This window comes from Coregonus lavaretus (genome assembly GCF_964263955.1).
Source record: "Coregonus lavaretus genome assembly, chromosome: 5".
NCBI classification, from domain to species: domain Eukaryota; kingdom Metazoa; phylum Chordata; class Actinopteri; order Salmoniformes; family Salmonidae; genus Coregonus; species Coregonus lavaretus.
Genome location: NC_139992.1, coordinates 49952690 through 50096868, shown reverse-complemented (window position 1 = coordinate 50096868; position 144179 = coordinate 49952690). Strand labels below are relative to the sequence as shown.

At 43.7% G+C, this 144179-nt stretch overlaps 2 protein-coding genes and 1 pseudogene across 8 annotated transcripts in view; 2 read left to right on the top strand and 1 right to left on the bottom strand.

Moving 5' to 3' along the window:
* Positions 1 to 23753, bottom strand: part of LOC311130160 (cytidine monophosphate-N-acetylneuraminic acid hydroxylase-like) — a 25259-nt pseudogene extending 1506 nt beyond the window's left edge. The window contains exons 1-12 of the transcript in view: positions 23548 to 23753; positions 23241 to 23333; positions 19487 to 19596; positions 18487 to 18677; positions 15474 to 15551; positions 8513 to 8579; positions 8324 to 8405; positions 7276 to 7398; positions 6857 to 6992; positions 6395 to 6535; positions 4055 to 4229; positions 2902 to 3018 (exon numbers count right to left, since the gene is read on the bottom strand). The product of the transcript in view is annotated as a cytidine monophosphate-N-acetylneuraminic acid hydroxylase-like (transcript). The remainder of the gene's footprint in view (positions 1 to 2901; positions 3019 to 4054; positions 4230 to 6394; positions 6536 to 6856; positions 6993 to 7275; positions 7399 to 8323; positions 8406 to 8512; positions 8580 to 15473; positions 15552 to 18486; positions 18678 to 19486; positions 19597 to 23240; positions 23334 to 23547) is intronic.
* Positions 23754 to 34315: 10562 nt separating this feature from the next.
* Positions 34316 to 39985, top strand: LOC311128987 (uncharacterized protein). 2 transcript variants are annotated; one of them, XM_084161220.1, is made up of 6 exons: positions 34316 to 34672; positions 34968 to 35197; positions 35504 to 35576; positions 35698 to 35788; positions 36447 to 36556; positions 38145 to 39984. In XM_084161220.1, exons 1-6 carry the CDS (start codon positions 34537 to 34539, stop codon positions 38483 to 38485), a joined length of 981 nt encoding a protein of 326 aa, XP_084017346.1. In that variant the 5' UTR covers positions 34316 to 34536; the 3' UTR covers positions 38486 to 39984. The 2 variants fall into 2 exon arrangements, with proteins under 2 accessions (XP_084017346.1, XP_084017345.1); XM_084161219.1 differs by having other exon boundaries at positions 34318 to 34672; positions 34965 to 35197; positions 38145 to 39985.
* Positions 39986 to 51060: 11075 nt separating this feature from the next.
* Positions 51061 to 123255, top strand: LOC311129054 (voltage-gated potassium channel KCNC2-like; the record flags this gene model as incomplete). Of its 5 annotated transcripts, none has more annotated exons than XM_084161317.1 (4): positions 51061 to 52099; positions 118201 to 119140; positions 120328 to 120450; positions 123119 to 123255. In XM_084161317.1, exons 1-4 carry the CDS (start codon positions 51548 to 51550, stop codon positions 123253 to 123255), a joined length of 1752 nt encoding a protein of 583 aa, XP_084017443.1. In that variant the 5' UTR covers positions 51061 to 51547. The 5 variants fall into 5 exon arrangements, with proteins under 5 accessions (XP_084017443.1, XP_084017441.1, XP_084017442.1 ...); XM_084161315.1 differs by having other exon boundaries at positions 120283 to 120450; XM_084161316.1 differs by having other exon boundaries at positions 120274 to 120408.
* Between the last annotated feature and the right edge of the window lie 20924 nt (positions 123256 to 144179).

Here is a 144179-nt window from a genome sequence, read left to right as displayed (position 1 = left end):
GTGCCTTCAGAAAGTATTCACACCCCTTGACTTTTTCCACATTTTGTTGTGTTACAGCCTGAATTTAAAACGGATTACGTTGTTGTGTCACAATAACCCATCATGTCAAAGTGGAATTATGTTTTTAGAAATGTTTACAAATTAATTAAAAATGAAAATCTAAAATGTCTTGAGTCAATAAGTATTCAACACTTTTGTTATGGCAAGCCTAAACAAGTTCAGGAGTAAAAATGTGCTTAAAAACTCACACAATAAGTTGCATTGGCTCACTCTGTGTGCAATAATACTGTGTAACTTGATTATTTTTAAATGACTACCCCATCTCGCTACCCCACACATACAATTAGATGTAAGTTCCCTCAGTCGAGCAGTGAACTTCAAGCTCAGATTCCACAACAAAGACCAGGGGAAGGGCACCTGTTGGTAGATGGGTAAAAATAAATAAAAGCTGACATTGAATATCCCTTTGAGCATGGTGCAGTTATTAATTACACTTTGGATGGTGTATCAATACACCCAGTCATTACAAAGATAGAGGCGCCCTTCCTAAATCAGTTGCCGGAGTGGAAGAAAACCACTCAGGGATTTCACCATGAGGCCAATGGTGATTTTAAAACAGTTACAGAGTTTAATGGCTGTTATCTGAGAAAACTGAGGACGGATCAACAACATTGTAGTTACTCCACAATACTAACCTAAATGACAGAGTGAAAAGAAGGAAGCCTGTATAGAATACAAAATTCAACAAGGTACTAAAGTAATACTGCAAGAAATGTGGCAAAGAAATTAACTTTTTGTCCTGAGTACAAAGCGTAATGTTTGGGGAAAACACAACACATCACTGAGTACCACTCTTCATATTTTCAAGCATGGTGGTGTCTGCATCATGTTATGGGTATGCTTGTCATCGTCAAGGACTAGGGAGGATAAAAATACATGGAATAGAGCTAAGCACTGGCAAAATCCTGGAGGAAAACCTGATTCAGTATGCTTTCCAACAGACACTGGGAGACACATTCACCTTTCAGCAGGTCAATAACCGAAAACAAGAGGCCAAATATACACTGGAGTTGCTTACCAAGACGACATTGAATGTTCCTGATTGGCCTGGTTACCGTTTTAACTTAAATCAACTTGAAAATCTATGGCATGGCATGAAAATGGCTGTCTAGCAATGACCAACAACCAATTTGACAGCTTGACGAATTAAAAAATAATAATGGGCAAATATTGTGCAATCCAGGTGTGGAAAGCTCTTAAAGACTTACCCATATACAGTGCCGTAAAAATGTATTTGCCCCCTTTCTGATGTTCTCTATTTTTGCATATTTTTAATACTGAATGTTATCAGATCTTCAACCAAAAGCTAATATTAGATAAAGGGAACCTGAGTTTACAAATAACAAAAAAAATGGATACTTATTTTATTTATTTAATTAACAAAGTTATGCAACACCCAATTTCCCTGTGTGAAAAAGTAATTGCCCTCTTACACTCAATAACTGGTTGTGCCACCTTTAGCTGCAATGACTGCAACCAAATGCTTCCTGTAGTTGTTGATCAGTCTCTCACATTGCTGTCGAGGAATTTTGGCCCACTCTTGCATGCAGAACTGCTTTAACGCAGCAATATTTGTGGGTTTTCAAGCATGAACTGCTCGTGTCAAGTCCTGCCACAACATCTCAATTGGGATTAGGTCTGGACTTTGACTAGTTCATTCCAAAACTTCAAATGTTTTGCTTTTTAGCCATTTTCATGTAGACTTGATTGTGTGTTTTGAATCATTGTCTTGCTGCATGACCCAGCTGTGCTTCAGCTTCAGCTCACAGACGGATGGCCTGACATTCTCCTGTAGAATTCTCTGATACAGAGCAGAATTCATGGTTCCTTCTATTAAGGCAAGTCGTCCAGGTCCTGAGGCAGCAAAGCATCCCCAAACCATCACACTACCGCAGCCATGAGGTTCTTACTGTGGAATGCAGTGTTTGGTTTTCACCAGGCATAATGGGACCCATGTCGTCCAAAAGGTTGACTCAAGTTTGCCAAAAAGCACCTGGAAGCACCTGGATTATCATCAAGACTCTTGGAAGAATGTTCTATGGACAGATGAGTCAAAAGTATAACTTTTTGGACAACATGGGTCCATTATGCCTGGCGAATACCAAATACTGCATTCCACAGCAAGAACCTCATACCAACGGTCAAGCATGGTGGTGGTTGTGTGATGGTTTGGGGATGCTTTGCTGGTTATTGCTATATTATATTATTATATATTATATATATTAGCGTTTTATTTTCCATTAACAAAAAATAAAATAAATTGTGTCGATCATTGATACAAAATGAGAAAGCAATTTTAATCCCACTTTGTAACACAACATAATGTGGAAAAAGTCAAGGGGTGTGAATACTTTCTGAAGGCACTGTCCTTATCAAGCCCTGCATTTAAGGCAGTAGTGAGAACTGAGCCAGCAACAATGATCTTCAATTGAAAACAGATTTTGCATCTGCCAACGACAACACAGTCAAACCCTTGAAGTTTTGCATAGTAGCCTGCCATCTCATACAGCATTCACCTCTTACGAGAATGACATGAGTCCAGGAAATGTTATTCTTATTGACATTTTACTCATTTATCAGACTATTTTATCCAGAGCGACATACAGGAGCAATTAGGGTTAAGTGCCTTTCTCAAGGGAACATAGTCAGCTCGGGGATTTGAACCAGCAACCTTTCAGTTACTGGCCCAGCGCTCTTAACCGCTAGGCTACCTGCCACCCTTATGACAGATTTGTAACATGCTATGTTCTTTCCCCACAATGTTTGTATTGATCCTTCTCATAAGTGGAGTGCAGTGTACTTAATAGTATATAGGTGAGCAGGTGTTGTAGCCATGCTCACCTCCTCATAAGGGTGCTCTCTGGCAGGCCTCTGAGTAGGGAAGGAGAGATCCATGAAGTCCACCAGATAGTTGTAGCCATTGTCTATCGGATTGAAGTCCTCATCTGTCTCAATGACCTTAAATACATAATAAAAACAACAGTAAGGCTATGTTGTGTTGGAATTCAAACAATTTGCATTATTCACTAACTTGCAGTTATGATAAACACCAGATAACTAGAATATAAATAACCAGAATAACCAGAATCAATAACCAGAATCTAAAGAATGACCAGAATCTAAAGAAGGACCAGAATCTAAAGAATGACCAGAATCTAAAGAAGGACCAGAATCTAAAGAAGGACCAGAATCTAAAGAATGACCAGAATCTAAAGAATGACCAGAATCTAAAAAGAAAGTAGCATAAGCATGAGAATAATTGGAAAAGATTCCTTCTAATTTCAACTCTCAAACCCACCAGATTTGGGTTAAAAATGTATTTAAATGTTTCAAATTGATTGAGCTTGCCTGGCGCAATGGAACCAGGGGTCATAGTCCAAGCTGCCAAAATCAGATGCTCCAAGGGGCAGTTTCCTGGACACAGATTAAACCTAGTCCTGGACCAAAAAAAAATTCCGATAGAGATTCTCCATTGAGCTTTTTATTAATTTATCCAGGAATAAGCTTAATCTGTGTCCGTGAGAGCGTCCCTACGTGTTTTAAACATGCCAAAGATCTACAGAGAGAGAGGAAGTGAGTGGAAGGGGTCGCGTTCAGTCGGTACAAAACCAAGAAACGTTTAAAATGGAGATTGTCTATTAATAGATTGTCCAATAATAATTATAATTTTCGTTACATGTTTTTACTGCCTACCGAATGCGAGTCAGGAGTAACCAGGAGTGTATTCATAAGTCGCAGACAGATTGGTACAAAACGTTTGGTCTAAACCGTTTACTCCAAACGGAAAACATTTTGCCACGAAAATTAGAGTTTCTATTGGACAAATTCAGGCTTCCGTTTGGTTCCTAGAGTAAACTGTAATCGGTTTCTGTTGCAACAGACCAACCGTTTTGCAACGGTCAGCGACTAATGAATCCACCACAGGAGTCAGCTTGTAGATGTGCAGTAAAGCACTAAGAGCTGTGAGGACTTTTATATGGACTACAATATTTACCCGAACAACCAGATTGTAGTTTTTAAACCCTGCCCAGGTGTAATAAAATTGGATCCAGCTTTTATGTCTAAATATCTCAGCGGTGATTGCCCTGTTCAGTTCAGCCACGTACAAATCAAAGTCCCAACTGTCCTTATAGATTTGTGTCCCGGTCGGAGGGTCGGTGATGGCTTTCCTGTGGTTATAGTCAAGTCATACATGATTTAAAGTGCATTTTACCTTATTTACAACATACATTTTTTTTTATATAATGTAGGAAAAAAAAGGGAATGTAGAAAGAGAACATAATGGAAGACAATGTAGGGAAGTGAGGTAATAATGGTAGACAATGTAGGGAAGAGGGGTAATAATGGTAGACAATGTAGAGAAGTGGGGTAATAATGGTAGACAATGTAGGGAAGAGGGGTAATAATGGTAGACAATGTAGGGAAGAGGGGTAATAATGGTAGACAATGTAGGGAAGTGAGGTAATAATGGTAGACAATGTAGGGAAGAGGGGTAATAATGGTAGACAATGTAGGGAAGTGAGGTAAAAATGGTAGACAATGTAGGGAAGTGAGGTAATAATGGTAGACAATGTAGGGAAGTGAGGTAATAATGGTAGACAATGTAGGGAAGAGGGGTAATAATGGTAGACAATGTAGGAAAGTGAGGTAATAATGGTAGACAATGTAGGGAAGTGAGGTAATAATGGTAGACAATGTAGGGAAGGGGGTAATAATGGTAGACAATGTAGGGAAGTGAGGTAATAATGGTAGACAATGTAGGGAAGTGAGGTAATAATGGTAGACAATGTAGGGAAGTGAGGTAATAATGGTAGACAATGTAGGGAAGTGGGGTAATAATGGTAGACAATGTAGGGAAGAGGGGTAATAATGGTAGACAATGTAGGGAAGTGAGGTAATAATGGTAGACAATGTAGGGAAGTGAGGTAATAATGGTAGACAATGTAGGGAAGTGAGGTAATAATGGTAGACAATGTAGGGAAGTGGGGTAATAATGGTAGACAATGTAGGGAAGAGGGGTAATAATGGTAGACAATGTAGGGAAGTGAGGTAATAATGGTAGACAATGTAGGGAAGTGAGGTAATAATGGTAGACAATGTAGGGAAGTGAGGTAATAATGGTAGACAATGTAGGGAAGTGGGGTAATAATGGTAGACAATGTAGGGAAGAGGGGTAATAATGGTAGACAATGTAGGAAAGTGAGGTAATAATGGTAGACAATGTAGGGAAGTGAGGTAATAATGGTAGACAATGTAGGGAAGGGGGTAATAATGGTAGACAATGTAGGGAAGTGAGGTAATAATGGTAGACAATGTAGGGAAGTGGGGTAATAATGGTAGACAATGTAGGGAAGAGGGGTAATAATGGTAGACAATGTAGGGAAGTGAGGTAATAATGGTAGACAATGTAGGGAAGTGAGGTAATAATGGTAGACAATGTAGGGAAGTGAGGTAATAATGGTAGACAATGTAGGGAAGTGGGGTAATAATGGTAGACAATGTAGGGAAGAGGGGTAATAATGGTAGACAATGTAGGAAAGTGAGGTAATAATGGTAGACAATGTAGGGAAGTGAGGTAATAATGGTAGACAATGTAGGGAAGGGGGTAATAATGGTAGACAATGTAGGGAGTGAGGTAATAATGGTAGACAATGTAGGGAAGTGGGGTAATAATGGTAGACAATGTAGGGAAGAGGGGTAATAATGGTAGACAATGTAGGGAAGTGAGGTAATAATGGTAGACAATGTAGGGAAGAGGGGTAATAATGGTAGACAATGTAGGGAAGAGGGGTAATAATGGTAGACAATGTAGGGAAGTGAGGTAATAATGGTAGACAATGTAGGGAAGAGGGGTAATAATGGTAGACAATGTAGGGAAGAGGGGTAATAATGGTAGACAATGTAGGGAAGTGAGGTAATAATGGTAGACAATGTAGGGAAGTGAGGTAATAATGGCATTGACAACAGTAGGGAAGTGAGGTAATAATGGCATTGACAACAGTAGGGAAATGAGGTAATAATGGTATTGACAACAGTAGGGAAGGGAGGTAATAATGGCACTGACAACAGTAGGGAAGTTAGGTAATAATGGCATTGACAACAGTAGGGAAGTGAGGTAATAATGGCATTGACAACAGTAGGGAAGTGAGGTAATGATGACATTGACAACAGTAGGGAACAATACTGAAAAAGGGGAACAATGGGGAATAGAGGGAAACATCAACAACAAAAATGTGAATTGTGATTATTGATGATTATTGGCATTTCTATGGAGTATGGACTGATGGACAGACATGGACACACACACTATTTGCTTATTGATGAGCATTCCTACCGGCTGGGGCTCATCAGAGCCAAGGCCAGATCGAGCACAGCACCTGGCTTTGGTGTCCATGTTGTTATGCCTGGAGCGCTCTTCTTGATCAGGGCATTGAGCTCCTCCGCGTTATTTTTCATGTTAGTGTCCTTAATGTACCTGTCAGTTAATGTATGTCAGTTGTCAATGTCAAGTTGTGATGTGTCTTATGTTGAGTGACTGCAATTGAAGTGATAAGAGGGGTCAAAACCTAACCTGAACATAGAAGGGAATTTGTACACAAAATAGTACATGTTTTGTAATACAGATGGGATAGCCAGATTTTATAACTGTGTTGTTTTGTTTGTTCTCTTTTGAGGATATATTACAGTAATGTGAGAATAAACACATGGAAATAACAGCACGGAGAGAAATAGAAAATGAAACCTATTGTGCTCATTATTCATATATGGTAATGTTCTCCCATCTCAATGGGGATACCTGTCCGAGGGGTGTGCTTCGACAAAGTAACCCGCAAACGGGCAGTAGATCTTTGGCTGCAAGGACTTTATCAGCTGGGCCTTATAGTTCATGAGCTTCTTCCTTTCATTCTTGATGAAATCGGCTTTCCAGCTCTCTGCAGGGAGAACGCAACACTAGTCAGTGAGTGAATCTCAGTTGTATTTAGTTGATTCCTCGCTTCCTCTACCCTTGTCTCCTCCTCAAAATTCATTGGAGGAGAACATCTGAGGGAAGGAACCTCAGATCTGCTCCAATGTGCTTTGAGGAGGAGACAAGGAGATGAGGAGAGAGGAAATACAATTGAGATTCACTCCATGTGTAGGCAATAAGAAGGAAAACCCATTTCTCTGTTATTTTACTGGCTGTACACTTGGACGCTGTATACCTGCCCAACTCACCTGTGGATTGTCCTCCACTGAAGGTCATGGGGAAGCCAGACGCACTCATCATCAGGTCCACATTGTGGGGCAGCCGGCCGTAGTTTGGCCTGGTGCAGTCCACCATGTTGAGGATCATATGACCTGGGTGGGAAAACCAGGATCAGATGCACCCGTCAAATGACGTCAATGAGATAAGGTTGAGATAAGGTTCTAACTTGCACCTCAATATTATTTGTATGCTTTTTATTACTGAATTGACAATGACCTGAATCAAACAGGAAGAGCATTTTCAATAAAATAATTTGGCTTAATTGGAACCTATATTTTTATCAATTTATAATCTGTAGGTCGATAAAGTGTGACAAAAGTCAGAATGTGTGACCTGCTTGTGTTTGTATACTGAGTGTACAAAACATTAGGAACACCTGCTCTTTCCATTACATAGACTGACCAGGTGAATCCAGGTGAAAGCTATGATCTCTTATTGATGTCCCTTGTTAAATCCACTTCAATCAGTGTAGATGAAGGGGAGGAGACAGGTTAAAGAAGGATTTTTAAGCCTTGAGACAATTGAGACATGGATTGTGTATGTGTGCCGTTCAGAGTGTGAATGGGCAAGACAAAATATTTAAGTGCCTTTAAAGGGGGTATGGTAGTAGGTGCCAGGCGCACCGGTTTCAGTGTGTCAAGAACTGCAGCACTGCTGGGTTTTTCATGTACTCAAATGGTTCCCGTGTGTATGAAAAATGGTTCACCACCCAAAAGACATCAATCCAACTTGACACAACTGTGTGAAGTATTGGAGTCAACATGGGCCAGCATCCCTGTGGAACGCTTTCGATACCTTGTAGAGTCCATGCCAATAGAGTCCAATTGAGGTTGTTATGATGGCAAAAAGGGGGTTCAACTGAATATTAGCAAGGTGTTCCTAATGTTTCGTACACTCAGTGTATATACCACTTAGCAGACTCTTTCATCAAAAGGACTTCCAGTGACTGCAGGAATTGAACCCACAACTCTTTGCTAAGCTAGCGCCATATGCTTTTACAAATGACATGATGAGTACCTTTATATTCAACAATGATACAGGTGTCCATTTCGGGGTGCACTTCATCCTTCAGAATCATGAATCTGAGGTGCTCATCAATCTGATGGAGATAACAACAGGAGAATGCATTAAAGGAGAGCCTTTTGACAGGGGTTCCTGCATGCTATCGTATAAACTGTTCATTCAGAGTGAGCTGTTTGGGCTTACATATTGCCAAACGCCAAAGAGAACCACGTTGATATTTGTCAGCTGCACCTGTCTTTTCTCCAGCATTATTTTATTTATTTTTGGTCATTTAGCAGACGCTCTTATCTAGAGCGACTTACAGGAGCAATTAGGGTTAAGTGCCTTGCTCAAGGGCACATCGACAGATTTTTCACCTAGTCGGCTCGGGGATTAGAACCAGCGACCTTTCATCCTGTAACATGGTTTAAACGAGGACAGCATAAACCCACAAAGGTGACATTAGATTTGTTTTATGGTTGTAAAACCATGTCAATATGTAACATATACAGTACCAGTCAAAAGTTTGGACACACCTACTCATTCAAGGGTTTTTCTTTATTTGTACTATTTTCTACATTGTAGAATACAAAACTATGAAATAACACATGGAATCATGAAGTAACCATCTATATTTTTCATAGCTGTCTATTTACCACCACAAACCAATGCTGGCATTAAGATTGCACTGAATGAGCTGTATAAGGCCATAAATCAACAGGAAAACGCTCATCCAGATGCAGCGCTCCTAGTGGCCGGGGACTTTAATGCAGGGAAACTTAAATCCGTTCTACCTAATTTCTACCAGCATGTTAAATGTGCAACCAGAGGAAAAAAACCTCTAGACCACCTTTACTCCACACACAGAGACGCATACAAAGCTCTCCCTCGCCCTCCATTTGGCAAATCTGACCATAACTCTATCCTCCTGATTCCTGCTTATAAGCAAAAACTAAAGCAGGAAGCACCAGTGACTCGGTTAATAAAAAAGTGTTCAGATGACAGATGCTAAGCTACAGGACTGTTTTGCTAGCACAGACTGGAACATGTTCCGGGATTCTTCAGATAGCATTGAGGAGTACACCACATCAGTCACTGGCTTCATCAATAAGTGCATCGATGATGTCGTCCCCACAGTGACCGTACGTACATACCCCAACCAGAAGCCATGGATTACAGGAAACATCCGCACTGAGCTAAAGGGTAGAGCTGCCGCTTTCAAGGAGCGGGACTCTAACCCGGACGCTTATGAGAAATCCCGCTATGCCCTCCGACGAACCATCAAACAGGCAAAGAGTCAATACAGGACTAAGATTGAATCATACTACACTGGCTCTGATGCTCGTCGGATGTGGCAGGGCTTGAAAACTATTACAGACTACAAAGGGAAGCACAGCCACGAGCTGCCCAGTGACACAAGACTTCCAGATGAGCTAAACCACTTCTATGCTCGCTTCGAGGCAAGCAACACTGAAGCATGCATGAGAGCACCAGCTGTTCCGGATGACTATGTGATCACGCTCTCCGTAGCCGATGTGAGTAAGACTTTTAAGCAGGTCAACATTCACAAGGCCGCAGGGCCAGACGGATTACCAGGACGTGTACTCCGAGCATGTGCTGACCAACTGGCAAGTGTCTTCACTGACATTTTCAACATGTCCCTGACTGAGTCTGTAATACCAACATGTTTCAAGCAGACCACCATAGTCCCCGTGCCCAAGGACTCTAAGATAACCTGCCTAAATGACTACCGACCCGTAGCACTGACGTCTGTAGCCATGAAGTGCTTTGAAAGGCTGGTCATGGCTCACATCAACAGCATTATCCCAGAAACCCTAGACCCACTCCAATTTGCATACCGCCCCAACAGATCCACAGATGATGCAATCTCTATTGCACTCCACACTGCCCTTTCCCACCTGGACAAGAGGAACACCTACGTGAGAATGCTATTCATTGACTACAGCTCAGCATTCAACACCATAGTGCCCTCTAAGCTCATCACTAAGCTAAGGATCCTGGGACTAAACACCTCCCTCTGCAACTGGATCCTGGACTTCCTGACAGGCCGCCCCCAAGTGGTAAGGGTAGGTAACAACACATCTGCCACACTGATCCTCAACACGGGGGCCCATCAGGGATGCGTGCTCAGTCCCCTCCTGTACTCCCTGTTCACCCATGACTGCATGGCCAGGCACGACTCCAACACCATCATTAAGTTTGCCGACGACACAACAGTGGTAGGCCTGATCACCGACAACGATGAGACAGCCTATAGGGAGGAGGTCAGAGACCTGGCCGTGTGGTGCCAGGACAACAACCTCTCCCTCAACGTGACCAAGACAAAGGAGATGATTGTGGACTACAGGAAAAAAAAGAGGACTGAGCACGCCCCCATTCTCATCGACGGGGCTGTAGTGGAACAGTTTGAGAGCTTCAAGTTCCTTGGTGTCCACATCACCAACGAACTATCATGGTCCAAACACACCAAGACAGTCGTGAAGAGGGCACGACAAAGCCTATTCCCCCTCAGGAGACTGAAAAGATTTGGCATGGGTCCTCAGATCCCCAAAAAATTCTACAGCTGCACCATCGAGAGCATCCTGACTGGTTGCATCACCGCCTGGTATGGCAACTGCTTGGCCTCCGACCGCAAGGCACTACAGAGGGTAGTGCGTACGGCCCAGTACATCACTGGGGCCAAGCTTCCTGCCATCCAGGACCTCTATACCAGGCGGTGTCAGAGGAAAGCCTCCAGCCACCCTAGTCATAGACTGTTCTGTCTGCTACCGCACGGCAAGCGGTACCGGTGTGCCAAGTCTAGGTCCAAAAGACTTCTCAACAGCTTCTACCCCCAAGCCATAAGACTCCTGAACAGCTAATCATGGCTACCCGGACTATTTGCACTGCCCCGCCACACCATCCTTTTACGCTGCTGCTACTCTGTTAATTATTTATGCATAGTCACTTTAACTCTGCCCACATGTACATATTACTTCAACTACCTCCACTAGCCAGTGCCCCTGCACATTGACTCTGGACCGGTACCCCCCTGTATATATAGCCTCCCTACTGTTATTTTATTTGACTTCTGCTCTTTTTTTCTCAACACTTTTTTTGTTGTTGTTTTATTTTTACTTTTTTGTTAAAAATAAATGCACTGTTGGTTAAGGGCTGTAAGTAAGCATTTCACTGTAATGTCTGTACCTGTTGTATTCGGCGCATGTGGCCAATAAAATTTGATTTGATATGATTTGAAGTGTTAAATAAATTAAAATACATTTTATATTTGAGATTCTTCAAAGTAGTCACCCTTTGCCTGGGCTCCTGAGAGGCGCAGTGGTCTAAGGCACTGCATCTCAGTGCTTAAGGTGTCACTACAGACCCCCTGGTTTGATTCCAGGCTGTATCACAACCGGCCGTGATTGGGAGTCCCATAGGGGGGCACACAATTTGCCCAGCGTCGTCCAGGTTTGGCCGGTGTAGGCCGTCATTGTAAATAAGAATTTGTTCTTAACTGACTTGCCTAGTTAAATAAAGGTTAAAACAAAACAACAACAAAAAGACAGCTTTGCACACTCTTGGCATTCTCTCAACCAGCTTCATGAGATAGTCACCTGAATGCATTTCAATTAACAGTTGTGCCTTGTTAATTTGTGGAATTTCTTAATGTGTTTGAGCCAATCAGTTGTGTTGTGATAAGGTAGGGTTGGTATACAGAAGATAGTCCTATTTGGTAAAAGTCCATATTATGTCAAGAACAGCTCAAATAAGCAAAGAGAAATGACAGTCCATCATTACTTTAAGACATGAAGGTCAGTCAATCTGGAAAATGTCAAGAACTTTGAAAGTGCAGTTGCAAAAACCATCAAGCGCTATGATGAAACTGGCTCTCATGAGGACTGCCACAGGAAAGGAAGACCCATAGTTACCTCTGCTACAGACGATAAGTTCATTAGAGTTAACTGCACCTCAGATTGCAGCCCAAATAAATGCTTCGCAGAGTTCAAGTAACAGATACATCTCAACATCAACTGTTCAGAGGAGACTGCGTGAATCAGGCCTTCATGGTGAAATTGCTGCAAAGAAACCACTACTAAAGGACACCAATAATAAGAAGAGACTTGCTTGGGCCAAGAAACACGAGCAATGGACATTAGACCAGAAGAAATCTGTCCTTTGGTCTGATGAGTCCAAATGTGAGATTTTTGGTTCAAACCGCCGTGTCCTTGTGAGACGCAGACTAGGTGAACGGATGATCTCCGCATGTTTGGTTCCCACCGTGAAGCATGGAGGAGGAGGTGTGATGGTGTGGGGGTGCTTTGCCAGTGACACTGTCTGTGATTTATTTAGAATTCAAGGCACACTTAACCAGCATGGCTACCACAGCATTCTGCAGGGATACGCCATCCCATCTGGTTTGCGCTTAGTAGGACTATAATTAGTTTTTCAACAGGACAATGATCCAAAACACACCTCCAAGCTGTGTAAGGCCTATTTGACCAAGAAGGAGAGTGATGGAGTGCTGCATCAGATGACCTGGCCTCCACAATCACCCAACCTCAACCCAATTGAGACTGTTTGGGATGAGTTGGACATCAGAGTGAAGGAAAAGCAGCCAACAAGTGCTCAGAATATGTGGGAACTCCTTCAAGACTGTTGGAAAAGAATTCCAGGTGAAGCTGGTTGAGATAATGCCAAGAGTGTGTAAAGCTGTCATCAAGGCAAAGGGTGGCTATTTGAAGAACCTCAAATATAAAATATATTTGGATTTGATTAACACTTGCTTACTACATGATTCCATGTGTTATTTCATAGTTTTGATATCTTCACTATTATTCTACAATGTAGAAAATAGTAAAAATAAAGAAAAACCATTGAATGAGTAGGTGTGTCCAGACTTTTGACTGGCACTGTATATATACAGTTGATGTCGGAAGTTTACATACACTTAGGTTGGAGTCATTAAAACTTGTTTTTCAACTACTCCACACATTTCTTGTTAACAAACTATAGTTTTGGCAAGTCGGTTAGGACATCTACTTTGTGCATGACACAAGTCTTTTTTCCAACAATTGTTTACAGACAGATTATTTCACTTACAATTCACTGTATCACAATTCCAGTGGGTCAGAAGTTTACATACACTAAGTTGGCTGTGCCTTTAAACAGCTTGGAAAATTCCAGAAAATGATGTCATGGCTTTAGAAGCTTCTAATAGGCTAATTGAAATAATTGTAGTCAATTGGAGTTGTATCTGTGGATGTATTTCAAGGCCTACCTTCAAACTCAGTGCCTCTTTGCTTGACATCATGGTTAAAATCAAAATACATCAGCCAAGACCTCAGAAAAAAATTGTAGACCTCCACAAGTCTGGTTCATCCTTGGGAGCAATTTCCAAATGCCTGAAGGTACCACGTTCATCTGTACAAACAATAGTACGCAAGTATAAACACCATGGTGTCACGATCGAGGTAAGGAGTAGACCAAGGCGCAGCGTGATGAACAAACATACTTTAATTAGTTAAAGTTTAAACATGAATACAAAACAAGAACCGACTCGTGACGTCCACGGTATCAATGACCGAAACACGGAACAAAAACCCACAACCACAAAGGGAAAACATACAGTTTAAATATGGCTCCCAATCAGAGACAACCAGCCAACAGCTGACACTCGTTGCCTCTGATTGGGAGTCACTCAGGCAAAACATAGAAATCAACACAACAGAATTACCAACATAGAAATACACACATAGAATGAACACACCCTGGCTCAACATAATGAGTCCCAGAGCCAGGGTGTGACACATGGGACCACGCAGCCATCATACCGCTGAGGAAGGAGACGCGTTCTGTCTCCTAGAGATGAATGTACTTTGGTGCGAAAAGTGCAAATCAATCCCAGAACAACAGCAAAGGACCTTGTGAAGATGCTGGAGGAAACAGGTACAAAAGTATCTATATCCACAGTAAAACAAGTCCTATATCGACATAACCTGAAAGGCCGCTCAGCAAGGAAGAAGCCACTGCTCCAAAACCGCCATAAAAAAGCCAGACTATGGTTTGCAACCGCACATGGGGACAAAGATCGTACTTTTTGGAGAAATGTCCTCTGGTCTGATGAAACAAAAATAGAACTGTTTGGCCATAATGACCATCATTGTGTTTGGAGGAAAAAGGGATAGGCTTGCATGCCAAAGAACACCATCCCAACCGTGAAGCACGGGGGTAGCAGCATCATGCTGTGGGGGTGCTTTGCTGCAGGAGGGACTGGTGCACTTCATAAAATAGATGGCATCATGAGGAAGGAAAATTATGTGGATATATTGAAGCAACATCTCAAGACATCAGTCAGGAAGCTAAAGCTTGGTTGCAAATGGGTCTTCCAAATGGACAATGACCCCAAGCATACCTCCAAAGCTGTGGCAAAATGGCTTAAGGACAACAAAGTCAAGGTACGAGGTCAGGGCTTTGTGACCATCACAAAGCCCTGACCTCAATCCTATAAAAAATGTGTGGGCAGAACTGAAAAAACGTGTGCGAGCAAGGAGGCCTACAAACCTGATTCAGTCACACCAGCTCTGTCAGGAGGAATGGGCCAAAATTCACCCAACTTATTGTGGGAAGCTTGTGGAAGGCTACCTGAAACGTTTGACCCAAGTTAAACAATTTAAAGGCAATGCTACCAAATACTAATTGAGTGTATGTAAACTTCTGACCCACTGGGAATGTGATGAAATAAATAAAAGCTTAAATAAATAATTATTTCTACTATTATTCTGAAATTTCACATTCTTAAAATAAAGTGGTGATCCTAACTGACCTAAGACAGGGAATTTTTTACTGTATTTGGCTAAGGTGTATGTAAACTTCCGACTTCAACTGTAGATAACCATTTAGCAGACACTCTTATCCAGAGCGACTTACAGGAGCAATAAGGGTTAAGTGCTTTGCTCAAGGGCACATTGACAGATTTTTCACCTAGTCAGCTCGGGGATTGGAACCAGTGACCTTTCAGTTACTGGCACAATGCTCTTTACCACTAAGCTACCTGGCGCCCTTACCAAACGAGGACAGCATAACCCCACAAAGGTGACATCCTCATTTGTTTTATGGTTGTAAAACCATGTTAATATGTAACATATATATAGTTAACTCTTACCAGAACACTGGCCTTGATGTGTCGCCAACATAAATGGGAACATCGGGTCTCGTTGCAGAAAGAGATTTGACAGTTTTTCTCGATTGTTTACACACATTTTCTGAAAGCATGCCTCATATTCTCAGAACTCTACACACAAATCAAAAAACACACACACAATGGGCAAAACCCCTCAATTCTCCAGCAAAATGAAACTTTACATTCAAAACAATGTTATTTCTTATCAAAATTGTATTTTGTTTTCAAATGACACACACAAACCATCATATGAATAGTCATTTATAAGAACCAGTTGAACACTGATGTGCTCAATGTAAAACACTATGATAAATGGAAAACACTTATTCTCCATTCATCATAATGACTTAGGCCTTTTTTTGGTTCAGTGTTGCCATTACTACAGACAGTACATACATAAGTGTGTTGTAAAATATTTGAGAATATTGTTTTTATACTCAGAACACACAAATACACGGTAACAAATATATTTCATTTTTCCCACAAAAACAATGTACACAGTGTACATCCCATTCCCAACCAACACAAAGTTGCACATACAGTGGTCTACATACAAAACAGAAGCATTTAATGTATACAGTTACAGTAATAAAAATAAAAAATAAAAATAAACTATGCTGCATCCTCTCTTCTGTTGCGGTCTGGCCACAGCACCTCATCCACATCACAAGCAATGTTTTCCCTGGCCAAGCAGCGGGGGAAATATCGCCTAGCATGGCGATTCCAGCCATGAAAAGCATCAGCTGCTATATCTCCACATGCGTCTTCCATAGCTTGGAGAAGAGGTATACGCGTTTGTGGATTTCGGTCATAGACTTTCCATCTCCAGGCAGAAAAAAATTCCTCAATAGGATTGAGGAATGGAGAATATGGAGGGAGATAAACAACTAAAAAGCGTGGGTGGGCAGTGAACCAGTTACGAACCACAGCAGCCCTGTGGAAACTTACGTTGTCCCAAATGACAACGTACCTGAGCTGCTCTGGGCCATCTACCTGATCTGGTGGAATGAGTGTGTTGTGTAGGGTGTCCAGGAATGTGATCAGATGGACGGTGTTGTAGGGGCCAAGGGTAGCATGGTGATGGATGACGCCGTGGTGGGTAATCGCTGCACACATTGTGATGTTCCCTCCGTGCTGGCCAGGGACTTGAACAATGGCACGCTGGCCGATGATATTCCTTCCCCTCTTTCGTCTTTTTGTGAGGTTGAATCCAACCTCATCAATGAAGATGAACTGGTGCTCCACTGCAGCCACCTCTAGCTCAAGGACTCTCTGAAACACACATGACAATATCAGAAATAGACATGGAGTGGTCACTATTGTGAAGCACAATCATTATGATTACAATACTGAAATATATATAATTTATACAGTGTTGAGAGTATGCATCAATTGTGGGATTGTATAGGACTCAATTGCACATAGTTATATAGCAATTCTTTGACTCTTTCTGATTTGCGTTCAAATGGCACCCTGTAGACCTGCTTCATCCTGAGATTATTTCTGCGCAAGACACGATCCAGTGTTGATAAGCTTACCCTATCAATATTTTGAAATATCTCATTGTTTTCTATTATTTTCCTTTGTATTTGCCATAATGTTATGGCGTTATTTTCTAGGACCATGTTCATGATTTCAGTTTCCTGTTCAGGAGACAGAACACGTTCCCGACCACCTTGTGTTGGTAATCTTTCAGTTCTGCCAAACAAATAGTAAAATGCTGTAAATACAAAGTAGAAATACATTTCCCAAATACTTGAAACATACTTTATTTTTTACAGTCCTACAGAACAGTCCACAGGCAATACTGTACTAACTGTACTCATTGAGTACTATATTGATATGCAGTACTGCAATTTTCTAGTGAGAGTAGATTTCTTACCTATTCTCATTTCGGAATGTCCGGATTATGGATGCTACAGTGTACCTGCTCAAATTTGGCTGTACTCTTTGCCCAGCCTCCCTCATTGTTAGACCATGGTTGACCACATGATCAACCAAAGTGGCTCGGATCTCATCAGAGATTACGGTCCTTGGCCTTCCTCGTCCTTGTCCTCCCCGTCCTCCTCCTCTTACTCTCACTCCTCTGGCTCTGCCTCTGTTTCCAATGTTGGCATCCATTGCTCCAAAACAGAAGAGCTCACCTGTTGCCCTTTTATGCTAAAGCTCTGATTGCTAATTGTAAAACTGTGTGACGGGTGTTTGCCCATGTGATGAGTCAGTGTGCATATTTGAATGGCAGTGTGTTCATTGTGAAAACAAGAGATTTTCTACATGAAAATTGTGCCAAATGCAAAGATTTGTGTGTAGTGTTTTGAAAAAAGTGTGTTGTAGAACTGCAATTTTAGTGTAAAGCAGGAATTGTGCTTGTAGTTTAGCAGAATTGGTTCAGGGGGTTGGTGCATGAGTTACATGTTGTGGTCATTGTGTCTCAAGTACCAGTATTTGTGTGTAAACAATTGAGAAAAACTGTAAGGTTGGGTAGCTGAAAATACATTTTTCAGCAATTATCTTAAAACTTCCTGCCTTCTGTGTGCTCATCCTCATGAAATTTCTGTTTACTTCCGGAATTGAAACTAGAGTCCCATATACACGAAGTACTTAAAGGCTTAATATAGCTTACATAAATGCTTCACATATCATCTATAAACCTATCTCATACTCTAAAAATGGTGTATAAAAATACATAGTGTATACACCATTTATAGAGTATGACATACGCTTATAGATTATAGATATAGCATTGATGTAGTGCTTATGAAGGTTTATGCATTCTATATGTTTAAAGTGGGACCGAAATGATAAATACATTGAAATCAGTGGTGGCTGGTGGGTGGAGATTGCGGAAGACGGGCTCATTGTAATGGCTGGAATAGTATGTGTTTGATGTGTTTGATACCGTTCCATCCATTCCCTTCCAGTGACGTTGAGCCTGTCCTCCTATATCAACTCATTTCATTCTCCCATACTCCATACTGGTAACATCTCTACATACCTGAGGTGGTCGGAGTGCATGTGGCTGATGTAGATGAGGTCCACCCTGCACAGCCTCTCCATGGAGTCAGCAGAGGGCTCGTGGAGCAGCCACCAGCCCCTGGCGAAGGCCGGACCCGTCAGCCAGGGGTCGAATATCATCTTCTTCCCCCCTAGCTGGAGCTCCATGCATGCATGGGTGAGGTAGGTCACCTGGAGGAACATGAAGGTCGAGTTTGGAGCAGAGAATCCTGTCGCCCGACGTGCTATCACTTTACATTTGATCACGGCGCGGTTGACCATCAATCACATCGATATAAATTGCGTGTCGGCCATGTGGGGAAAAACTCAGAGGTGTTGGAGTTGGGACTGTCGTTTCCGTGTCTCTGGAATTTAAATGAACAGATAGGAGAGATGGTCAAAAGCCATCTGTGACCACTGTTGTTGGGCACGGCTGTGATCGGAGGTCTATCCCGATTTGTCATGTAGAATCTTGGATGGAAGTTGGTGATAGCTTTCAACCTATGCCCATCTCCCCTATGTGTCCCAGGCTTAAGCGTGGCACTGCAGCCTTTCAGGTGAGAACACAGCCTCAGATCTCACATTATAAAGGCGGTGATAGTGATGGGATCAAAGATGAGTCAAAGATTTCGGTTATCATCTTAAGGCTAATATTTTATTCACTCCGGGTAATTACTAACTAGCCTTGGATCATAGCTAGTGTTTGTGTTCTTGTCACAAATTTGTGACTAAACAACATGGGAATGTGTTCCAGATTTGTTTCAACTCTGTTTTACCACCAGCCAGGTGAAGACATCTTTTTCATGACGAGATCAAGATCACAACCAGATCAAGACATATTTTTCTGACCTTAACAAAACATCCTTATGCAACCAGTATACATCCGGACCATGACGTCATGTAAGATGTCATAATGTAATTGCAACCAGTTTTGTCCACTGGGGAAGGCCTCAGATCTGTCCAGCCGTGGGTGTGTGGTGTGTGTGACGCGGTGTACTCACAGTCACCTCTCCCTTCTGCAGTTCCTGTGGATCCTGGGGGTCTGCCAACCAGGGGTCCCACACGATCACCTCCACGAGCTGAAGACCACCCTCGTCCGTCATCACGATGTCTGCATTAGCAAAATCAAGCCAAAGTCAAATCTCTTCCGACTAATAATCAAATTAATTAATTTGATTTGATTATCTTAATGTACATATAGACATATTAAACATCAGACTTATTATTTACACTGTGATCCTCATTCATTTTAGAGGGCCAAAGGGATGGACAGCTGAGCACTCAACCAACAGGACACTGAACAGCTTCTACCCCCAAGTCATAAGACTGCTAAATAGTTAGTTAGCCAATAGCTACCTGTACTATCTGCATTGACCCTTTTGGCACTAACTCTTTTGACTCATCACATACGCTGCTGTTACTGTTTGTTATCTATCCTGTTGCCTAGTCACTTTATCCCTACATATACTGTATGTACATATCTACCTCAACTACCTCATACTCCTGCACATCGACTCGGTACTGGTACGGCGTGTATATAGCCAAGTTATCATTACTCATTGTGTATTGATTCCTTGTGTTATTATTTCTATTTTTTCTCTCTGCATTGTTGGGAAAGGCCTGTAAGTACGCATTTCACTGTTAGTCTACACATGTTGTTTACCAAGCATTTGACACATACCATTTGATTTGATTTGATTGTCAGTATCACACAATGTGTACAAATATACACAATTGTCAGAGAACACAAAACATCAGACATTACCTGTTAGTATGACCTAAAATGGCAAATAGACTAATTCAAAAGCCATTCAATAGCCTTTCAGGTTCAAAAAACGGACACTTGTGGCTGCTTCACGTGATGTATTGTTGTCTCTACCTTCTTGCCCTTTGTGCTGTTGTCTGTGCCCAATAATGGTTGTACCATGTTTTGTGCTGCTACCATGTTGTGCTGCTGCCATGTTGTGTTGCTACCGTGTTGTTGTCATGTGTTGCTGCCATGTTGTGTTGTTGACTTAGGTCTCTCTTTATGTAGTGTTGTGGTGTCTCTCTTGTCGTGATGTGTGTTTTGTCCTATATTTTTATTTTAAATCCCAGCCCCCCGTCCCCGCAGGAGGCCTTTTGGTAGGCCGTCATTGTAAATAAGAATTTGTTCTTAACTGACTTGCCTAGTTACAGTTTTTTTGGATTGCTTACACACTAAAATTAAAAGTAGTACACTATTAGCAAAACCTTACACTCAAGAAGCAAAACATCAGCCCATATTTGCACAACTATAAGCACATTGTCAACCTTACACTTGTTGCAAAACTCTACACACAGTGATTTGCAAAACACTAAACACACTTAACATACATTACACACAAAAATCTATCATGAAGTCACGTCCTTGCAATACCAAAGCACTGACTGTCAAATTACCACACCGTCCAACCAATTGGTTCAACACAGTCATCAGGTGTGCAAACACTCGTTTGCTTAATTGTAGACACACCAATCAGGTGTATAAGCACTATAAAAAGCAGCAGGTGAGTTCATCGGTCTTCAAGCACAATGGAAAGAGTCAGAGAAAAAGTAAGACGAGGAGGAGGAGGAGGAGGAGGAGGACGACGAGGAGAACGAGGAGGAGGACGAGGAGAACGAGGAGAACGAGGAGGACGAGGAGGACGAGGAGGACGAGGAGGACGAGGAGGAGGACGAGGAGAACGAGGAGAACGAGGAGGACGAGGAGGACGAGGAGGAGGACGAGGAGAACGAGGAGAATGAGGAGGACGAGGAGGACGAGGAGAATGAGGAGGACGAGGAGGAGAACGAGGAGGAGGAGGAGGAGGAGGAGGAGGAGGAAGGGGAGGAAGAGGAAGAGGAAGAGGAAGACAAGAAGGTGCTCAAAGAGGACCGAATCTGACAAATGAGATCCGCGCAACACTGGTTGACCACATTGTCAACCACGGCCTGACGCTGAGGGAGGCTGGACTGCGAGTACAGCCAAATCTAAGCCGATATACAGTGGCAAGTGTGATGAGAACATTTCGACTGGAAAATAGGTATTGTAAAAATATCATCATATCAAAAACATCTGCACGGTTTCAGTAACTGCTTACAGTACTATATTCTATGCACTATCAGCACTTCTGTTACCTTTTCCTGTGAAATTACTGTACTATTGTATACTGTTTTTTTTTCTACATAGGATTGAGGGTCAGGGACGACAAGGGGGAAGGCCTCCTATGTTCACAGAACAGCAAGAGAGGGAGATAGTAAACATGGTTTTGGCCAACAATGCTATAACACTCAAGCAGCTCCAAGCTAACATTGTCAATAACCACGCCATTTTCAACAATATCCATCAGGTCTCAACATCAACACTGGCACGCATCCTAAAAAAAAAACATATTCAAATGAAGCAAATTTATCGAGTGCCTTTCGAGCGCAATTCCGAAAGGGTGAAACGACTGCGGCATGATTATGCAGAGGTATGTATTCACTTTAGCAGTGTGATCTTGCATACTGTCTCATAATCTTTTACTGTACTGTAATATGTATACTAGATCTACACTGAACTACACAATTTTGCCTTACACTGTTTTTCAGAGAGTTTTACGAATGGATGGAGAGGAGATCCAGCATGAGTTCATTTACGTAGATGAGGCTGGGTTCAACCTGACGAGAACACGAAGGAGGGGAAGAAACATCATTGGCCACAGGGCTATAGTCAATGTCCCAGGGCAACGTGGGGGTAATATAACACTCTGTGCAGCCATTACACAGAATGGGGTCCTCCACTGCCATGCCCATATGGGCCCTTACAACACAGCACTCATACTTACATTCTTGGACCAATTGCACAACATAACAGCAGCAAATCAAATCGATCATATGCAATACATTGTTGTCTGGGACAATGTGTCTTTCCACCGCTCTGCTCTGGTTCAGAACTGGTTTCAGCAACATCCACATTTCACCGTCCTATATCTTCCACCATACTCTCCATTCCTCAACCCTATAGAAGAGTTTTTCTCGGCATGGCGGTGGAAGGTATATGATCTCCGTCTCCAGGCTGAGGTACCCCTCATCCAAGCCATGGAGGAGGCCTGTGACCAGATGGAGGTAGCAGCAATGCAAGGATGGATTCGTCATTCAAGACGTTTCTTTCCAAGGTGTCTTGCTAATGACAACATTGCCTGCGATGTTGATGAAATTCTCTGGCCAGATCCAGCTAGGCGAAGAGACAATGTCTAGTTATTTATTTTTATTTTTTTTGAACTTACAATACGTAAAGTGACGTTTGGTTACAGTATTATGAATCTCCATGTCAACATTTTGGGCGTGTTGAGAAATAAATGAGTTTCTTCAGTCTGCAACATTGGTCTTGTGTAGTGTTTGGTGAATTTACATTATATTTGTACTTTGTTGAGAGTAGCCTACTCTAATCATAGGGAAGTAGAAGTGCTAAAAGTGTTTTAGGTTTATCACAGCAGAGTGTAACTCGTGCAAACAGAGTATAGTAATGTGAAACGTGTGTGTTTCATATGGTAACAAAGTGTGGTTTTTAAAAAGAAGTGTATAGTTTTTACAAGAGTGTTTAATTTTGCAAAGGATCTGTAGTGTTTTGCTAATTGGGTGTGTGGTTGTGCTAATTGTGTGTAGTGTTTTGAAAACACGGGCCCTGTTTTGAAAATCGTGCTTAAGCAATCAAAAAAAACTGTAAATAAAAAAAATAATAAAAAAAATAAAGAAAATAGCAGCTCAATTTACCCAGCTCATCCTGTGTGAAGCTGTCGGGAGGGTTCACATAGTGCATAGTTGAGACGTTCAGCTTTTTTGTAGTGTTTGGTACATCGGACCGTCCTGTATCAGAAAAACCTTTCAGTCCCATTGAATAGATATGTTATATCTAAGCCTCTGTATTTTACAACTTGATGTTAGATGGTTCCTCTGCCTGAAAGTAGTCTATGGGCCAGGAGAAACTGTAATCCATGGTTTGGTATTCTCTAAACAGCCACTACAAACTTCAGCTATCTTAAGTTGTAGAATCCTGAACTTCCCCTTTAAGTCTACTTACCTTCCATCTAAGTCCTCAATGTCTTTGATGAACAGGCCTCCTTGGTGTTTGCATTGGTTCTTGCAGGCCTTCAGCTCTCCATTTTCTTTGTATATGATATAGCACTTCCCATCATCTGGGCTCTTCTTAAAGTTGATGCCATCTTTGAGCGAGCGCACCGCCTCAGAGTCCAGGGACAGCACTGTCTTTGAAGACTGGGCTGTCATTTGAGTGGTTGAATTGAAGTGCTGATGAGAAAAGCAGGGGAGTATAAGTGGATCGTAAGAGGAATTTACAGGTGAACAAAAGAGAAGAGCAGTCACAAATAAAGTCAATCAAAAATCTATCCAGTTTATTACAAGTTGCAACAGGGCGATACTTCCAGCACAGAAGCAGAGAAAATGTCTAACTGACCTTATATCCTAATCAGCAGACAACTGTTCTTTAAAAATCAGCCCCAGAGGCCTTTGGAAAGTCAAAACAAAAAGTAAGTGACTTTGCCACCGGCTACAGAATCACAGTGTTCAGACAATACAATAATAATCAGTGTGTCCTCGGTCCTTGTATCTCCAGTCTGGCGTCAATCACTTTCAACAGATATGAGTTTAATCCATAACATACAGCATCGAGTCTAGTGGACATCAACCCAAGTGTTACAAACAAAACACTGGAAATCGTGTATTACAGAAAGGAGAAATATATGAATATGCGGTAACACTTTACTTGACACCCAGCGTCATAACACATTATGACACGGTCATAACCATGTCATAATATGTCATAACAGCTGACATAACTTGTCAGAACCTGTCATAATATGCTCATAACACTGTTACATATATTTAGACCTGTTGTATCATATATTGCATTATTTTATGGCTGGTTATGACACCTACATAAGAGTGTCAAAACCCACAAAACCTACCACACAACGCAAAACATTCCATTACACCATAGCCTATTTGTCAACAGTATGTTTATGTTATATAACATTTTCTGAAACTGACCATATTCAATTATCATTATAATTGCGCACACATTGATGTCAGACATGAACTTACCCCAATGCTCTGTTGCTGATGACAGGGATGAATGCAGGAGCAGATTTCAGGAGCAAGACACCCTCTTTTTGACTGATGACTGATATAAGGGCATGTATGTGATCGGCCTATCTGGCTTGTATGATTATGATGGTCATAATGTTTCTTGACAAAGTCTATTTTCTTACTCCAAGTAAATTGACACAGGATGGTCATACTTTTTTATGACAGTGTTATTTAAAATATGATAGAGAGAGAGAGAGAGAGAGAGAGAGAGAGAGAGAGAGAGAGAGAGAGAGAGAGAGAGAGAGAGAGAGAGAGAGAGAGAGAGAGAGAGAGAGAGAGAGAGAGAGAGAGAGAGAGAAGAGACCAAGCGAGAGACCTGAACCTACATTTTAGACAATAGCACAGGTTCAAAGAACGAGACAGTATATCGGTATATTTACATGTTCATGATTAGTTCAAATTATTAATATCTAAATTCAAACAAATGTCAGTTCCTCATACAGTACTGTGACACTTTGGGAACTAAATATTATATAGCAATGTATGGAATTATCATTTATATTTTAAATACTTATTTTATGTGTGTATATTTAAGTATTATGTGGCCAAAATCCGCTACCTCTTTTAACATTTCCTACAAATAGCCTACCATCTGAAAACTATTTTCAAATATTGTTTCCAAACACATTCTTGTTACAGGAGGGGGTCACAGTTCCGGAGCGACCCACTAGTTGTTATCCTCCGACAACCTTAGGCACCTCCTTACTCACAGACTGGACTAATCATTATCCTATTGGTGTCACCTGTGTCTACCTGTTCACCTGTGTATTTATGCCCTCACTTCCCTGTGTTCCCTTGCTCAGTTTTCTCTGCTAGTTTCTCTATGCTCACTTTGCTCAGCAGTACTAATCAGTGTCTGATCACTAGAAGTATGTACAGGTACTCGAGAAGTGTTCTCCCTGTATCTTTATTATTTCAGAGGTAGTTAATCTTTCGTATTTTGGCTGTCAGACTGTTTTTGGAGACTTAAGTCTGTTGTTTTGTATCCTGCTTAGGGACCACCAGAAAAGATCCTTGTTTCACCATCTCTGCCTACTGCCTACTGTCTATCCTGCACCACACCTTGGTCACACCTCACACCAACCCTTACATTCTTCCAAATACCCTAGGAACAAACAGACGTTGTGTTCAAATGCATAAAGTATTTAAATATTTTATTTGAATATTTTCAAATGCAGACAAATACCTTCCAAGTGTATTTCCAAATACATTCCAATATTCAACTACTTGTATTTTCAAGTAAATACTCACTTCGAAAGGTCTTTGAAAGTTATTGAAATACACAAAATTTGAACCTGGGTCTGATTTGGAGACTATTTTTTGGTTTTAAGAGCAATCAATCATATTTCAGCTCATATGACTGAAATTCATCCAAAGTTAACTTGTAAAACTCGTCATGAAATGCAACTAACAGTTTCAGCAAACCCTTTCTATCAGGGCTTGACAGATAAAAACAATGTAGAGTTGAAGATTATATTTGGTATGGTCAGTGATATCCGGTATCCTTGGGACGTCCCTACCCTAAACATAACCTGAACTTCAATGGGGTAGGGAAGTCCCAAGGATCCCGGATAACACTATTTGGTGTACAGCACACCGATACAGACAGAAAGTGGTTGATATGATACAAGGCCAGATCAGTAAAGCAAAAAATAATCTGTTAATTTATTTTTTGTTCTTATCCGTGTTTTTCAGTCAAAAAATTTTTTTATTCATCTTTTGAACTCTCATTGTAATTCAATGTAATTCTTCTGCATATTAATATTTAGAGAGTTCACAATGAGCTTAATTTATGTAAACTACCATGAGCAAAATATATTAATTAGCTAAGTGTTTTACAGTTTTTTTCCAACTGCTTACACACGTTTTCAAAACTGTCTCCTTTTTTTCAAAACTCTACACACAATTCCCAAAACTGCACACACAAAATACAAAATGCTTCACATCTCCTTCAAAATGTAACACTGCATTCAAAATGCCATAAACACATGTCAGAATGAAGCATTTGCATCAAATGGCAAACACTTCTTTCATATTAGTATATTTTTGAATATACCATGTAAACACTGTTGTTTTAAATCTAAAGCTCTTTGGTCTTTCATGGGCTTATATCTACATTTCAATACAATGTTCTACAGTGATAGTAATCTGCTGAGAGGGGTAACAAGTACACTGTAAACACCAATGCAATGTAGAAACAGAAAATATTTATTAGGCCAAACATTACTGTTGTATACAGTAGCATACAACAAAACCATAAACATATGTAAACCTAAAGTATATTCTTTAGAATACAGTAAAGAACACAATTGTGTGTGTGGGGTCCCGGGGGGGCAGTCCAGGAATTGGTAGGGGTGGGGGGCAGTCACCAGTGCTAAGCTACGCTTCATCTCTTCTCCGGGCTGGGTCTGGCCACAATACTTCGTCCACAATATATTGCCTAACATCGAGGGAAGTATCTCCTAGCATGGCGAATTACATGGGCATCCATCTCCAATACTCTCTGTAACAGACAAAAGGATATACAGATGAGTAAATATGGTATGTCTGAAGTACTGGAAGTAGTGTTGCATACATACCTCTACAAAGTCATGTCGCAGATTCTTGACTGTCAGAGTTTCTCTCAAATGGCACCTTGTAAAATTGTTTCATCGTCACTTGGTGTCGTTGGAGGATGCGTTGTATGGTCGACAGGCTTACAGCATTGATGTTGTTAAATATGGTGTCATTATTCAAGATATGCTCTCTTATCTCTCGAATCCTAATTGCATTGTTGGCCAAAACCATATTTATAATTGCAGTCTCTTGTACATCTGTAAACAAGCGTCCTCGTCCTCCATGATGTCTTTGCCTTTCCACTCTGTACAGAATTCAAACACAGTATGTGTTCAGCATAGGAACTGTAAACAATGTAAAAAAAAATTTAGTACAGTATGATAACCAACCTCATTCATTCAATGCAGTGCAGTAAATGGATGGCTTAGAGTTGCAAATGTTTATGCAATACTATTCAGTCATACGTATTTTACAGTACATTACTGTAATGCTAAAATAGTCATTAGATAGTTGCATACCTGTTCTCATTTCTGAAGGTTCGAATTATGGACGCCACTGTAAATCGACTCAAGTTGGGCTGGACTCTCAGTCCAGCCTCTCTCATGGTCAAACCGTGGTTGATCACATGATCAACAAGTGTTGCCCTAATCTCATCAGAGATGGCTCTCCTTCCTTCTCTTCTTTGCTCTCGTCCTCTTCTTCCTCTTCCTCTTCCTCTTACTCCTCCTCCTCCTCTTCCAACTCTTCGTCTTTGAATTTGTCCTCATTGTTGTCCCCTGCCTCTCCCTCCTACTCCTCTTGCTCTCTGTCCATTGTTGGCATCCATTGTTCAAAACAGGTAATCTGACCTTTGACCTATTTATAGGCCTATACTACAGTAAAGCAGTGATTGGTTAGTGATCAGTTAAGCAATTAGTGTTTGCACATGTGAGGAGTTTGTGTGTGACCTGATGAATAAGTGTATCATTTTGATTGGTTATGTTTGGAAAAGGAAAGCAAGTCACTTCCTGTTAGATTTTTGTGTTTTAGGTAGAGAATTGTGTGTAGTGTTTTGAAAAAAGTGTTTTATGCAATTGAGCAATTGAGTCAAAGGCTGAGAAATAGCTTATGGTTTTGGAGATTTGGTGTGTAGTTTTGCACTTTGAGTGAGAGGTTTCAAAAATCGTGTGACATGAAAAGATTTTGTGTGTAAGCAGTTGGAAAAAACTGTAATTAATACTATTATAGTTTTTTTCAATTGCTTAAGCACGATTTTGAAAACAGGGCCCGGTTTTCAAACCCCTTCACATAATTAGCACAACACTACACCAAAGTAGCACAACACCTCAGATAATTTGCAAAATGGAACACTTTTGTCAAAACTATACAATGTCTTATAAAAACCTTATTTTGTTGTTATAACATAAACCCAACCATCATATGGTCAGATTCTGTTTGAATCAGTTAAACACTCCTGTGCTCAACCTAAAACACTTTTAGCATTTACACAGAGAAAGTGTCAAAATAAATTCACCAACACCACATGACAACAATTGTGCAGACTAATGAAAATAAGTATTTATTTTCATGTACTCAAGTCAGTCAATACTGAACATTTCAACAAAACATTCATAACAAAACATTTAAGTTTTCATACAATATTACTGAACGTACCATTGTACTGTAAGCTTAAAGTAATACTGTAACATAAATTACATATCCAGTTCAGTACCGAATAAAAAAGAAAAATTACCTAAACATCTCTCCACCTAGCTGGATCTGGCCACAGGGCCTCGTCAACATCACAGGCTATATTTTCATTTGCAAGGCAACGTGGGAATAATCTTTTGGAGTGACGAATCCACCCTTGTATGGATGCTGCTTCAATTTGATCACATGCATCCACCATAGCTTGAATGAGGGCCATCTGGACATAGGGCCGGAGATCATAAACCTTCCACCGCCATACTGAGAATAACTCCTCGATGGGGTTTAGGAAGGGGGAGTATGGTGGAAGGTATTGAATTGTAAATTGTGGGTGTTGATGAAACCAGTTTTGGACAAGAGCAGAACGATGGAAAGCTACATTGTCCCAGACGACAATGTATTGCATCTGGTCCCTCTGGTTTGCTGCTGTGATAATATTGTGTAATCTGTCAAAAAATGTAAGAATGAGGTCAGTGTTGTAAGGACCCAAGTTGGCATGGCGGTGGAGGACCCCATTCTGTGTAATGGCAGCACAAAGGGTAATGTTACCCCCACGTTGCCCTGGTACATAGACAATAGCCCTGTGGTCAATTATGTTTCTTCCCCTTCTTCTCACTGTTGTCAGGTTAAATCCAGCCTCATCAATGTATATAAACTCATCCGGGACTTCCTCCGCATCCATTTGCAAAACTCTCTGAAATACAGCAAAAGATCACATTGTGTAGATTAATTTACTGTAGGTCTGCTATACAGTAAAATGACATGTACAGTAAAAAGGTTATGTGTGCAGTACACAATACTACAGTCAGTGAACAAAACGTACCACCACATATTCACGCCGCAGGCATTTCACCCTGTCTGAATTTCTTTCAAATGGCACTTTATACAGTTTTTTTTAAATCAGAACTTGATGTTTTTTAAGGATACGGGCTATTGTTGACAAAGTGACCCGTTGGACATTATTGAAAATTTGGTGATCATTGACAATATGGGCTTGAATTTCTCTAAGTCTGATTGCATTATTGGCCAAAATGAGGTTTATGATCTCTCTCTCTTGCTCCTGTGTGAATATGGGGCCCCTCCCTCCTTGGTGTTCTCAACGTTCAATCCTATGTTGGCCAAACAAAATATATGTAGCTTACTGTAAAATCTAATGAACCAATTAGACTACATTATCTATGGATGTAATATTTCATCATCATTCTTTATCAGACACCGTTTCTATGGTCCCCTTGTAACCTTCCTTGATGAGCTCGATCAGGCCTGTAGAGCTGGTGGCGTGACCTATGTCATTGTGTGGGATAATGTCAGGTTCCACCATGCTCATATGGTGCAAGCATGGTTTCAGGCCCATGCACAATTTACCACCCTGTATTTACCCCCATACTCTCCTTTCCTTAACCCGATTGAGGAATTTTTCTTCACATGGAGATGGAAGGTTTATGATAGGCGCCCTCATGAATAAGTCACTCTTCTCCAGGCCATGGATGACGCATGCAATGACATCACGGCAGACCAGTGTCAGGCCTGGATTCGCCATGGCCAAAGGTTTTTTCCAAGATGTTTGGCTAATGAAAACATCCATTGTGATGTAGATGATAACCTTATGTTTTCCACATGACTGGTAGGTGTCATGAAGCAGAGCCTGACATGCAGTGAACTATTGATGGTTGTGAATTAGAAGTAGTAGTGGTAGTGACGGCAGTAGTAGTGGTAGTGATGGCAGTAGTAGTGGTAGTGACGGCAGTAATAGTGGTAGTGACGGCAGTAGTAATGGTAGCAATAGGTTTGTCATCGGCTATGGGTTAGTTAAAGTGAGTTGTTTTGGGGTGGTTTGTAGGTGTGGAGTTATTATAGTAGGTTATAGTGGGCTTATATTGTAGGCTAGAGGGAGTACTATAGCATTATACGCCATATAATGGGTTTTTAAGCACCCTGTAAGTTCTGTGGCAGTGACTCCAGTTAAGAATGTTGAAGCCTGCATTCCGTCATTGAAATTAATGGGGGTACAACAAGCTTTATAGTGTATAAAGTATCAATGTTTGCATAAATCTGTGTTGAAGCAATCTAATTTGAGTCAGTCTGCACATTTCAGCGTTTGGTTGGTATTTATAGTTTAAACTCTTCAAGAGCAGTGGCGAATCCACATTTTGCCTTTGAGGTCTACAGTGCTTTTATGCAAATTTAAATTGGTTATAGTTCCAAAAGTACAAATAGTATCCACTCTCTTTTGACGAGCAATCTAAGTTGAGTCAGTCTGTACATGTCAACATTGGTTTGGTGTTTTGTAGCTTTAACGGTTCAAGAGCTGTGGCGAATTCAAATACTTCCCAATGTAGCCTATGGAGCATTTGTGCAAATTTGACATGGTTATAGTTGAAAGATGTATGCAAGCAACCTATTCCAGAGATGTCTGTCACCAGTCCGTAGCCCTAATTATCTATCGCTGCAACTCCCGTACTGACTCGGTAGAGGCGAAGGTCGAGAGCCATGCGTCCTCCGAAACACGACCCTGCCAAGCCGCACTGCTTCTTGACACACTGCTCGTTTAACCCGGAAGCCAGCTACACCAATGTGCCGGAGGAAACACCGTACAACTGGCGACCGAAGTCAGCTTGCAGGCACCTGGCCCGCCACAAGGAGTCGCTAGAGTGCGATGGGACAAGGACATCCCGGCCGGCCAAACCCTCCCCAAACCCTGACGACGCTGGGTCAATTGTGCGCCGCCTCATGGGTCTCCCGGTCACGGCTGTCTGTTGTGACGCCTTAGACTGCTGCGCCACTCGGGAGGACCCTCTTGTATTTACTTCTATTGTGAGTTAGCCATGCAGTGCAGGGGAACATCCTGACTGGACTTGTATTTGGGCGAAATTCAATATTATTAAATTATCTTATTAAAATGTTATAAGATATCATAATTAAACAATGTGCGATCTAGGACTATTGTTAACAAAGAGGTGGGTGCATGTGTTTGCACTCCAGGTCAATAAGTGACAGTAACATTCACTAGGTTAACTCAACTACAGTAACTGAAGAAGCCGCATTACTACACACAGTCCAGGAAGTCACACAATTACAGCTGCTAATCTTGCAACGTTTATAGTCATGTCACAGCAGTGAGTAGGAAGGAGATTCCAAGATGTGGGAAGTGTGCAGGAGGGCATGGGATAGAGGACTGTGTAGTTTTGGTGGATAAAGTTGTGTGTGTTAACGGTAGGGGTGCTCATGTTGCTCAGGCTCGGAAGTGTCCGGTGCGAGAGAGGCAGGTTGAGGTGGCTAGAGTCAGAGTAGTGCAGAAGGTGTCGTATGCTGAGGTAATGAAGAAAGGAGAGGAGGATGGGTCAATGGTGAGGGATCCTGAGAGGATTCCAGTGAGTAGTAGATTTGTGCCAGCACAGAGGGATAGGCCAACAAGTGATTTATGCTTCAGTAAGGTTGGCTTCTTAGCGTTCATATCAATGGTTATCAACTGTACCGCAGAAATGGAATGTAAATCACAGAAAATAGATGTTGTGGTGGCAGCTGCAGAGATGTATTCAGCTATACGAGATTTGACTTCAGAAGGGTTACAGGGTGTGTTGAGTGGTGGTGTCCTGTCCTCCCAGGCTGTTGGCATGGTGCAGGAGAAGATAGGGTCAAAGTAGTGGAATGGGGTAGTGAGTTTTTAATTAGTGTAGGTGGTGGAGTCTAGGGCTATATTTCACTTTCTTAGAGGAAAAGGACTAATGAAGATAATGTATACTGAACAAAAATATAAACGTAACATGCAACAATTTCAAAGATTTTACTGAGTTACAGTTCATATAAGGAAATCAGTCAATTGAAATTAATTAATCAGGCCCTAATCTATGGATTTCACATGACTGGGAATACAGATATGCATCTGTTGGTCACAGATACCTTTAAAAAAAAAAGCTAGGGGCGTGGATCAGAAAACCAGTCAGTATTTGGTGTGACCACAATTTGCCTCATGCAGCGCAACACATCTCCTTCGCATAGAGTTGATCAGGATGTTGATTGTGGCCTGTGGAATGTTGTCCCACTCCTCTTCAATGGCTGTGCGAAGTTCAGCTTCCAGGATTTGTGTACTGATCCTTGTGACATGGGGCCATGCATTGTGATGCTGAAACATGAGATGATGGCGGCGGATGAATGGCATGACAATGTAGTGGTGGAAAAAGTACCCAATTGTCAGTAAAGATACCTTAATAGAAAATGACTCAAGTAAAAGTGAAAGTCACCCAGTAAAACACTACTTGAGTAAAAGTCTAAAAGTATTTGGTTTTAAATATACTTAAGAATCAAAAGTAAATGTAATTGCTAAAATATACCTAAGTATCAAAAGTCAAAGTAAAAGTACAAATTATTTCAAATTCCTCATATTAAGCAAACCAGATGGCACCATTTTCTTGTTTTTTTAATTTACGGAAAGCCAGGGGCACACTCCAACGCTCAGACATAATTTACAAGTGAAGCATGTGTTTAGTGAGTCCGCCAGATCAGAGGCAGTAGGGATGACCAGGGATGTTCTCTTGATAAGTGCGTGAATTGGACCGTTTTCCTGTCCTGCTAAGCATTCAAAATGTACTTTTGGGTGTTAGGGAAAATGTATGAAGAAAAAGTACATTAATTTCTTTAGGAATGTAGTGAAGTAAAAGTAAAAGTAGAAAAAAATATAAATAGTAAAGTAAAGAACAGATACCCCAAAAACCGACTTAAGTACTTTACACCACTGCGACAATGGGCCTCAGGATCTCGTCACGGTATTCTCTGTGCATTGAAATTGCCATCAATAAAATGCAATTGCTTAAGCTTAAACCTGTCCATTCCATAACCCCACCGCCACCATGGGTCACTCTGTTAACAACATCAGCAAACCACTCGCCCACACGACGCCATACACGTGGTCTGCGGTTGTGAGGCCGGTTGGACGTACTGCCAAATTCTCTAAAATGACGTTGGAGGTGACTTATGGTAGAGAAATGAACATTCAATTATCTGGCAACAGCTCTGGTGGACATTCCTGCAGTCAGCATTTCAATTGCATGCTCCCTCAAAATTTGAGACATTTCTGGCATTGTGTTGTGTGTCAAAACTGCACATTTTAGAGTGGCCTTTTATTGTGCACGTCACAAGGTGCACCTGTGTATTGAGCGTGCTGTTTAATCAGCTTATTGATATGCCACACACGTCAGGTGGATGGATTGTCTTGGTAAAGGAGACATTTTCACTAACAGGGATGTAAACAAATTTGTGCACAGAAATTTGAGAGAAATAAACTTTTTGTGCGTATGGAACATTTCTGGGATCTTTTATTTCAGCTCATGAAACATGGAACCAACACTTTACATTTTGCATTGGCCTCACACTCCAGTACAGTAGGCGGCGGTGTATGCACCTGAAAGTTGGATGCGATCCACCAACCAAATCCCAACGAAGAAGAAGAAGAAGAAGAAGAAGAAGAAGCAGCAGCTGTTTATCTTCAGTCAGCACCATTCAGTGGTCAATACAGGGTTTGGGTGGTTTTCAGTTTGAAACGTCATTGAGTCAGTGTCCCTTCTGCGTAATAGCCTAGAAACGCTAAAGATTCGGTGTTGCACGTCTGGACCAAAGGCTCTGATTGTTTTCGTCGCTGTTCTGGTGCTTTACGTTGCAGAAGAATATGGTTTTCTCATCGTCCCAACAAGTGGTGGTCGCATTTACGGCGGTGTTATTTGCGTTTGTGGTGTTCCCTAGAATGTTCGGCGTAGGGTCCGGGGCGAAGGAAACAAGATTTGATGCACGCTACAACAGAAAAGGTTGCATGAATTAAAAATAGTATTGGAAATGGCAATGTGACGCCACCGTCATATTGTGTAGGCCTAGCCTATGCAATGTTTTGCTCTTGCCATGATATATTTGTTTAGTAGCCTAACGTTTTACTATGTTCAAAATTGTCAAACTTATTCAAAACAAGATATCTGTCTATTTGTAAAAGTGTGCAGCATGGTAGCCTCTAAAGCCTTTAGCAATAAGACAACTGTCATGAATAGGCCTGTTTATTATCGTCGTCATCATCATCTTCTTCCTCTCTCATGTGTTATTTCCCAGCAGGTCCGGGACCTGGACCAGGTGCAGTGAGAGGGCAGCCGGTCAACAAGAACACGGCCGGCTCCATGAACAAAGCTCAGACCCTGGAGAACATGCAACAGATGAAGATGATGATGGAGCAGGAGATGAAGGGTGACAAATACAAAACCAACAGCAACAAGGGCTACGTTTTCACGCTGATGCCGCTCTATGCCATCGGAGTCGGCCTCTTTGCAGCATACAAATTTCTGAAGGTATCGGCTGGAGCAGGAATTCCACCATTGAAAAATGTAGCAATGATGATTGTGATGAGGTTGCTTGGGGATATCTCTAAACATGCAAGCATGCATGCACACGCCTACACACACACAAACACACACACAGACAAACACACACAGACACACACACACAGACAGAGAGCAGGATTGGAGTAAAGTTGATTGCTAATCAGAGCAAACGTGATTGTGTGAACTATGGTAATACTGCCAGTCTGAGCCTGAGTCGACTAAATACACATACTGCTCAGACTTTAAAATTGATGTCTCCCTTCTATCTCCAAGATCAAGTCTGCAGATGACTCCCAAGCCCAAAAGAAGAAGGATGCAAAAGGTCCCAATAAGTCGGAGGAGACAGGTGTGTGCTGTATCTGTGGTGTGCCACAAGGGTCTGTTTGCATACCTTTGTTTATCTTACCCGTCATGCAGATGCTTTTTTACATGGTTTTACATGCTGGTGGCTTTGTGTCTTTCCATAGAGAATCAGCTTACAGAGCTGGAGCAGCGGCTAGCGCAAACAGAGAAGATGCTCAACTCCATTCTCACCCAACTGGACCCATTGACAAGTTGGTAAGTAAGCCAACTCACCCATTAAACTACAGAGCTCCGGTTTGTCTTCTGTTTCTGCGTAAATATTGCTCTGTAAATATCACCCCATGTAATTAAGTACATGTCTGTCGTGATTAAGACCAGTTTATCCAAACCAGGTAGTTATAACAGTTGTAAAGTCACATCTCATGGTCTTGATAAACTGTTGACCCTGCTGAGTCTAATAGCGTTTATCGTAATGGGACTCTGGGGTGTGTTGACCAGGCACCAAATTGGAGATAATGTTTTGAAAAGAAATGTTGATAGATTGTCAAGTCTAGGTATTTTCGCCTCCGTACTTTCTCTCGTCTGGTACCTGCGTACTAAACCTGACCTTAGTGAACTGAACTTTTAAAGACCGTGGGTAACTAAATCTAGTTCAAAGCAATTAATGTATCAACTGGGTGTGGGGTGAAGTGGCCCCTAGGGCCTAGATGCAGATTTTGAGTCTCAGTTTCGCATTTCCCTGACTAATGGTTAAGGTTAGGATTGGGGAAGCTGATCCTAGATCTGTACCTAGAGAAACTTAATCCCGGAGCTATGAACTGAACCTACGAAGGGCAACCGGTCAGGGACTGCGTTTCCCAGATTTCTGTCCTCAGTGATCTCACTCTCTTCTGTCCATTTCGCTCCTCTCCAGTGTCAAGTCTGTGGCCCAGGAACAGAAGAACGAGATCATGTCCCAGCTCCAGTCCATCCGCCACCTGATGAAGAAGAGAGGCATGGACTGTCCACCCCTCAACATTGAAGGTATGTGACCCCACCCCCTGCTGGGGCATGTTCATTAGGCACCAAATGGAAGAAAACAAACGAACAGGGAGTACCTGGGGCCTCATTTATCAAAGGTGCATACGCACAAAAAAGACAACCTTGCATTCTGCATGTTTTCTCGCTAGGGTTGATATTGATCATATTTGAACTTTACGGGATAGTGTACATAGCTCCACACACACCTCAGCCTGTGCTTAGGCACAACTTCTAGTGGTTGAAGAATTCTATTGCAAGCAAATATTGTTCTTTTGGGGAAGCTGTGTTGCTTGGTGACACAGGAATTACTGTAATTAATAGCAATGCTAATAAACACATTAAAGCATAATGATGAAACAGATGCACATTTTCCGTTGGTAAGGAGATCGGTGGCCTTGTATATTTATTTTTCTTTCATTATGTAAATCATAGTCATATTGCAGGACATCTCTCCTTTTCTGATATGAATTGTTTATTCCTGCTACTATACGACAAATAATTACCATTCAATAGGCCAAGCTACCTGAAAGGAAATAGTCTAGGCTACCGGTCTATTTAAAGTATTTGACAGTAGGCTATGTGGTAGAGTATTGCTGTGCAGGAGTGTGACATCATAACCTATCTAACCTCAGAGCCTATACCAAGGCAGGAGATAGAAACGCGATCATCTATTGATAAACAAAATATTGAACAACAGTTTGTCTTTTGCGTTGAAGCAGTGTGGGCTATAGCACTTAGTTGAATGTTTCTCTAATGGACAGTCAATCTGGCGCAATTCACGGCCAGAGTTTGGCTCTCGCATGTTTAGTTTGAAAAAGTAACTGCAAAAGATGAAAACATTCTGCCAACACCTCCACAGAAATGTGATCAAATTGACCATTGTCCTTTCTTTGAGAAACCGCAGCTGCCTAGTTCCAATTCATACCGCAAATGAGGGCCTTTTTGTCACCATAAAAGGTGAATACACAGTGTTTTCCAGGCGGGGTTGTAATGTTTGTTCACGTTTGCGCATCTATGGTTCTGATTAATCAATGAAAACAATGAGCGCCAGTCTGATCAATTCCATTAATTTGTGGCGTACGCAAATCCTAGGATTTCCACGTGCACAGAGTTTAGTTAGAAATTCAGCACGGTTGATAAATGAGTCCCCTGGACAAAAATAAAGAAATTGTTGTTTTCCGTTGCAAAAAAACAATTTTTTCTTTCGCGTTCCCTATTTTATATTATCCAGTTTTTTTGGTATGGTAGGGTATCCAAAATGGGTCAGCTTTGAGCACCGCTATCTCCTAAATGGTTTGGCATTCAGGTCCAAAAAGTCACTTTCTGACCATTAATACAGTGAACAAACATGTATGGAAATTTCTTTTGTAATTTTTTAAAAATTATTAACTTTATTTGTCCTGTGGGAAATGAGTTGGGCAGGAAGAGTCACACACGCCATCAAACATGATCCACATGAGCAATATTGACATCAAAACATGACATGTAAGCCGTATCTTTACCTGACTCAAACACACCCATCCTGAAATGGGCGCCTGTTTGCGGTGACTGTAGCGCACGGTCGCAATTTTTGCTCTTTTCCATCTTTCAGAGCCGCAGTGCGAGAGGAACCTGGATGACCTCATCGCGTCTCTGGCAGCCCACGACGACACCCAGCCAGAGGGGGTCGCTGCTGCGGCAGACGAACAAAGTGGTGTCGGGAAAGAGGCACCAGAGCCTGTCCACCCCGAAGCCAAGGACGAGTACTCAGCGACAGACGCTGGAGGGGAGGAGGAGCAGCTGGAGGAGGAGGAGGAGGATAAAGATGACAGTGAGGTCATGCCCTCGTTGGAGGATTCTTGTGAAACAAACATTGAGGACATAGGGGTAGCACAGAGCATTCCAGAAGAAATGCCTACAACTGCGCTCAGACGACGCAACAGGCTGGAATGAACAGGGAAAAAAGGGTGTATTTTCTCATTCTTAATGGCACTACTGCGGTCTTTTGAATAATGCTCTTGCTTTGGGGTCGCAGTTGAATAAGAAAGGGCAGCTATCAATGTGAAATGATTTTGTCCAAGGTTCTTCCTGACAAAGAAAATCCCCAAAAGCCTATCTCCATATAGCTTTTGACTTGGGTCTGGAGGTTTTCTTTGTCAGGCCCCAAGTATGAGGCCTGTTTTCCATCCTTGAACCAAACGTTAGTTAGTACGTAAGGCACCTGTAAATGTGTTTTCATCACGTGACTGCTGCTTGGAAACCCTGTACATCTCATTATATGCTGCCATCTTTTAGAAAGGGTCGTTACGGCCCTAAATATCAAGACTCCAAAGTGTGTGTTGTTGTTATGCAATCCGTACGACATAGAATAGTCAAAATAATTAAAAAGATGTCAAACATAGTCAGCTATAAATAGCTACATTTAGATTTTTCTACTAAATACACAGGTGCAAGTTTGTGACGTTTGGCTTGTCGTATCATTTGTCTGTTTTCAGACATCTTATGCATGTGTTTTTCTCTGCAACTGATCTTGAATGTCCTGGTGAATACAACTGCATGAGTTATCTTACTAGAGGGAGATGCAGGACAATCATGAATTTATTGATGACTTAGAGTCTAAATCAGGGCTCTAACCCTGTTCCTGGAGATCTACTGTCTAGTAGGTGTTCTCTCCAACCCTAATCTAGCACACCTGATTCTAATAATTAGCTGGTTGATTAGCAGAATCCAGTTAGTTACAACTGGGGTTGGAGTGAAAACCTACAGGAGGGTAGCTCTCCAGGAGCAGAGTTGGAGAGCCCTGGTCTGAATTAATTTGCGTTCTGATCGGGTCTTGGTCCATTTTGTTTAGTCAACACAACCATGCATTTAATTCTGTTTTTTATATTTGTTTCCTTTTATTTAAGTATTTTATGTGGTAATCTATCATTGACTGTAGTTAACACAAAAGTTAGTCTCTGGTTAGCACCAACACTACAGGATAAAACTACAGGAGGAACAGAAATCAAATAATCTCATTGGTTTTGTCTTAAATCGCACCCTACCTATTCCCTATATAGTGCACTACTTTTAACCAGGGCCCATAGGCCTCTGGTCAAAAGTAGAGCACTATGTAGGGAATATGGTGCCATGATCTGTGTTGAAATACTTTACCAGCAACCAAATAATCACGTTGTCTGTGTAGAAACGCTGTACCGCAAGACTTTTCAAAACTCTGACAAATGTCCAAGCTTATCTTGTGATAATTAACGTTTGGAGCAAATATTCAGCATTTAGCAAACGCACAATTCATATCTTTGGAAACAATGTTTGTCTCCTTATGTTTGTGAGGTCATTTGTTGGCTAATTATATTTATTTGTATGGCTGTGTTCTTGGATATGCATAACTGAGGAAAGATGGGAACAAATGTTCCACGCCTTACTAGAAAATAAAGGTGTTATGTGGCTACTCTTTTTTGTGAATATGTACTCCATTTCATTAATCTATTTGATTGTTGATTAGATTTTGATTTGCAGTATGTCATTCATACCTCAGGCTGACTTGTGGTTGAATGAGTTAAGCACAATAGAGCTTTAAGTCAACAACCAACACACAGCAGGCAGCGGATATGTACTGCACTGTGTGTAATTGTCCTCTGTATACAGCAGATGGCGATAGAGGAACACAATACTACAACGCAATTCCCCAGCAGAATCTTCCTCAAACACTCAACACTTTTATACCTGCTTGCATCTGAGCAAAATCAAAATGTCAGTTCAAATGCAAAACATTTCAACTATTGCTTCTCTACATTGAGAGATATCACAAATATTCTGACTGTTGCCTTATATAACAGTATATGCCTCTAACGAGACATTTTTATCCAAAGCAACCTACAGTATATGTATTTGATTCCCTGCGGGAATTGAACCCACAACCTAGTCCTAGATGTTGCTTGCTTCATGCTCTTACCAACTGATCCATATAGCAGTCAGAACTGCATTGCCTTGACTGAATGTCAGACAAACACTTCAAATTAATTGACCTGATTTTTTAGCAAGAGGGAAGAAACTGTTTAACAAACATTAAAATCCCAAAGAAATATCCTGAAACTATATTAGCTAGACATGTACTGTATCCTTGTAGCTTAATTGTGAAGGTTCACAGTCATTCACCACAAATTAATATGCCTCTTTTAATTAGCAGAAAGCACCTCAAATCCCATCTAATCAGGTCAGAATTTACCCCAGGGATTCAACCGACTTTCACTGCAATACCCAAGCTTGTCAATTAGTTAAATAAACTTAAATTACACTTAGTGGCAGCAAAGGGAGTCCTTTCACATGTAACCAGTGCTATGATACCAGGGTTGTGTTCATCAGGCACCAAATGTTTTGAGTTACATGACGTAATGAACACGACCCTGTGGTACTGCTTGTTGTGGTCCTCTTGTCCATGCCCCCTAAACCCTGTTAAGGAAACTACAAGTTAAAGTGCAACTGACGTCATTTGGAATTTAGAGTTCAAATCACTTTCAAAACTTGAATAATGCATATGAATCTGCTGTTTAACCTAAGGCTGTGTTTACACAGCCACCCAAAGAACCCGAAACAGATTTTCATTCTATATCCTATCTTTTCTTCTGAAAGTCCACACTCAGTTTTACATGTGACCCATATCAGATTTGCGTATTCACACTGATGTGAACCAGTACACAGATTCAATGTTAATTTCCTGTCACTGTTCTTTTAAATGTTGGGGTGGTTGTCATGGTAACGGCAGATCCTGTGCAAAAAACCCCACACAAAAACCACTTCAGAGCAAAAATATCTGATCTGAGCCTCCAGACAGAGGTCGCATATGGAGGATAGGGTTTGTATCAGGATTGGTGCTATAAATCAGAAGTCAAAAGATCAGATTCCATGTGTTTTTTTGTTGTTGCTGTTTACACAATAGGGAGAAGATCAAATAGGTATCAGATATGCAAATAATTGGCAAAAGATCTGAATTGGGCTGCCTGTGTAAACTCAGCCTAATAGTGGCAGAAGAAAGGCTATGTCACCAAACGGAAGCAAACTATACCTAAATCCTTACTAATTTGGGTTGTGTCCAGAAATTTAATGTGATGGTTCACTCAAAAACTGTATTTTTTTGTCTGTAAGTCCACTGTTAATATGATCCCAAACATTTTTGCAAGTCAGTAGTCAAGTTTTCAAGATGGAGCACTTTCAGTACAGAAATTAGATGTTGATGCGTTTTGAGTGAACTATCTGTTTAGGTACAGTTGCTCTCATATTAATTGGAGGCATAGAAAACAGACACCAATTGTTTAGTCTGACGTCCAGTGGTCCTGTGGGTACGCAACTTGTAATCATTACTCCTTTGTCTTTGCTGCCAATTTACACTAAACCTGTAGTCTAGGATACAGATTGAGCCTTGTCCTGGACTAACCCATTTTCATGGAGATTCTCAATTGACCATGTTTTTTAGTCCAGGACAAGGCTTAATCTATATCCTGGAAACCAGCACATGGTGTTTGCTGAATCTCAGTGTGGTCTAATGACGCCCATTGCCTGCCAGAGTATTGTCTTGGACTAGTTTGCAATGTAGTCTATCCTTGATTCTTTGTGTCCTCTCTCTACCTTTATCCTGGAGGACGAACAGAGAATTGTAGATGCTTGGTCATTGGACGTCTTAAATGTCAGCAAGCTAGTCTACTGGGAGCGAGAGAGAGAGCAGGGAGAGCTCATGATCTGGGATAAAATTAGGATAGGCCGAACAGGACGGCACAAAAAGTTCATGCTGAAATGTGTGTTTGTGTGTGTTCAGGAACACTGCATCTCAGCCTTCACAAGGTCACTTTCTCATAATGCTGTGAAAGTGTTAGCTGATGTTTGAAAAGGCTTCATATTGGCAAGGCTGTGTCAGTTCAGCAAGCTCTCAGGACTTCGTATAGAATGAATGGCTTCTTAACAGCCTTCTCTATCACAATTGTAACCAATTATCTTTCATTTTCATTCTCAGAGCCAAACTTGTCAAACTCTTTTGCACAAAATTCATTTTTTTGATTAGGCTAATGTCCATGAAAACCGTTTAGTTTCCTGACTATAGTCATGTCTTCGGTCAAATGAGAGTAGCTTACAGTGAACAAAACATACTAGCGATCCTTATACTGTACATGTTCCCACCAAGTGGGTTAACCCTTTTGCCGCAATGAGTGTTTGCTTTTCACACCAGTGACCCGGGTTCGCTTCCCTGCCCCGCCGTTCGATACAATACTATGGCTCCTTGCTCTTGAAGAAAGTATCTTGTTGCCATAGCTCCATGCCAAATGTTAAATGTTAGCTAAGTGCTGCTATCTGTTATGTTTTTGTATCAGGCCTGATTTGACACATTCAAACTAGTGCCATTTCAATTTGTCTTAGTTGATTTGCTCTGAAAAGATTAATTTGTCTGAACTGTGTAAGATCAGCTGTAAGTAGTGCCACACAATGGAAGGTCAAACATTAGTCATTAAGCTAAGCTAGTTGAAGGGTATTTTTAGGAAATGTCTCTACTCTCTAGTTTTATGAAAATGTAATCATTCTGAAAGATTTTCATTATATTGTTTATATTAGCTGCGTAAGTTATAGTTGATTCACACAAAATATATCCATGATATAGATATTAGGCCTGCTAGACAGAAAGGGTGGGTAGACCAGAGCCATATATTTAGAGAGTTTGGACATTGTGCCTTCTGCATCTAAATGTGCCACTGGGGTAGGCTATGGCTTAAAATTTGAAAAAATTATTGTGTAAAAATTTGACTTGCACAAATGCATTCAAACCCAGGCTGCAAGACCTCTCCCTGGAGTAATGGCCCTGCAGGTCTACATGGCTATATGGGCAGCCTAGGAACCACCTTGGCTCTCTGGGTCTTCTTTTTTACCTTTCACTTCCCGATAAAGATCAGCTCTCTGGCAGTCTGGCGGTTCTATTTTTAGTGAAGGGCTGTGTGAGAGGAGGGAAATAGATAGGTGCTGGTGGTTGGTTGGTTCTTGTATCGGTCATGTGCAAGAGTACCTCCCACTGGGCACACCCTGGTTGAATCAATAATAATATAAATAACGTTGTTTACACATCATATAAATTAAATTACATTGAACCAACGTGGATTAGACGTTGAATTGGCATCTGTCCCCAGCGGGCTGTTTATTAGGAAAGACCCTTTCAGTCCACATGCGCTGAAGGCCATAATGTTGCATGATGAATGACTCCCAATAGTATTAAACAAAACGCGCAATGATACATAGGGTTAAATCGCTCTGATCAGATCCATCTCACAGATTGAGGCTTCTGTTTTGCCCCCTCAGATAGCCATTTTGAGAAAAAGCCTAGTTTCTTTCTCCTTTCTATTTACAGGCCAATTATATATATATAGGCTATAACCTACTCTTCTCATTGGCTACGGTTTGTAAATTGTAATTATTTTTTTAACAAATAAACTTTGAATGGGAGTGGAGTTTTCCCCCTTTGGTGATGAGAAATGTGTATTCATTACTGTTCAATCAGAGCGTGGCACGTTTTTATTGCATGTACATCAGGGAATATGATGCGCGTAATTATAGCTATCCTCCTCCTCTCAAGGCCTCATCCGGTTGATTGAGCTGCGCTGAACATTTCAAAAGGAGACTCGCTCTCTAGTGCCACCCAACCAAGTGTAGACATTCAAAGAGATGTCAAATTTTTGGCTTGAGTGCATTGATTTCATAATGTCTTTATTTTGTTTATTTTACCCGTTGTCTAATTCCCAGCTATTTAGTAGCCTAGGTCTATAGCTATTGCGTTAGGAAATAGGCCTAGGAGTTCAAATCAAATCAAATCAAAATTGTATTGGTCACATGCGCCGAATACAACTGGTGCAGACATTACAGTGAAATGCTTACTTACAGCCCTTAACCAACAGTTCATTTATTTTTAACAAAAAAAGTAAAAAATAAAACAAACAAAAAAAAAGTGTTGAGAAAAAAAGAGCAGAAGTAAAATAAAATAACAGTAGGGAGGCTAGATATACAGGGGGGTACCGGTGCAGTCAATGTGCGGGGGCACCGGCTAGTTGAGATAGTTGAAGTAATATGTACATGTGGGTAGAGTTAAAGTGACTATGCATAAATACTTAACAGAGTAGCAGCAGCGTAAAAAGGATGGGGTGGGGGGGCAGTGCAAATAGTCCGGGTAGCCATGATTAGCTGTTCAGGAGTCTTATGGCTTGGGGGTAGAAGCTGTTGAGAAGTCTTTTGGAGTTATGTAACACTCTTAGAAAAAAGGTTCTGGATAGAACCAAAAAGGGTTCTATGCTTGCTTCATATATGGCACCACCTAACGTAATACATAGAACCGAAATTGGTTCCAAATAGAACCCTATATGGAACCCAAGGGTTCTATATGGAACCAATTTTGGTCTATATAGAACCTTTAGTGGGTGTTATATATGAAGCAAGCAAAATAACACTTTTTGGTTCTACCCAGAACCTTTTTTTCTAAGAGTGTATTGTGGCTTATCTATTTGCACTATTTCGTATTCTATTATACTATATTTAGTTGAGCAATTATAGGGCATGATTGTGAAAAAACAAGTTAACCAGAGAGAGAGACACACTGACCTGACCCGTTCTGTTTTGCTCTTGGCAAGTGGTCAGATTCACGAGTTATTATGAGAATGTAATTGATAGCCTATGTCGCTCACATTAAACCTCTCAGCATGCCATGTAGGCTATATCAACATGCAGGGACGGCCTGTTCAATAGGGCGATATGGGCGACGCACTGCCAAACGGGAAAAGGAAGGGATTTTTTTTCTAATCAATTATATCACGGCAACAGTAGTTATCAGTGTTGTAATCTATACGTCTGATCTGCCACAGTGCCACACTGCCACTAAATGTCGAATCAGGCTAAAGTCGTGCTTCAAATGGCTCCACCCCCTTTTGGGGCGATTTCAGTCAGATTGAAAATCGCCCAGAACTTCTGTCATAGACTCCCATGTAAAATCTATTTTTTTCAAATTTCAGAGCCTTCAATACAATCTCAATGGGTGTCTGTGGGCTTGCACTTACGCGCTTTCGTCACATGAACGTAACTAAGAAAAGAGAGGGTAGCAGCGTCAATCAATTCACTACTACTATCAACATGGCTAGGCTTCAGTGCAACTCGGTTGTGTCTTTGAAAGAATTTCCTTTTTGTCGGCGAACAAATGAAGATAAATTGGCAACGAAACAATTAAGACCTCCCAGACCAAATTTAATAATTCAACAGGTTTCTACTAAAGGCGGAAAGTCCTACACCCGAGGATTTTCCAAAAATTGGTACGAACGAAAAAAGACATTGCCACTCACTCAACTGGATGACGAGGGATACAGGCTAGCTGTCCGCCGCCACAACGATGAGGTTAGTGTTGATAATCACAAGTTTACTGGATGTGGATATGGTGTAATAAAGGCAGTTTATTCAGAGGTAAATATATCTGGAATCGCGTTCACGGACCCGTTCGTCAAACTCTTAAAAATGAACTTGGGCTGGGAATTGCCAGGAACCTCACGATAAGATATATGCATCAGCATTGCGAGTCTCATGATTCTATACGTATTGCGATTCGATACTGTGATTTTATTGCGCACCATATGTCTGTTGCAGAGGGATCAGAAAGCCATGAGAACGAGTTTTGATCAGTCATGGAAATAAAAGTGCTGAAAACAAATTGGCTCCCAATGTGAAAAGATTGAGAACAAGCTATGAAGGAACAATAATGGTGTTTTGGTGCAGGTACAGCCAACTAGCGCTAAAATATTGCGATATTGTCAATACAGTATATCGTAAAGTATCACTATGTAACTCGATTTCTTTCACCCCAATCCCTCAAATTAACGGTAAATAACTGAATTCTTTGCCCCACATTTAGCTAAGATGATTAGCTAGCCAGCTAAAATGTTTTAGTTAGTTAGCAGTCGCATCTACAATAATTTACTGTCAATAACATGTCTCCAAAAATGACGTGGTGTCTCCAATTGTGTTGACATTTTACAATTGCAATGCGCATCCATGAGTATCCACTTTCTGTAGCTCAGCTGGTAGAGCATGGTGCTTGTAACGCCAAGGTAGTGGGTTCGATCCCCGGGACCACCCATACACAAAAATGTATGCACGCATGACTGTAAGTCGCTTTGGATAAAAGCGTCTGCTAAATGGCATATTATTATTATTATTATTATTATTATTATTATTATTATTATTATTATTATCTGAAGAGAGCCCCGAAACATTGTGTGCAGACATTTTATGCAATAAATGAAGTAGGTTCAATCTAGTAGTTCTGATCTTCTGATTGGTCCTGATGAGTTGGGCGAGGTCCCCTGCAGGCTACTGTCACTGTTGCATTGGCTCTGAGTCGGGTTCTCTGTCTTCAAATGTTCAGCCTAAGAGAGGGGATTTTTGTGTGTGTGTGTGTTTAACAGTGATGATGTGTGTGTGTGTGTTTAACAGTGATGATGTGTGTGTGTGTGTGTGTGTGTGTGTGTTTGTGTGTGTGTGTGTCCTCAGAGCAAGAACTCGTGAGTTGGAAGAACTGAGAGGCCTATGGCGTGGGTGTTGTCCTTGGCCACCTGCTGACAAGGCTGACAAGATAGGACCCTTTTGTCCATTGTTATTGGATAGGAACAGAACTTATAACCAGCTCCTGACCTAAATAGATCTTAGCACAACATTTTACTCAACATATCATATTCCATATTCACTATAACAAATATATTTACTACGACATTAGCAAGAACCGCCACATCCTCAGCCGGCTAATCCAGTGTGTGAAGTTTTGCGGAGTGTTTGAGTTAGCTTTGCGAGGCAAAGATGAAACTGAGGGCTCCACCAACCCTGGTAAGCCAACACTTTTGAGATCAGTCAATAAATGCTTCTGGTATTGACTTATATGCTGCCCCTGTCTTCATGTTGTTGCTGGACATATCTTTTTTTAAATGTGTGTAGGTCACCTAAATCATCAGAAAAATTGCCCCTCCTGAGAATTTTTTCAGGAGCCGCCACTGCTCTGGTTTAATGGCTATTGATTTGGCTTCCCTTGTTAATAAAATAAAACACTGCTATAAAACAGTGCCGACTGAAGCCGGTGCCAAGCCAAAGGGAACATATAGAAGTTGGCCGGCAGACAAGGATTCCCAGAATGAAACCATTAACTATTGAACAGAAGCATCCCCCTTTCTGAGAACTGTTTCCTGTGCAGGTTGGCACCGTTTGCCATTAAAACGCGTTGAGGGAGAAGGCATTTCGGAGAAAGTTCCCTTGAATTCCTTGAAGTCGTCATTTAGCACAAACCCTTTAGTGCAGGCCTAATCCCTCCTCTCTCAATGATATACAAACCAAGGCTATAATACTGTTAAGAATACATTAGTCAACGACGTGTCAACAATGGTCTCTTGCTCACACGTCTCCCGGGGATGAGGCTGGGGCTGTGGCACTACCAATGCCAGGATATAACAATGAGAAATTCTATTACTCCTGGTCAGGGGCGGCCTGTTCAATAGGGCGATATGGGCGACGCACTGCCAAACGGGAAAAGGAAGGGATTTTTTTTCTAATCAATTATATCACGGCAACAGTAGTTATCAGTGTTGTAATCTATACGTCTGATCTGCCACAGTGCCACACTGCCACTAAATGTCGAATCAGGCTAAAGTCGTGCTTCAAATGGCTCCACCCCCTTTTGGGGCGATTTCAGTCAGATTGAAAATCGCCCAGAACTTCTGTCATAGACTCCCATGTAAAATCTATTTTTTTCAAATTTCAGAGCCTTCAATACAATCTCAATGGGTGTCTGTGGGCTTGCACTTACGCGCTTTCGTCATACGTTACGTAACCATGAACGTAACTGAGAAAAGAGTGGATTGTTTGAAAGAAGTTCCTTTTTGTCGGCGAACAAATGAAGATAAATTGGCAACGAAACAATTAGGACCTCCCAGACCAAATTTTATAATTCAACAGGTTTCTACTAAAGGCGGAAAGTCCTACACCCGAGGATTTTCCAAAAATTGGTACGAACGAAAAAAGACATTGCCACTCACTCAACTGGATGACGAGGGATACAGGCTAGCTGTCCGCCGCCACAACGATGAGGTTAGTGTTGATAATCACAAGTTTACTGGAGAACCAACTGAGACCAAGTAGAGACTTTGGACAGGGTGGATATGGTGTAATAAAGGCAGTTTATTCAGAGGTAAATATATCTGGAATCGCGTTCACGGACCCGTTCGTCAAACTCTTAGGGAGCTATAAATTAAGCCACATTACTTACCATATCAGATAAGAGAAATTGCTGCAGCTACATATATTTTACATCCTGGCCCTACATAGTTCACTATTTGCATCACTTACCAAAATATTACATGTGGTCATATATGCTTGGAAAGTGGAGATGCCATAGAACGTCAAAAAAGTAAACATTGCTGGAGACACATTGCCGTTTTGGAGAAGACATCGCGTTTGCTAGCGAAGAGATTTGTTGTGGCAAATGAACTTGGGCTGGGAATTGCCAGGAACCTCACGATAAGATATATGCATCAGCATTGCGAGTCTCATGATTCTATACGTATTGCGATTCGATACTGTGATTTTATTGTGCACCATATGTCTGTTGCAGAGGGATCAGAAAGCCATGAGAACGAGTTTTGATCAGTCATGGAAATAAAAGTGCTGAAAACAAATTGGCTCCCAATGTGAAAAGATTGAGAACAAGCTATGAAGGAACAATAATGGTGTTTTGGTGCAGGTACAGCCAACTAGCGCTAAAATATTGCGATATTGTCAATACAGTATATCGTAAAGTATCACTATGTAACTCGATTTCTTTCACCCCAATCCCTCAAATTAACGGTAAATAACTGAATTGTTTGCCCCACATTTAGCTAAGATGATTAGCTAGCCAGCTAAAATGTTTTATTTAGTTAGCAGTCGCATCTACAATAGTTTACTGTCAATAACATGTCTCCAAAAATGACGTGGTGTCTCCAATTGTGTTGACATTTTACAATTGCAATGCGCATCCATGAGTATCCACTTTCTGTAGCTCAGCTGGTAGAGCATGGTGCTTGTAACGCCAAGGTAGTGGGTTCGATCCCCGGGACCACCCATACACAAAAATGTATGCACGCATGACTGTAAGTCGCTTTGGATAAAAGCGTCTGCTAAATGGCATATTATTATTATTATTATTATTATTATTATCTGAAGAGAGCCCCGAAACATTGTGTGCAGACATTTTATGCAATAAATGAAGTAGGTTCAATCTAGTAGTTCTGATCTTCTGATTGGTCCTGATGAGTTGGGCGAGGTCCCCTCCAGGCTACTGTCACTGTTGCATTGGCTCTGAGTCGGGTTCTCTGTCTTCAAATGTTCAGCCTAAGAGAGGGGATTTGTGTGTGTGTGTGTGTTTAACAGTGATGATGTGTGTGTGTGTGTGTGTTTAACAGTGATGATGTGTGTGTGTGTGTGTTTGTGTGTGTGTGTGTCCTCAGAGCAAGAACTCGTGAGTTGGAAGAACTGAGAGGCCTATGGCGTTGGTGTTGTCCTTGGCCACCTGCTGACAAGGCTGACAAGATAGGACCCTTTTGTCCATTGTTATTGGATAGGAACAGAACTTATAACCAGCTCCTGACCTAAATAGATCTTAGCACAACATTTTACTCAACATATCATATTCCATATTCACTATAACAAATATATTTACTACGACATTAGCAAGAACCGCCACATCCTCAGCCGGCTAATCCAGTGTGTGAAGTTTTGCGGAGTGTTTGAGTTAGCTTTGCGAGGCAAAGATGAAACTGAGGGCTCCACCAACCCTGGTAAGCCAACACTTTTGAGATCAGTCAATAAATGCTTCTGGTATTGACTTATATGCTGCCCCTGTCTTCATGTTGTTGCTGGACATATCTTTTTTTAAATGTGTGTAGGTCACCTAAATCATCAGAAAAATTGCCCCTCCTGAGAATTTTTTCAGGAGCCGCCACTGTCAACATGTCGAAATAGAATCAAATGGAGCCGAAAGTTTAACTATTTTCCTGCGGTTGCGGATGTCACAGATGTAAGTTGCTGAAAGGACAGCTCCCTCGCTTTGGCGCAGATACTGGTTACTTAAGCGCATCTCACGTCAGTGTGAAACCAGATCGAAGAGAATTCCTATAAATAATTGCACTGTGAAAAAGAGGACCACACTCTGTGATCAAAATAGAAAATGATGCAAATGAGACACATTTCTCAGTCAAGCAATCTGACCTGTTGAGAACACTCATGTTCAACAACTTATTTCGGCAAATCATAAAAGCTGAAAAAAGTTGCACTAGATATTCGTTGGCATAGATTTAAACTATTTTGATTGTCAATCCAAATGTAATGAGTGAACTTCGCTACATAGCAACATGAGCACGTGTGAGAGGATTGCTTGTAACACAGACGCACACGCAGAAAATGAGAGGGTGTGCCCTTGACATCGTTTCTCGTCAAAGACGCACATTTCGGAGAGAACCAGATCTAGATTTGCTTGCTTGCTATTCACCACGGCATTGTCGTGACGTTAACAAAAAGGGCACAGCGCTCAAGGTTACAAATCAATAATTGGAATGGCAGTTTCGTCTGACTTCACCTGTCCAAGTGTTGAGCGGAGACTAGAGTAAAGACAACCCTAGGCACACATCACCAGCGCTGTCTGTGCTTGGAGCTACTGGCTGACAGATCTCTCGTACAAGGAGGAACTAGAGGGAGTCTGACAAGCGATAGATCCTCTATTCCAAATCACCAACAAAGATGCGATTGGCAAAGCACTTTCACCAAGCGTAATGAGAGCTCCAGGCTGAATTTGGAGTGGCTGCGCTCAGCTGAATCCAAAAGGAATTTCGTGAGATTTTCTAGCCCAACTGGGTGCGTGCAGCACCGTGCCCGCTGTTACTCTGGACTGCACTCGATATACCTTCTTTATCAAGTCATGTCTTATACAGAGCGATGGGTAAGTTCGACGAGAACGAGAGGATAATCCTCAACGTTGGGGGAACCCGGCACGAGACGTACAAGAACACGCTGAGGACACTGCCGGGGACTCGGCTGGCCCTTCTTGCCTCCGACTCAGACATCGAGTCCGTTTTGGATCAGCTGCAACAAGTCCCCGGCTTCCTAGAGTACAACACGCGGAACAACGAATACTTTTTTGACCGCCACCCAGGGGTATTCGCCTATGTCCTTAACTACTATCGAACCGGGAAACTCCATTGCCCGGCAGATGTTTGTGGTCCGCTGTTCGAGGAAGAGCTGTCCTTCTGGGGAATCGATGAGACGGACGTGGAGCCTTGCTGCTGGATGACCTATCGCCAGCACAGGGACGCCGAGGAGGCGCTCGATGTGTTCGACATAAACGTTGACAATGGAGACGAGGACGAAGAGACGGGGAAAAGACTCGGCATTGAGGACGTGATTGATCCTAATATCAGCCGCTGGAAAAAGTGGCGACCTGTGATTTGGAATCTATTTGAGGATCCCTATTCTTCCAGAGCGGCAAGGGTAAGAGCGCGCGCTTGTGTGGAGAGATCAGATAACAGTCCAAGCACAACAAGTTTCCCCGATCCTTTTTTTTTTGCACAGATTCCTTCTAATCAAATAAAAATGATTACACAAATATCACATACATTATATATTATTAACATTTTCAATTCGATGTAAGGGACATAAGTTGTCTGCTTATTCACATTTCAGTGTGCATCAAATAAGATTTCCCCCATGACTGTTTTCATAATCACCTTTTAGACTTAAATATAGTTGAAATAATTAAACTCGATATTTTTTCTCTTTTTGTCATACACAGGTATGCATTTAAACATAATTGTGGTGCGTAAATACAGATTTAAATTAAGCTACACTACCTATCCAAGTTAATGAGAAACAAGTGGAAATATTTCACGAATTAGATTCTGTTTTTGTTTCTGATACCACAAACTTGTTTTTTTTCTTCTGTCAGTTGGGTTTGTTTGATATTGAACGTGACGTATGATAGAGGGGTGATGGAATGGTCCACCGCTCAACATAAATAGGCTGTTGTAGAACCTGTGGTTAGACACACCACCACATTCCCAAATTGTACCATTTATCTGCATACCTATACCAGAAACATTACGTATTTGACCTTAAGCCTACTTTTACGCACAAGATTCGGGCGGTTATTTATTTAAAATTATTTATTAATTTCAAAATGTACGTTTAACATATCCATTCATTTTAAATGGTTACAGCAATGGTCAGGACATGAGCCGAAATTCGATCAGTGCAACAATGTAAACACTAAAACATGAATTGATTGCTTTGATTGAAATGCTCTTGGGCAATTTTACATGTTGGAGTGAGATGTGCGCCCCATATTAATAGCCTGCGTGAGAAAGTATTTCAGAATATTTACCTAACGCAGAGGGCGTTAGACTAATTGTCACTTACAATTGACTCTTTTGCATACTTTGTTATCTATCAGTTATTTCTTGTTGATTTAAGTCGAATTCTATAGGTTGCTGTCAATCATTTGTTAATTGGACTCCTGGCAAATGTGTCTCCTGGCAAATGTTAGGGTGAGCCTTCTACCTATCAGTCCTCACCTTATCCATGCCAACTGTATGCTCACCTGACCAGTGCAGGACTAGTGTTTACTGGCCTGCAGTTGTTTTGCTCAATGGGCAGTAAATAACCATCTCATTGGCCGGCTGGCTGTGGAGTCAGTGCACCAGAGGCTCTTGGCCGCTGTCATGTCACAGTGTGCACCCCATCATTTTAGGAGACTAAAATGACCTCCTGTCTCATCTCCCTCCTGCCTAAACAGTCTTGTATATACCCATCTCATCTCTCACTAGCAGGAGGCCCATTAATAGCATCTCCCTGGGGAGACTGTACTATTGACAGTGCCTTGAAACAGACAGGTCTGTCTTGAGCTGGATAGAATAATGAAGCCAGGGCCCTGTCACGCCCTGACTCAGGGTGTGTATGTTCTATGTTGTATATTTCTATGTTGAATTTCTAGTATGTCTATTTCTATGTTGGCCGGTGTGGTTCCCAATCAGAGGCAGCTGTCTCTCGTTGTCTCTGATTGGGGACCATACTTAGGCAGCCTTTTGGCACTAGTTAGTTGTGGGATCTTGTTCCGTGTGAGGTATGTTGTTTGTCTACCTTGGACTTCACGTTTCTTTTCATTTGTTGTTTTGTCGGTTGTTTATTCATATAAATAAACATGTATGCATATCACGCTGCGCCTTGGTCCGTCCCGTCTATAAACGAACGTGACAGAAGATCCCACCAAACGAGGACCAAGCAGCGTGTCCAGGAGCAGACAGCCTGGACATGGGAGGAGATCCTGGAAGGAAAGGGTTCCTGGACATGGGAGGATATTCAGGCCGGGATGGATCGCCGTCCTTGGGAGGAGATAGTGGAGGCGCGGTATAGAGAGGAGCAGCGGCAACGCAGAAGGTGCCGGCCGAGGAAGAAGCCAGAGAGACAGCCCCAATAATTTTTTTTGGGGGGGGCTAAAAGGGTGGTTGGCGGAGCCTAGTGTTAGAGCAGAGCCATCTCCCCGGACTCACGCGAGGAAGCGTGTGACTGGGCAGGCTCCGTGTTATGCGGCAGTGTTCCGGCACAGTCCTGTACGTCCTGTGCTAGCACCACGCACGTGTCGTGCGAAGATGGGCATTCAGCCAGGACGGGGTGTGCCGGCTCAACGCTCCTGGTCTCCAGTAAGCCTCCTCGGTCCCGCATATCCTGCGCCTGTTCTACGAGCTGTAACGCCAGTGCGCGTGCACAGCCCAGTTCGTCCTGTGCCAGCGCCCCGAATGTGTAGTGCGAAAGTGGGCAGCCAGCCAGGACGGGTTGTGCCAGCTCTCCGCTCCAGACCTCCAGTCCGCCTTCGCAGTCCGGTCCGGCCCGTTCCTGCTCCTCGCACCAAACCAGTGGTGCGTGTTCCCAGCCTGGCCGCCCTGTTCCTGCTCCTCGCACCAAGCCAGTGGTGCGCGTCGCCAGCCCGGTCCGGCCTGTTCCTGCTCCTCACACCAAGCCAGTGGTGCGCGTCGCCAGCCCGGCCCGGCCTGTTCCTGCTCCTCGCACCAAGCCAGTGGTGCGAGTCGCCAGCCCGGCCCGGCCTGTTCCTGCTCCTCGCACCAAGCCAGTGGTGCGCGTCGCCAGCCCGGCCCGGCCTGTTCCTGTCCCTCGCACCAAGCCAGTGGTGCGCGTCACCAGCCCGGTCCGGCCTGTTCCTGTCCCTCACACCAAGACAGTGGTGCGCGTCGCCAGCCCGGTCCGGCCTGTTCCTGCTCCTCGCACCAAGCCAGTGGTGCGTGTGTCCAGTCCGGCACGGCCCGTGCCTGTCCCACCGGTGCCTGGTCCGGCACTGGTCAGCTGCTCCACTCCGGAGCCAGAGCAGTCCACTCCACCGGTGCCTGATCCAGCTCCGGTTAGCTGCTCCACTCCGGAGCCAGAGCAATCCGCTCCACCGGGGTCCAGTCCAGCTCCGGTCAGCGGATCCACTCCAGAGCCAGAGTAGTCCGCTCCACCGGTGCCCAGTTCAGCTCCGGTCAGCTGCTCCACTCCGGAGCCAGAGCAATCTGCTCCACCGGGGTCCAGTCCAGCTCCGGTCAGCGGCTCCACTCCGGCGCCAGAGCAGTCCGCTCCACCGGTGCCTGATCCAGCTCCGGTCAGCGGCTCCACTCCGGAGCCAGAGCAGTCCGCTCCACCGGTGCCTGATCCAGCTCCGGTCAGCGGCTCCACTCCGGAGCCAGAGCAGTTCGATCCACTGTCGTCGGGTCCAGCTCCAGTCAGCGGTTCCAGTCCAGACCCAGACGTCAGCCCCTCTCCAGGTTCGGGGTCTCCCACACCAGGGTCCAGACAGGGCTTGGTACTTCGTGGGAGGAAGGAGAGGGGAAGCAGCGCGAAGAGGTCCAGACCAGACCAGGGGAGCAACAGGGAGGTGGAGAGTAAGTGGTGGTCACGCCCGGAGCCGGATCCGCCTCCGAGGCGGAATGCCCACCCGGCCCCTACCCTGTTATGTTTATGTGGCGCGGTCGGAGTCCGCACCTTTGGGGGGGGGGGGGTACTGTCACGCCCTGACTCAGGGGACTCGTATATGTTGAGTCAGCGTGTGTATGTTCTATGTTGTATATTTCTATGTTGAATTTCTAATATGTCTATTTCTATGTTGGCCGGTGTGGTTCCCAATCAGAGGCAGCTGTCTCTCGTTGTCTCTGATTGGGGACCATACTTAGGCAGCCTTTTGGCACTAGTTAGTTGTGGGATCTTGTTCCGTGTGAGGTATGTTGTTTGTCTACCTTGGACTTCACGTTTCTTTTCATTTGTTGTTTTGTCGGTTGTTTATTCATATAAATAAACATGTATGCATATCACGCTGCGCCTTGGTCCGTCCCGTCTATAAACGAACGTGACAGGCCCGTATCCACAAAGCTTGTCACTCGGAGTGCTGATCTAGGATCAGATCCCCCACTGCCCTTGTAATATGTTTCCATTATGATCTAAAAGGCTAGCGCTACCACTTACAATGGAACGGGACATGGACATGGACACATACAATAAATCCCGCTACAACCTCCGATGAGACATCAAACATGCAAAAGGACAATATAGGAGGAAGGTGGAATCCTATTACACCGGCTACGATGCTCGTCGTATGTGGCAGGGTTTGTAGACAATAACGGATTACAAAGGGAAACCCAGCCATGAGCTGCCCAGCGATGCAGAACTCCCAAATGAGCTAAATGCCTTTTATGCTTGCTTCGAGGAATATAACACTGTGTGATCTTGCTCTCAGTGGCCGATGTGAGCAAAACCTTTAAACAGGTTAACAATCACAAGGCCGCCGGGCCAGATGGAATACCAGGGCGCGTTCTCAAAGCATGCACAGACCAGCTGGCAGGTGTCTTCACAGACATTTTCAATCCCTCCTTGTCCCAGTCTGTAATCCCAACATGTTTTAAGATGACCACCATTGTCCCTCTTCCCAAGAGCTTCAAGGTAACCTGCCTAAATGACTATCGCCCTGTAGCACTCACATCTGTAATTATGAAGTGCTTTGAATGGCTGGTCATGAGACACATCAACACCATCATCCCAGACACCCTAGACCCACTCTAATTCACAGACCGCCCCAACAGATCCACAGATGACACAATCTCAATTGCACTTCACACTACCCTTTCCCACCTGGACAAAAGGGGAAATAACTATGTGAGAATGCTGTTCATAGACTACAGCTCAGTGTTCAACACCATAGTACCCTCCAAGCTCATCACCAAGCTAGGGCCCCTGGGACTGAACCCCTCCCTCTGCAACTGGATCCAGGACTTCCTGACGGGCCGGCCCCAGGTGGTGAGGGTAGGCAACAACACCTACTCCATGCTGACCCTCAACACAGGGGCCCCTCAGGGGTGTGTGCTTAGTCCCCTCCTATACTCCCTGTTTACCCACGACTGCGTGGCCGCGTACGACTCCAACACCATCATCAAGTTTGCTGACGACACGACTGTGATAGGCCTGATCACTGACGGCGATGAGTCAGCCTACAGGGAGGAGGTCAGACACTTAGCAGTGTGGTGCCAGGACAACAACCTCTCCCTCAACGTCAGTAAGACCAAGGAGCTGATCGTGGACTATAGGAGAAAGAGGGGAGAGCACTCTCCCATCCACTTTGACGGGGCTGTTGTGGAACGGCTCGAGAGCTTCAAATTCCTTGGCGTCCACATCACTAAGGACTTAACATGGTCCACACCCGCACAGTTGTGAAGAGGGCATGGCAGGGCTTCTTCCCCTTCAGGAGGTTGAAAAGATTTGGCATGGGCCCTCAGATCCTCAAAAAGTTCTACAGCTGCATCATCGAGAGCATCTTGGCTAGCTGCATCACCGCTTGGTATGGCAATTGCACCGCCCTTGACCACAAAGCGCTACAAAGGGTGGTGCGGACAGCCCAATACATCACTGGGGCCGAGCTCCCTGCCATCCAGGACCTCTATATCAGGCGGTGTCAGAGGAAGGCCCGAAAAATTGCCAGACTCCAGCCACCCAAGCCATAGACTGTTCACTCTGCTACCATCCGGCAAATAGTACCGGAGCATCGGCTCTCGGACCAACAGGCTTGGAGACAGCATCTACCCCCAAGCCATAAGACTGCTAAATAGCCAGATTGCTAAATAGTAAATTAATGGTACCCGAACTATCTGCACTGACCTTATCTTACACCTATCTTGCACTTTACCTAGTCACTTTACCCTGCCTTCATGTACATATCTACCTCAAATACCTTGTACCTCTGCACATTGATCTGGTACTGGTACTCCCTGTATATAGCTCCACATTGATCTGGTACTGGTACTCCCTGTATATAACTCCACATTGATCTGGTACTGGTATTCCCTGTATATATCTCCACATTGATCTGGTACTGGTACTCCCTGTATATAGCTCCACATTGATCTGGCACTGGTACTCCCTGTATATAGCCCCACATTGATCTGGTACTGGTACTCCCTGTATATAGCTCCACATTGATCTGGTACTGGTACTCCCTGTATATAGCTCCACAGTGATCTGGTCCTGGTACTCCCTGTATATAGCTCCACATTGATCTGGTACTGGTACTCCCTGTATATAGCTCCACATTGATCTGGTACTGGTACTCCCTGTATATAGCTCCACATCGATCTGGTACTGGTACTCCCTGTATATAGCTCCACAGTGATCTGGTCCTGGTACTCCCTGTATATAGCTCCACATTGATCTGGTACTGGTACTCCCTGTATATTGCTCCACATTGATCTGGTACTGGTACTCCCTGTATATAGCTCCACATTGATCTGGTACTGGTATTCCCTGTATATAGCGCCATTCTTGTGTATTTTATTTTATTCCTCTTGTGTTAGTTACTATTTTATTTGGTATTATTATTTTTAAACTCTACATCGTTGGGAAAGGTTCGTAAGCAAGCATTTCACTGTAAAGTCTACACCAGTTGTATTCGGCGCATGTGATATATACAATTTGATTTGATTTGATCAGCACGCCTACTCTGAGACTCTTTATGAAAGCAGGTCCTGGCCGCTCTCCCTTTTGCTTTTGATACATCAATTATATACAATCAATAACAATGTTATTTATTTATTTGATCCCTCTCTCTCCTGCACCTTGACATAACTTGTCAAACAATGTCTCCATTAGATAGCTGCCTTTGATCCCACACCAGGATTATAGAGCGCACCACACAAGGAGATAAAACGTCTGGACCATTGATCCAGTGAATAATTAATTGTTTCCCCAACCGTCTAATCCGAGGTTCTGTCTGCCCGCAATCTACATTTTTTACGAACTGGCGAGGGGGAAGGGAGGCGTGGTCTTTGACCTTGCCCCTCGCCTTCTCCGAGTCAGTCAGTCAATACCTAGGGAACGCAGGCACACACACACACGCACGCACGCACACATACACACACACACACACACACACACACACACACACACACACACACACACACACACACACACACACACACACACACACACACACACACACACACACACACACACACACACACACTTCAGGAGTCAGAATGGAGTGACACGGAGAAGAAATGACAATCAAAGTCCCCTCTCAGTCTTCAACTACAGTATTTCTGTAATTGCGTTCATAGAGGTCGCTCCCCCATGGTCCTCTGATGATGCTCATGGTAATCTCATGTCTCAGTGTGGTGGAGGAGGCTGCCTGACTGCTTCACTTTGATGCCTAAGCCCCTCTCTCATGTTATTCCTGGGCTCCTGGGCTTTACTTCCCCCCCTGAGCGCTGCGAGGCTGAGATCTCTCACCTCCCCAGACGGCATGTGCTAGAGAACCCACAGGCTCCTAATCCTCCCTTGACAAGGTGTTAAAGAAGAATAATGGGGACTTATTCCCATGGAAATTAGATGGCTGGTTGGTGTTGCTGCAACTCCAGCCGCCACCGCCGTCCCCTCAGTCACTGTTATACCAGAGAACTACTGATGCCAGTGGGCATTATCTTCAATAAATTCCACAGATCAGACAGTGAAAAATGCACTTGGCTTTTCCTACTAGCACTGACTAGCACCAAGACAAGAGGGTATGTCTATAGCAAACACTTAACAGAGGGACCAAATCCCCACATCTCACATGCCTTTCAGCAATGACGGATGAAAGTGAGGATGGGTCAGAGAACACAGGCCCTGTTAAGCTATATTGTGGGTCAGCCCCTATTCTATCTTTGGATGTTTCGTGTTACACATACAGTAAATGCTAAAGCTTGAGTAGTTATCTCCAATTGTTTTAATTAACACTGGTGTTGCCATTTGAGGTAGTCATATTATGAAGTGCTCTCTCAACGCCATCTAGAGTCTTCCGTGCCCCTCAACTTTGACCTCTGCTGTGTCCCTCAACTTTGACCTCTGCCGTGCCCCTTAACATTGACCTCTTCCGTGCCCCTCAACTTTGACCTCTTCCGTGCCCCTCAACTTTGACCTCCTCCGTGCCCCCCAACTTGGACCTCTGCTAAAACAGACCGGAAGACCACCACACCACAGTCAGGAGCTCAGTCTGGGATTTGCTGTAGGGAGTATAATGTGTTTTGCACAGTGCTGCTTCTGTTTACAGGGCAGTGTGGTGCATGGTTATGATGGTGATGGTGACAATAACAACAGTTGATGATACGTGTGAATATGGCTGCGTCCCAAAAGGCAGCCTATTCTCTGGCACCCTATTCCCACAGTATATAGGGAATAAGGTGCCATTTCAGAAGCACACCATGAGTTTGTACTGTATGTGAAGGGGCAAGAGCTACAGCTGCACATGACGTGAGTTTCTCCTTTTCTGACATCATTCTACAGACATCACAGTGTTCTAGTTCTAGTGCCTGTGTGCCCAGTGTTCATTAAAACTCTCTCATGGAATACCAGCTAGAACTGGCCCTAGAATGCCCAGAGAATTCTGGTAGTGCTGGGAACCGATTACTGATTGGAGGAAAACCCTTAAAATGAGCTCCTTCAAATTCCCCCCTGCTGACGTCACATAGCAGGCTTCAGAATGTCAATGTGCTCCTCCATCTGTGAATGCTTATACTAGCTGATAACAACAGCAGTTGTGTGTGTGTGTGTGTGTGTGTGGGGGGGGGGGTCCTACGGATTGATGAATCTATACTGTTCTCCCCATTCATATGTCACCTTAAGCTACGCTCAGTGTGTGTTTGTGTGTTCTCCTGTGTTGCTAATCTGTTTGTTTGTCTCTCCTTGTATCTCTGTAGTTAGCCGTGGCAGGATTGGGATGGTAAAACAACCCATTATCATTATCATGTTGTTTGTGCCTGTATACAGTCACTCGAAGGCGGAGGTTCCCCTTCCGACGCCCAGACTCTGACTCTTTCCTCCGCTTTCTTTCATTTCCCATGATCCCTTCAGAGACTGACGCTTTGCTTCCCGCCTCTTAAGAGGTTAAACCCACACCGTCTGGGTTGCCGCTGCCGCCCGCCCGCCACGCACCTGGAGATGCTCCCGACCCCGGACCAGGCTTGAGCTCGCTCAGCCTGTTGTCATGGCAACATGCTCGCTTTCTTCCTGTTTTCATTCAGAGCTGCCTGGTCCATGAAACCGTTTGATTTCAGGAATTCGCTCAAACATGACCCACCCCCCACCACCACCGCCGCTCCATAATCTTTTATGTACTTACATATTGGATGCAAAAAAGGTATTACATGTTTTTGAGTGCCAATAGGGCGTCGTCTTTATGCATGTGTTTTTAATAATGTCTCCAATAAGATATTATAAGGAGCTGGATGAAGGAGGTTTTGTTTGCCTGCTTCTTTCTGTGGCGAATCGTCACAGCTACAGGTGTGTCAGAGAGAGCCTGCCTGTGTCAATGCTGGCACATAATATGCCCTTTGTGCCTTTCTATAGGCCTGTTCTGTCATTACAAGCACCTATAGGCTTATTCTGTCTAAGTTTAGGAGTGCAAGGTAACCCGGTGATGTGGTAACAACTGACTTTGAGTGAATTCAACCTGACGTGTAAACAGAAATGCCTGCCTGTGCGTGGGTGGTGTCGGCACGCCGCTGGGTATGTTTGTAGCCACTGCCAGTCACGTTAATCTCTCCCGTCAATCATCCCACACTACTCTCCTTTGCAGTGTAATAACTCACAATATTAGAGTGCGTGGAGAGCCACGTCGTTAAGGTGCTATCATTTTGGCCTCGTCATCATCAAGTGCTTACAGTTTTTTCCAACTGCTTACACACGTTTTCAAAACTATGTCTCCTTTTTTCAAAACTCTACACACAATTCCCAAAACTGCACACACAAAATGCAAAATGCCTCACATCTCTTTCAAAATCTAACACTGCATTCAAAATGCCATAAACACATGTCAGAATGAAGCATTTGCATCAAATGGCAAACACTTCTTTCATAATAGTACATTTTTGGATATACCATGTAAACACTGTTGTTCTAAATCTAAAGCTCTTTGGTCTTTCATAGGCTTATATCTACATTTCAATACAATGTTCTACAGTGAAAGTAATCTGCTGAGAGGGGTAACAAGTACACTGTAAACACCAATGCAATGTAGAAACAGAAAATATTTATTAGGCCAAACATTACTGTTGTATACAGTAGCATACAACAAACCAATAAACATATGTAAACCAAAAGTATATTCTTTAGAATACAGTATAGAACACAATTGTGTGTGTGGGGTCCCGGGGGGCAGTCCAGGAATTGGTAGGGGGGGAGGCAGTCACCAGTGCTAAGCTACGCTTCATCTCTTCTCCGGGCTGGGTCTGGCCACAATACTTCGTCCACATCACAAGATAAGTTTTCTCTTGTCAAACATCGAGGGAAGTACTGTATCTCCTAGCATGGCGTATCCAACCTTGGACAGAGGCTTTCCTCTATGTCCCCACATGCGTCCTCCATTGCCTGGAGAAGCAGCATGCGGGCATAGGGTTGGCGATCATACACTTTCCAGCGCCAGGCTGAGAAGAATTCCTCTATGGGATTTAGAAAAGGTGAATATGGGGGTAGGTACAAAACTACAAATTGTGGATGGGTGGCAAACCAGTTTTGGACCAGAACAGCCCGGTGAAAACTAACATTGTCCCATATAACCACAAATCTAGCAGGCTCCTGATCTGGATCAGGGACAAGCATTGTGTAAATTGCATCCAGAAAAGTGAGCATATGGCCGGTGTTGTACGGACCCAGTGTGGCATTGTGATGGAGGACCCCGTTTTGAGTGATGGCAGCACACATAGTTATATTACCCCCACGCTGTCCAGGGACATTGGTAATTGCCCTCTGTCCTATTACATTTCTTCCGCGGCGCCTGGTTTTGGTGAGGTTGAAGCCAACCTCATCCACATAAATACATTTACATGGGCATCCATCTCCAATACTCTCTGTAACAGACAAAAGGATATACAGATGAGTAAATATGGTATGTCTGAAGTACTGGAAGTAGTGTTGCATACATACCTCTACAAAGTCATGTCGCAGATTCTTGACTCTGTCAGAGTTTCTCTCAAATGGCACCTTGTAAAGTTGTTTCATCGTCACTTGGTGCCATTGGAGGATGCGTTGTATGGTCGACAGGCTTACAGCATTGATGTTGTTAAATATGGTGTCATTATTCAAGATATATTCTCTTATCTCTCAAATCCTAATTGCATTGTTGGCCAAAACCATATTTATAATTGCAGTCTCTTGTACATCTGTAAACAAGCGTCCTCATCCTCCATGATGTCTTTGCCTTTCCACTCTGTACAGAATTCAAAAACAGTATGTGTTCAGTATAGGAACTGTAAACAATGTACACAAAAATGTAGTACAGCATGATAACCAACCTCATTCATTCAATGCAGTGCAGTAAATGGATGGCTTAGAGTTACAAATGTTTATGCAATACTATGCAGTCATACGTATTTTACAGTACATTACTGTAATGCTAAAATAGTCATTAGATAGTTGCATACCTGTTCTCATTTCTGAAGGTTCGAATTATGGACGCCACTGTAAATCAACTCAAGTTGGGCTGGACTCTCAGTCCAGCCTCTCTCATGGTCAAACCGTGGTTGATCACATGATCAACAAGTGTTGCCCTAATCTCATCAGAGATGGCTCTCCTTCCTTCTCTTCTTTGCCCTCGTCCTCGTCCTCTTCTTCCTCTTCCTCTTCCTCTTCCTCCTACTCCTACTCCTCCTCCTCTTCCAACTATTCGTCTTTGAATTTGTCCTCGTTGTTGTCCCCTGCCTCTCCCTCCTACTCCTCTTGCTCTCTGTCCATTGTTGGCATCCATTGATCAAAACAGTCCTATACTACAGTAAAGCAGTGATTTGTTAGTGATCAGTTAAGCAATTAGTGTTTGCACATGTGAGGAGTGTGTGTGTGTCCTGGTGAATAAGTGTAGCATTTTGATTGGTTGTGTTTGGAAAAGGAAAGCAAGTCACTTCCTGTTAGATTTTTGTGTTTTAGGTAGAGAATTGTGTGTAGTGTTTTGAAAAAAGTGTTTTATGCAATTGACAACTGAGTCAAAGGCTGAGAAATAGCTTATGGTTTTGGAGATTTGGTGTGTAGTTTTGCACTTTGTGTGAGAGGTTTCAAAAATTGTGTGACAAGAAAAGATTTTGTGTGTAAGCAGTTGGAAAAAACTGTAAAAGTGGCCTTCTTTTCCTGCTGTTGTTGATGGTAGTCAACCACATTATGGCAGGTGACTGATCCATGACGTAGGACTGATCCATGACAGGTGACTGATCCATGATGTATGACCGATCCATGACAGGTGATTGATCTATGACGTAGGACTGATCCATGACAGGTGACTGATCCATGACGTAGGACTGATCCATGATGTAGGACCGATCCATGACAGGTGACTGATCCATGATGTAGGACTGATCCATGACAGGTGACTGATCCATGATGTAGGACTGATCCATGACAGGTGACTGATCCATGATGTAGGACTGATCCATGACAGGTGACTGATCCATGACGTAGGACTGATCCATGACAGGTGACTGATCCATGATGTAGGACTGATCTGTGACAGGTGACTGATCCATGACAGGTGACTGATCCATGATGTAGAACTGATCCATGACGTAGGACGGATCCATGACAGGTGACTGATCCATGATGTAGGACTGATCCGTGACAGGTGACTGATCCATGACAGGTGACTGATCAATGATGTAGGACTGATCCATGATGTAGAACTGATCCATGACGTAGGACTGATCCATGACGTAGGATTGATCCAGTTTGATCATATTGTGAGAGCTGGGGAAGTAGTACTTGAGTGTGCTGCCATGGTGAACACAGGGTGTGTGTGTGTGTGTGTGTGTGTGTGTGTGTGTGTGAGAGACTGTGTATTTGTGTATGTGTGTGTGTGTGTGTGTGTGTGTGTGTGTGTGTGTGTGTGTGTGAGTGAGCATGAGTATGTATGTTCATGGATTGTTAATGAGAGAGAGACGTTCCGTATGCCTGAGTGAACCCCACGCCTCAGAGAGTAGAGAGGGTGTCTGCCATGTGCTGAGCTTCACAAGGCTGCATCCATTTCTCTCTTTCTCACTCACTCTTTCTCCCCCTTTCCTTGTGTGCTGCATCAGCTCATGCCCTGGCCAAACGCCATAAAGAAATATCCCTACACTTACCAGTTAAAACGAAACAAACTGTCTAAAGGACCACATGTGAAGGAGAGGCTGTGGCGTGGAGGCGTCAGGATGGAATAACGACCGCCATCATCGCTCAGGAAGGACAGGAGCCTGATGGCTTGTGGGAGGTCAGACATTGCCACACAGTTTTGCCCTTGTCCTTGAGAGATTCTGACCTGTAAAAGCAAATTCCCACAGAGTGTTAATGTTCAGGGGAGTGGGGGGTTAATCCTACACACCCTCACAGCAAATCTTTAAGTGTCTCTGATACATGATGGTATTGAGCATGATATGCATTTGTACAAATGCGGCATCTCATGCATGTTACCCAAAACACGTGTTCTAGAAATAGAAACATGGATCTTGGAATGGAACATGTTCAGCTGTTGCACAGACTCAGTGATATGACCTGAGAATAAACAGTGGCACAAACAAATACTCTATTGAGAGGTCGCAAAGCAAGAGGCTGCCCTCGTTAGCAGCACCCACGTAGGTAATTTTGTGTGCTGGAGAGTGCCTCCTGCTTCATACTTTCTTGTTTGTGTCTGAAGCCGGGCGTTTGTGGTAACGTCACACTGATGAATCGAGGCAGTTTCAGCCTTGATAAGATTCTTGGTCAGAGGGCACTAGTAAGGGCAGACAAAAGGATATACAGATGAGTAAATATGGTATGTCTGAAGTACTGGAAGTAGTGTTGCATACATACCTCTACAAAGTCATGTCGTAGATTCTTGACTCTGTCAGAGTTTCTCTCAAATGGCACCTTGTAAAGTTGTTTCATCGTCACTTGGTGCCATTGGAGGATGCGTTGTATGGTCGACAGGCTTACAGCATTGATGTTGTTAAATATGGTGTCATTATTCAAGATATGCTCTCTTATCTCTCAAATCCTAATTGCATTGTTGGCCAAAACCATATTTATAATTGCAGTCTCTTGTACATCTGTAAACAAGCGTCCTCATCCTCCATGATGTCTTTGCCTTTCCACTCTGTACAGAATTCAAACACAGTATGTGTTCAGCTTAGGAACTGTAAACAATGTACACAAAAATGTAGTACAGCATGATAACCAACCTCATTCATTCAATGCAGTGCAGTAAATGGATGGCTTAGAGTTACAAATGTTTATGCAATACTATGCAGTCATACGTATTTTACAGTACATTACTGTAATGCTAAAATAGTAATTAGATAGTTGCATACCTGTTCTCATTTCTGAAGGTTCGAATTATGGACGCCACTGTAAATCGACTCAAGTTGGGCTGGACTCTCAGTCCAGCCTCTCTCATGGTCAAACCGTGGTTGATCACATGATCAACAAGTGTTGCCCTAATCTCATCAGAGATGGCTCTCCTTCCTTCTCTTCTTTGCCCTCGTCCTCTTCTTCCTCTTCCTCTTCCTCTTCCTCTACCTCTTCCAACTATTCGTCTTTGAATTTGTCCTCGTTGTTGTCCCCTGCCTCTCCCTCCTACTCCTCTTGCTCTCTGTCCATTGTTGGCATCCATTGTTCAAAACAGTCCTATACTACAGTAAAGCAGTGATTGGTTAGTGATCAGTTAAGCAATTAGTGTTTGAACATGTGAGGAGAGTGTGTTTGACCTGGTGAATAAGTGTAGCATTTTGATTGGTTGTGTTTGGAAAAGGAAAGCAAGTCACTTCCTGTTAGATTTTTGTGTTTTAGGTAGAGAATTGTGTGTAGTGTTTTGAAAAAAGTGTTTTATACAATTGACAACTGAGTCAAAGGCTGAGAAATAGCTTATGGTTTTGGAGATTTTGTTTGTAGTTTTGCACTTTGAGTGAGAGGTTTCAAAAATCGTGTGACATGAAAAGATTTGTAAGCAGTGTAAGCAGTTGGAAAAAACTGTAATTTATTTATGTGGATGAAGAAATGTAATAGGACAGAGGGCAATTACCAATGTCCCTGGACAGCGTGGGGGTAATATAACTATGTGTGCTGCTATCACTCAAAACGGGGTCCTCCATCACAATGCCACACTGGGTCCGTACAACACCGGCCATATGCTCATTTTCTGGATGCAATTTACACAATGCATGTCCCTGATCCAGATCAGGAGCCTGCTAGATTTGTGGTTATATGGGACAATGTTAGTTTTCACTGGGCTGTTCTGGTCCAAAACTGGTTTGCCACCCATCCACAATTTGTAGTTTTGTACCTACCCCCATATTCACCTTTTCTAAATCCCATAGAGGATCGCCAACCCTATGCCCGCATGCCGCTTCTCCAGGCAATGGAGGACACATGTGGGGACATAGAGGTTGCCTCTGTCCAAGGTTGGATACGCCATGCTAGGAGATACTTCCCTCGATGTTTGGCAATATATTGTGATGTGGACGAAGTATTGTGGCAGACCCAGCCCGGAGAAGAGATGAAGCGTAGCTTAGCACTGGTGACTGCCCCCCACCCCTTGTCACGATCGTCGTAATGAGTGGACCAAGGCGCAGCGTGAAATGAGTACATCTTTTATTGAGTACTATAACAACAACAAAACGAAACGTGACGTCCTCGATCATAAACACAAACCTACACGGAACAAGATCCCACAAATGACAAGTGCAAAACAGGCTGCCTAAGTATGGTTCCCAATCAGAGACAACAAGCCACAGCTGCCTCTGATTGGGAACCACCCCGGCCAACATAGAAACAAATGAACTAGAACATGAACATAGAACAAACAACATAGACACTACACATCCTGGCTCAACTTTTAAGAGTCCCCAGAGCCAGGGCGTGACACCCCTACCAATTTCTGGACTGCCCCCCGGGACCACACACACAATTGTGTTCTTTACTGTATTCTAAAGAATATAATTTTGGTTTACATATGCTTATGGTTTTGTTGTATGCTATTGCATACAACAGTAATGTTTGGCCTAATAAATATTTTCTGTTTCTACATTTCATTGGTGTTTACAGTGTACTTGTTACCCCTCTCAGCAGATTACTTTCACTGTAGAACATTGTATTGAAATGTAGATATAAGCCCATGAAAGACCAAAGAGCTTTAGATTTAAAACAACAGTGATTACATGGTATATCCAAAAATGTACTATTATGAAAGAAGTGTTTGCCATTTGATGCAAATGCTTCATTCTGACATGTGTTTATGGCATTTTGAATGCAGTGTTACATTTTGAAGGAGATGTGAGGCATTTTGCATTTTGTGTGTGCAGTTTTGGGAATTGTGTGTAAGCAGTTGGAAAAAAACTGTAATATTTTCTGGAACAAGCACCTATGACCGACCAAGAGTCTCTTGCTCGCCAAAGGGCTGTTTTACCCACTGAACTCAAGCCTAGATATCAGCTCAGGGAGCTAACCCAAGTCTTCAGGTCTCAGGCTGGTTCTGAACCACCTCTCTTACACCCACCCACGACTAGCCTGTATGTTACAGCGGAAACTGCACTTTAGAATGGGTAAGGATAAGAGATACAGTATTTTGTCTGTCTCATGCATTTATGGATGTGATGGTGATGGCATGCATGTGAAAGGTGTGTGGGCCCTCAGAAAGCGCTCCTTCTGCCAACGTAATGCTCATAGAGTGCAAAGCGGGGCCCCATATGCACAGGGCCACATTAGTTTTAATAGAAATACCATTTGTCTGGGAGTTCTGCTACATTATTGATGTCCCTACTGTTCACTAAGATCGAGTGCCTCTCAAGGACAATGGGCACATTAAGCATGCCATTTTCCAGCATCATCCCTCAACTCTTATGCTAACACATTCAAAACGTGATTAATAAAACCCATTTACATTTTTTCAAAATCAAACCCTTAATTGGCCGTCAATGAGTAGTAAAACTGTGGGAAAGATAAGTTGGAGTGTTTGAGCTCTGGTAATACTAATCGTGTCTCGCTTTGCTTTTGTCTGTAAGGATTTAAAGGCCTTCTGGAGGTCTTTAGTCAAAGGTCACATTTTTCACATGGGTGTCCATGTTGTTTAGAACTCAGACTAATGTATCAGTTGAGTTGTCATATTTAGAGCAAGGGATATTCTGGGGACTGACTCCCCTCTCCTCCCTTCATGGCAGAAGGCCGTCTTAGCAGGCCTGTGATTTGCATATCCACTTGGAGGAGAGGATTTATTTCCAGACGCGGTTGGAGGCCAGGCAGCAAACTGAAAACGTCACGGCCGCGATGAGATGTCAGCAGAGGCGTTCGACAGCGTGGCGCCAAAATTAAGTTGTCATCTCATATTCCCCGTGACCAGCGGTGGGCCGTCCGCTTTGCCACCAGATTCCTCGAGACCAGGGATGGGCTGTCCGCCTCACCGTCAGATTCCTTGTGACCAGGGGAGGGCCATCCACCTCGCTGCCAGATTCCTCGTGATCAGGGGAGGGCTGTCAGCCTCGCCGTCAGATTTTCATGACCAGGGGTGGGCCGTCCGCCTCGCCGCCAGATTCCTTGTGGCCAGGGGAGGGCTGTCAGCCTCGCCGTCAGATTTCTCATGACATGGGGTGGGCCGTCCGCCTCGCCGCCAGATTCCTTGTGACCAGGGGAGGGCTGTCAACCTCGCCGCCAGATTCCTTGTGACCAGGGGAGGGCTGTCAGCCTCGCCGTCAGATTCCTCATGACCAGGGGTGGGCCGTCCGCCTCGCCGCCAGATTCCTCGTGACCAGGGGCCGCCTCACTGTCAGAAAACCGTGGGTCGATTGAAGCAGCAAAACCCCACAGAGTCAATTCATTTCTCTCCCGCTCCCTTCCAAATACGGGCCTCCAAATACTGGAGGATGCCATTTCTTTTCCCCAATCTTTGTCAAATGCTAATTGCATGCCTGGTTATCCCGGGAAATGAACTAGGCGACTTTCAACTCGCTGTGCTGATCATTTCCATTGGTTCAAAGACAAGGCTTAAAAGAGGTGCCAATTATTTAATATAGCCAACCGGAGCTTGGTGGCCAATTAGATGCGGCTCAGCCTTGGACATACAGAAAACCGAAAGGCAGTGTGAGAGCTTGAAATGGACGATTGATCATAGTACGAAACATTCAGCCCTTCTGCAGTGTGCCAGGGTAAATGGTCTCTCTGTGATAATGGGTTCATTGAGGGCAGATGCCTTACTAATACACAAATGATGTGATCAATGTATGAACAGCAAAGTTGTTGTTAAAGTTGGACTTCAGTATGTGTTTGCCAATTATCTTTAAATAAGATCTGGGCCCGTATTCACAAACCGTCCTAGAGTATTCATTATGACTTAAAAGTCTAAACTGACCCTAGATCAGCACTCTTACTCTATGAATATGGGCCTAGGTTTATAAGAATTCAACAGGATCAATGTGGGTGGGATACTGACATAACCTGGCCTTCTACATTATATGTAATTGACCTGATATTGATTAATGGCACAATTCATGCAATATTTACACTACCGGTCAAAAGTTTTAGAACACCTACTCATTCAAGGGTTTTTCTTTATTTTTACTATTTTCTACATTATAGAATAATAGTGAAGACATCAAAACTATGAAATAACATAGTTAACATAGGAATCATGTAACCAAAAAAGTGTTAAACAAATCAAAATATATTTTCTATTTGAGATTCTTCAAATAAGCCACCCTTTGCTTTGATGACAGCTTTGCACACTCTTGGCATTCTCTCAACCAGCTTCATGATGTAGTCATCTGGAATGCATTTCAATTAACAGGTGTGCCCTCTTAAAAGTTGATTTGTGGAATTTATTTCCTTCTTAATGCGTTTGAGCCAATCAGTTGTTTTGTGACAAGGTGGGGGGATAGCCCTATTTGGTAAAAGACCAAGTCCATATTATGGCAAGAACAGCTCAAATAAGCAAAGAGAAACAACTTTATGACATTATGACATGAAGGTCAGTCAATACGGAACATTTCAAGTTTATTTTAAGTGCAGTCGCAAAAACCATCAAGCGCTATGATGAAACTGGCTCTCATGACGACCGCCACAGGAATGGAAGACCCAGAGTTACCTCTGCTGCAGAGGATAAGTTCATTAGAGTTACCAGCCTCAGAAATTGACGGCCAAATAAATGCTTCACAGAGTTCAAGTAACAGACACATCAACATCAACTGTTCAGAGGAGACTGTGTGAATCAAGCCTTCATGGTCGAATTGCTGCAAAGAAACCACTACTAAAGGACACCAATAAGAAGAAGAGACCTACTTGGGCCAAGAAACACGACCAATGGACATTAGACCGGTGGAAATGTGTCCTTTGGTCTGGAGTCCAAATTTGAGATTTTTGGTTCCAACCGCCGTGTCTTTGTGAGACGTGGTGTGGGTGAACGGATGATCTCTGCATGTGTATTTCCCACTGTAAAGCATGGAGGAGGAGGTGTTATGGTGTGGGGGCGCTTTGCTGGTGACACTGTCTGTGATTTATTTAGAATTCAAGGCACACTTAACCAGCATGGCTACCACAGCATTCTGCAGCGATACGCCATCCCATCTGGTTTGGGCTTAGTGGGACTATCATTTGTTTTTCAACAGGACAATGACCCAAAACACCTCCAGGCTGTGTAACCAGGCTGTGTAAGAGCTATTTGACCAAGAAGGAGAGTGATGGAGTGCTGCATCAGATGGCCTGGCCTCCACAATCCCCCGACCTCAACCCAATTGAGATGGTTTGGGATGAGTCGGACTGCAGAGTGAAGGAAAAGCAGCCATTAACTGCTCAGCAAATGTGGGAACTCCTTCAAGACTGTTGGAAAAGCATTCCAGGTGAAGCTGGTTGAGAGAATGCCAAGAGTGTGCGAGGCTATCATCAAGGCAAAGGGTGGCTATTTGAAGAATCTCAAATATAAAATATATTATGATTACTACGTGATTCCATATGTGTTATTTCATAGTTTTGATGTCTTCACTATTATTCTACAATGTAGAAAATAGTAAAAAATAAAGAAAAACCCTTGAATGAGTAGGTGTTCTAAAACTTTTGACCGGTAGTGTATACGTTTAACTGCACCACTCAATCCATGCAATAGATCATATCAGTGAGGTATTTCTCAAGTGAAGTTGATGATATACTGATATATACTATGAGCCTATTATGTATATCTACATTTCTTCGTTACCTTTCAAGTGGGTGTCATGAAGACGATGATAAATGGTGCTGTGTGAAAGCCCAGGCAGCTTGGGTATTGACTGAAAATGAATGCATCCCAAATGGTGCCCTATGTACTATATACAGTGGGGAGAACAAGTATTTGATACACTGCCGATTTTGCAGGTTTTCCTACTTACAAAGCATGTAGAGGTCTGTAATTGTTTATCATAGGTACACTTCAACTGTGAGAGACGGAATCTAAAACAAAAATCCAGAAAATCACATTGTATGATTTTTAAGTAATTAATTTGCATTTTATTGCATGACATAAGTATTTGATCACCTACCAACCAGTAAGAATTCCGGCTCTCACAGACCTGTTAGTTTTTCTTTAAGAAGCCCTCCTGTTCTCCACTCATTACCTGTATTAACTGCACCTGTTTGAACTCGTTACCTGTATAAAAGACACCTGTCCACACACTCAATCAAACAGACTCCAACCTCTCCACAATGGCCAAGACCAGAGAGCTGTGTAAGGACATCAGGGATAAAATTGTAGACCTGCACAAGGCTGGGATGGGCTACAGGACAATAGGCAAGCAGCTTGGTGAGAAGGCAACAACTGTTGGCGCAATTATTAGAAAATGGAAGAAGTTCAAGATGACGGTCAATCACCCTCGGTCTGGGGCTCCATGCAAGATCTCACCTCGTGGGGCATCAATGATCATGAGGAAGGTGAGGGATCAGCCCAGAACTACACGGCAGGATCTGGTCAATGACCTGAAGAGAGCTGGGACCACAGTCTCAAAGAAAACCATTAGTAACACACTACGCCGTCATGGATTAAAATCCTGCAGCGCACGCAAGGTCCCCCTGCTCAAGCCAGCGCATGTCCAGGCCCGTCTGAAGTTTGCCAATGACCATCTGGATGATCCAGAGGAGGAATGGGAGAAGGTCATGTGGTCTGATGAGACAAAAATAGAGCTTTTTGGTCTAAACTCCACTCGCCGTGTTTGGAGGAAGAAGAAGGATGAGTACAACCCCAAGAACACCATCCCAACCGTGAAGCATGGAGGTGGAAACATCAGTCTTTGGGGATGCTTTTCTGCAAAGGGGACAGGACGACTTCACCATATTGGGGGGAGGATGGATGGGTTCATGTATCGCGAGATCTTGGCCAACAACCTCCTTCCCTCAGTAAGAGCATTGAAGATGTGTCGTGGCTGGGTCTTCCAGCATGACAACGACCCGAAACACAAAGCCAGGGCAACTAAGGAGTGGCTCCGTAAGAAGCATCTCAAGGTCCTGGTGTGGCCTAGCCAGTCTCCAGACCTGAACCCAATCGAAAATCTTTGGAGGGAGCTGAAAGTCCGTATTGCCCAGCGACAGCTGGGAGAAGGTATGGAGGAGTGGGCCAAAATCCCTGCTGCAGTGTGTGCAAACCTGGTCAAGACCTACAGGAAACGTATGATCTCTGTAATTGCAAACAAAGGTTTCTGTACCAAATATTAAGTTCTGCTTTTCTGATGTATCAAATACTTATGTCATGCAATAAAATGCAAATTAATTACTTAAAAATCATACAAAGACCTCTACATGCTTTGTAAGTAGGAAAACCTGCAAAATCGGCAGTGTATCAAATACTTGTTCTCCCCACTGTATAGTGCACTACGTTTGACCAGGGCCCATAGGGTGTATACAGTATATGAACATAGTTTACTATATAGGGAATAGGGTGCCATTGGAGACGGGCCCCATGTAACAGAAGCCTCTGGAGGTCGTTTCAGGGAAGAAGAAAATCGCACAGAGGGTCAACAAGCTGCCTCTGTCCTCTGGCAGAAATCAGAATGTCAATCTCCGCTCCGCTGCACATCAGAGGAAGGATCACGCGCACACCATCAGAGACAGAGGGAGAATCTCAATTTAATTTTCTTGATTCCTCACGTCCCCGTGTCCTCTCTCCTTGCACCTTCCTCAAAATGCACTGAAGGAGTAGATCACGGGAAGTACCTTGGAACCTTCTCTAATGCGCTTTGAGAAGGAGGCGAGGAGAGGACGCAAGGAATCAAGGAAATAAAATCAAGATTCACACAGAGAAAAAATGTAAGATGTTCATGTAAGAGGTACATGAGGTGACGACTGTTATGGGAGGATGGACAGGGATGTTTGTTCTTATTTTCAAATGAGAGTTGGAGTGTCCTTGAATGAATGTATGAATTGGACTGTTCATCTATGGTTGTTTTAGGAGTAAAGTGGGTTTAAAATCACAGTGCTGTGTTAGTGAACTTATGGCACCACCAACGATGGTAAAAGGCAGATTCATAGGCTGTTCCACAATCAGAATCTCCGGTACAGAGTCAGTCTGAGCCACAGGGTTTTGCAGGTCAGAAGTCCTATCTGTGTCCGGGATGATATCTCAATGTTCACGCTGGCTGTGATGAGTAGCTTTGCTCCTCAAAGGCAGCCCCTATGTTCTTTAGACAGATGTGTGAACACCATATATGGAGGTCCGTTAGAGGGAGAGGAGTGTGGCCCGCGGCCAAGCTTGGCATTTCATCATCCACGGTGAAATCAAAGTTTGATATTTCAAACTTTTGTGTGGAAGTAGTACAGAGGACAGTTAAAGAGGTTTTTAATCGTTTTCTTACCTAGGGAGAATCAGTCCACCGTTTTCTTACCTAGGGAGAATCAATCCACCGTTTTATTACCTAAGGAGAATACATTCTCAGTTTTCTTACCCATGGAGAATCAATCCACCGTTTTCTTACCTAGGGAGAATCAATCCACCGTTTTATTACCTAGGGAGTATCAATCCACTGTTTTATTACCTAGGGAGAATACATTCTCAGTTTTCTTCCCTAGGGAGAATCAATCCACCATTTTCTTACCTAGGGAGAATCAATCCACCATTTGGATATCCTAGTTTGTCATGTTGGCACATTGCTAATGTTAGCATCCAATTGGTTTTCATTATTTCACTATGCTTCTCCAGAAACATCATTAAATTGCTGACACATAAAGATTTTGGAACAGAACTGTTTCTAACTATTTTAAGTCCAGAGTTTTCATATTCACATAGATACATTCCATGGTGCTTGAAGTGGAGGCAGGGATTTTAACCGGCCCAGCATGCATTTGTAGGTTACTTGTGTGCTGCTGTAGCCCTTTGCTTTAGCTACTGTCATGGAGTTCGCTAAATATTTTCATAAAGAAACTGATAAAACACACAGGTGCTAAATCAAGGTGACTTACTAAGATGAGGAGGAACAAGAGCAAGAGAGTTAGTGTGGTGATGTAGTGTCCACAACTAAAGAATCATTGTGGAATCTGAAAAGACACGTATCCCAAAAACATGATGGTGTACTACACAACACTAAGCAATACATTAATTGCACTATAACGGTGACAAACGGTGCCCACAAACTGTTAGGGCCTACATAAAGCTGTCCCAACAGCAGAGTCCCAACAGCAGTCCCAACATCTTACCACTGCTACACCTGACTTTCAGCGGAGCTTTGTCTGGCAGCGAAACAGTTAATTCAGCGTAATTTACTGCCTTTTAAAAAGGAGATGGGCTCTCTAGTATATCTGTAAAACAAATCCATACTGCAATAAATTAACTGATTTAATACAATAACGATAAATATAATCATACATTTACAACAATGTGAACCACTGTTTTTTTTACTACCCTTTAAACTACCACTACTAGTTTGATTGTTAATGGGACAATTGATGGCTACATCAATCACCCATTTTAGCAATCTTATTTCATTTCAAACTTCACATTTCTCTAGTATAGGCTACTTATCGTAATGAATGATATCAGCAAAATGCCCATGATAAGTGGTCATTATAGTCGGTGTCAATAATTTTCAGTTTATCGTCCCAGCTCTAATCTCTATGTTCACACGTGATTTTCTGGAGGGCCGATTTTCACGATCTTTCCCGGCCTTCTTATGGTCAGATTTGGAAAATAGAATTCCATGTGGGGTGGACATCTATGATTTATGCACATCTATATAATCTAATGTTCTGGGTGGGTGTGGTAGCAGGATATTGAAGTCCTCAGCATCTGATTGAGTATGGTAAATAAATACTAATAGATGGGGTTATGCCATATGTAATGGGATCCGTAGAGGGTGAACTATTTTTGGCAATATCCTTTAAGGTCCGTCCTTTCCTTATTCATTGGATATCTGTCCCCTGAGTGTGGCTAGCCTTCTCTTGGATCCCTAAGTCTAAGTGAGAATAGAGTGTGGATTCGTCCCAAATGGGCCCTGGCCAAAAGTAGTGCACTATATAGGGAATAGGGCGCGATTTGGGATGCAGCCTGTGTTGTGTCGGCAAGACTAAATACATGTTGTTCTCTAATTCTCAACAAAACGTTTCAGATGGACTACAAATTTATTAGTTGGATGGTTCTCCCATCGATCGGGTTCCCGCCTATAAATATCTGGGCATTTGAATTGACAACGATTTAATGTTTAAAAAGCTAGTTAAAAAGCTAAGATTTGAAGTGGGCTTCTTTTTTAGAAATATATATTGCCTCTCCCTATATAACAGGAAGCAGATTGTACAGTCAACTTTCCTGACAGTTCTTGACTATGGTGACACCATTTAAACCTTTGGATGCCGTCTACCATAGAGCCCTTCGCTTTATCACAGGTGACAGTTTTAATACTCACAGCTGCATCCTGTATCAAAAGGTTGGCTGGTCCTCATTAAAGTCCCGTTAGTTGGCTGGTCCTCATTAAAGTCTGACTTTGTTGTTAAAGTATAAAAACATGAGATACCAAACCCATTCACAGGGTTGGTTAACTCTTGAGTTTCCTCAGGTCTCCACCGAACTAGGTAAATCAATTTTTTTATCACTTACAAAATTCATTACATTTGGATTCCCTGGTGCCACTAGGGCAGTTTAAAACCCTGATGAGAAATGAGTTCACCGAGGTGTACAATTGTTTTGATTGATTGACATTAATAACTTTTGGCTGTGATGTTTGTGATGTTCTAATGTAATGTACCTGTTATTGCATCTTGTTTCTTGTTTCTTGTAGTTTTATATTTTATTTTATGTCCTCAGGGAATCGTTGAAAATGAAACTCGATTGGGCTCCCCTGAATAATAAAATAAGTTAATAACATGGGGAAAAATAGATAGATAAACGTGTAAAAAGAAAGAAAGAGCTGTTTATGGGAACAGCCAAGCAGACATGCAGGAGCCGACATGGACATGGGGAGGGGGTTACCACTAATCCTCTCTCTTTAATACTGTTCAGGATAACTTTCATGAAATGTAAAACTTGTAGTGTATTTGAGGTTTAAAAAGGCATCTGAAGTCTGTAATTTCCACTTTGAAATTACAGACTTCATTTTCTCTTAGGAAACATGTATCAACCCCTTCAAAGATTAATTATATTCCACATAATAATTCACATTACCTGTTGATGGAAGGATTATTTTCCTGCTGTAGCAAACTGGCTCAAATTAAGATTCTACATCTGTAGCACCTGTCGAAATGGAACACAATGGAAATGGAACACAACAACAATAAAACACTCCACCTCTGTCTATGGGGTCTCGAGGCACTAATACAGCGCAATAAACATTTATTGGCAAGCTCAAGGGGACACGCGTTGTTGGCCCCTTAGGCATTAGAGCGTGCCACCTTTACTGTAAATTACAAGCTTGATTCCTTCAACCCCATTGATACCACTGTCTACCCTTCACGCTTTATATTGACTTTATATTAGAATCAGAAGACAGAGAAACAGGAGGTGGCTGGGTGATTGACAGGTTAGGATCATCAGTGGGTCAACCTCTAAATTGCTGAAGGGAGGAGACACACAATTGTTTTGGCGCAGAAAGAGACATGGGTCAAATGAAGAAGCACTTTGGAGAGCAACAATAAAAAAAAAAATTGTATTTGTCAAATGCGCCGAATACATCAGGTGTAGACCTTACAGTGAAATGCTTACTTACAAGCCCTTAACCAACAATGCAGTTTAAAAACAAAAAACAAAGACAACAAAAAAAGAAGAATACAGAAAAATAACAAATAGTTAAAAAGCAACAATAAAATCACAGTAATGGCTGCCACATTGTAAATGGGCCTTACACCAAGTTTCTTAAACCGCCAAGACGGTCGGTCACACCCCCCTGGGCGGGTGCCAGATTTTTGGAGCCAGCCCCCCTGGCATGTACTGCCACTGAGTTAGGCCACTGCTCTGAGTCTAGCACTGAGTGACCTTTCTCCTCTGCCCGCCCCTCTGAATAGGTTCTCAGGGGGCAGTGTTTTTGTGGAGCACTATCGAGCGAAGTCGGAATGATAAAGTAGCATTCAGAAAATACAAGCAGCAGGGGAAATCGCTGGGCTTGAGAGAGGTTCTCTCACTCTGTGGGCCCAAGTGGTACATTTGCTTGATCATTTTGAGAGATTTCTGAGAGAAATGTACTTGAAATGTTTTTGTGTGTGAAGCCAGCACAACACGCACTTTCATTGAGGATGCTTTCTGACCTTTGGACTTCGACTGAAAAGCAGACGCCTACCTCATGTCCTGTTAGTTTGCAAGGCAGCTGACCACACACATATAAAGCTTGTCCTTGCAAAAAGACGCATGCCCTTCAACAGTCTTTGGGGTAGGAGGGCAGGGGACTGGAGAAGGAGAACAACAGACATGCATATTAGAAAACTGACAAATAATACTTGATTGATTGAACATACAGTTTAAAAAGTAAAAATAAATCCCACAGGATAACACATGAAAACTTTAATGTGGTTATTTCCAATGTGGTGAAGCTTAACAACAGCAAATCTCATTGGTCTGTACCAGCATCTTCCTTAAAGCAAAAATCATGGGCCTGGAGAAATGAAACCATTCTCAAATTCATAGACAGAGCTATGGATGCAAGGACTGACCATCCATGACATCACAATGATAGTTTTAACCATGTTTTGTGGCTATATAGTGTTTGATGACATTTACTTTGTTTACAAACATTGAAGTACAACATGCTTATATTTTGGATTCTGATAGGATATGACAGTTAAACTCAGCTCACGAGCCATTTAGAAGTTATATTCTTCAACAATCAATGCCTACATATCATTAATTTATGAGTTCCAAAAATGAATGTAGCAACTGCTGATTGCCCCTTTAAGCGTTCCTTTTCTTGACAAATTCTGACTTGAGATCAGCACCACCGCCCCTCTCCCGGTAGCAGAATGACTAGAAAGCATCATTATTCCCAACAGATAACACACTCATTGATTTGATGCACTTCCACAGGAGTTGAGGTGAATGAGGAAACCAGATAGATGGGTTCAGAACAGTACTGTCAGGCACTGCGGTCTAGGGCCATTTTAACAGCCTGATTCCAATGTTGCTCGAGCCGTGAGAGATTGACCCTCTCGGCTACACCTGACATTAGCGAAGCGTGACATTTCCATTCATTCCAAGCCCTGGTGGACAAAAGATATTTGACAGTGTGTGAGAGGATTTATCTAACCAGATGCGTGCCAGCTACTAATGCTTCTTGGCATATTCTGCTTCTTAAGACCGCGTCCCAAATGGCATAGGGATCTGGTCAAAAGTAGTGCACTACATAGGGAATAGGGTGCCATTTGGGATGCGGTCACTGGCTCTCCTCAGAGTAATTATGAAAAGGAAGTGTTTTTAAATAGACACGAGGCTGAACCACAGGACTTTTTAATCTTCTACCTCCCTCTTGCAGGTGAGCCATGATGATGCACATACTTTGTCCTTTAACCCTTCAAGCCTGTTTTGGCTGGGAGTGAGACGGGACTATCTGGGAAAGGTATGATAAGGAATCTAAAGTGAATTTGAGACGTCCACAGTACACCCCCACAAATATGGCAGAGCGCAATGAAATAAACGTTTCAAGAAGGGCACATTTTATAATGATATTTACCAAAGTGTCTCTTGTACCAACTCATCACTGATGTAAGCCTATTCCAGCCATTTTGGACTTTAGTGTCTCCAGTTTACCCTGTTCCCCCGGTAACCCGGTCTTTGGTTGCCGTGGTGATCCACCAGATCAGACCGCCCCTGCCAGAGGTAGCTCCTTTTTTTGGATCCTTCTTCAGGAACTGGGTGAACTCTCTCTCTCTCTCTCTCTCTCTCTCTCTCTCTCTCGCTCTCTCTCTCGCTGTCTCTGTCTCTCTCTTTCTCTCTCTCTCTCTCTCTCTCTCTCTCTCTCTCTCTCTCGCGCTGTCTCTCTCTCTCTCTCTCTCTCTCTCTCTCTCTCTCTCTCTCTCTCTCTCTCTCTCTCTCTCTCTGTCTCTGTCTCTGTCTCTGTCTCTCTCTCTCTCTCTCTCTCTCTCTCTCTCTCTCTCTCTCTCTCTCTCTCTCTCTCTCTCTCTCTCTCTCTCTCTCGCTGAGATCAAACTTTTGAGCTTTCTCTAGTGAAAGACCACTGGAAGTCCTGCTGTAGTAAGCTGAATGTGTCAGTCAGACTTTAGTTGAAGGACACAAAATGATATTTTTCCCTTCGGCCACCCAGAAATCTACGTTTGTCTACTGTAGTCAGCTAGCCTCTGCCGAAAGGACGTTAACAAGGCGACACTCCATCTTAACTCCTCCTCCACATTTACTGGATTGGTTGAACAGTGCAGAAGAGAACCTCCCCAGACAGTTTATTTTCTTCTTGTCAAGACCAGTATGTAGGGGATCTAGTTAAAGTTTTGTTTTTTTATGCCTGCTACGTTAGGTTAGTAATCAACAAACAGCACCGAAGACATCACAGGCATCAAATGTAATCTGTCATAAAGATAGAATTTCAAAGACCGCTGTCTATTTAACCTCACTACTTTTTCCACGGCCGTCTTTCTGCAATTCATTTATTTCTGATTTCAAGCAATACTGTGTTTCCACTCAAAATAGCATTGCTTTACATTACCAGTTTATGGAGTAAAAAAACATGGTAACACTTGACCTTAATCTGCCCCTATACCTGTATGTTACTACACAGTAATAACTGTAGTAACATTGTATTAACATGTAGTTGCATAGTAACCACTTAGTAATTACAAGTGTCACCAAATACATTCTGCTACATGTTCTCCTTGTGTCTGACAGCTCTACTGTCCTACCAACGACAGTGTCATGTCTAAACGTTGAGGTGTCTAGCTACATTCACAGCACTCTCAGGATGTAAATATATCCTTTTCACCCTAGCACCTTCGTATCCCCTCCCTCCTCAGACAATTATGCTATTCACTCCATTCACAGCCAAATGCACTGCCTGAACCGTTAATTTCTCTTGTTCCATTAAACTGCGTCCCAAATGGCACCCTATTTCCTATATAGTGCACTACTTTTGACCAGGGCCCTATGGGGCACTATATAAGGAAAGGGTGCCATTTGGGACGCAACCTAGAAGTCCCTTTAGCACAGTGCTGGAGTGAATCTTGTTAGAGGGTCTCTCACTGAGCTCTAGGTCCACTCCATCTGAGTGGCTATCAACACCAATGAGACTTCGACAGGGAAGTGGAGGGGCCCCATCTGTATTCCTGTCAATCTACAATAATCGAGAATTTCAACAAGCATTTTGCTACAGCTGGCCATGCTTTCCATCTGGCTACCACTAACCCGGCCACCAACTCTGCACCCTCTGCTGCAACTTGCCCATGCCCCCCCCGCTTCTCCTTCACACAAATTCAGACAGCTGATGTTTTGAAAGCGCTGCAAAATCTGGACCCCTACAAATCAGCTGGGCTAGACAATCTGGACCCTTTCTTTCTAAAACTAGCCGCTGAAATTGTCGCTACCCCTATTACTAGTCTGTTTAACCTCTCTTTCATAACGTCTGAGATCCCCAGAGATTGGAAAGCTGCCGCGGTCATCCCCCTCTTCAAAGGGGGTGACACTCTAGATCCAAACTGCTACAGACCTATATCCATCCTGCCCTGCCTTTCGAAAGTATTCGAAAGCCAAGTTAACAAACAGATCATCGACCATTTCGAATACCACCGTACCTTCTCCGCTATGCAATCCGGTTTCCGAGCTGGTCACGGGTGCACTTCAGCCACGCTCAAGGTCCTAAACGATATTATAACCGCGATTGATAATAGACAGTACTGTGCAGCCGTCTTCATTGACCTGGCCAAGGCTTTCGACTCTGTCAACCACCGCATTCTTATTGGCAGACTAAATAGCCTTGGTTTCTCAAATGACTGCCTCGCCTGGTTCACCAACTACTTCTCAGATAGAGTTCAGTGTGTCAAATCGGAGGGCCTGTTGTCTGGACCTATGGCAGTCTCTATGGGGGTGCCACAGGGTTCAATTCTTGGGCCGACACTTTTCTCCGTGTATATCAATGATGTCGCTCTTGCTGCTGGTGACTCTCAGATTCACCTCTACGCAGACGACACCATTTTGTATACATCTGGCCCTTCATTGGACACTGTGTTAACAAACCTCCAAACGAGCTTCAATGCCATACAACAATCCTTCAGTAGCCTCCAACTGCTCTTAAACACTAGTAAAACTAAATGCATGCTTTTCAATCGAACGCTGCTGGCACCCGCCCACCCGACTAGAATCACCACTCTCGACGGGTCTGACCTAGAGTATGTGGACAACTACAAATACCTAGGTGTCTGGTTAGACTGTAAACTCAACTTCCAGACTCACATAAAGAATCTCCAATCCAAAGTTAAATCTAGAATCGGCTTCCTATTTCGCAATAAAGCCTCCTTCACTCATGCTGCCAAACATGCCCTCGTAAAACTGACTATCCTACCGATCCTTGACTTCGGCGATGTAATTTACAAAATAGCCTCCAACACTCTACTCAGCAAATTGGATGTAGTCTATCACAGTGCCATCCGTTTTGTCTCCAAAGCCCCATACACTACCCACCACTGTGACCTGTACGCTCTTGTTGGCTGGTCCTCACTACATGTTCGTCGTCAAACCCACTGGCTCCAGGCCATCTATAAATCACTGCTAGGCAAATCGCCGCCTTATCGTAGCTCATTGGTCACCATAGCAGCACCCACCCGTAGTCTGCGCTCCAGCAGGTATATCTCACTGGTCATTCCCAAAGCCAACACCTCCTTTGGCCGCCATTCCTTCCAGTTCTCTGCTGCCAATGACTGGAACGAATTGCAAAAATCTCTGAAGCTGGAGACTCTTATCTCCCTCAATAACTTTAAGCATCAGTTGTCAGAGCACCTTACCGATCACTGCACCTGTACACAGCCCATCCGAAATTAGCCCACCCAACTACCTCATCCCTATATTGTTATTTATTTTGCTCTTTTGCACCCCAGTATCTCTATTTGCACATAATCTCTTGCACATCTAGCATTCCAGTGTTAATACTATTGTAATTATTCTGCACTATAGCCTATTTATTGCCTTACCTCCATAACTTGCTACATTTGCACACACTGTATATATATTTTCTGTTGTATTTCTGACTTTATGTTTTTTTTTTTTACCCCATATGTAACATATGTAACATATGTAACATATGTAAAATGTTTTTATTGCACTACTTTGCTTTATCTTGGCCAGGTCGCAGTTGTAAATGAGAACCTGTTCTCAACTGGCTTACCTGGTTAAATAAAGGTGAAATAAAAAAAATAAAAACATCTGTATTCCAAATGGCACCCTATCCCTTATATAGTGCACTACCTTTGACCAGGGCCCATAGGGTTCACTATATAGGGAATAGGGTGCCATTTGGGACACAGCACTTGTTCTCCCTCCTCTCCTGGCACTCCAGATCAGATCACTACAGCAGCTTCCTCCTTGCGCTGTCTAGCGACTATCTTGCTATCTCACTGTCTTGTGTCATCTGCCTGCTTCTCATTAGTGATTTGTAATGAGAGTGTGCTGCTCTAAGAGGCACTGACTCCGGTCTCTGTCTCCTTTCCCTTTTAATAAACAGACCATTGTTCTGTTACTGACTGGACAGTTTTAGAGTGAGTGATATACCACAGGAGATCTGTGGCACTGGAGAAGCCCTGCACTGACACCATCTGTGCCACGCTTGGCCTAGCCTAGCGAGCTAAAGATGACATGAGCCACCAACGTCATTCCGCACTCCTTAGCCACAGGAGCCAGCCAGACAGAGAGACAGACAGAGAGAGAGAGAGAGAGAGAGAGAGAGAGGGAGACAGATGGACAGAGAGAGAGGGACAGACAGACAGACAGACAGACAGACAGAGACAGACAGCCAGTCAGAGAGAGAGACAGACAGACAGAACGTTACAGCAGCACACCTCAGATTCCTGACATTCCTGAGAGAGAAAAGAGAAAATAAATAAATTAGCGATCAGCTCATAGTAAATGTTAAGAGACGATGTCACTAGCCATCAGGAAAAAGCCTTGTTGTCTCCTCAGCTCTGGCCTAATCGCTCACGTCAGTTCTGAGGCTCCCTCGGCTGAGCTTGTCAGAGTCGCTGCCTTGATCTGTCCCACGATGCATCGTTTGTTCGTGGCCGTCGTCATGCCGCTGCCCTGATGTCTGTGAAGAAACCAGGCGAGGCAGGCTGAGTGGATCTAATGGAGCCGCTGAGAGACAGTGGGGAAATAAGTATGAAGTGGTCAGTCCATAGCACGCAAAGAACTGGAGCAATAATGTGGGCCATTTGGTTCTTTACAGTAGGGTTTCCCAACCTTTTCCCCCCAGGGACCCCTATTTCACATATCTCACATTTGATACATTTCATGCCACCTCTCAAATCAAGTAAGGCCCAACGACCCCCCCGGGAAAATGTGAAGGGTTGAGAACCACTGCCGTTGAGAGACTGAGAGTCCACTATCTCCATCCTGTTGCATAATGCACTCCAGTCATTCATTTGGTCTCTCTCTTAACAGTGACCACACCTCTGAGGTGGTAGAACAAAATAGCACCTAAGCATTACAGATCCTCTGTCTACAAACCCCACTGTACAACTAACACCTTCTCATTTTGGGTATACGTGATATCACTACACTCTATAAAGTATGGAATATACCTGACCCATGCCATCTAAACAGTTCCATTGGCACGACAGTATTCTTAGTAATCCTCTCTTTACCACACTGTTCAATTCCGTTTTGTTTTCTGGATGCATTCCAATGTCACTGTACTGTTGTTGATAGAACAGACCTGACCTGTGTACTGTAAACCTCTGAGCCCACGGCTGAGGAGACATAATATGTGGGCCTCTTTATGGACCCTGACGTATAAAATCACTCAGGAGAAACCAGTGCCTGTGACATCCCCGGGCATTGTTAGCACGTGTGTGTGTGAGGTGGTGGTGATGGTGGTGTGGTGGACAGGGGTGAAAGGTAACGTCTCCTGCCCAGCAACGGTAGTGGTATTCTGGGACATCCCTGCCATGGCCCTCAGGGCCTCACTCCCACACACCCAGGATGCAAAGTGTTTGGACTGTGGGTTCCAACCCACCCTAATGCCCATGGACAGCCAGCGTGGGCCGTCACACAGAGGGCAAGTCTGCACCCTAAATGGCACCCTATTCCCTATATTGTGCACTACTTCCTTATATAGTGCACTACATAGAGATCTGGTCAAAAGTAGTGCACTATGTAGGGAATAGGGTGTCATTTGGGACGTAACTCAACTGTAGTGTCAGTGGACATGGGCCAGCTCATAAAGAGGAGTCAGGTGTTACAGGAGTATAAAGGTGTTTGCATACATAGGTTCAGTTTGCTCCTAGCAGAACTTTGCTAGGTGAAGTGAACGTCTGTGCTCGCATACTCCCTTAAAAGACTTTCGCTTGAAAAATGAGAAAAAAGCATCAATATTACTGTTTGTCCCTCTTTAGACGCCCTAGCCAGTACACTTTCTCAAAATAGTCCAAATTAATCTAAGATAACTCAAGAAATCTGTAATTAATTTAGACGTTTTTGCCGAGGAGGTCTTAGCCAAGCAATTTTACATCTAACTACAAACACTTCATTGAAGAATCCCTACTGTTCACCAATCACAGACGAAGGGGCGTAGACTTCGGCTACTGAACTTCGACGAGCCTCAAGAAAAAAAATGGTGTGCTCGACCAGCCGAAAAAACCCATGCCGAACGCTGCCGAACACCAAAACGAAGAAAAACGTCATAAAAACATGTCATAATATACAGTGCATTCAGGAAGTATTCAGACCCCTTAACTTTTTCCACATTTTGTTACGTTACAGCCTTATTCAAAAATTTATTAAATCAATTATAATCCTCATCAATCTATACACAATACCCCATAATGACAAAGCGAAAACGTTTTTTTTGGTATTTTAGCAAATGTTACTTTCCGAATGCACTGTATGCGTGAACTGTTTTTGACTGGGAAGCATACAGTAAGCTTTACAGGCCGCAGCTTGACGTTGTGTGATCCCTGTTCATCTGTATCTGCCGCAATGCCTGGTCCGTGTAAAGAAGTGATTCAGGATGAATCTGTGGTGGTAGGTAAGGCACTTGACTTATTAATTTTTCTTTTAGCTCCAGTGGAGCAAAGAGCCTCAAGCAAGGAATACTGTAGTAGTGTTTGCATGGGTCTGCCTACATTTACCCAAATAGGGACTCTTTCGTTGCACCTTCTTTCCCTATAAAAGCTATTTTAATATGATATAATGAAATTCATATGATCATGCGAACGGTATACAGCTCTGCAGGTGATAGAAGTGTGGCCCCACCTGAATTCAGTCATGTGAATTAAAATACTCTCAATTAGCATAGATATGACCCTGTTAATCTGCGAAAACGGGCTCTTTGGTGTCGGGCCATTGGCTCGGCCGCCTTGTCTCAGCTGTCAATCACACTGACTGATATACCTCGTTACCATGGTAATAGTGATGTCAGTGATGTTTGATAGAGAGAAAAAAACATTTGAATTGGTAGTCCTTTTGAAGGAATCTCCTTCACTATCTAACTAGGCCCGCAAGATAACTCATGTCAAATATACTGTGTCCCTAAAATGTATATAGGTTCAGAACTTTTGTGAAACAGCACAGTTGCAAAATATATAGCAAATAAAAAATCAAAACTGGATGGTCTTCAGAGATAGATGGGAGGGGTTGAGGGTATCTGAAGGATGGGACTGAAAACAAACAAAAGATAACTATTGTCAAATATACTGTGTCTGTAAAACGTATATAGTATGTATAAGCTGGAAGTAGAAGCCTAAGTGTTGTTGTCCATTAGTTTACTCCAATTAGGAGAGGGTTGGTAGGGTTAGGGAAAAATAATAATGGAAAATATATTTAAAAATATCTTTTATATATAAATATTTACAAAATATATGGGGGATTGGAAATGATGCAGACCATTACGTTGATGGAAGCCACAATCTATTTGTAATATTAAAGCTGATCTACCCCCTAAAAAGTATAATGCAAAAATAATAATACAAAATAAATAAACAAAAAACAGGTCCTTGGTGAAGTTTCACCTAGGTACAGATAAAGGATAGGCTGTCCCTCCCCTTTTGGCCCTGATCAAAAGTAGTGCACTAGATAGGGAAGATACTCACTCACTCACTCACTCACTCACTTTTTGTTCTCTCTCTCTCTCTCTCTCTCTCTCTCTCTCTCTCTCTCTCTCTCTCTCTCTCCGTCTCTCCGTCTCTCCGTCTGTCCGTCTGTCTGTCTGTCTGTCTGTCTCTTTCTCTCTCTCTGTCTCTCTGTATCTCTCTCTCTCTCTCTCTCTCTGTCTCTCTGTATCTCTCTCTCTCTCTCTCTCTCTCTCTCTCTCTCTCTCTCTGTCTCTATCTCTCTCTGTCTCTCTCTCTCTCTCTCTCTCTGTCTCTCTCTCTCTCTCTCTCTCTCTCTCTGTCTCTCTGTCTGTCTCTCTCTCTCTGTCTGTCTCTCTCTGTGTCTCTCTCTGTATCTCTCTCTCTCTGTCTCTCTCTCTCTCTGTGTCTCTCTCTATCTGTCTCTGTCTGTCTCTCTCTGAAGGTAGCATGTGTTCTCTCTCGTTCAGAACCTCAGATTGGTTAGGATATTCTTGGCCAGTACTTGGAGAGACTAAATGAAAGAGAGAGAGCTATTTAATTCCCTGGCAGTCTGTTATGTGTATGTTTCACAAGAAGTCTCTGAGAAGACTTGGCTTATAAGGTCAAAAATCCAGAAACTCAGTATTTATAGCCTTGCCCCTTATAGAGTTAAAGACAATAATGGACAAATCCAAGGACTGGATTCTTTCCGAGAAGGCCAGAATTCCTTTTGTAAGTTATCATGGGTAAAACAACTCTACGAGCAGATGTTTTCAGATGCGGTTTCGCAGTGTGACTGTGAATACACCCCCTCATCCCCAATTCCTCTTCCCCCCTTAATTCTCTCAATTCCCTCATCCCCCCCATTCCTCACCCCTTCCCCCCCGCCTACATATTATCCAAGGCTGTAGCTAGGACTGTGGCTGTATAGTGTCCCCCTGCCTACATAGTGTCATCAGGGAGGTTTCAACCTGTCAGGATAGGAATGGAAGGCCTCTGGCCCCACGAGAAACATTAGTGCGCAAGCAAAGGCCACATTTTATAGTCCTCTCTCCTAACCCCTCCAAATAGAGGTGATTATGGCCTGTGGCGTCCAATGACACGGTGAACTACCACGGAGGCATTGTTTCACACTTAACCCAGTGCTCTCATAATAGGGTGATTCTCATGAAACCAGTTTTAAACATGTCTGTAGCAAATTGTGTTAGATGCATCTGCAAAAATCAACTATCATTCTGAGGACTAAGATGTCTTGTTTTAAATACATGTAACATTTCCGCCGGTATTTTGTACATTCTCACACCAAATTGTCATTACCGAAATGCATCCGTATTAAATTCTCAGATATTTTATACAATTTTACTTTAGAAAAACTGAACTTATTTGAATGAAACACAAAATATGTTGCTGTAGTTTGTCCATATATCATAAAAATAGTATAGTGGTTGAAGTTTACATTAAACTATAATATTTATTACGTACAAATCATTACCGTAACACTTTCTATCAACAAGTTCTTGTAAAAAATCCAATCAGTTTTTAAATAACGTTTTATTCACCAATGATGCATCATCTAGAGGAGTAGTAGAAGTTAAGTTAATTTATTCGCTTAAATTCCTTCAGAATGAAGTTCTTATTCTCAAACACTCCCTTTACACCACTTGGCCTTCTCATTACCGAAATGGCTAAAAAGCTCAAATTGGGAAAAGGTATAATTTAATTATATTAGAATTTTATAATTTCATTTTAAATATTTTTAGTTTCAGTGTTATGTTTAAATCAGGCCTTTTCATTAGGGGAGCAATGTAAAAACAAATATTAAGAAATTGATTTGTTTGTTACTTTTTTGGACTGTTACGGTAATGAGAATTTTGTGGCAATTGTGGTAAAATGCATAATATCTGATGAAAAAACAATAATCATTATGAAATAGCTAAGTACAGATCATAATCTCAGTGATCTAAGAGGAAATGTTGTACAAAATGACACTTGAGAATTTTTATGTCAAATGTCAGTTCCGTGAGAATGACCCAATAGCAACGCCGCACCGTGTGTCACTGTGACAAGGCTGAAACAGCCCCGGCGTGTCACCCACCGGCCAGCGCATCTTATCCAACTCCAACCAGGAGTAATAGAATTTCTCATTGTTATATCCTGGCATTGGTAGTGCCACAGCCCCAGCCTCATCCCCGGGAGACGTGTGAGCAAGAGACCATTGTTGACACGTCATTGACTAATGTATTCTTAACAGTATTATAGCCTTGGTTTGTATATCATTGAGAGAGGAGGGATTAGGCCTGCACTAAAGGGTTTGTGCTAAATGACGACTTCAAGGAATTCAAGGGAACTTTCTCCGAAATGCCTTCTCCCTCAACGCGTTTTAATGGCAAACGGTGCCAACCTGCACAGGAAACAGTTCTCAGAAAGGGGGATGCTTCTGTTCAATAGTTAATGGTTTCATTCTGGGAATCCTTGTCTGCCGGCCAACTTCTATATGTTCCCTTTGGCTTGGCACCGGCTTCAGTCGGCACTGTTTTATAGCAGTGTTTTCTTTTATTAACAAGGGAAGCCAAATCAATAGCCATTAAACCAGAGGGAAAATGTTTAAGTGCTAGGGAAAATGTTAACACAATGACTCAAAGACGCTCGGTGTGTGCTTTTCGGTCTAATCAAACACAACCCTGAACAGAGGCCAAGTCTCTGTAAGTGCTGAGGATAAAGCAGGGACATGACATGTAGCTATTACCTCTTAAACATGTATGGATGCATTGTCTCTCTGTAAATGAGGGAGAAGGGGGATGAGCTGTCACCCAGAATAAACCACAAGACCAAGATGATTACCCATCAATGGGATCACTTTTTATTTGAGACAGATACTGTCAGCTGCACTCAGCCCCGTAATGATAAAGCAATGTATTCCACAGTGAGAGGATGGGAGAGGAGCGAGTCAGGAAAGTTGGACGCGTTCCTAGTTTTTCTGGATGACCCGTGTGTGTGTGTGTTTGTGTGTGCTGTTTCTCAAAGCTCCTCAGTCTCACCTACTTGTGCAGTCAGGCCCATCCCAGGGCATGTGATGAGAATGGAGCACCCTCTCACTTGTGGGAACTTGAGGTGATCTGTCAGGAACAGGTAGAACACATACACACACGTGCACGTGCACACGCACACACACACACACACACACACACACACACACACACACACACACACACACACACACACACACACAGAGAGAGAGAGACACACACAGACAGACACAGAGGGGAGCAATAGGAACCATGGCCATGTTCCTATCCCAGCATTTCCCAAACTAGGGGTTGCGATCTCATGTGGTGTTGCCTGGTTTGAAAATGGGTTGGCAAGAGAAACTGAAATACATTTTTTTTAAACTGCGCTAGGTCAGTAACCTTCTGTAGCCGCTAGATGTGGTTGTAATAAACAGAGCAGTTTCTGTTTTCTTCCTACAAACGCGGCTCTATCTTTTGAATGGTTTAAGCTACAAAATATGTTGACCCCATCACTGAAAGATAAGACTCCCAGGAACATGCATGTGCCCACAAGCCGCGTAAGACGTGTAATTATGTTATTTTCTACACAGAAGATCATCCAAAACTATTACCTGATGATCTTCTGAACTTCCCAATACCTTTCTGATGCATTCCACTCACTTCAAACCATACTTCCTTCAGATTTAAATACTGTCAAAAACACTTTCAGTCTGATTTCGAATAGACTGTCATAGCCTCAATATTTTTTTTAATGCTGGGTTTTTTTTAAACCAAAAAAGTTTGGGAACCACTATCCTATCCTCTATGTGACTTTGACTGTCCCACATTTGACAATGATCTACATTTTCATATAATTTAATACATTTTACATCACTGTAAAATGTAGCTTGATTCTAAAGGCAGCTTTGTGATATTCTAAAGAGGTTTTGCTCTGATGGTTTTGAAGCATTGAGAGTGATCACAGCTGGTATGCTGTATGACATAAATCATTTCCTAATGGATACTAATAAAGTCATCATCATCATCATCTTCATCTTCATCTTCACCATCATCACCAACAGCACCCCCCCGACCCTTAGTACCCCCAGGCCTCCACCCCACCCCATCCCTTCTCTGACCCTTAGTACCCCACCCCTCCACCCCACCCCTCCTCTGACCCTTAGTACCCCACCCCTCCACCCCACCCCTCCTCTGACCCTTAGTACCCCACCCCTCCACCCCACCCCTCCTCTGACCCTTAGTACCCCACCCCTCCACCCCACCCCTTCTCTGATCCTTAGTACCCCACCCCTCCTCTGACCCTTAGTACCCCACCCCTCCACCCCATCCCTTCTCTGACCCTTAGTACCCCACCCCTCCACCCCACCCCTCCTCTGACCCTTAGTACCCCACCCCTCCTCTGACCCTTAGTACCCCACCCCTCCACCCCACCCCTTCTCTGACCCTTAGTACCCCACCCCTCCACCCCACCCCTTCTCTGATCCTTAGTACCCCACCCCTCCTCTGACCCTTAGTACCCCACCCCTCCACCCCACCCCTCCTCTGACCCTTAGTACCCCACCCCTCCTCTGACCCTTAGTACCCCACCCCTCCACCCCACCCCTTCTCTGACCCTTAGTACCCCACCCCTCCTCTGACCCTTAGTACCCCACCCCTCCACCCCACCCCTTCTCTGACCCTTAGTACCCCACCCCTCCTCTGACCCTTAGTACCCCACCCCTTCTCTGATCCTTAGTACCCCACCCCTCCTCTGACCCTTAGTACCCCACCCCTCCACCCCACCCCTCCTCTGAATCTCCTCTGGACTTCTTCCTCCCCTTTATAAAAGTGTGAACAGTCCAATCCATGTGCATCTCCCAACCCACTTCCCTCTCCCCCCATATCCCCTACCCCACCCATGTAATCCCCCCTGTAGCGCTATCCGCCCCCCTTTCCCAGTGCTGTAAGACGAGATGTGTGGCAAACAAGTGTCGCTGCAAGTCTGGCTAGCACTGATCCCCTGGCACGCCTCCTGTTCTCCTCTCCTCCTCTCCCCCCTCTGAAGAAAAAGTGTTTCACCCTGTTTTTATGAGACAGCATGCATCTCTCTTCCTCTCACTTTCTGTCTGTACCACAAGAAACCCAGGGAAGGCGTTTGGTGGGCTGTATCATCCAATTCTCACAGCATGGCTGTATTTATTTATAGACTTCTTCAGTTGTTGGGTCCTGGGCCAACCAACGCCTTTCAATGGGTTTATTTTCTTCTCACACAGAGGGAGTATGGAGGTGGTTTGTTATTTCAAGCGTCAATATTTTTTAGATGTGAAGTGAAATCTCAGTGTGAAGGTGGAAAATGGCAAGCCTGACAGGTCAGATATTGACCATTTGTCACCGGCCAGCAGCAGTAAGTGAAGCTTTAAAAACAGAAATAGCCCTGTTTGACTGCCAAGTAATCTCCAGCCAATCTACTGGAAGAGAGGGCCCAGGGTGGTGCTGTCGGGGTCACCAGGCAGCTCCAGGCTCTCAATCTCTTACAGGGTCTCCTTCATCCAACACCTGTCACAGGCTGCCCTAAGCCCTGCCTGCACACAAACCCATAAATATCCCACCCTTCCACATGGCTTGCTTTCACATCATGGAATTTCATAGTGGATAGCTCCTTTTTAGCTTTTCTCCTCAGAATTCCACACCATCCTCTCTACGGAAGTGATATTCAATTGGGTGTCTAGTATACCTCTAATGACATTTCTTGCGTTATTGTTGTGAAGCAATTCAGTCACCAGGGAGCTTGGAGCCGGTTCCTTGGGGTCAAATATGTAACCCCAGCAACAATAACTCCACTAATTTAAAACTCCACATCACTGAACTTGTCACTTCATAACAATATCACCCATTGTCCACCTGCCAGTGGTAAAAGCACTTTAGCCTCCCTGAAGGGTTAGAAATCGTAGCGATTGTTAGTTTTTTCCGACTGCTTACACACAAAATCTTTTCATGTCACACGATTTTTGAAACCTCTCACTCAAAGTGCAAAACTACACACCAAATCTCCAAAACCATAAGCTATTTCTCAGCCTTTGACTCAGTTGTCAATTGCATAAAACACATTTTTCAAAACACTACACACAATTCTCTACCTAAAACACAAAAATCTAACAGGAAGTGACTTGCTTTCCTTTTCCAAACACAACCAATCAAAATGCTACACTTATTCACCAGGTCACACACACACTCCTCACATGTGCAAACACTAATTGCTTAACTGATCACTAACCAATCACTGCTTTACTGTAGTATAGGCCTATAAATAGGTCAAAGGTCAGATTACCTGTTTTGAACAATGGATGCCAACAATGGACAGAGAGCAAGAGGAGTAGGAGGGAGAGGCAGGGGACAACAACGAGGTCAAATTCAAAGACGAATAGTTGGAAGAGGAGGAGGAGGAGTAGGAGGAGGAGGAGGAGTAGGAGGAAGAGGAAGAGGAAGAGGAAGAGGAAGAGGAAGAAGAGGACGAGGGCAAAGGAGAGAAGGAAGGAGAGCCATCTCTGATGAGATTAGGGCATGATGTATGTGGTGTTGTTGCCTGGGATGGCCAGGAGCGCTAGGGCGTAGCACCCATTTCTCCAACGGAGAAGCCACATTGGTCATCACTCATCGCCGGTTGGCGACGGGGTGTGACTGATGGTTGCCGTGGCGATTTAAGAGATGGCTTTTATTCGGGCCTGGCGAGACTGAGGGGATCATTCCTCCCTCCCTCCCTCCCTCCCTCCCTCCCTCCCTCCCTCCCTCCCTCCCTCCCTCTCTTCTGCTCTTTCTTTCTTCTGTCTCTGTCTGACATGGAGAAACAATGACCTTGAAGCAGCTGGGAATTACAGGAATCATCCACGTCGAGGCTTTGGGGAAGAGGGGCGAAGGAACTCGAGGAGTGTTTCAAGGGATTAATTTCACTGGTTTGTTCGAAGGACCCATCCAGGATCCTCTCATTAGGGATTTGGGGAAGAGAGAGTGAGCAAGTTTGCGCTTTGGTTACGCAAGGTGATACCCACCAGCAGCCAAGTGCAAGGGCACCAAGCAGGCTACAGCACAGGCAGGAGGCAGGGTACTGGTAATGCCAGAGACATTGAGTCTTTTGGTTGTCCATGCTGCTTCTGTCCACACACACACACACACACACACACACACACAATACACACACACACACACACACACACACACTCACACAAAACGGTTCACTTACACACAACAACAACTCACTGCACTGCTATTTTATTTCTTATCTGAACTGTAGCCGTCCGCATCCCGATAGCAATCCCTTTAATGTTTACATCAATCTCCAGGGCTGTGCTCTGCATGCACGCAGCCTCGCCGTGATGCTTATCATAGTTGAATAGGGATAATCAACGTTGATTCCACTTCATAAAAAAAAATATATATCAATGTGATGACGTTGAATTTTTTTGTTGTTGACTTGGTGATTATTACATGTTTTTCATTTGTTGAATTCATGTTAGTTGACAACTCAACCAAATATAAATTAAATTAAATAGACATCTGTAGGGCTCACTACAGACCCTGGTTCGATCCCAGGCTGTGTCGCAGCCGGCCGCGACCGGGAGACCCATGAGCGTCGTCCGGGTTAGGCGAGGGTTTGGCTGGCCGGGATGTCCCATCGCGCTCTAGTGAATCCTTGTGGTGGGCCGGGTGCATGCACGCTGACTTCAGTCACCAGCTGTACGGTGTTTCCTCTGACATATTGGTGCTTCCGGGTTAAGCGAGTAGTGTGTCAAGAAGCAGTGTGGCTTGGCAGGGTCATGTTTTTCGGAGGATTCTTGACTTTTGCCTCTCCCGAGTCCGTACGGGAGTTGCAGCGATGGGACAAGACTGTAACTACCAATTGGATATCATGAAAAAGGGATAAAAAGTACAAAAATAAATCGACATCTGTGCCCAGTGGGATGTCTGTTGTGTTGACACCTGTAAAAAGGTAAACTGCCCCTTAGAACCAACTTCTCTGGTTTTAAACTGTAGTGTCAAAATTTACTACAATGTGTAAATAGGATAATTTTGGTCATAAAGTCAGTCTTGTCTAAAGATACGTTTTATTAGTGAGTTCATCACGATTTACTGGAGGGTTGGGTATGGATTAGGATGCCCTCTTGTCCACTAACAAGACAGAAGCAGCTGTGCTGATTGCACTCTATCAGCTGCGCATGCTCTATCCAATCATAGCAGTCAGAACCTCCAGACAGTGAGACAGACCTGCCCAAACACTTGCTGATGTGTTTGACAGTGTCAATCACTCCAGTCTGCCACTGGGCAAAATTAGAATTGAGACGATCAGAGCGCACATCTGTCTGGCAGTGTTTCACAAGGTGCTCACAAACATCTTGTGTCGCCCCGCGACCTGTTTTGTAACATGATTCCCAATGAAACAATGCCAGACAGATGCACATTCTGGTAATAGATAGTGAGAAAGTTGTATAAAACTAAACGGCACCGAAGCACACACGTCGCCACTCGCCAGTGACTTGATAAGCTGATTGTGGCCTGGCTGTAGATGTGTTATTGTTCTCAGAAATCAGTCCTGAGCGCGCAGCCAGACTTTCCCGACTCGATAGACTGTATGCAGTGCACTGTCTACTTTTTCATGCAAATGTTTTTACATGAGAAATGCTGCACCAAACACCTTAGCTAAGTGTAAAACTGCGCCATTAAGACCTCCTCGGCAGAAACGTCTAAATTAATGACTGATTTCTTGATTTATCTTAGATTAATTCGGACTATTTTAATTAAGTGACTATTTTGAGGAAGTGGCTATGTTGTTGCTACGGTGACTCAGGAGGGACAAACAACATTCCCTGCCAGGGTACAATATGCGACCATAACACACCCACATCAAACCACACCCCCAAGACAACTTTTGTTTGGCTTCAGTCATGGCCACTAGCATTTCTTAATGAGCAATATTCGAAAAGAGGTCAAATCAAGAAGTGCAGTCGCCCTAAATAATAATTTTAAAGAGGTGAGTTACGCCCATCCCTCATCTCCCTGGCTGCACTCTCATGGTCCTGCCAATGAGAGAGCACGGTTGACTTCTGGACCATTCTCATTGTGTAGTCTGACTAAGCCTTCCAAAGCATTCTATTTCAGGATCTCTCCTCCAATTGGTCTCTACTTCAGGACCTCTCCTCCAATTGGTCTCTACTTCAGGACCTCTCCTCCGATTGGTCTCCACATGGTCCCGTTTAGTTATGCATCCACCCCTCCCACCCCTCCCACTCCTCCACCCCTCCCACCACTCCCACTCCTCCCCCCTCCCAACCCTCCCACTCCTCCACCCCTCCCACTCCTCTACCCCTCCCATCCCTCCCATCCCTCCCACTCCTCCACTCCTCCCCCCTCCCACACACACACACACACTACTGGTAATTGGTGCCGTGAGGCTCCATAGTTCTTTGTGTACTGTACTGTTCTACCCTGCTCTCCATGAGCTCCCTGGCTCCCTATAGACTAATTGGGCTAACTGGATGGGAAATGCCTAGATAGCTTCCCCCTAACGCTAAGAGTTGATATGTATCCACTAGGGAATGCCTGCCTCTCTGCCTGCCTCTGAGCAAGGTAAAGCAGGCATATGCGTGCGGCCGTGTGCTGTCTGCCAGTGCATGCCTGCGTGAGATGCACTTGCTAGCGAGCCGAGCGAATGGTGCTCCAAAATGTCATTTTGTGCATCTCAGGTTGCATGGCAGCCTGCACAGAAGTCAGGCAAGCACTCTTATTAAAATGCACCACATACAAGTTAGTGTATCATTAGGACTACTAATCTGGATGCACTGTATTTGAAATGTCCTTATGTATGACTAGATGATGTACTTGAAGCGTTCCCGGTAGATTGAATTTGCGTTGTAGTTCAAGATTTAGCACTTTGAGGATACATGTCACAGCACTTTTTTCAGTCATTCACAACTATCCAGTATACTTTCCAGTACGAGACACTATTTCCCTAGAACCTTATATACAGTGACAGTGACTGGGATCTTCATGAATCCTTCTTAATCATAATTTATTTTTTCCTGCAATTGAGTGATTTGACTGAATGGATGTGGATGCTGAGTGTTTTCATTTTAACTCCATGATTTAAGGAGGAGGGTGGGGAGATGGATTGTTGGGCTGGTTACTGGTTGTCTAGGTCGTACATCATCCCTCTCCATTAGGGTTTTCCAGACTGGGTGTTCAATTAACAAAATTCCCATTTGGAATTCCACAGTCCAGAGCTAAGATAGATACTGAGATATACTGCATGTATTGCATGCATTTCAGTTCAATCAATACAGGAAGTGAACTGAAATTGAAAACCAAAGAGGAAAATTAGAATTATAATATCAGTTTACTTCATGAATATGCAGTTTGGTAAATGTCACCTTGTGTAATGAATTGCAAGGACTGTGTCACCTGCAGCCTTAATGTTAGGAAATCATTTGACCCTCAAAGATATGGACAACTGGCACCTCCTACCTGGACTGACTCTAAATGAGTCTAATACAGATGGATGTCTAAGCACCATTTATAGAGACATGGCTCATTTCAGTGTTATTAACCTTTTACACACAGCCTTAGCAACACAGAGTAAACTGACATTTTCTGAGGGATTTAGGCAACACTTTTTACCTGTGCACTAATCAGTGCTGATCTGGGATCAGACTGTAAGCACGAGTGATATTAATAATTCAGCAGACACACCATAAATAGATTTAATAGCGATAAACACCAGTTTGCTGTCGCTCTGATCACTTTGATCTTGTTTAAAGAACACATGTCGTCTAAAGCTTGTGGAGCAGTGTCATAAATTCAGACTGAAATCAAACAGTGCTAGAATGGAGAACTAAGGACAGGTGACAATGCATCAGTCATAGAATGATACTAATAATATCCACACAGAATGCTCAGTAAATTGATTGATAGGGGTTAGTTGGTTCATTGGTTGGTTGATTTAATTGATTCATTGGTTGGTTGATTAATTGATTAATTGATTAATTGGTTGGTTGATTTATTCATTGGCCGATTTATTTATTCATTGGTTGATTTATTAATTGGTTGGTTGATTAGTTGGTTAGTTAGTTGATTGATTACTTGATTTATTGGTTGGTTGATATAATGAATATATTATCAATATTTTGTTGATAATGTAATATACAGAGGTCCAGGTTTGTCCAGTTTAGTTCACATGCATGAGTATTGTGATGTATTCTTCTTCATGTTATAGGCCTTCATCATTTAATACTCTGTAGTAACAGGAATTAAGGCGTGCATTCAAATGCATGTTAATATACAATCATTATTCTGATGTAGAGTATGAGGTTGTTGTCTTAGATACAACGCCTCCCATCATGCACTCTCAATGACCTCTGGATTGAGGTTGTGTGTGTCCTGTGTCTGAGCAAGACTGTTCCAGTCTATACCACGGTTGCGTTCCAAATGGCACCCTATTCCCTATATAGTGCACTACTTTTGACCAGAGCCCATAGTCTCCCAGTAGGATATGCTGTATAGACCCCAGCAGCCTGCTATCTGACAGTGAATTATTTATTTATCGTATGGACCATTTATCTCCACTACTGGTTAACTGCTCCAGTGGGCAGGGACCTAATGAACTATATATTTCCCTATGATTCTGTCAAATAGAAAAACAAGGCATTTTCCATTTAGCCAGGGGCTACTCATCAATCAGAAGTCCATTCCCATGTTTAGGTCCCACAGGGGAGTCCCAGACATGGTTATACCATGGCCGGCACACATAGGTGGGCAATCACAGACAAGTTTGGGCTAGCATTGCCTGAGAACTCCCGGGGTGTGTGAATCTCGTATCCTTGAGGCTGGGTAAGTAAGAACAGAGGGAGGGGGCAGTAAATTGGAACACGAATTGCCTTTTTCCAATGGAGCTTTGTCTGACATCATTTCAGTCACTGAAATAATTCCATTATAGTAGTTTACTGGTTTGTCCCACGAGTTAAAATGTCAGGGTTGTCCAGGAGTGCTGGGAAGTGGGAACTCCCTCAACAAATCAAGCCATCCCGTTCTGCTAATAAATATTATGTGGACATCCCTATAAATGCAAAAAACTGTCTATTCCACCACAATTTTCATGGCACCACCAAGCATCCATGTGAATTGTAATTCACACCGTGCATGATGCTGTCTGCAAGGATTGCATTCCCTGAGTGACCTTCATTTAATAGGACGAACAGCTATGTATACTACAGGGGTAAAATTACAGTTAGTGGTGAAACACCTGCCAACATCACTGTGTGGAATAGTAGTGGTTAACTCTGGGAGTCCATCTCACTGTGTATAAATAAGGGTGAAAATGCAGGGTAGTCACATCAACTGGCCTGGGGGTGGGATAAGGGTGGCCAGAAGAGGATGGGCCTCCTCTCTGAACCTTGTTCCTCTCAAGGTTTCTTTCCTCTGGGAGTTTTTCCTAGCCACTGTGCCTCTGCTTCTGTTTTGGGCTTTGGGCTTTAGGTTGGGCTGCTGTAAAGCACTTTGTGACAACTGCTGATGTAAAAATAGCTTTATAAATACATTTAATTGGGTGAGTGATTGGGAAGGGAGGCAGACACTACCCCTGATCTCCCCCTCACCATGGAAACCACCATGTCCGACCGTGTCCGGCCATCCTGTAAAGTAAGCAGTTGCGATAAGGTCATCTGAACGTTGACTGAACATTGTCACAAGCGATGACACTCAGCCGCTAGCCTTTGGGACAACGGGCAGGCTTCGTCACACCTGGCCTCTGTCCTCAGAACGCTTCCTCAATGATAACTTATGAAACCCTGGCCTCGTGCTCCGCATCACCATAGCAACTGCATCATCCTCATCCGTCTCTCCCAGCCAGGGCCACAGCCCCAATAATATGTCATAGATAATAGTAATGATGCTTCTAGATTACATGTCAAAGGAAGAGGAGAAAGTGTTGGACTATGTTGGACTATCAGTGTGATACGATTCAGATTTTAATAGTCATCCTGATATCATATTTATTCTCGTTTCAAAGCTCAAATTGAAAAATGTGATCACACAGACTTCACGTCGTGGGTATTATACGTATCTACTCTTAACCTCAACATTGTATTTTTAAATTCCTTTCTAGGTGTCGGGGAGAGAGATAAACAACAACATCAAAATTAATGCATTATAACCCAGCTGTTTTGAAAATCAATCATGGCTCTCGGGTGGGCAGGGTTTCAGCCTGGCAGGTATAGTGATCCAGTGCTGCTCTCTCAGGGAGAGATCTGGCAGCTTGTTTTTATGGCTGTCTCTCCACACTCAGTGTGTGTGCTGAACAGTAATTTAGTCAAGGGCTGCGTCAAAGTAGTGCACTATGTCATTTTCTTTGCGGACAAGCAAACAAGGAAAGGGCAAGGGAAATCCAGCCAGGCGGAAAAAGTAACCCCTCCCTCCTTCCCAGCCTCCATAGTGTTGACCTCTAAGCTGTTAAACGCCCCATCATGCTTTATTTCTCAGGTCTGCAGGTTACACAGTCTCCACTCCCACTGGATGCATAACGGACGGCCTGGACACAGTGGATGGTAAACAGATTATTTCAGCCAATCAGCCAACAGCACCGGGGCTGGTGGGAAGGGAAATTACCCAGACAGCCTGTACCTCTGACCCTCCTCCCAACCCGCTATTTGTGGGTGACCCACTTCGCTAATGCTTGACTAAAAAAGGTGAAATCTGGAGCAAAGTATTCATCAGTCCATTAAGTGACAAATTATAGAGCTATTTATTAGAGGAGCGGATGTATTTTTCATCAAGCGTTTCCGGGAGGAAGGTGTGTGTGGGTGTCTGTTCTTGAGTTCATGCAGGGGTGTGTGTGTGTCTGTGTGTGTGTGTGTGTGAGTGTGTGTGTGTGTGTGGGCAGGGGTGTGTGCCTGCCCAGTTATACATTTGACAAGGCATTGACACATACTGTAAGGCTTTCCCCCCCCATGTATTTCTCCTCACACGGTGATAGCATGTTTTTTTTTTTTTATGACAATAATATATTCATATATTCTGGAAGCTCTGGGAGGGCTGAACAAATGCCTGCCAACTAGGTTTTTATCAAAGAATAATAAAGCCTGGATTCTGACATTGACACACACACATATATAAACACACACACACACACAAACACACACTATTGATCAAGAAACTGGAGTACTGCTTTCTTCTCACTTGTGTTCTCTACCTGGAGAAGACTGCAGACAAAATATGTCTGCCGGCCACAGCCTTCTCTATGTGCTGATATTTAGTCAGGGAGGAAGGGAACCTGACTAGAACTTTACAGACTAGTCTGAGGAGATTAGTATTTTATTAAAGGAAAACTCCACCCAAAAACTATCTTTTGGTATTTGCAAAATGGATCATACAGGAATGATTTCTGTATTTTGAAAGTTACATATCTGGAAAACTTGAGTGGTGACAAGCAAAACATTTGGGACTATGTCAACAATGGACTAATGAAACAAATACCAAAATATCGTTTTTGGGGTGGAGTTTTCCTTTAAGTATTTCCTTGTTTTATGACAAGGCTGTAGGTAGGAGAGCATTGAAGTAAGTACAAGCTATTGGACTGGACTCTCCCGACCAAATGGCTACACGAATAGAATAGGTATACTTTTTGCGTTGACATTTTAGTCATTTAGCAGACGCTCTTATCCAGAGCGACTTACAGGCGCAATTAGGGTTAAATGCCTTGATCAAGGGCACATTAACAGATTTTTCACCTAGTCAGCTGTTCATGAATAGGAAGTGTTTGCCAAATACTGTACAGTATACAGCATGTTTTCTGGGACAAGGATCTCCACCGAGACGCTTAATAATGTAAAGTAATGCAGTGCAGACAGACAGATGTGTTTCATTACATCTCATATAGACAGTCCATCAATGCAATACATCACCATAACGCCGCCATTCATCGGTCACATTTCTCTGTGATGCACTTTTCATGTGGTTTTCCCCCCCATCGGTGAACATCACCTGTGTCATGAGGGATATTTATGCATCCGCTACATGTTCTCATAAACACAAGCTCTGATGAGTCAATAGCATGTCTGCGATCAGTGGCGGCTCCTGAAAAAATTCTCAGGGGGGGCAATTTTTCTGATGATTTAGGTGACCTACACACATTTTAAAAAAGATATGTCCAGCAACAACATGAAGACAGGGGCAGCATATAAGTCAATACCAGAAGCATTTATTGACTGATCTCAAAAGTGTTGGCTTACCAGGGTTGGTGGAGCCCTCAGTTTCATCTTTGCCTCGCAAAGCTAACTCAAACACTCCGCAAAACTTCACACACTGGATTAGCCGGCTGAGGATGTGGCGGTTCTTGCTAATGTCGTAGTAAATATATTTGTTATAGTGAATATGGAATATGATATGTTGAGTAAAATGTTGTGCTAAGATCTATTTAGGTCAGGAGCTGGTTATAAGTTCTGTTCCTATCCAATAACAATGGACAAAAGGGTCCTATCTTGTCAGCCTTGTCAGTTTCAGTTCTCCAGTAAACTTGTGATTATCAACACTAACCTCATCGTTGTGGCGGCGGACAGCTAGCCTGTATCCCTCATCCAGTTGAGTGGGAATGTTCACTCTCCCCAAAGCAGACAATCTCAAACAGCTATCCATGTGGGTCTTTGACAGCTCATGTTTCTTAATCTTTCCTGAAAGATGGTGCATGTCCGTTACACACCAGTCGCTGTCCAAGCGGTGCTGTCTGCCGTGCCGCCTTCAGGGTGAAAGAGTAAGCAGGGGGTAGCAGAAGACTGCATTAGCTACATCGCAGCCTGCTTGCCAGGTTTTTCGTTCGTACCAATTTTTGGAAAATCCTCGGGTGTAGGACTTCCCCCCTTTAGTAGAAACCTGTTGAATTATTAAATTTGGTCTGGGAGGTCCTAATTGTTTCGTTGCCAATTTATCTTCATTTGTTCGCCGACAAAAAGGAACTTCTTTCAAAGACACAATCGAGTTGCACTGAAGCCTAGCCATTTTGATAGTAGTAGTGAATTGATTGACGAGGCTACCCGCTCTTTTCTTAGTTACGTTCATGGTTATGTTACGTATGACGAAAGCGCGTAAGTGCAAGCCCTCAGAAACCCATAGAGATTGTATTGAAAGCTCTGATATTTGAAAAAAATAGATTTTACATGGGAGTCTATGACAGACTTCTGGGCGATTTTCAACCTGACTGAAATCGCCCCAAAAGGGGGGGGGGGGGGGCATTTGAAGCACGACTTTAGCCTGATTGGACATTTAGTGGCACTGTGGCAGATCAGACGTCTAGATTACAACACTGATAACTACTGTTGCCGTGATATAATTGATTAGAAAAAAAATCCCTTCCTTTTCCCGTTTGGCAGTGCGTCGCCCATATCGCCCTATTGAACACACCGCCCCTGAAGCACGTCTTGAAATATTGATGGCCAGATGAGTGAATGAAGAACAGCACGATGTATAGAGTCTATTGTGTGTGATGTTGGCATGACAACACATGGATGTTCTATGTGGAGGGTATTTCAAGAAAGACCTTCACTGATGCCCCATATGTACTCACGTGTTCAGAATGCCCATTCCTCCATCTCTGTAATGTGTCAAACTGCACATTGGTACTTGTTAAGGTGTTTGAACCACTCCTTTCCTATATACACCATTCCTGTGAATGACAACTAAAGAGTTTCTCCATTGGGCAGGCCACGAACTATGTATATTTTTACATGCTGTTGTCGTGTACGTCTGCGCTATTGATGTCATTGCCCCAGCAGCAGGGTGACCTGGGTTTTGTAGTTGTGTAACCCCTGACCTCTGACCTTTAAGTGTTAGGAATGGGTCAGCATTTCTTCTCTGACCAATTTCCTACACATGGTAAGGCACAAATGTAGGCTGCAGTTTACAATTCGTCTCTATAGGACAGCTGCTTTGTGTGTTATTTTTGCGGGGCCCTGCGAAGCTCTATGGAGTGACGGTATTGTGCCTGGCATGGATCCAACTGTCAGTTTCTCATCCCCTCCCACACCGACTTTATGAGGGAAAGTAATAATGAATTATTCAAAACGTCTGGAAATGTTTGATAGGGCTATTTTTAGACCCGGTATCTGGCTGGTTGCCAAAAGCTGTGGGGTTTTAGAAGGGTTCCCCGAGCGCGTCTGTTGTCATGTCACAGCGAGATGCATAATGAGAATGGAAGCCAGGGAGAGTGTGAAGTGAGAGGGAGACAGTGACATAGAGCGGGAGAGAAAAAGAGAGCGGGAGAGAATAGCAAATGTCTCTTTTATAGACTAAGGTTTTTCTCTACCTCTAATCATCTTCAGTTGAGGTTGATTCACCTTTTCTATTTTTACCCCAACGGATACTGTCTATTAGTCTGTCAGCACAGAAATCTCTTCTCCGCTGTGTTTGTGTTTGGGGAAAAGAGGAGGAAACCTTTTCCTTTCTTGCCAAGAACACAACCATTCATTCCCCTCCATTCTCTCTCTCTCTCTCTCTCTCTCTCTCTCTCTCTCTCTCTCTCTCTCTCTCTCTCTCTCTCTCTCTCTCTCTCTCTCTCTCTCTCTCTCTCTCTCTATCTCTCTCTCAGTGTCTCTCTCTCAGTGTCTCTCTCTCTCTCTCTCTTGCTCTGTCTCTGTCTCTCTGTCTCTCTGTCTCGCTGTCTCTCTCTCTCTCTTTTCTTTCTTTCTCTCTCTCTCTCTCTCTCTCTCTCTCTCTCTCTCTCTCTCTCTCTCTCTCTCTCTCTTGCTCTCTCTCTCTGTCTCTCTCTCTCTTGCTCTCTCTCTCTCTCTCTCTCTCTCTCTCTCTCTCTCTCTCTCTCTCTCTCTCTCTCTCTCTCTCTCTCTCTCTCTCTCTCTCTCTTGCTCTCTCTCTCTCTCTTCCTCTGTCTCGCTGTCTCTCTCTCTTTTTTCTCTCTCTCTCTCTCTCCCGGTCTCTCTCTCTTTCTCTCGCGACACCTCGACTTCACCATGGCAAACTGTCAGAAAAAGGTGCCGTTACCATGGCGCCATGCACTTGATTAAGGGAGAAGAGCAGGCTGGATGTGTGACAATGGCTTTGTGTGGGACTTCATTGTTACATGGGGACAATTCACTCCTGTGTCCTCCCGAGAATATTCCCTGGGAATATTGTTTCATCAGCTTTACCTTATTATGAACCCCAGATTCTTCAAGGTCTCTGAAGAATTCAGCTGAGATTAAAATATATTGTTTGGCAGGTTAATTACCTGTTATGTTGGTTGTAAATTAACCGATCCGTTAACTACGGTAAATGATGTAGGTTTTAACTACTGTTTATTTCTGGAACAGGCACAGGAAACTGGAGCCGATAAGACATGCAAATACGGTTGACATTATTTGTTTGTCTTATTATGTATTAGTATGCTTAGTGGGCTGGTGCCACCAATCATCCCTCTCTTATTAAGTATTAGTATGCTTGGTGGTGGGCTAGTGCTACCAATCATCCCTATCTTATTAAGTATTAGTATGCTTGGTGGTGCACTAGTGCAGCGTGCTACCAATCATCCCTCTCTTATTAAGTATTAGTATGCTTGGTGGTGGGCTAGTGCTACCAATCATCCCTCTCTTATTAAGTATTAGTATGCTTGGTGGGCTAGTGCTACCAATCATCCCTCTCTTATTAAGTATTAGTATGCTTGGTGGTGGGCTAGTGCTACCAATCATCCCTCTCTTGTTAAGTATTAGTATGCTTGGTGGTGCACTAGTGCTACAATCATCCCTCTCTTATTAAGTATTAGTATGCTTGGTGGTGGGCTAGTGCTACCAATCATCCCTCTCTTATTAAGTATTAGTATGCTTGGTGGGCTAGTGCTACCAATCATCCCTCTCTTATTAAGTATTAGTATGCTTGGTGGTGCGCTAGTGCTACCAATCATCCCTCTCTTATTAAGTATTAGTATGCTTGGTGGTGCACTAGTGCTACCAATCATCCCTCTCTTATTAAGTATTAGTATGCTTGGTGGTGGGCTAGTGCTACCAATCATCCCTCTCTTATTAAGTATTAGTATGCTTGGTGGTGGGCTAGTGCTACCAATCATCCCTCTCTTATTAAGTATTAGTATGCTTGGTGGGCTAGTGCTACCAATCATCCCTCTCTTATTAAGTATTATTATGCTTGGTGGTGCACTAGTGCTACCAATCATCCCTCTCTTATTAAGTATTAGTATGCTTGGTGGTGGGCTAGTGCTACCAATCATCCCTCTCTTATTAAGTATTAGTATGCTTGGTGGGCTAGTGCTACCAATCATCCCTCTCTATTAAGTATTAGTATGCTTGGTGGGCTAGTGCTACCAATCATCCCTCTCTTATTAAGTATTAGTATGCTTGGTGGTGCGCTAGTGCTACCAATCATCCCTCTCTTATTAAGTATTAATATGCTTGGTGGTGCACTAGTGCTACCAATCATCCCTCTCTTATTAAGTATTAGTATGCTTGGTGGTGGGCTAGTGCTACCAATCATCCCTCTCTTATTAAGTATTAGTATGCTTGGTGGTGGGCTAGTGCTACCAATCATCCCTCTCTTATTAAGTATTAGTATGCTTGGTGGGCTAGTGCTACCAATCGTCCCTCTCTTATTAAGTATTTTATTTTTTATTTTTTTATTTTTAGTTCACCTTTATTTAACCAGGTTAGCCAGTTGAGAACAAGTTCTCATTTACAACTGCGACCTGGCCAAGATAAAGCAAAGCAGTGCGATTAAAAACAACAACACAGAGTTACATATGGGGTAAAACAAAACATAAAGTCAAAAAATACAACAGAAAATATATATACAGTGTGTGCAAATGTAGCAAGTTATGGAGGTAAGGCAATAAATAAGCTATAGTGCAAAATAATTTCAATTAGTATTAACACTGGAATGATAGATGTGCAAGAGATTATGTGCAAATAGAGATACTGGGGTGCAAATGAGCAAAATAAATATCAATATAGAGATGAGGTAGTTGGGTGGGCTAATTTCAGATGGGCTGTGTACAGGTGCATTGATCGGTAAGGTGCTCTGACAACTGATGCTTAAAGTTAGTGAGGGAGATAAGAGTCTCCAGCTTCAGAGATTTTTGCAATTTGTTCCAGTCATTGGCAGCAGAGAACTGGAAGGAATGGTGGCCAAAGGAGGTGTTGGCTTTGGGGATGACCAGTGAGATATACCTGCTGGAGCGCATACTACGGGTGGGTGTTGCTATGGTGACCAATGAGCTAAGATAAGGCGGGGATTTGCCTAGCAGTGATTTATAGATGGCCTGGAGCCATCTATATTAGTATGCTTGGTGGTGGGCTAGTGCTACCAATCATCCCTATCTTATTAAGTATTAGTATGCTTGGTGGGCTAGTGCTACCAATCATCCATCTCTTATTAAGTATTAGTATGCTTGGTGGGCTACTGCTACCAATCATCCCTATCTTATTAAGTATTAGTATGCTTGGTGGGCTAGTGGTACCTCTTCCCTCTCTTGTTAAGTATTAGTATGCTTGGTGGTGCGTTAGTGCTACCAATCATCCCTCTCTTGTTAAGTATTAGTATGCTTTGTGGTGCGCTAGTGCTACCAATCATCCCTCTCTTGACTTGTTATCCTCTGTCTTAACAAATTCAGCTGAAACCATACAGACTATATGACAGCACCATCATACTCTATGGTCCATATGGCATGAGGGTGTCTGTGTGCAACAGTACTCATTTTAGGAGATTAACAATCTCCCCACTGGGGTAGAAAGCAGGAGATAAACAATGTCCCCCTGGGGTGGAAAGCAGGGTTTTTGAAAACATTCCATGTTCTTGTCGGAAACCTCTGGGGTCCCCTCGGTGGGAGATGACGTCACAAAGGCTCAGTGCTGGATGGGGCTTTTGGGTGCTAAGCCAGGGCAGTATGGGGAGGCTCATAGGCAGGACTTGGACTCCCCATGGTTGGAGGAGCTACAGAGCTCTACGGCTGCGTCCCAAATGGCACTCTACACCCTATATAGTGCACTACTTTTGACTAGGGAATAGGGTGCCATTTGGGATGCAACCTACGTCTCCTACAGATGATGGGTGTCCAGAGGAGGTAGTGCTAATGGGCCCGCTGATTGGTCGAATGTGACAGGGCTGTTGATGAAACAGATAGCAGAGGAGTAGTCGCCTGATCTGGCTTTTCTTCTGATGGACTGACGCCAGGGTTTGCCCATCACGTCTGTTGTTGTGCCAGCAGTCGAAGCAATGTGTGTGGAATTGGAGCCAAGATGGACGTTCTGTTTCCAGGCTGAGTTGGATCCGTCTGGTTTTTGCCTCCACTGACTGTGCTCTATAGTGCTTCATTGTAAGTGTAACAGGGGTTTGGTGAACCGCACATGACGAATGACCTTGCCGGATACCTGAAGACTCATATTAGCTCCCCAAGCGAATGCCTATTGCTTTAGCTCAGCGGGCTAGCAAGCTTGGGGCACACAGACCATCGTTTGAATGCACGTGTTCCCATAAACACCTTATGGTAAAGTTATAGCTCAATTGTATGGGGTTGCGTCAGTAGAAATTGTATCCAGGATGTCTATACAGTATCAACAACATGTCCTACTGTAAGATTGTATTTTCCTCCCCAACTCCTCGTAAAAGCTCTCATGGTATCCGTTACGGCTGCAGCTCAGTCACATAACTCTAGTGTCTGTAGGCTGGACTGGGACTGTGTCCCAAATGGCACCCTATTCACTATGTAGTGCACTGCTTTTGACCAGGGCCCATAGGGCAGTTAGTGCCTCCCATAGGGCTCTGGTCAAAAGGAGTACACTATGTAGGGAATAGGGTGCCATTTGGGATGCAGATTGGCTCTCCTCTCAGCTCGCTAGTCAAAGTGGCTAACCTAATCTGTGGGGAGATGGTTTGATCTAACTGTGTCGTCTGGCCCTTTCCTCAACTCTCTGCTATGACCTGTGAACATGCGTAGGTCCAGGAGGCGACGGACGCGGCAGAGGCGCCCGGGCAAAGTGCAGTGATAATCTTATCAAGAGGGCCCGCTCGCCCCGTCTTCTCTGCCAGGGCATGCGATTGCTTCCCATCAAATGTTTGGATTGGCTGATGGAGCCCTCTGATTGGATCAGGCCCCTACGGAGGCCTTAAGAGGAATGGAACTTTTTTCAGTGCGGGGGGAGCGAGCATTGTGGCTAAATTATGCATTGGGCCAAAACACTCACCCAGGAGGTGATGGCGCCGAACCTCCACTCACCTCAAAGTAGGAATTTTATGGAGGTGTGCTTTCCACATGCTAACGCTCCCTAAACTCATTAGGCATGCCAAGTGTGTGCAGAGTGTTTAAATCAGATGGAATGGAAAGCAGCATCTCTCTCTTTTTTGCATTTTAATAACTGTCATACATAACGTGTGTGTGTGTGTGTGTGTGTGTGTGTGTGTGTGTGTGTGTGTGTGTGTGTGTGTGCAAGAGAGTGTGTGTGTATGTGTGCATTATGTCTGCCTTCCCATGTGTATGTTCTGTGTGTCTACGGCAGCCCCTCTCTGTTATATGACATGATTTCAGTTGTTGCAGGTCATCAGGGGGGAGACAGGCATGTATTATTCAACAGAAGCTGGGAAGACTATATAATATATCCCATCTCTGTCAATGATGTGTGCATGTGTATTAGAGACAATGACACCACAGCGTGAAATGACAGTTGCCATTATTCTTCACAGCATCATGGAAAGGAAGGAAAGAAGCATTATGGGAAGAAGGGAAGGAAGGAAGCATCATGGGAAGAAGGGAAGGAAGGAAGGAAGCATCATGGGAAGAAGGGAAGGAAGGAAGGAAGCATCATGGGAAGAAGGGAAGGAAGGAAGGAAGGAAGGAAGGAAGGAAGGAAGGAAGGAAGGAAGGAAGGAAGGAAGGAAGGAAGGAAGGAAGGAAGGAAGGAAGGAAGGAAGGAAGGAAGGAAGGGAAGGAAGGAAGGAAGGAAGGAAGGAAGGAAGGAAGCATCATGGGCCGTCAGTCTTGTTGTTTTGTGTTCATGAGAACGGCAGGAGAGAGAGAAAGAGTATGAGTTATAGACGCCAGAGACAAGATACATTAGATTTTATTAGTAAGGTTGTTACTTTAAAAGGAGGATATTCCCCATTTTGTGGACCTGTTTCCACACTTAACCCGGCTGTTGTCGATACCACCGCAGAGTTTTTCTGGTCAAAGTGGTTAACAGGTGTTTTTGTGCCTAAGTTGCACAAGATTGTGGTTAAAGGGAAGTGCGTTATGAATCTGTCTTCACTGCTCAATATTACGTTGAAACAGATGCAGTAGAAAAAGGTGCCATTTTGAGAAGGCTCTTGTGAAGCTCTGGAAAGTAAAGACGTTGTCTTGAACAGATGGCGAGGCGGCACACCATAAATCACAAAACAACTGAGCTTCTGTCCATCCTATGGCTCCCTTGCCTGCCTCCTACTTCACAATGGTAAATGTGCTTCACAATTTCATGTTCTGTTCTGTTGCAGCCTTGAATATTCACTTGGCTCACTCTAAAGATCCATTATTAAATAGCTAGTTCCTCGGTTCTGTAACAACAAATGCTTGTTAACTTTGCTAGGTAAATTCAGGGGCTTTCATTTATAGTTTCTCTCAGTTGCCTGATGCCTGCTGCCTTTTTAGAACTTGTCCTCCTGGTGAAAAAAATACAGAAGATGAATGAATAAAATGAAGTCACGTGCTGGAAAAGACACATGTATAATACATGTGAAGGCTGCATGCAACCAGTGACTGCCAGGGTAAATGCACGGATACACTTCAGGAGTGCAGAATGACGTTCTGAGACCGCATGAGCCATAGGCTGGGTTTCTGAGTGCAACAGGTCTGGCTGTTTTGAGCTCAAGTCAAAACCAAGTGGTGCTATATTCATCCCAAATGGCACGCTATTCCCTATTTAGTGCGCTAGTTTTAACCAGGGCCCATCGGGCTTCAGTCTGTTTGACCCAGATGTGTAGAGTGTGTGCAAATGTAGCTGGGTCCAGAGAGGTGTACAATTTGCTCCTCTCCTCCTCTCCTCCCTCCATCACTCTCCCTCCATCTCTCCCAGAGCTCAGAGGAAGTGGTTTCACACTCTTCACCCTTGTTTTGAATTGTATTTATTTCTGGTAGTGCACTATCTAGGGAATAGGGTGCCATTTGGGACGTAACAATTGTGTGGCTTTACAACATAGTCCCAATGAAATCAGACCATGCTGTTGACATTTGTACATATATTGGCTACTTTAAAGGGCAAAGCTGAAAGCCCTCCTGTGACGAGTATTAGGATACGAAGAGGTAGGACGCAGACGCAGGAATCAACAATGTAAAGGTTTACTTAACACTGAGCAAGAGAACAACAAAGAGTGAGTACACGACATGACACTAACAATCACAACACTGAACAGTACAGGGCTATATAGGGGTGGTGATGAGATGAGGTGCAGGTGCGCTGGAGGTGATTAGGGTGCGTTGGGTTTCCATTCCGGTGTTGCCGAGGTGGTGCGCTCAGACCGGTGGCTCAGTAGACCGGCGAATCAGAGTGCCGGAGGGGAGCAACAGGAGGAGATGTGACAGTACCCCACCCCGAACGCGCGGCTCCCGCCGCAGGACATCGCCAGCCAGGAGGACGACCCCGAGGATGAGGAGCGGGCCGGTCAGGGCGGCGACAGTGGAAGTCCCGAATTAGGTTGGGGTCCAGAACGTCCCCAGCCGGAACCCAGCTCCTCTCCTCAGGACCATACCCCTCCCAGTCCACCAGGTAATGGAGCCATCCCCCACGGAACCTGGAGTCCAGTAGGTCCCTCACCGCATGTGCCGGACTCCCGTCAATGTCCAGGGGCGGGGGGGGGGGGGGGGGGGGGGAGGCGTCGGCCAGAGGACAAGGAACCACCGGCCTGAGGAGAGACACATGAAAAGTGGGTGAGACATGGTAGTGAGGGGGAAGGAGCAGCCGGTACGATACCTCATTTATCCGCCGGAGGACCTTAAACGGCCCCACAAACCGGGGGCTCAGTTTCTTGCAGGGCAGGCAGAGAGGGAGGTTTTTTGTGGACAGCCAGACACGATCACCAGGCTTGAATGCCTCACTGCGGTGGCGGTCGGCTTGGTCTTTCTGCCGACGAATGGCCCTCTGGAGATGGACATGGGCGGCCCTGCGGAACAACTTGTCGACAGCGGGCGCATCGGTCTGGCTGGGTGTCCAAGGGGCCAGGGCCGGCTCGCACTGGAAGGGAGTGAGCCCCGTAGAGGAGTGAACGAGGGAATTCTGGGCATATTCTGCCCAGGGAAGAAACCTCGCCCACTCACCCTGCCGGTCCTGACAGTGGCAACGAAGAAACCTCCCCAGCTCCTGGTTCATGCGCTCCACCTGCCCATTCGACTGAGGCCTATACCCGGAAGTGAGGCTGTCCGTGGCCCCAATCTTCTCCAGGAAAGCCTTCCACACTCGGGAGGTGAATTGGGGGCCACGGTCCAAGACGATGTCCTCTGGAAGTTCATAATGCCGGAAGACCTGTTGGAACAGGACCTCAGCAACCTGGAGAGCAGAAGGAAGACCAGTTAGTGGCAAAAAACGGCATGATTTGGAGAACCGATCTACGACCACCAGGACTGTGGTGAAGCCGTCAGAACGTGGGAGGTCGGTGACAAAGTCTATGGACAGGAGTGACCAAGGTCGCTGAGGCACTGGGAGAGGAACTAGTTTGCCTGCCAGGGCGTTCCAAGGTGTCTTCGTTTGGGCACATATGGAACAGGAGTTGATATAGCGGGAGACATCAGTAGCCAAGGTGGGCCACCAGTATTTTTGTGAGAGAGAATGTAGAGTGCGTGTCATACCGGAGTGCCCTGCCATAAGGGTGGTGTGCGCCCAGATCAGCAGGTGGTCACGGACACTGGTGGGTACATACACACGCCCCGGAGGGTCGTTGGCAGGTGCTGGGTCCTCCTGAGCTGCCAGGCGGGTGTCTTCATCCACATCCCAAACGACAGGTGCCACGATGAGAGACGGAGGCAGGATAGGACCCCCCCGATCCTTCCTTTCTCCAGTATGGTGCATCCTGGAGAGTGCGTTGGCCTTCACATTCTGGGATCCTGGGCGGTAGGACAGAATAAACTGAAAGCGAGTAAGAAATTGGGTCCACCTGTCTTGACGTGAGTTCATCCGTTTCGCTGCCCGTATGTGCTCCAAATTCCGTTGGTCAGTGAGAATCCAGAATGGATGGACTGCGCCCTCCAGCCAGTGTCTCCATTCCTCCAGAGCGAGGACCACCGCCAACAGCTCCCTGTCTCCAACTCCATAGTTCCTCTCTGCAGGGATAAGCTTTTTTGAGAAAAAGGCACAGGGATACATTTTCTCTGGCTTACCTTGACGCTGTGAGAGGACCCCACCCACGCCCTCCTCAGATGCGTCCACCTCCAGGATGAAAGGACAAGCTGGATCTGGGTGTTTTAGGAGGGGAGCTGTGGTGAACCTCTCCTTCAGCTTCTTGAAGGCAGCGTCAGCCTCAGGGTTCCAGGCCAGCTTCTGAGGCCCACCCTTAAGGAGAGAGGTGAGCGGGGCGGCTATGGAGCTGAAGGACCTGATGAAACGCCGGTTGAAATTTGCGAAGCCCAGGAAGCTCTGTAGGCCCTTGATGGTGGTGGGGACTGGCCATGAACTGACGGCGTCCGTCTTCACTCTTTCCATGAACACCCCCTGAGGCCTGATCCTGTATCCCAGGAAGGAAATGGCCTGTTGGTGGAATTTGCATTTCTCCCCCTTCACCAACAGGCTATGTTCCCAGTGGCGGAGTAGGACCGCTCAGATGGAACACGGAAGGTGCTTTGGCGAGGACGTAGCTCAGATGGGGCATGACGCAGTATTCATAGTGGCCTGAGGTAGTGCTGTATGCCGTCTTCCACTCGTCTCCTTCCCGGATTCGGATCAGGTTGTAGGCACGCCTCAGGTCCAACTTGGTAAAGTACCAGGCCCCTCACAGCTGCTCGATGGCCGACGGAAGCAGTGGGAGGGGGTACCGGTACTTGGTGGTGACTGCGTTCAGCCCCCGGTAGTCAATGCATGGCCTCAGTCCTCGTCTTTTTTGGCCACGAAGAAGAAGCTGGCGGAGGCAGGAGAGGTAGAGTGTCTGATCAACCCCTGTTTCAGGGTCTCCACCACATACTTCTCCATGGCCTCAGTCTCCGCTATGGAAAGGGAGTAAATGTGACTCTTCGCTGGGTGTTGTCCCTCCAGCAGGTCAATGGTGCAGTCCCAGGGCCTGTGAGGAGGGAGACACTTAGAAGATATTGGAGAGATCTGCGTACTCACATGGAATGTTGGGCTGGAGGGCCGACTCCGAACTCTCCACTGACGTGGAACAACAAACCACCGGCAGGCAGGTCCTCCGCCATGAGGGGGACCAGGCTGTGATCCTCTTGGTGATCCAATTGATGGTGGGGTTGTGTAGTCTGAGCCAGGGCAATCCGGTGAAGGGGTGATGTGACGATGTGGAAGGACAGCTCCTCGTGGTGCTCCGGTAGTGTGGGAATGGTGATGGGGAGAGTGACGTGCGTAATGGTGCTTGATCCGGGTGGTTTATTGTCCAGCGAGGTGACGTGTAACGGAGAAGGCAGTGGCACGGTGGGCAACCCCCATTCAGAGACCAGCTCCCAATCGATAAGGTTCCCCGCTGATCCGGAATCTATCATTGCCGTGGAAAGCGAAGAGAAGGAAGAACCGTTCACCGTTAGGGGAACTAAAAACTATGGTTTGGTGACAGGTGATGACGGAACACTCACGGAGCGGCAACGGGAGTCATACCGCCTAGATAGGGAGCCGCCAGGAGATCTGTGATCCGTGGTGGTGTAGGGGGTGCTGCCCATGGGTGAGGACTCGGAGGCAGGGCGGCTACCATAGCTCAGATGGGGTGAGTGTTGAGGCTCCGGGTGGTGTTGGGAACGCCGTCGGTCTCTCAACATGTCGTTGAGATGAATGGACGTGGTGTAAAATCAGAATTCAAGAAATTGTTGTTTAAAGTGCCTCTCCTAGAAAATGATGAATGGGAAACACCAGACTATGGAGAAGAGTCTGAAACACAGAGATCCTATTCAATTAGGATTCTAATTCCTAATTCTATGCTGAAACAATTGTTGCTAACAGACTGCTACAGAGCCTGTCTCTAGCCAAAGGGAGGGAGTCCTACTGCCTATGGTTGGCCATATGCTTACAGTTCTGGGACAGCCGAGCATAGAGGAGGGGACAGTACAGTCCTGTGACAGCCGAGCACAGAGGAGGGGGACAGTACAGTCCTGGGACAGGCGAGCACAGAGGAGGGGGACAGTACAGTCCTGTGACAGCCGAGCACAGAGGAGGGGGACAGTACAGGGAAAGACCGGCTCCAGAGGTGACCTATCCTCTCTGCTAAGCATCAGCAGACAGACAGACAGACAGACAGACAGACAGACAGACAGACAGACAGACAGACAGACAGACAGACAGACAGACAGACAGACAGACAGACAGACAGACAGACAGACAGACAGACAGACAGACAGACAGACAGACAGACAGACAGGATGGTTTTAGTTGGGGGGTGATGATGATTACAGGTCAAAGCCAACAGGAGAGGCCTGGGGTTAGCAGGGTAAGCTCTCTATGTGTGGACTGTTCACTCAACAGCTTGATTTGGTTGGAGCGTTTGTCACTGGAATGTGAACTGGCATCCATTCTGTTTGAATTATGACACGAACCTGGATTACACTACAGTATGTCATTTAGATGACTTTCCTTGACTTCTTCACGTGTCGTTGATGCTGTATTTTCATATGTACAGGGGACTACATATTGCTGGTAGACTCTTGTGTTTGTAAAGTCGCTATGATAACTTGTCAAGTCAAAGTACCAAACAATCATCTCCAAGAGGAGTCTCTGACCAGAGCACATTCTGATCTATCTAACACATCATATCTGATCCAGTGCTCTTAGTATGTTTTGAGATATGTTTTGTGAGTGACAGAGATATTTCAGCTAGTGAAGACTGAAACAGAGGTATAGGCAGGAGACAAAGAGACTGATTAAAGAACTTTCACGTTGTCTCACCAACAGCTGCTGTTTAATTAAAAGGTGACTCATGTTCCTAGGAATATATATCCTTCTGTGTCTGTCTCTGTCACTGTCTCTCTCTCTCTGCATCGATATCTTGGTAAAAATCACACAATTGCTTTATTATTTAGGGAGTTTTCTGGACTAATATGCCTGTTTAAACGAAGCCAATGAGATCCATCAATCAAGTATTTGTTTTTTGTATATGGCTTTTTAGAAATATACTTGTCACATTTTGTGACTCACATGTGCTGAACAAGATCCCAGCCTGATCCTTTATCTGTTTGAGCTCTTATCTACTCCATACAGTTCTGCAAACCAAAAGGAGTGGTATGATGGCAGGAAAAGACTGGTACCCACTACCAGCCTACCAAAGAGCAAGGAGACTGGACAGATATTTCCTCATTCACTCAAAAGGATGACACCTCATTCATTCCAACACACTTTATAACAGTGACTGAACGTTTTTTAAGACTTGAATACTTTAAGCCCTTCTGCATCAATGAACCTTCACCGATAGGTTTGAGGGAATGAGAGGGCCAGTCAGAGGGTTTAACTGCATTAAGACTGCCAGGCCACGTCCCAGTGAGCCACTGGTTGGGTGAATGGCTTTTTGTTTATTGCTAGTACTAATAGATTGCACACTTTCTCTCTCTGGAGTGTATTTTATTTGATGAAGGTGATGTTAATTAACGTTGCTATGGTTCTCCCTCCCTCCCTTTCTCTCGTGCTCTCTCTTTCTTTCTTTCTTTCTTTCGCTCTCTCTCTCTCTCTCTCTCTCTCTCTCTCTCTCTCTCTCTCTCTCTCTCTCTCTCTCTCTCTCTCTCTCTTTCTCTCTGTCTCTCTCTCTATGTGATGAGTGAATAAATTAATTAGTAAATAGAAGGTTATCCAGATTGTATGTATTGTGCTTTATGAGCTGTTTGACATTCAAAATTATCTCTAATTCCCCCCCTATCTCTTTCTCTTTCTCTTTCTCTCTCTCTCTCTCTCTCTCTCTCTCTCTCTCTCTCTCTCTCTCTCTCTCTCTCTCTCTCTCTCTCTCTCTCTCTCTCTCTCTCTCTCCTTTCTTTCTTTCTTTCTTTCTTTCTTTCTTTCTTTCTTTCTTTCTTTCTTTCTTTCTTTATTTCTTTCTTTCTTTCTTTCTTTCTTTCTTTCTTTCTTTCTTTCTTTCTTTCTCTCTCTATCTCTCTTTCTCTCTCTCTTTCTCTCTTTCTCTCGCTCTTGCTCTCTTTCTCTTTCTCCTTCTCTCTCTCTCTCTTCTCTCTCTCTCTCTCTTCTCTTTCTCTCTCTCTGTCTCTCTCTTTCTCTCTCTCTCTCTTTCTCTCTCTCTCTCTGTCTCCTTCTCTCATCTCCTCTTCTCCAGTTTGTGGCCTTTGCCTCCTTGTTCTTCATCCTGGTCTCGATCACCACCTTCTGCCTGGAGACCCATGAGGCTTTCAACACCATCACCATCATAAACAAGTCTGAGGCGGTGCTCAACGGCAGCCTGCCGGACCTGGGTCCTGATTACATCATCGAGACGGACCCAGCGCTCACTTACGTGGAGGGTGTCTGTGTGCTTTGGTTCACCCTGGAGTTCATGGTGCGCGTCATCTTCAGCCCAGACAAGCTGGAGTTTGTCAAGAGCCTGCTCAACATAATCGACTTTGTGGCTATCCTGCCTTTCTACCTGGAGGTAGGTTTGAGCGGGCTGTCATCTAAAGCAGCTAAGGACGTCTTAGGCTTCCTCAGAGTGGTAAGGTTTGTCAGGATCCTGCGTATCTTCAAGCTGACGCGTCACTTCGTGGGGCTGCGGGTGCTGGGTCACACCTTGAAGGCCAGCACCAACGAGTTCCTCCTCCTCATCATCTTCCTCGCCCTGGGCGTGCTCATCTTCGCCACCGCGATCTACTACGCCGAGCGCATCGGCGCCAACCCCAATGACCCCACGGCTGGCGAACACACCATGTTCAAGAACATCCCCATCGGCTTCTGGTGGGCCGTGGTCACCATGACCACGCTGGGTTACGGTGACATGTACCCGCAGACGTGGTCGGGCATGCTGGTGGGCGCGCTTTGCGCCCTGGCGGGTGTGCTGACGATAGCCATGCCCGTGCCTGTCATCGTCAATAACTTTGGGATGTACTACTCGCTGGCCATGGCCAAGCAGAAGCTTCCCAAGAAGAGGAAGAGGCACATCCCCCAGGCCGCACTGGGGGGATCCCCAACCTGCCTCAAGGTAGACCTCAACACCACTTGCAACAGCCCCCAGGGGGACCTCTGCAACATAAAGGGGAGCAGGGTGCTGGAGCGCAACCAATCAGGTGAGACCGCTAGCACTCCTCCATTGTATCTTAAGGTGGAATTTGTCAGTGGGCTAGAAGTTATCCATGTATAGACAGAAGGGGAGGGAAAGGGGGGAATCTATAAGGGATCTCATTCAGGTGGAAACGGTGACCATTTAACAGAACCCCCCCCCCCCCCCCTCAGGATTACAAATGGTTTTCCCCTTGAGAGACTCTACCGCCGCTGATGCCCATAGAACATTTAGCACTTCTGCCCCGCAGTCACAGTTATCCTCCAGTTGCCACGGAGATAAGAGAATGATGCGAAAGAAATTGATGGGTCGAAGATGAGAATGATTGCTGTGAAATATTTCTTCCCTAATAAGATTTTGGACGAAAACAGAAAAAGCATTTGACTCTTGAGGTTTTAAAGTAGAGATTGTTCATTTGTGACTTGACTGTACGTGCCCGTTTTTCCCCTGCAGGTGTTCATCTGTAAATCACTCTGACACGTCTGATATTGATGGAAATTAGTGTTGACCCCTGTCTCCTTGGTTTCTTTTAACTATAATCCAGAAATTCCTCAGGGTATGCACATGCTCTGGTTTCTTTGCAATATGTTGCTTTATTAAATGTGAAATATTAATATTTAATAAGTTCAGAACTAGCCATGCTTTAATACATGTATTCAAATACAGATAAAATCTGTTGAGAAGCCAGCATTATTTTATTTTTTTGGTGGGGGTGTAATTTGAAACGCAGACAATAGCCTTGGCTATTTATTCTTAATATGCTGTGTGCAATCAAATGACATGCTGAATTCAAAATTGATTTAAAAAAAATAGATTAATTCTAATTAAGCTTTTTCATTATAAGATGTGAGTAATGATACATTTCAGCCTGTTTTGTTTTGGCTTTTGGCAAGCTCTTTTATAGGCAGACACTAGGTGCGGTGAGACCATCAATTGGGGTCCTGTCTATTTTACCTTTGACCCCTGTCCCCCAGCGCGCCTTGTCCTCATGGCATTTGGCAAGCGCTCTTGATGTGGGAGGCTGTTTGATGTGTGTCCTGATTCGATCCCTTGACCCTCCTTTTTCTCGCCCCCTCTTCCCCCCAACACCCTTAACCCCTTCTCCTCCTCCTCCTCCTCCTCTCTCCCTGCGGTCACCAGTACTGTCAGGGGACTGCAGTGGAGGCAGTGATGTGACCATGTCCCCCAGCACAGAGGAGAGGGTTCCCATGCGCAGGTCCAGTACCCCAGAGCAGGAGCGGAGGAGTGGGGGGACGTGCTTCCTGCTGGCTGCCAGTGACTACACCTGCCCTGCCGACGGTGGGATCAGGAAAACAGGTACTGCACCGTCCCTCTGGATCAGGATCCTTATGCATGTGCATCAGTACCCGTCACCATGGAAGTGTCCATTCTCATGGCTTTTGTTTGGTTTTGAAAGGCATGGCAGATGTCAATGTCATATTCCTCCCTGACATTTATCCATTATTCATTGTTACATCTTTATTGGGAATTCATAAATCATCATTAATTAATGGTGATTCATAACGAAATCACTTCGGGGTTTCTGTCACTGCTCATTCAAGGATGTGGTGCTTAATTTATGGTATTGGTCACTAAACACCGCCACTAAATGTAATCCACAAGTCTAGCTAGTGTGATAAGGGAGACCTACTGCTACATCCAGTTTACACTACTCACCCCTTGTGATACGGACAACGCTTGGATGATCCACGAAAAGTCTCCTTCCTGCATCTGCACATATGTTGAATTTCTTCCAGGGAAGTAGAGGAAGACAGAGAGGCCCTCGTCTGCTAATGTAATCCAGCCTGAGGCTATAGGGGAATGTTGCAGTGGCGCAGTCCTGTAGTGTGTCTCTGGAAAGGTCATGTGTGGCGACCCAGTCCGCCCACCACTGTGCCCTAAAGATCATCATAAAGTTAGTTTCCATCTGCCGCCCCAGATAGAGCAGACAAAGCGTGCGATAAGCCTTCTCTCTTTTGAAAGGCATGCTAAATGCCGTCACTGAAATGTAGACTAAAGAACACCACACAGTGCAATACTAGACACTAGACAAACAGAAACAATAGGAACAGAATCAAGGTTGTTTATGAGGTCATGACCTGCTGTTTGTACAGGTGCTGCCTGTGTGGTGTTAGAATGACCTGCTGTTAGGACACAGAGCTAATTGAAAACGTACTTTACTCGTAGGTAACGTAAATAACATAACCTCCACGCAGGGAGGAACAAACCCGCTCACCAGATGACAACCAAACATGAACAAACACGCACAAAACACAGTGGGAGCCAGAGGGTTAAATAGGGAAGAAATCAATACATAATGGGAACCAGGTGTGAACAATAAAGACAAAACAAGTAGAACACAGAAACATAGATCGGTAGCAGCTAGTACTCCGGCAACGACGAACGCCGAAGCCTGCCCGAGCAAGGAGGAGGAGCAGCCTCGGCTGAATCCGTGACAAGGGTCTGGCAGACAACCCACTCCCCTGTGTGTAATTGTAGAATGGCAGGGTTATAACTGTCATTTAGGGTTCATGTTAATTATAGCATTATTAATATAGTACGCTTTGATCTGTTCCAGAAGTATTTTCTTATTATGATTCATTCTATGGTTCAAATTGTTATGGTTGATTCATTGATTTGATATTGACTTAAAGCAGCTCTGATGTCTGCATAGGTAGTGCTCCTGTTTAACTCAACCATCACATGGACACACACACACACAAAGCCAGTCAGTAAATCTCTCTGGCGCACCAGTTCATAAACCTCACAGCCCCCCACGTGGGGACCGGGACAGTGCTGTGCCATACTAACAGCCAACCTGGGTCTTGAGGCAATCTGCCAGGCATGAGACAACCCTGGGCCTCCCGCCGCCCGGACCCATACCCACCACATGGTGACTACGCATCAACATGGGCCGTGGAACAGTTGGGTGCCACGAGGCGGGCGTCCAGTTGTGCCCTCGTCTCAGCCTTCTCAGTTGGCGGTGGCGGTCGCAGCAGTGCGGCGGTTCATGCATAAAACATGGGGTCCTTTCTAGTCCCCAGCGCTACCTGTCGGCACAGGCAGAAGCTGCCCTTTGTTCTGCCAGCTCGGCTGGTTCTGAAGCGGCCTCATTTGCGCGCCATCCCTTTTGAGTAAACGCTAAAACAAATGGATCCATCTACAGTATGCTAATGATGCTACAATCCAATTAGCTTGTCTTTCTTACTCTCCCTCTGTCTTTGTGCCAGCTGATTGGCCAGCTCTGTTAACGGTCTGGCTGGTTTGCCGTTTATTTGTTTCTCACTGGCGTCTGGACATTTTAAAAGGACTACAGATATAAATGAATGTACATTCAGTTGGCCCGCACCACCTGCTGATCAGGCCATATAAGGATAGTGTGATATTTCGCTGATTACTTTCAGTCATTACAGTCATTATTACAGGCTCATCACCGTCGTTCTCTTGCCTGCTATCATTACGTCATTTCCACAATTATCATACTCATCGACATCGCGCTTTACATTTAAACACTGTTATTTGACATTTGCACGCCCTGTGTTTTTTATGCTGGCTTTACTTCAGCGATTTCCGTAGACATCGACACAAATGCTGCAGTTTTTTGCCTGATATATATAAAAAACACTTTAATTAGCATTTGAAATATGAACGCGTCAGCATTTGTAAGAGATTATTGCTTGAATAAGTTGTGTGACAAAACGTAGTAATGATGCCATTATATGAGACATTCATATTGGCGTAACTGCAAAAGCAGTAATTAAAGAATAGTCCTGTCAACATATTCAATTAAATGGACATTTGCCGTCTAACCTGTGTCGTGAGATAATACATGTGCATGAATCGCTGTATGTATGTACTGTTGCTCTGTCTCACTCCTGTCTCCTGTCTTGTTCCGTTCACTTGGCTGGCTTGGACTTGGAATACTTGACCGCGTGCCTGTGTATGTTCATGTCCCGTTCCTGAACCCTCGCCCACTCATCCGAAGGCTGTGAGAAATCCCCAAGCTTAAGCAACACAGCGGGCTTGGCTGGTAACGCCCTGAGGCTGTCTCCAGTGACCTCGCCCTACAGCTCACCCTGCCCGCAGAGGCGCTCCCGCTTCCCAATACCCTCCGTCCTGTGAGGCCCGGCCCAGAGCGAGGCTTGCCTTACATTGGTAGAGCATGGCGCTTGCAACGCCAGGGTTGTGGGTTCGTTTCCCATTGGGGGCCAGTATGAAAATGTATGCACTCACTAACTGTAAGTCGCTCTGGATAAGAGCGTCTGCTAAATGACTAAAATGTAAATGTCAAATGTGACCACCCCTAAAGTAGCTTAGATGTGCGTCACTTTGAATTCCCATTACTTCGGTATCGTTGTACTTTAATAATGGCAATAAAAGGACTCCTGAATGGTGGCTCAAAAAATAGCAGCCACAACATTTAATAGATAAGTATTCCTAATCAGGGAGATTTACATGTTGCTATATTTAGATACTTAGAAAATACGTGCTGCCATTAAAAAGAGAAGAAGAGAAATATGTCATTTCATTTGAGCCTCACATGAATGTGACATTGTCTTTTTTCTGTCACGTTATTTTGTGGGGGGGTTGGGAGAACTTGTCATGGACTTTGTCTTGATTCACATGCACGCATCTGCCACCCTGTCGCTCTCACCTACTACCCTGTCGCTCTCACCTGCCACCCTGTCGCTCTCACCTGCCTCCCTGTCGCTCTCACATGCCACCCTGTTGCTCTCACCTGCCACCCTGTCGCTCTCACCTGCCACCCTGTCGCTCTCACCTGCCACCCTGTCGCTCTCACATGCCACCCTGTCGCTCTCACCTGCCACCCTGTCGCTCTCACCTGCCACCCTGTCACTCTCACCTGCCTCTGGCTGGGCCTGGTCATCCTGTTTGCATGGATCATCCAGTGTTATCATCTGCCAGCGGTGTGGCGAGAAAGAGAGAAAGCGAGATACAATCTAAAGAAAAGAGAGGTTAAAAACTGTGGGCCTGGGCCGTGGGAATGTGCACAGGACTTGTGTGTCTGCATCGTGCCACTGGCCTCCACCTGGGGAACACACAACATAAAATATGCAACACTGCTTTTCAGTTTTCTCTGCATGTGCTGCTGTTTCAAATCTTTTACTGTGTTCTTATTTAACTGTCAATCACAGTGTTGCCAAGCTGAAGTGTCTCTGATATTGTTTGCTCACAGATAACTGCAAAGAGATTGTCTTTACTGGTTTCACGCAAGCAGAGAGCAGCATTCTTTAATGGCTGGGGGAAGGCACAGCCCTGGCGGAAAGGTAACATTGTCATTCTGAATGGCATGTGAGCTGCCTGCTGAACACTGTGCTGCTGATCCCTGGTGGTCACCTCCGGCTTATGGCCTTTTGTTTCAGTGTGTGTGCAGAAGGGGGTAATTCAACAATTGTAGTCATGGAAATGACATCGGTCCCCCCTCCACATCATGACTCATGGCTTTATACACACATGCGTGCATGTGCACTCATACACACACACAAATATTTGACACACGCGCACACACACCACATTACACACAGACACACACACACATTAGACACACACTTACACACACATTAGACACATACACACACTCATTTCTGTATATTATTTACCAGACAGCTGGAATGCCTTTGATGGTCCAATCAAACCGGAGCCTTGGTTTTATTAATAGCGATGTAATTCATTATTGATGAGAGAGTTTACTACGCACATACATTTTTGCCGATGCTAACAGGTGTGCCGCATGACAGAGGACATTACCATTCAGCAATGTGCCTCACCCAATCTTTTGTCTATACTAGTAGCAGGAAGGTTGCTAAGCAACTGGCACATAGTCAGACGCATCTCACACTTGCTGAACACACAAACTGTCTCCTAATTAAACGAAACGACCAGCGCTTTCCATATTTCCATGTAAAAATAATTATTGAATCACCCCCCTCCAAATACTGTGCATTGATTGAGCGTTTACAATTATGATTTAATAGAATGCCATCGATTTGTATATATTAATCTTTACATATAAACTCGATTTGTATATATTAATCTTTACATATAAACTGTAAATGAGAAGCAAATAACTGTGCACAAAAATAGCATGAATATGCATGTGGTTATTGCTACAATGACTATAGATTATTATTATTAGAAAGACGCATTTCTGATATTTAGAGATGTGACCTGCTTTACATTCTGTTTAGCTATTTACGTGTCCTGTTGGAATGACGGCAGTCATCAGCCAATCAGTGGATTAACAAGACCTATTGGTGTGTGGATCCTATTGGGTCCCACAGTGTCACTCAAGGACTTGAACCAACCAGAACACTCACAGCGGTGACGGATCGTTGACTGACAAGCGTCCGGTCCAATGACGCTGCCTGGGAAAACAGGAACTGTCCAAGACTGAGATCAATTGGAATTCTGGGAATAGATGGAACAGGGAACGTTGGGAACGTTGTCTTTTTCCCAGATTCTCAATGTCATGGATACCGACTGAAGCATAAAGCTGCCACAAGAAAAAAAGTATATAAAAAAAATTAAAAGAAGGACCCCTCTTGGAAGACGAGGCTAGCTACTTTATTCAAATATTGTATTTGTAAATAATAACATGATACAGCACATGGGTCAAGAAGCTCTTGAGAGCCAGGTAAAAGGGTCATGCTTCGACCTCCATATCAATCACTCTCCATGGTATCCCTCCTCGCAATAAGTGTTATTAAGATGCATCAGTTGAGGCACTATATGTTCTAAAAATGAAGTGTATTAATATATGAATTCTGCTTAATATACAGTATAGAGAGAATAACGTGCGATAAGTTGAATAAATGTGACATATGGTTTCATCAATGCTTTTGTTTCCCTTAGACGTTTTGGTGGATTCGATTTCATTGCTCTGGTGTGTGTTTACATGCGGTGTGTTTTGAACTCCAGGGTATGATCTATACAACATGCAGTTGTAAGCCAGAAAAATGAAGATCTGTAAGAAACTATTTTCACTCTTCCAGCTAGGTTGAACACATAGAACGAGGAAGCTTAATGGGCCCTGTAGAGATGTGTTCTGCTGGACACCATAACCCAACAATCAGATACAATTTGCAATAATGATCCCAAACAAAAAGGTACCGATTCACACTGTGATTTTAGCTACCTGTGACAAGAAATTATACACGGGTCTACTACAGCTTATGTAACAGGACAATTCTAAAGCACCCCTCCATTTACTTGATTGTGAGGGTTGATTTTGACCATCAGTAATTGAGGGATTAGAATACTGTGACCTGCACAGTGAAGACACCCGCCCCCACACAACTCTCTCTGTGTAGTACGTTGCTGCTTAACTCTTTGAGATGTCAATGGGCACCGTTCAGTATCTATTCTATGACAAAAGTGATTTTAAATGTGTTTATTTTTTTAATCAAGGACATGTCTTTTTGTGTCTCTTGTGGACTACATTGCTTGGTTTACTTGTGAAAGGTAGCCCAACGCTGTGTTTCTCTCCATTACGTCCACAACTGTCACTTGGGCTTGATCCAGCTTCATGTTCTGTATGTTTCAATGTGAGGACAATTCTAGTTTGAAGTCTGTATTTGTGGAGCCATTTGTTGGCATTCTGAAGTGCATGCTAAAAGAAAAAAACGTGTCAAATTGTAAAACAGGATGACAACATATATCACGTTCAAAGCGATGTGTAAAATTAAATGCCATTGTGAGAAAATCACATAAACATATTTATCTTTTAAGCCATTGTTGTTTCTTTTCTTCACACAAATGCACGACAAGTGATGTCTTTGATAGAGGAACGGCTATAGTACCGCGCTTATCCAACTAAAGGTACATCCTTTTTTATAAGGCCCTTCAGTCTCACACAGGTAATTGTATTGTAATTGTCTTTGATCAAGCTACACCATTTTACGCTGTTGACGAAATGAAGAAGGATCCATCTTCACCCCGTACTCATACGGCCTATGGTTAACTATAATGATAGCGGTCGTTGTGATTAATGATATGTCTTTTCCCAGTTCTCTCTCCTGTGCTGCCTCTCATTCTCCAGCTGGCGTCCAGCAGCAATCAGCCCCTCCGTGCCAGTAACTTTGAGACATCCCAACTATCTTTACACCCGTCTCCATGGAAACAGCCAACGTGTGTCGTGGAGATGTAAACAGCTGGGGATAGGAGTGTGTTTTACAGGGGAAGAAACTCCACACTACCCAACCCCCTTAAGAGCGAGCGAGACATCCTTAGACAGCCAGGGGGAAAAACCAACCGTAATTTTCTAAATACCAAAATCGTGACTATGAATATTGCATCAGAGTGCTGTTATCCCTCTCTTTCTCCTCTGCTCTTATGCCTCTCTCTCCTCTGCTCACTGGAGCTTAAAGAGACATGGGCTACGTCCCAAATGGCACCCTATTCCCAATATAGTACACCACTTTTGACCAGTGCCCTAGGTAAGCGGATGCAATTTGGAACGCAAACACATAGTGAATCCTGGGCCGTGAAAAATATCACAGACGAGTCTCTGTGAACTAGGCACTTCTGCAACTACAATAAAATACTTGTACTAAAAGTCTGTGCAGGTTTGATCGTAAAAACAAACAATGTCAAAAAGAGAAAGACAGAGAAGGAAGTGGCAGTGGCAGGCACTTAGTGCTGGTTGAGTGGTGTGTGTCTTACAGTTTTTTCCAACTGCTTACACATGTTTTCAAAACTATGTCTCCTTTTTTCAAAACTCTACACACAATTTCCAAAACTGCACACACAAAATGCAAAATGCCTCACATCTCCTTCAAAATGTAACACTGCATTCAAAATGCCATAAACACATGTCAGAATGAAGCATTTGCGTCAAATGGCAAACACTTCTTTCATAATAGTACATTTTTGGATATACCATGTAAACACTGTTGTTCTAAATCTAAAGCTCTTTGGTCTTTCATGGGCTTCTATCCACATTTCAATACAATGTTCTACAGTGAAAGTAATCTGCTGAGAGGGGTAACAAGTACACTGTAAACACCAATGCAATGTAGAAACAATGCAATGTATTTATTAGGCCAAACATTACTGTTGTATACAGTAGCATACAACAAAACCATAAACATATGTAAACCAAAAGTATATTCTTTAGAATACAGTAAAGAACACAATTGTGTGTGGGGGGTCCCGGAGATGCAGTCCAGGAAATGGTAGGGGGGGGGGGGGGGCAGTCACCAGTGCTAAGCTACGCTTCATCTCTTCTCCGGGCTGGGTCTGGCCACAATACTTCGTCCACATCACAAGATACGTTTTCTCTTACCAAACATCGAGGGAAGTATCTCCTAGCATGGCGTATCCAACCTTGGACAGAGGCAACCTCTATGTCCCCACATGCGTCCTCCATTGCCTGGAGAAGCGGCATGCGGGCATAGGGTTGGCAATCATACACTTTCCAGCACCAGGCTGAGAAGAATTCCTCTATGGGATTTAGAAAAGGTGAATATGGGGGTAGGTACAAAACTACAAATTGTGGATGGGTGGCAAACCAGTTTTGGACCAGAACAGCCCGGTGAAAACTAACATTGTCCCATATAACCACAAATCTAGCAGGCTCCTGATCTGGATCAGGGACATGCATTGTGTAAATTGCATCCAGAAAAGTGAGCATATGGCCGGTGTTGTACGGACCCAGTGTGGCATTGTGATGGAGGACCCCATTTTGAGTGATGGCAGCACACATAGTTATATTACCCCCACGCTGTCCAGGGACATTGGTAATTGCCCTCTGTCCTATTACATTTCTTCCGCGGCGCCTGGTTTTGTTGAGGTTGAAGCCAACCTCATCCACATAAATAAATGTACATGGGCATCCATCTCCAATACTCTCTGTAACAGACAAAAGGATATACAGATGAGTAAATATGGTATGTCTGAAGTACTGGAAGTAGTGTTGCATACATACCTCTACAAAGTCATGTCGCAGATTCTTGACTCTGTCAGAGTTTCTCTCAAATGGCACCTTGTAAAGTTGTTTCATCGTCACTTGGTGCCGTTGGAGGATGCGTTGTATGGTCGACAGGCTTACAGCATTGATGTTGTTAAATATGGTGTCATTATTCAAGATATGCTCTCTTATCTCTCAAATCCTAATTGCATTGTTGGCCAAAACCATATTTATAATTGCAGTCTCTTGTAAACAAGCGTCCTCGTCCTCCATGAGGTCTTTGCCTTTCCACTCTGTACAGAATTCAAACACAGTATGTGTTCAGCATAGGAACTGTAAACAATGTACACAAAAATGTAGTACAGCATGATAACCAACCTCATTCTTTCAATGCAGTGCAGTAAATGGATGGCTTAGAGTTACAAATGTTTATGCAATACTATGCAGTCATACGTATTTTACAGTACATTACTGTAATGCTAAAATAGTAATTAGATAGTTGCATACCTGTTCTCATTTCTGAAGGTTCTAATTATGGACGCCACTGTAAATCGACTCAAGTTGGGCTGGACTCTCAGTCCAGCCTCTCTCATGGTCAAACCGTGGTTGATCACATGATCAACAAGTGTTGCCCTAATCTCATCAGAGATGGCTCTCCTTCCTTCTCTTCTTTGCCCTCGTCCTCTTCTTCCTCTTCCTCTTCCTCTTCCTCTACCTCCTACTCCTCCTCTTCCAATTATTCGTCTTTGAATTTGTCCTCATTGTTGTCCCCTGCCTCTCCCTCCTACTCCTCTTGCTCTCTGTCCATTGTTGGCATCCATTGTTCAAAACAGGTAATCTGACCTTTGACCTATTTATAGGCCTATACTACAGTAAAGCAGTGATGGTTAGTGATCAGTTAAGCAATTAGTGTTTGAACATGTGAGGAGTGTGTGTGTGACCTGGTGAATAAGTGTAGCATTTTGATTGGTTGTGTTTGGAAAAGGAAAGCAAGTCACTTCCTGTTAGATATTTGTGTTTTAGTTAGAGAATTGTGTGTAGTGTTTTGAAAAAAGTGTTTTATGCAATTGACAACTGAGTCAAAGGCTGAGAAATAGCTTATGGTTTTGGAGATTTTGTGTGTAGTTTTGCACTTTGAGTGAGAGGTTTCAAAAATTGTGTGACATGAAAAGATTTTGTGTGTAAGCAGTTGGAAAAAACTGTAATAACCTCTGTGGAGTAGTTGCGCCAGGTTCTCCACATGATGTTGTGTCACACTGCTGAGAGGGGATGGGGACGGGGACAGGGGGGGGTCGGTGACTTCACAACCCATTATGATTAACCTGTCAAAATCAGTTAGAATCCAACCTTCATTGACGAGGATATTTATATCTCATGAATGGAAACAAGTTTAGATCATCGAACCGAAGCTCTCAACGTCAGAGTGGTGCTTTAATCCTAATAATCAGAGTGTAATGAGTGTGGTATGAGAGAGGTGTAGTTGAGTAGGGAGCAAAGTGAATCAGGGAATAGAGTGGGTCTCATTTTCAGCCATTGTTTCAGGTTCCGTACTCAGAAAGCCACAGAAAAAGCTCTCAGTTACAGTTAGTGACACAGAGGCCTCCGACGACAACCACAGAAGGCTTGCTGTAGTCGTGTGTGCTGAGTGCTGGACGCACTACAGCAGTAATGATAGTGTTATAGCTCTCCCAAACAGCAATGAGATGAGTGTTGCTATAATGGCCCTCCAGTTAAAATATGATTCATCGCCTGATAATGGTTACATCAGCCTGGTCATTTCAGCGAGTCGGAAAACAACACTGCTATAGTTTTATAATTTGTATGTGTAGCGTTGATAGCGTTCAATGTGTTTCCCCTTAAAGGCCCAGTGCAGTCAAAAACGTGATTTTCCTGTGTTTCATATTCACTGAGTGTACAAAACATTAAGAACACCTGCCAGACAGTCCTAACTAAATTATTGCATGAGAAATTGTGTCTTTACTAAGAAACTATTTATGTTTCTTTTTTACAATTTTAATTGAAGCCAATCACAGGAAGGTACTTAATTAATTGTTACCCAGAAATGATTTGATATTGAGGTAAAAAACGTCTGCATTGGACCTTTAATCTTTTCTACAAGGTCTTGTTGGAAGGACTATACCACCTCTTTGGCTGGTCAGGGTTGCTAAAGACTTTTCCCGATATGTGGAAATTGAGCTTTTTCTTGTATGATGAGATGGTGAGGGAAATACATGCGTCTTTTTTTTTCTCCAGAGGCCTGTGTATACGCTGTGATGTGAGTCTCAAGGTTAGAGGTGAATAATGGTTAATGGTGTCTGACCACTTGTTTAACAAATACAGTGAACCGCAGCAACCCCAGACACAGAAATCATTAACAGAATTCTTGACGAGATCTGTTTTACAACGACAAGGTGTCTGACACCCCTAAACTAGACAGATGGCAGGTTTGCCTCTCAACAAAGGACATCTGATTCCGCAGATGTTATTTTTCAAATAACCAAAGGAGAACCTTCACTGTTTGCTGGGCACTTTGGATCAGACGACTGGCTACACATTGGAATAAACGTATCCTATGCCAAATTAAACTTTTTTTTAATGTTTCATTTAGATTTGGTTTTCAAATTAACATAATGGAATTGATCTGCTATTTAAATAGGCCTACACAAAATGAAAAAAAGTCATGAGAAATTAGAAACATTTAAAACATTTTTTTTTGTGTGTGTCAGTAAACAATGTAGTTTTGTGTCTTCAGTTTATTGTACAACATTAATCTAGAAACAGTTGCACTTGAATGATTGATGAGCAACATTACGCAGATGACGTTGCCACAATTAAGCCGTAAATCGACATGGAAACATGTTTGTTCGTAGTCATCAAAGGCAAAAGCATCAAGTTAGAATACAGCAGATATCACTAATCAACTTACAGTATGTCAAGCATTCTGTATGTCCTACGAATGACAAGTAGAGCTGTATGTTCAGCTCACTTGTCTTAGCCCATTGGGTATTGATCTCCTAAATCAGGGTTCTCAGGTAATAGTTCACCATTAGCGCCTTGTTAGAGTGACAGGCATATGTTGGTGGTTTGGAAGTACAGCTGCATGACAGAGATTAAGCTTTTAAATTCTGCACATCTCAAGCCCTGCCCCTCCTCACATCACCATAGAAACGCATCCGAGTATGACTCCGGTGAGCGTGTCTGATGTTGGTGACAATTCCCCAGCGCAGGAAGCTATAAATGTTTTCTGTGTGTGTGTGTGTGCGCGCGCGTGTGTGTGTGTGCGTGCGTGCGTGAGTGTGTGTGTGAGTGTGATTGTGTATCATTATCAACAGGAGCTTAGTTCGTTGGAGAGATTAAGCTGGGCATAGGGACAGACAGTGCCATTTTTCTCTTGTGATTCGCTGTGGTATATCACAAACAGCTTAGTGATACTTCATAAAGAACAGTAAACAACTATTTTAGCTTTACACCGTGGTATATTGTCTGATATACACATGGCTGGAATGCTGTTTCAGCCAATCATTATCCAGGATCCAAACTACCCATTTTATAATGCAATGTAATAACACGTAATACATGTTTTATTACACAACATGAATAATAGGGTCATTTTTATCAACATGCACAATACCAAGGTGAATTTATAGCCTAAACCTCAATATGGTTGTGAAGATAGATCATCCTTGAGCTGTCATTCATTCAAAAACTGTTGGCACATGAATAACACGTGGCAGTCAGGTTTTCCTAATATGGGCACTGTCATTTCACATAATCATAGGGAATGGCTTTTTAACCCTTCATGAATGTAAGGAATAAGATGTAAAAACAAATCTGCCATGTGTGTGTGTGTGTGTGTGTGTGAGGGTGTGAGTGTGTGTGTGTGTCATAGGGATATGTCTATCTATATCTTATCATATCCACTGTACTGTAGCCTATATAATGCAACTTGGCTGTTTAAAACTTTTCCTCGCTGTCCAAATACAAAGCAGTGGCCCCACTGCACCGGGGACATACAGTATCTCTGCCCACAAAATGAATGGGAATTATGTATGTGCATTCTCAAGGTCAGGTAGGTAAACACGCAGGACTGGCCGCTATAAATGATGATCTTCTCTCTGTGATCGCACAGAGCTCGGCAAAAGGAGTTTACACGTTCGATCAAGCCCACTGCAATGGGCTCAACCAAAATGCACTGTACATACAGTTGATATGATCAACGAGAGAAGATATCTCCGTTGTCATGAATTTCATAGCTGTTTGAAATCACTGAGGTTATATTGAGAATGCGTTATTGTCTCTAACAGGTACCAGCTAATATTATCTGGTTTCAGACTTCATCTGCTCAAACTAACTAATATGTCGCCCATTAAGTTATTGTGATGAAACGTTAACTAGACATTTAGCTACACAATAAGTGTAGCTGACAATGGGAAGGACAAGTGTCTTGTGATAGCCAGCAAGCTAGCTAGTAACGTTATAGGCCTAACTTGCTAGCTAACCATCAACTGATGTTATGACATCAACTGATAAGGTTCCATTGTAGTTCTATGCACATGGGAAGCTGAACTTCTACATTCACTTTCACTTTGAATATGATAAAAAAAAATTAAAAAATTAAGCTAGATTACATTTAGATTGGTAGCTTCTGACTAAGCACAAAGTAATAAATAACCGTCAGAGGTCTCCTCTCCAACAAGTCGATCGCGAGCTACCAGTAGCTCGCAGCCTATATAGTATGAGTAGCTCACTAAACAATTCTGAAAGTACATGCAATTTAAGTGTTCCACCGCAAACTGTCACAAACAAATTTCACAAGTATCAGACACCGCAAGCTACTATCTAATCAATGCAACATTAACAGTATCCCACCCCTGGTTAGCCACTATTGGCTTACAAAGCCAAACCTAACACATTTGCCAATTCATTTCCAGCAATATTGCCTCTGTCTGTGTAGACAGAGGCGATAGTATAAAAGTAATCCTTCTACCCCACCCCCCTCCCCCACCCCCCATTAAAAAAAAGTGCTTGTCCCACTGGCTATCATAAGTTGAATGCACCAATTTGTAAGTCGCTCTGGATAAGAGTGTCTGCTAAATGATGTAAATGTAAATGTAAATGTAAATGTAAATGTAAATGTCAACTAAACTAACAACTGATCTCATAAAAAATTAAGGCGCTCTACTGCACTTAATTACTGCGTCTTAACTCAGGTCGACACAATCTTAATGGTTTTCATACATTAAACACCACAAAGCCATGCTTTTTATTTATTTGTGCTTTGCTGTACAGCCAGACGGCAAATTAGAGAACACTGTCTCTCTTAGATTTCCATTTATAGCACTTAAAGGGATACTTCAGGATTTTGGCAATGAGGCCCTTTATCTACTTCCCCAGAGTCAGATGAACTCCTGGAGACCATTTCTATGTCTCTGTGTCCAGTATGAAGGAAGTTAGAGGTAGTTTCGCGAGCCAATGCTAACAATGGGCATAGACTTCTAGTCATTGCGCTAACGCTAGTTAGCAATTGCGCTAGCCCAATTAAAAACGTCCTTCAAACTGCACGCAGAGACATAAAAATGGTATTCACGAGTTCATCTGACTGGGAAGTTGATAAAGGGCTTCATTTGCCAAAATCCCGAAGTATCCGTTTAAGATATAATCTCTTCCACATTGGTTTATAAGTAAGGGGTTTCCCTATAGCAACCTTTATGTCTGCGTCAACATGAAAGATGATGAAAAATATAAATAACCGTTCCTAACAGCTTCTGCCTCAGAATAACTCACTGAAATGTGTTCATGGTTGTGTCCCTAATGGCACCCTATTCTGGTCAATATTAGTGCACTATAAAGGGAATAGGGTGCAATTTGGAACATAATCCATGTCTACTAGGCCTGCAGCCAAAAACTGAATCTACATGCAGAAGAGTAAGTAGGCTGTCGTGGTGGAAGCACATCACATAAGAATATGCCAATTTATTGTGCCATGCATACTGTGAATGGGGCGGGTTATTAAAAACACACATTTCAGCTCGCAAGTTCCTCCGTCTTCCGCCCCCGCAATCTCAGACATGTAATTTACGATGTGGAGCGTTTATAGACTTGATGAAGAAACAGGCAATTAAGTTGTCATTTTCCCCAACCACTCCTATAATGGAGCGTGTGAGCCACACACATTAATCATAATCTTATTCCATTTGGGCTATCGTTTTATCCAGCGCCAAAGCAAAGCGTTGCAATCCGAGTGATGAAATCATTGTGAAACTCAGAGCTATTCAGACACTAAAGGTTGGATGAATTGTGACTTCCGGGATCCGGAAGTCTCAAAAAGATTGTCCTTTTGTTAGAGACAGTGTTTTTCAATCCTGGGGACACACAAGAGTGCACATTTTTGTCCCAGCCCAGTACTAATAACACAGCCGATAGAACTCATCAAGGGCTTGATCATTGGTTGATTAGTTCAATCAGATGCAGGCCTATTAGCAAAGATATTAATAACTAACCCAAGATAGTTCATCTGAGTTGTTTTCAATGGGCAGTAAATGAAGCAAGGAGGTGGGCAGAGCCAAGCACGAGCTAGCAAGTTTCTATTGGTGTGTTCTAGCATGTATTTGCATATTTCCATTAGGGAACACCTTCTATGTGAAGTGCGCATGTGCAATAACACAATTCCCCCTTGCACTCCTTGTAAACAACGCAATGTTTAGAAAATTTGGCAAAGGGTTACGTCTACAAAACTTAGTGCACTCTGTTGGTAACACATTGTAGTTTCGGGAACAGAAAACTGTATTGAGATCTTTGATGAGAAAATCAGCAGAACATTGGCCCAATTCCATCTCGCTCCATACTCTCCCACCGCTGGCCACTGAGCTTCCTCTCCTCACCATATTTGGTGGGAATTCCAACAGGATGCTTCACATTTAAACATCTGGTAAAATATCTGGCTCCTTTTTCAATCTGTGCTGTTAGTGTAGTTTATTTTATTAGGATCACCATTAGCTACTGCACATGCAGCAGCTACTCTTCCTCGGGTCCACATAAAACGTACAAATACATGACAAAGTACAGAACAGTTTAAAAAATAATGTAATTTGTCTATAAGAAAAAAAAGAGTTGTTTTAAATAAAATACATTTAAAATAAATAATAATAATAAACCATTAGCGCTGGGCTGGAATAAAACATTTGCACCCCTGTGTGTTCCCAGTATTGAAAAACACTATTTTAGATGTTTCGACAATGCTCTGTGCCTAAAACAGAATCTGTCAGGACCCATACTACAAACAGAAATCTCACTCTCATCAGGCCTAGAATTAACAAGGTAAACATTTTGTAAGCTGCAGTAATGTCTGAGTAACGTTAGAATTGTAGGTCAGAGAAACAACATCAGAGCACCCTCTTGAATTAGAAAGGAAACTGTGGTATACAGTATGTATTGAACCACTGTGCAGTTTTGACATATTTGGAGCAGTTGTATTAGGCCAAGCCAGCATCCATTTGTCTTATCATGCCTTGTAGAATGGGTGAGAAAATGGATCAAGATCGGAAAATTAAGAAAACATTTCTTTTTTCTTTTCTTTTTTTAACCAGGTAAGCCAGTTGAGAACAAGTTCTCTTTTACAACTGCGACCTGGCCAAGATAAAGCAAAGCAAAACAGAGTTACATATGGGGTAAAACAAAACATAAAGTATATATACAGTGTGTGCAAATGTAGCAAGTTATGGAGGTAAGGCAATAAATAGGCCATAGTGCAAAATAATTACAATTAGTATTAACACCGGAATGATAGATGTGCAAGAGATGATGTGCAAATAGAGATACTGCGGTGCAAATGAGCAAAATAAATAACAATATGGGGATGAGGTGGTTGAGTGGGCTAATTTCAGATGGGCTGTGTACAGGTGCAGTGATCGGTAAGGTGCTCTGACAACAGATGCTTAAAGTTAATGAGGGAGATAAGAGGCTCCAGCTTCAGAGATTTTTGCAGTTCGTTCCAGTCATTGGCAGCAGAGAACTGGAAGGAATGGCGGCAAAAGGAGGTGTTGGCTTTGGGGATGACCAGTGAGATATACCTGCTGGAGCGCATACTACGGGTGGGTGTTGCTATTGTGACCAATGAGCTAAGATAAAGCAGAGATTTGCCTAGCAGTGATTTATAGATGGCCTGGAGCCAGTGGGTTTGGCGACGAATATGTAGCGAGGACCAGCCAACAAGAGCGTACAGGTCACAGTGGTGGGTAGTATATGGGGCTTTGGTGACAAAACGGATGGCACTGTGATAGACTACATCCAATTTGCTGAGTAGAGTGCTGAGTAGAGTCAAGGATCGGTAGGATAGTCAGTTTTACGAGGGCATGTTTGGCAGTACAGTGGGGAAAAAAAGTATTTAGTCAGCCACCAATTGTGCAAGTTCTCCCATTTAAAAAGATGAGAGAGGCCTGTAATTTTCATCATAGGTACACGTCAACTATGACAGACAAATTGAAGAAAAAAAAATCTGGTGGAAAATAAGTATTTGGTCACCTACAAACAAGCAGAATTTCTGGCTCTCACAGACCTGTAACTTCTTCTTTAAGAGGCTCCTCTGTCCTCCACTCGTTACCTGTATTAATGGCACCTGTTTGAACTTGTTATCAGTATAAAAGACACCTGTCCACAACCTCAAACAGTCACACGCCCTGACCAAAGAGCTGTCAAAGGACACCAGAAACAACATTGTAGACCTGCACCAGGCTGGGAAGACTGAATCTGCAATAGTTAAGCAGCTTGGTTTGAAGAAATCAACTGTGGGAGCAATTATTAGGAAATGGAAGACATACAAGACCACTGATAACCTCCCTCGATCTGGGGCTCCACGCAAGATCTCACCCCGTGGGGTCAAAATGATCACAAGAACGGTGAGCAAAAATCCCAGAACCACACGGGGGGACCTAGTGAATGACCTGCAGAGAGCTGGGACCAAAGTAACAAAGCCTACCATCAGTAACACACTACGCCGCCAGGGACTCAAATCCTGCAGTGCCAGACGTGTCCCCCTGCTTAAGCCAGTACATGTCCAGGCCCGTCTGAAGTTTGCTAGAGTGCATTTGGATGATCCAGAAGAGGATTGGGAGAATGTCATATGGTCAGATGAAACCAAAATATAACTTTTTGGTAAAAACTCAACTCGTCGTGTTTGGAGGACAAAGAATGCTGAGTTGCATCCAAAGAACACCATACCTACTGTGAAGCATGGGGGTGGAAAACATCATGCTTTGGTGCTGTTTTTCTGCAAAGGGACCAGCACGACTGATCCGTGTAAAGGAAAGAATGAATGGGGCCATGTATCGTGAGATTTTGAGTGAAAACCTCCTTCCATCAGCAAGGGCATTGAAGATGAAACGTGGCTGGGTCTTTCAGCATGACAATGATCCCAAACACACCGCCCGGGCAACGAAGGAGTGGCTTCGTAAGAAGCATTTCAAGGTCCTGGAGTGGCCTAGCCAGTCTCCAGATCTCAACCCCATAGAAAATCTTTGGAGGGAGTTGAAAGTCCGTGTTGCCCAGCGACAGCCCCAAAACATCACTGCTCTAGAGGAGATCTGCATGGAGGAATGGGCCAAAATACCAGCAACAGTGTGTGAAAACCTTGTGAAGACATACAGAAAACGTTTGACCTGTGTCATTGCCAACAAAGGGTATATAACAAAGTATTGAGAAACTTTTGTTATTGACCAAATACTTATTTTCCACCATAATTTGCAAATAAATTCATAAAAAATCCTACAATGTGATTTTCTGGATTTTTTTTCTTCTCATTTTGTCTGTCATAGTTGACGTGTACCTATGATAAAAATTACAGGCCTCTCTCATCTTTTTAAGTGGGAGAACTTGCACAATTGGTGACTGACTAAATAATTTTTTTCCCCACTGTATGAGTGAAGGAGGCTTTGTTGCGAAATAGGAAGCCGATTCTAGATTTCACTTTGGATTGGAGATGCTTAATGTGAGTCTGGAAGGAGAGTTTACAGTCTAACCAGACACCTAGGTATTTGTAGTTGTCCACATACTCTAGGTCAGACCCGTCGAGAGTAGGGATTCTAGTCGGGTGGGCGGGTGCCAGCAGCGTTCGATTGAAGAGCATGCATTTAGTTTTACTAGTGTTTAAGAGCAGTTGGAGGCTACGGAAGGAGTGTTGTATGGCATTGAAGCTCGTTTGGAGGTTTGTTAACACAGTGTCCAATGAAGGGCCAGATGTATACAAAATGGTGTCGTCTGCGTAGAGGTGGATCTGAGAGTCACCAGCAGCAAGAGCGACATCATTGATATACACGGAGAAAAGAGTCGGCCCAAGAATTGAACCCTGTGGCACCCCCATAGAGACTGCCATAGGTCCAGACAACAGGCCCTCCGATTTGACACATTGAACTCTATCTGAGAAGTAGTTGGTAAACCAGGCGAGGCAGTCATTTGAGAAACCAAGGCTATTTAGTCTGCCAATAAGAATGCGGTGGTTGACAGTCGAAAGCCTTGGCCAAGTCGATGAAAACGGCTGCACAGTACTGTCTATTATCGATCGCGGTTATAATATCGTTTAGAACCTTGAGCGTGGCTGAGGTGCACCCATGACCAGCTCGGAAACCGGATTGCATAGCGGAGTAGGTACGGTGGGATTCGAAATGGTCGGTGATCTGTTTGTTAACTTGGCTTTCAAAAACTTTCGAAAGGAAGTGCAGGATGGATATAGGTCTGCAGCAGCTTTCCAATCTCTGGGGATCTCAGACGTTACGAAAGAGAGGTTGAACAGGCTAGTAATAGAGGTTGCAACAATTTCGGCGGCTATTTTTAGAAAGAAAGGGTCCAAATTGTCTAGCCCAGATGATTTGTAGGGGTCCAGATTTTGCAGCTCTTTCAGAACATCAGCTGTCTGAATTTGTGTGAAGGAGAAGCGGGGGGTGGGGGCATGGGCAAGTTGCAGCGGAGGGTGCAGAGCTGGTGGCCGGGGTAGTGGTAGCCAGGTGGAAAGCATGGCCAGCCGTAGCAAAATGCTTGTTGAAATTCTCGATTATTGTAGATTTATCGGTGGTGATAGTGTTTCCTAGCCTCAGTGCAGTGAGCAGCTGGGAGGAGGTGCTCTTTTTCTCCATGGACTTAACAGTGTCCCAAAACTTTTTGGAGTTAGTGCTACAGGATGCAAATTTCTGTTTGAAAAAGCTAGCCTTTGCTTTCCTAACTGCTTGTGTATATTGGTTCCTAACTTCCCTGAAAAGTTGCATATCACGGGGGCTATTCGATGCTAATGCAGTACCGCGGACCCGTTACGGACGCAGGCAATAAGGCAGTGATCGCTGAGATCCTGGTTGAAGACAGCGGAGGTGTATTTAGAGGGTAGGTTAGTCAGGATGATATCTATGAGGGTGCCCATGTTTACAGATTTAGGGTTGTACCTGGTAGGTTCCTTGATAATTTGTGTGAGATTGAGGGCATCTAGTTTGGATTGTAGGATGGCCGGGGTGTTAAGCATATCCCAGTTTAGGTCACCAAGCAGTACAAACTCTGAGGATAGATGGGGGGCAATCAATTCACATATGGTGTCCAGGGCACAGCTGGGGGCTGAGGGGGGTCTGTAGCAAGCGGCAACAGTGAGAGATTTATTTCTGGAAAGGTGGATTTTTAGAAGTAGGAGCTCAAACTGTTTGGGCACAGACCTGGATAGTATGATAGAGCTCTGCAGGCTATCTCTACAGTAGATTGCAACTCCACTCCCTTTGGCAGTTCTATCTAGATGGAAAATGTTGTAGTTGGGGATGGACATTTCTGAATTTTTGGTGGCCTTCCTAAGCCAGGATTCAGACACTGCTAGAACATCAGGGTTGGCGGAGTGTCCTAACGCAGTGAATAACTCAAACGTAGGAAGGAGGCCTCTGATGTTAATGTGCAGAAAACCAAGGCTTTTACGGTTACAGAAGTCAACAAATGATAACTCCTGGGGAGTAGGAGTGATACTGGGGGCTGCAGGGCCTGGGTTAGCCTCTACATCACCAGAGGAACAGAGGAGGACTAGAATAAGGATATGGCTAATGGCTTTAAGAACTGGTCTTCTAGTGCGTTGGGTACAGAGAATAAAGGGGGCAGATTTCCGGGCGTTGTAGAATAGATTCAGGGCATTATGTACAGACAAGGATATGGAAGGATATGAGTACAGTGGAGGTAACCCTAAGCGTTGGGTAACAATGAAAGAGATAGCATCACTGGAGGCACCGATTGAGCCGGTCTCGGCGTGTATGGGGGGTGGAACGAAGGAGCTATTTGAGGCAGTTTGAGAATGACTTGGGGTTCTATATTGAAATTGTATAATAAGAACTAACTGGAACAGCAATAGGCAAGGCATATTGACATGGGAGAGAGGCATAAAGCAATCACAGGTGTTATTAGAGAGAGCTAAGACAACAACTGGTAATGGCGATGAAAGTTTGGGCTGAGGCTAAACAGATAAACAGGACAGGGTACCGTGTAAAGGAACAGTCCAGCAGGCATCAGCTGTGCAGCTGAGTGATCATAAGGTCCAGTGAACAGCAATATGTGAGTCCGAGAGCAGTTCGAATTGGTGCTAAAGCACAGCGAGCAGGAAGCACGGCTGTTGTTTGCGTGTGCTAGCGGGCCGGGGCTAGCAGATGGATCTTCGTGGTCGTCGCAACGGGAAGCTTGTTGAAACCACAGACGATTATGTCGGCAGACCAGTCGTGATGGATTGGCGGGGCTCCGTGTCAACTGTAGGAGGTCCCATCCAGTTGACAGAGAGGTAGATAGCCGGGAGATGTGCCTAACTCGAGGCTAGCTCAAGGCTGATTAGCCAACAACAACATCCATTTGTTTGCAGCTAGCTAGTTGCAATGATCAGGTGTTAAAGGTCCAGTGATTTAGTGATTCCGGCAGAAAATCCGATATGTTCTGGGTCGATAACGAGCTGTGCAGACAGTGCAGACTGGCCAATAATAGTCCAGGCTAGAGCTGGCTGGTAGGTAGTGCAGGCCACGGACAATGGTGAAAATACGCTAACGGTGGCTAATAGCAAGTAGCTAGTTAGCTGGCTACTCCCGTCCGGTAGACAAAGAGGTAGATAGCCGGGATATGGGACTGGCTCAAGGCTAACTGGTGCTTGCTTCAAGGCAGTGGTGATTAGCCTAGAGCAACATCCATTTGGTTGCGGCTAGCTAGTTGCGATCCGGTGTTAGGGTCCAGTGATTCAGTTATTCCGGCAGAAAATCTGATGTACTGGGTGAAAAGTTAATATACTCTGAAGTTAGATAGGGTACATAGACTTATACATGAAGCAGACAAAATTGTTTATCTTCTAACAAAGTCTACGTTGAAGTAAAGAGTAAATTAGTTGTTTAATAGTAGTTTGTCTCCAGATATATAAAGCAGTGATCACTCACTAATGATTTAACTGCTGAAAGTAGTCAACCTTTAGTAAAGTGTAGTATGAAGACTACACTCTTAGAAAAAGGGTTCGTCGGCTGTCCCCATAAGATAACCCTTTTTGGTTCCAGGTAGAACTATTTGTGGAAAGGGTTCTACATGGAACTCAAAATGGTTCTACCAAGAACCAAAAGGGTTATTCAAAGGGTTATCCTATGGGGATAGCCAAAGAACCCTTTTAGGTTCTAGAAAGCACCTTTTTTCTGAGAGTGTAGGCTACCAACCCCTGTCAGTCAATAAAGTCAACATACTAGAAAACCAGAACAGCTACAGTTGAAGTCGGAAGTTTACATACACCTTAGCCAAATACATTTAAACTCAATTCCTGACATTTAATCCTAGTCAAAAGTCCCTGTCTTAGGTCAGTTAGGATCACCACTTTATTTTAAGAATATGAAATGTCAGAATAATAGTAGAGATAATTATTTATTTCAGCTTTTAGTTCTTTCATCACATTCCCAGTGGGTCAGAAGTTTACATACACTCAATTAGTATTTGGTAGCATTGCCTTTACATTTTTTAACTTGGGTCAAACGTTTCGGCCCATTCCTCCTGACAGAGCTGGTGTAACTGAGTCAGGTTTGTAGTCCTCCTTGCTCGCACACGCTTTTTCAGTTCTGCCCACAAATTTTCTATAGGATTGAGGTCAGGGCTTTGTGATGGCCACTCCAATACCTTGACTTTGTTGTCCTTAAGCCATTTTGCCACAACTTTGGAAGTATGCTTGGGGTCATTGTCCATTTGGAAGACCCATTTGCGACCAAGCTTTAGCTTCCTGACTGATGTCTTGAGATGTTGCTTTAATATATCCACATAATTTTCCTTCCTCATGATGCCATCTATTTTGTGAAGTGCACCAGTCCCTCCTGCAGCAAAGCACCCCCACAGCATGATGCTGGCACCCCCGTGCTTCACGGTTGGGATGGTGTTCTTCGGCTTGCAAGCACCCCCTTTTTGCTCCAAACATAACGATGGTCATTATGGCCAAACAGTTCTATTTTTGTTTCATCAGACCAGAGGACATTTCTCCAAAAAGTACGATCTTTGTCCCCATGTGCAGTTGCAAACCGTAGTCTGGCTTTTTTATGGCGGTTTTGGAGCAGTGGCTTCTTCCTTGCTGAGCGGCCTTTCAGGTTATGTCGATATAGGACTCGTTTTACTGTGGATATAGATAGTTTTGTACCTGTTTCCTCCAGCATCTTCACAAGGTCCTTTGCTGTTGTTCTGGGATTGATTTGCACTTTTCGCACCAAAGTACATTAATCTCTAGGAGACAGAAAGCATCTCCTTCCTGAGCGGTATGACGGCTGCGTGGTCCCATAGGAGATGCTTTCTGTCTCCTAGAGATTAATGTACTTTGGTGCCGAAAACGTGCCAAATCAACCGAACAGCAAAGGACCTGTGAAGATGTGGAGGTCTACAATTTTTCTTCTGAGGTCTTGGCTGATTTACTTTGATTTTCCCATGATGTCAAGCAAAGAGGCAATGAGTTTGAAGGTAGGCCTTGAAATACATCCACAGGTACACCTCCAATTGACTCAAATTATGTCAATTAGCCTACCAGAAGCTTCTAAAGCCATGACATCATTTTCTGGAATTTTCCAAGCTGTTTAAAGGCACAGTCAACTTAGTGTATGTAAACTTCTGACCCACTGGAATT

Coding starts and splice junctions, on each gene's coding strand:
- LOC311128987 (XM_084161219.1), top strand. CDS start 34,537: ATGGTTTTCTCATCGTCCCAACAAGTGGTGGTCGCATTTACGGCGGTG. Junction 35,198..35,503: donor CAGCATACAAATTTCTGAAG/GTATCGGCTGGA, acceptor TCTATCTCCAAG/ATCAAGTCTGCAGATGACTC. Junction 35,577..35,697: donor CAATAAGTCGGAGGAGACAG/GTGTGTGCTGTA, acceptor GTCTTTCCATAG/AGAATCAGCTTACAGAGCTG.